The sequence below is a fragment of the Melanotaenia boesemani genome, chromosome 13 (assembly GCF_017639745.1).
Source record: "Melanotaenia boesemani isolate fMelBoe1 chromosome 13, fMelBoe1.pri, whole genome shotgun sequence".
In the NCBI taxonomy this organism is placed as follows: domain Eukaryota; kingdom Metazoa; phylum Chordata; class Actinopteri; order Atheriniformes; family Melanotaeniidae; genus Melanotaenia; species Melanotaenia boesemani.
The window spans coordinates 17452357-17594998 of record NC_055694.1 but is presented as its reverse complement, the minus strand read 5'-3'; the positions used below and the strand labels follow the sequence as shown (position 1 = coordinate 17594998).

General features: G+C 38.8%; 10 protein-coding genes across 17 annotated transcripts; 4 read left to right on the top strand and 6 right to left on the bottom strand.

The window, feature by feature from the left end:
• The first annotated feature begins 17198 nt into the window (after positions 1–17198).
• alx3 (ALX homeobox 3) lies at positions 17199–22446 on the top strand. Its single transcript, XM_042004255.1, has 4 exons — positions 17199–17547; positions 20680–20957; positions 21090–21215; positions 21411–22446. Exons 1-4 carry the CDS (start codon positions 17199–17201, stop codon positions 21756–21758), a joined length of 1101 nt encoding a protein of 366 aa, XP_041860189.1. The 3' UTR covers positions 21759–22446.
• A 2303-nt stretch (positions 22447–24749) lies between these two features.
• rbm15 (RNA binding motif protein 15) lies at positions 24750–28268 on the top strand. The gene has a single exon (XM_042004741.1). It carries the CDS (start codon positions 24901–24903, stop codon positions 27451–27453), a length of 2553 nt encoding a protein of 850 aa, XP_041860675.1. The 5' UTR covers positions 24750–24900; the 3' UTR covers positions 27454–28268.
• A 4250-nt stretch (positions 28269–32518) lies between these two features.
• slc16a4 (solute carrier family 16 member 4) lies at positions 32519–66064 on the bottom strand. 3 transcript variants are annotated; one of them, XM_042004742.1, is made up of 11 exons: positions 65681–66064; positions 65378–65452; positions 60768–60904; positions 52578–52710; positions 49615–49747; positions 48862–49005; positions 48545–48706; positions 47804–48454; positions 40348–40559; positions 38186–38279; positions 32519–35968 (listed from the first exon to the last, which is right to left on the bottom strand). In XM_042004742.1, exons 4-11 carry the CDS (start codon positions 52692–52694, stop codon positions 35760–35762), a joined length of 1722 nt encoding a protein of 573 aa, XP_041860676.1. In that variant the 5' UTR covers positions 52695–52710; positions 60768–60904; positions 65378–65452; positions 65681–66064; the 3' UTR covers positions 32519–35759. The 3 variants fall into 3 exon arrangements, with proteins under 3 accessions (XP_041860676.1, XP_041860678.1, XP_041860677.1); XM_042004744.1 differs by having other exon boundaries at positions 65378–65449; XM_042004743.1 differs by lacking the exon at positions 65681–66064 and having other exon boundaries at positions 65378–65660.
• A 430-nt stretch (positions 66065–66494) lies between these two features.
• On the bottom strand, positions 66495–72823 carry lamtor5 (late endosomal/lysosomal adaptor, MAPK and MTOR activator 5). The gene is made up of 4 exons (XM_042005006.1): positions 72674–72823; positions 72524–72585; positions 68733–68850; positions 66495–66805 (listed from the first exon to the last, which is right to left on the bottom strand). The coding sequence occupies exons 1-4, from the start codon at positions 72706–72708 to the stop codon at positions 66745–66747; spliced, it is 276 nt and encodes a 91-aa protein (XP_041860940.1). The 5' UTR covers positions 72709–72823; the 3' UTR covers positions 66495–66744.
• A 3986-nt stretch (positions 72824–76809) lies between these two features.
• Positions 76810–78474, top strand: prok1 (prokineticin 1). The gene is made up of 3 exons (XM_042004746.1): positions 76810–76917; positions 77764–77889; positions 78318–78474. The coding sequence occupies exons 1-3, from the start codon at positions 76843–76845 to the stop codon at positions 78435–78437; spliced, it is 321 nt and encodes a 106-aa protein (XP_041860680.1). The 5' UTR covers positions 76810–76842; the 3' UTR covers positions 78438–78474.
• Positions 78475–79104: 630 nt separating this feature from the next.
• On the top strand, positions 79105–80954 carry LOC121652043 (pepsin A-like). The gene is given in 6 exon segments (XM_042004576.1): positions 79105–79154; positions 80184–80228; positions 80320–80421; positions 80531–80544; positions 80547–80678; positions 80854–80954. Coding segments are annotated over 6 exon segments (444 nt in total).
• Positions 80955–81722: 768 nt separating this feature from the next.
• LOC121652044 lies at positions 81723–83484 on the bottom strand. 2 transcript variants are annotated; one of them, XM_042004578.1, is made up of 6 exons: positions 83398–83484; positions 82991–83302; positions 82712–82835; positions 82514–82632; positions 82339–82385; positions 81723–82240 (listed from the first exon to the last, which is right to left on the bottom strand). In XM_042004578.1, exons 1-6 carry the CDS (start codon positions 83429–83431, stop codon positions 82112–82114), a joined length of 765 nt encoding a protein of 254 aa, XP_041860512.1. In that variant the 5' UTR covers positions 83432–83484; the 3' UTR covers positions 81723–82111. The 2 variants fall into 2 exon arrangements, with proteins under 2 accessions (XP_041860512.1, XP_041860511.1); XM_042004577.1 differs by having other exon boundaries at positions 81723–82230.
• A 1349-nt stretch (positions 83485–84833) lies between these two features.
• znf335 (zinc finger protein 335) lies at positions 84834–97191 on the bottom strand. Of its 4 annotated transcripts, none has more exons than XM_042003784.1 (28): positions 97037–97191; positions 94988–95181; positions 94611–94887; positions 94415–94492; positions 93078–94145; positions 92793–92975; positions 92307–92471; positions 91963–92212; positions 91699–91876; positions 91491–91603; positions 91389–91407; positions 90713–90829; positions 90538–90614; positions 90230–90390; positions 89924–90144; positions 89714–89813; positions 89529–89617; positions 89180–89433; positions 88919–89033; positions 88634–88831; positions 88279–88421; positions 88056–88195; positions 87770–87867; positions 87568–87645; positions 86206–86289; positions 86078–86122; positions 85857–85962; positions 84834–85551 (listed from the first exon to the last, which is right to left on the bottom strand). In XM_042003784.1, the coding sequence occupies exons 2-28, from the start codon at positions 95177–95179 to the stop codon at positions 85430–85432; spliced, it is 4671 nt and encodes a 1556-aa protein (XP_041859718.1). In that variant the 5' UTR covers positions 95180–95181; positions 97037–97191; the 3' UTR covers positions 84834–85429. The 4 variants fall into 4 exon arrangements, with proteins under 4 accessions (XP_041859718.1, XP_041859714.1, XP_041859715.1 ...); XM_042003780.1 differs by having other exon boundaries at positions 97006–97184; XM_042003781.1 differs by having other exon boundaries at positions 86078–86119; positions 97006–97184.
• A 2185-nt stretch (positions 97192–99376) lies between these two features.
• Positions 99377–103685, bottom strand: mmp9 (matrix metallopeptidase 9). The gene is made up of 13 exons (XM_042005178.1): positions 103381–103685; positions 102863–103101; positions 102596–102744; positions 102349–102477; positions 102090–102263; positions 101795–101968; positions 101523–101696; positions 101260–101415; positions 100974–101175; positions 100743–100882; positions 100452–100602; positions 100218–100321; positions 99377–100119 (listed from the first exon to the last, which is right to left on the bottom strand). The coding sequence occupies exons 1-13, from the start codon at positions 103516–103518 to the stop codon at positions 99995–99997; spliced, it is 2055 nt and encodes a 684-aa protein (XP_041861112.1). The 5' UTR covers positions 103519–103685; the 3' UTR covers positions 99377–99994.
• A 7419-nt stretch (positions 103686–111104) lies between these two features.
• On the bottom strand, positions 111105–117400 carry adora1b (adenosine A1 receptor b). 2 transcript variants are annotated; one of them, XR_006012374.1, is made up of 3 exons: positions 116539–117400; positions 114209–115127; positions 111105–111349 (listed from the first exon to the last, which is right to left on the bottom strand). XR_006012374.1 is itself a non-coding variant. In XM_042002856.1 (2 exons), exons 1-2 carry the CDS (start codon positions 116877–116879, stop codon positions 114329–114331), a joined length of 1140 nt encoding a protein of 379 aa, XP_041858790.1. In that variant the 5' UTR covers positions 116880–117400; the 3' UTR covers positions 112836–114328. The 2 variants fall into 2 exon arrangements, 1 of the variants encoding a protein (XP_041858790.1); XM_042002856.1 differs by lacking the exon at positions 111105–111349 and having other exon boundaries at positions 112836–115127.
• Positions 117401–142642: the final 25242 nt, after the last annotated feature.

Sequence of the window (142642 nt, the reverse complement as noted above, 5' to 3'; positions counted from 1 at the left end):
TTCTGATAAACAACTTTTAATCAAATAGCTGTGTTGTAACTGTTTTTTTAAAGCTGGTACAGTTTAATGTATTCCTTCAGTTGTAATTATTCACATCATCAGTGCTGCACTGTCAAGTAAAAACTGATGCCAAATTCTTACATGTGTGCCTGTGCTTGCCCTGTGTTGCCTGTAGCATGTGTGTGTGGGTGTGTGGAGAAAAAAGGATAGCAGAAAATAGATCAAACAACTTATTTCCACAGGATTAACTGCATCAACTAGCTTTCTATTCTCTTTTGAATATTTTATGCAAGTACAGAGGCCCGGTTCTGTTTTGCAAAGGTCAGAATATGGGTGTTTGTTGCTTTGTCTCAAAAACATCAGTAAATTGTTAAATGTAACTAAACGTGTCCTTAATGTTCATTGCTTCCACCAGCTGCCACCATTTAAGTTATTGAAAGAAAGAGCCCTGCAACAAGAATTAGGCTAAGAGAGGGTTAATGTCTTCCCTTTATATTTTAGTAATATGGTGTGAACACTGGTCTGTCTCATCTTGCCCTCCAGCTTTCCAGATGGTTGTTCAGGTCTCCACTTTCAGAGGCTGTACACTAAAAGATGAAGATGTGTTGAAGACGTCCTGCACTAGTTTATACTGTAGATCTGTGTATCCAACCTTATCATGTAAAATAACCTTTGTTTGTTTGAATGTAATGAAATATATTTTATATGACACAAAGGGAAATTGGAAAATATCGATACAATAAATATATTGTATAAAATAAGAAAATATTCTATGTAAACATGTATGTGGAGATGTTACTTTTTGCAATTGTGATTGTGAATTACTTTTCTATGCAATATGATTTAAACATAAAGCTTTGAATACCTCAGCTGCTCAGTAATTAGATTCATTGTGAGCACACTGTTTCTAAACAAAAGTACATGATATAACAATCCATACAGACCCAGTCAGTGGCTGTGAAAAGTCCACCTGACACTGCGTAACTGGCACTTCTCTGCCACCTCTCAATGACTAATCTGTTGTGACTGGTGCCAGGACGGCACTTCAGTGCTTGAGGACAGAGCAATGCCTTTTTCTGTAACAGCATAAAAATATTTGATAAAATGTGTTGCTGTTTGTTGTGACCCTGTCTGATGCACTCTGGTCAAAAATATAAAATGCCCCTGTGGGATGTGCTTGTGTGTATTGTGATGGTGAGGGTGTATATGTGCTTCCATGGATGATTCTGTATTACTCAACAGCTAGTTTACCAAGTAATGTCATGGTTAACCAGCCTCAACCACAGCAGATGCTGAAGTATAAGGAAAAGTGGATAATGTCCTGTTTTTGTCAATATTCCCCCACAATCCAGCTGATTTGAATGTTACCAACAAAATCTGTCATTTAAAAATAATAATTGATGCACAGGATAATATTATCGGGACTTTTGGACCCGTGCAATTTGAAGGCCACAACTTACATGTAGACCACAAGATAACTCACACTTCCCTCTAAATGGACATCTTAATTTAAATACTTTAGCTTCAAAATCTTTTCAGCTTTGTTTCACAGTCCTGACTCCTACGTTGCTCAAGAAAGACCTCTAAAAATGTAGATTTTAAGCTTTACTTGAAGCACCTTTACTGTCTAATCTGTGGTTCATATAATTAATAAATCAAAGATATAAATTAAAGTTATTATTCTGTGAATGAGTTTTGATTGTATGGTGCCCTCTGCTGGTTATGATTGTAATTGCATTGTGACGTATTCAATAAAAAGATGAAGCAGTTTGTTCCAGTACAACTGATTTTACATGTCTGCTCTGGTAGTTGAACGAGGAAATAACCAGAAATAACCTATCCAAGTAAATGCTGTAGCCTGTAATGAAAACATGTTAAATCTTTCACATATTTTTATTTGCACTGGTTTGTTTAGCTTGTGGTACTGAGATCAGTTTTTGAGTATTGATAAGTCTTGCTCCTCTGCTTTACACAATCAGTCTTTTATCTCAGAGTGACTGAGTGAGTGACATAATAATTTCCCCTCCTCTCTCTGTTGCCTCTATGACTGTCTGCACAGGCAGCTGAGAGCTCTGTTTCATAGCCATCTGGGCTTCAACAGGGAGCAGGACAGCAGCACCAGATCTGCGTTTAACCTTCATGTACCGACAGTAGGACAAGGTCTGCAGAGCCTACAAGTGAGCATTTCATCAGAGGAAAAGCAAAAGCTTCTAAGGCCTTAAAAATAACAAAGATGGCATGTAGGTGTGGTTGTAATATAAATCAGAGGCCTTTTCTCCAAAATCGTTCACAGCTACAACAAAACAGATGCTGAATAGCTTTTTAAAACTGCCAGATTTTACAGAATACTTACCATCAAAGTGTGCTGTAGGCTATTTTGGGATGACAACACATTGTAACTAAAATCAGACAGACTGTATGTTTATTTTAAAAAGATATTGTTTCTGAGTGAGTCTGAAAAGCTTTGATGTGCATATTAGAGAAAAAGTAAGGTGGTCGTGAGAAATGTTCAGTGTTCAAAATTAAGTTAGACATGACACACAAAGGAAAATGAATTACAATAAAAAACTTCAGTGGCTGCAGGGGAATGAATCGGTTTTCTGTTGAATGTCTTATCCAGAGGTTTTTAATGTTAGAACATGTCCAATACTTGCCCTCCTCCGCTGCTGCATTTCCTCCTTTGCTCAGAATAATGTCTTCATCAATGACAAGACCTGTAGTCATAAATTCTACAGTTGCTCAGACGCTCGCATCCACAGCCTGGCCAGCTGCCAGCTCCACCAGCAGACAGCTCTGTCTGTATAACCCTTATCTTCTCCAGTCTCTTCCCTCCTCTGCTAGAGACAAATGACCTCAGGTCTGCATCGCACTGTGGCCGCCATCGATTATCGCTGCTCACTCTGTCGTGCTTCACCCTCCTCTTCAACCTCTAGCTCATTTATTTTCTTGTTTTCTTCACACCCTATTTCATTATTGATTATATAGCAGGGTGGCAAGCACCTGATGTTTCTTTTTCAGCCTGTTCCTCTTTTTGCAAAGCTACAGTAAAGTCTTCCTGTGTGCTGAAAGCACAGACAATAGCTCCCTTATATCTAAATAAAGGTTTTCCCAAACTGAAAGTCAAAAAAGATGCAGAAGTTTTATTCCTGCTGTAGAGATGCATAAGTCTGAGCATGATGCCAGAGTTGACATCAACTACTGCTGCCAAGAAAGATGGCAACAGTCTACCATTAAAACCATAAACAACAGGCCAAAGAGTAAAATGACCTTGTCCTTGTATGTCCTTGACCTTGTAAAACCTTGTAAAATGTGTCTTGAGTTTAATGTAAAGTTGTGGACTCTATAAAAGCTGCCTTTTTTCTGAATTCTACAACAATTACCGGGAATGATTATTGCCATATATTTCACACGTGGTTGCCTGCTGAAGTTTGGAGTAAAAGTAACTCTACAGTCCTGTCTGTCTGTCCCTACTGTGACAGTTGGAAAAACAAATGATGCACACAAGAAGTGGAAGATATTTGGTCATAATTTACAAGAGATTAGGAGTTTCTGGCTGCAATCAAAGCTGGTTCCTGTATATTGAAGATGCTTGTTTGTCAGGCCATTTGTCTGTCTGCATGAGGTTTCTGTACTCTCGGCTCTGAATAAACTACGAATTTACCATCAGAATTATTCTAAGCTGCTTGTATTAAGATATTTTATTAGAGATGTGCCAAGCAAAAATGTTGTTGTCATGCACTGCTCCCTAAATGCATTTTTATAGAAAGGAAAACAGCCCAAATACAAATTTAATTGATTAAGGCGTGTTTAATAAGACACTGCCTAATTTGTAAATGTAAACAAACTATCAAGAAAAACTAGTCACACAAAAAGAATAATTTTAAAGTAAGTCATTAGTTGGGCAAGTTAAAAAAAGTTAAGACAGTGATCAGTAAATAATTTAATAATAAGATGCATTTTATGACATTTTTTCTGTCCACTTCAGAAGCATTTGATATTGTTTTATTGCTATAAATACACACACACACACACACACACACACACACACATATATATATATATATATATATATATATATATATATATATACACACACACACACAAATATATATAAATCATCTCTGTAAAAAAATAAAACAAGCTTCAACTCTAATGTGTGATATGAATTTAAAACTCTAAAGAACTTACATGGTTTATTTCAAAAGTGTTTCCAGGATGTTATTGTTCCCTCATTGTGGAACAAACTACTTTAAACTACAGAGGTATCGGTCTTCTCAGTACCATTTATAAATTAGATTCAGGGGTTCTAAACAATAGATAAGTGATTTCCTAGAGTCTTAAGGTGTGATGGTGGATGAACAAAATGGTTTCAGGGAAAACAGGGAAAACATGCATTGACCATATTTATGTTTTGTCTGCAGTTGTAAGAGCAAGGTTACAGAAGGGTATAGAGACTTGTCTGTTTTACTGAATTAAAAAAAAAAAGCTTTTGATTAAATAAATAGAGACCTTTTGGAATATAAATTGATCTCTTCTGGTATTGGAGGTAAATTCTATGGTGCTATTAAATCTCTCTATAAGGATCCAGTTGCTTGTATTCAGTTAAATAATCTTAGAACGAATTGGTTTCCTGCTCCATTCGGAGTTGAACAAGGAGATGTTCTTTCCCCAACTTTATTCGCATTCTATGTAAATGATTTGGCCCAAGAATTCAAACAGGCTTGGTTTAGATATAGAAGACTTAATTTTTTATATTTTTCTTAAACACTGATGACATTTTGTTGGTTGCATAGAATGAAATCAATTTACAGACGATGTTGAACATTATGAGTTCATGGTGTGGTAAATGGCAGCTGGGTAGTAATAGAGAAAAGACACAAATTATGCATTTTAAAAATAACCTTGTACAGTAAAGCTGCCATACATTTTTTTTATCGACACCATTGATTTTTTACCTCCTCTTAAAAGTATCTTGGTTTCCTTTTCACTGAAAATGTGAGTTTCCATGAAGGAAGGAAAACTCTGGCGCAGTCAGAGGAAAGGGCTTTAGGATCAGTAATGAATAAAATCAAAAGGTGTCCTGACCTTGGTTTTTTAATGTTTTCTAAGCTTTTTGATTCTGTGGTTGGTTCAGTTTTATTTCATACCACTGGAATATGGGATTTTAAGGACTCCCCGGAAAGTTATGCAATTCAGAGTCAAGCTTTGAGATAGTTCACAAATTCATATAGATTGGGACACAGGATGGGAATCCTGTCTTGTAAAGTAAAGATGTGAAATGATTCGGCTCTGGAACGACTTGTTCGGTTGCCAGATGAAACGCTGACCAAAAACATCTTTAACTGGGACAGAGCCCATAACCTCCCATGGTCAAGCGACATCTCTGCAATTTTTTCCTCGTGTGATTTACACTATATTTTTAGCAATAACTTGCAGTGTAAGATAGATACTGTAAAAAAAAAAAAAAAAAAAAAAGTTTTATCGTAGATGGAGGAGATTTGGAGGAAACCTAAACTTAGAAGGTATGTCCAAATTAAGGAAGATTAGTATACAGAATCAAATCTAACCCTACACTTAAGGAGAGGTCAGAGGTCATTGTGTACACAATTAAGATCAGATACGTTGCCCCTAGCAACTGAAGTGGGCAGGTATAAGAGTATATCCGAAGAACAGCGTATGTGTTTTGTGTGATCTTAAAGTTGAAGATGAATTTCATTTTCTGTTCCAATGTCCAATGTATGATGAACTAAGAAAAAGTACAAAGGAAGAAACCAGAAGTTTTTTTGGTACGATATGTTGAGATGGTTCTTCAAAGAGGAGATTCATGCTTTAGCTAGATTTAATAAAAAAAAACATGTTCAGAAAACATCATACCCTGCATAAGAACACAATCCCTTCATTTGTTTATTTTGATTATTGTTATTGATGTAGAAGCTGATGGATACATGAGGTTTGCTGTTTTTCTATTTTTGTTTGCCATTTTTTGAGTTGTCTAGATTTATATTGTACAGGGTCTTGTAAGCCCATGTGGGCTGGGCACATTTGTGCATGAAACTGAAATAAACAAGTCAATCAATGAAATGTATAAAGTATTACAGACTCATGGAATTTATTACAAAATGAAATATTTTATTTGAAAATTAACAATTTGATTTTCTAAATATTTATTTGTTGGTAAAACATTTTTTTAAACTTGTGATTAAAAAAATAATTGTCTTAACATTAGTAATTAAGGGGTAAAAATTTGTTAAAATCAAATTTCTAATAATATGTAATGTCTTTAAATGAATACTGTATTATATGTCAAATGTACCAGCAAAGCTTAAAGTCATTTAAAAAATACAAAAGCTTTTTCCCCTTAATTTAGGCCTCATAGTGCTGGAATTAATGTAACACCAGGTTCTATATCACATGTAACATGTTTTTGGTATGCAGGTTTGAAATCTACTTTTACCCATCACATATGATTACAGAGGCTTCATGTGTAAAACTGAGACTCCAAAGTAAAAGATGAAATACAGCTTAATGTTGCCGGCCATCGCCACTAGATGGTACCATTAATGCTACTTGAGCCTGAGGGTGTGATTAAAATGGACTAACTGGTTTCAGACCAAAAATATAAAGTTCATTCTCATTAAAATGGCATGAAGTTTTTACTTATACAGGACTGATAAGAGACACAAACTTCATGCTGCATCGTGGGACAGCTCCCTCTACTTCTCACCATCTCTATGTAGCAAATGTGTAGGTCTCATCTGATGCAAGTCTGACATTCATAATCTTACAAGATTAATTGTATATAAAATATATATGTATTCTTGCATAGAAATCAGCCAGACTAGACAAACATTGACTTTTGGCTGTATATACATGTCATCAAATTAATTCAGACAACAGAATTTGTTTTACTCATGGTTGTATTAAATATATTTTGACAGCAGGAGCATTTAAGAAGCAAGTAAAAAAAAACTTTGTGAAAAGTTTTAAAAGTAAAGCAATAAAAATGTATGATGCTATGCTTTGTCAAAGCACACAGACCACAATAAGGACAGTAGCCTGTGTGACATACAAAGGCTGCAGCTCCCCAGTCTTTTTCCTTCAGGTCAAAGGTAAAACTCTGACCTGACACCAACATGCCCTTGTTAATAAAACAATAAACAACGGTTTTCTCTCAATAGCCCCGCAGTTAGTGTCCACTCCAAACCCAAACTTTAATGGACTTAAGCTTTATTATTACAAACTTCTGTCGGGGAACATGCACACATATGTTTTATTTAATTTATACATCATTGTTGCATCCACAACTATATATAGATTGTGACCATGATAAATGCTAAATCCTGTTTGCATGAGTGCTAGAATGGAGTTTAATAAGGCTTTATTTACTGTTTGCCCACCATATGTGATGTTCCTGAGTGTTTGAAATCTAAGATCAGTCACAGAGGGGGTCCCTGTGGCTCCCAGGACACCTAATACTCTGCATGCTCCAGGGCCGGTGAGAAGAAAAAGAGCACAATTGGATTAGATAGCAAAATAGGGTCAGTGTTTGTTTTAATCAATCTGGTGACACAGGGAGCTCTTGAAAGAGCAGAGTTAGAGAGAGCCTGGAGAGCGAGAAAATCAGTGGAAGAGGGAGAGTGAGGGAGACAGATATCGAAAAAAAAGAGAGACTAAGAGGGCAGCCGGGGTGATTGGTCCCCAAGCAACAACAGCATAATGGAGACTCGAGACCAGAGGGGAAGCTGTCTGGGGGATGGCTGTCCTCTCAGAGTTCATTGTCAGGTCTCCAAACCAAGGGGACAGTGGTCATTTCCACTATCCCAGCATTCCTCGGAACAAGCTTGGACAAGCTTATTCAGTTTGTGCTCCACAGTACTGTGCCCATTCATGGAAGTGAAGATTTACTCTATTTATTGAATATAATTTGACTGGATAAATGTTCTTTGTTTGTGGCTACACAGTGGTGTGGTGGTTAGCACCTCACAGCAAGAAGGTCGCTGGTTCGAATCTCGGCTGGGGGGGAGTTTGCATGTTCTTCCCGTGTATGCGTGGGTTCTCTCTCTCCGGGTAGTCCAGCTTCCTCCCACCATCCAAAGACATGCATGTTAGGTTAATTGATTACTCTAAATTCTCCGAGATAGACAGGTGACCTGTCCAGGGTGTACCCTGCCTCTCGCCTGTTAATGCTGGGATAGGCTCCAGCTTACCCGTGACCCATAATGGACCAAGCGGTACAAAGAATGAATGCTATTTGTTGATTGATGATGATTTAAAATAAAAGTGTACATTATTGCAGAGAGGGACTGAGAATTACTCAACTACTGTACTTAAGAATAGATGCTTGTTCTTTACATGCATATTTCAGTTTTATACTCATACTTCCTTTCCACTACAATTAAAAATGTACGTTATTCGTTATTTAAAGGAGCAGATGGAGATTAGGGTTTTATACACTAGATAAAAGGTGGATGAATGAGTCCAGCATATAATCTGTGGACAGGTCATGCTTCAGATTTCTATGAACAGTCTCACCAGAAAGTAATTTTTCTCCCCTCTAAACGTCTTCTATAAGTCAGACTGATTCAAAGTTCTTCTTTCTTCCATCTCTAATCTTCACCTCTGATTTATCCGATGCACTTCATCATCAAAGCTCTGCCCCCAGCAGCTCCAGCAGCAACATGCTGCTACAGCAATATTATGTATTACAAAATGTTAGAGGGACCAAACTAATTTTACTTAAACACTTTAACTAAATTTTTCTTTGTAATGTGGTATTTTTAAACTTCCAGGGATCTTTATAGTTCTTTCACTATTAGATGGTTCTTGCGTAAGTGCCAAGCTTTGGTTCTTTTTTCCATCTATGAGATTGCACTTGTTAGTAGAGCTAGTAAATTATGGTTCTTATGTAATAGATTGTGGTTGCAGCTGACTAGACTTTCCATGGCAGTACTTACTGAGCTATACAGTCCTAATGGGATGAATTCAGCCTTTGTCAAAGCAGAGAGCATTTACCAGAGCTTCATACGAGCAGCAGCAACAACAAAAAGCAGCCCTCAGTCTATGATGTAGCTTTTTTTTAAGTCTGAGGAATGAAAAGGAGAAGAAAGGTAGATGAGAGTACTGGTTACATTTTCAAGTACATAAAAAGCACTGATGAAAGTCCCTAGTTTATGTCCAAAGCAGCTCCAAACTGTGGGTCCAAGTGCAACTATAGAGACTGATTTAGCTGCCTAGCTTGAGAGTCTTATGGTTTTTCACTTCTATAATATTAAATGACAGAAAGAAAGAGTTTAGTTGCACCTATTGTGGTATATAAAGAACAAGAGTCACTTATCTCAAGCAAAAAAAAAAAAAAAAAAAAAAAAGAAAGAAATCATTCCAATAAAAAATGAATCTAATATTCTAGAATACATTTAACTGCTAAGTGAGCATGCGCAAGTTTTTACACATCTCTGTAAATATACAGTATCCCGGAAAAAGAATAAAAGCAAAAGTCCTAACTCCTGCATATTCATCATCCTTCTCCGTGTTGTTTGGTAACAGTATACCCTGGTCGGAAGTGCAAATCCAGCTGCTGTGAAGTGGCCATAAATTAGATTCTCTGAAACTTGGTGCAGCTTTAGTCTCCAGTGTGTCGTTTATTAGAACGCTCAAGCACCCCTTGCTCACTGCAGCTTTTATTATCATTACCTAAATCCCTTAACTTTTGCTGATCCATTGTCAGGTATGAATAATATCAGTTGTGTAGCAGCTCTGCTACAGAGATGCTTCTCTGCAACTTAAGGCAAAAAAAAAAAGTTAGTTTTATTTGAACTTGAAAGCCCAGCAGTGCACTGTATCTGTTTTGTAAATGGAGAGAGCATGTTGAAAACATTACAACTCAAGCTTTTGCGCTTTGAGCCTAGAGGTTACTGTGATGTGCCTGCTGAAAGCTTTTCCAAATCACTGAGAAATCAACTGAGTAAGTTCAGATTTTTGCAGCTGCTTTCTATTCCTCAATGTGCAGAGTAATTCCAAACAGTTTATTTTCTATGCAGCCACTTTAGGCCCCAAGGTCATTTGCTTTTACTCTTTCTAAACAGGCAGAAATCTCAGATGTCTTTTCTTGGTGGAACTCCACTCAGTCAATTTTGCCATTCTTCCCCAGCAGAGTTGTGACAGTCTCATTCGGAATTCATTTTAAGTTTCGAACTCATCTTTTGTTGCCAATCTTCCGATAAAATCAATAGCATCAGTGTCACCTGCTTGCATCCTTTTCCCTTTAAAATATGAAGATGTATATGTTTTAAAAGTCACAGACTGTATGAGGAAAATTAAATGATCTTTATCATTGCTGCAAAATAACTGCCATTTGGAACAGCCTGTGCATTTTAGTTCTGTATTTGCAGCTTCACCTCACAGGGACTCAAAAAAGAAGTTTGAAAGTAAAAGGGTGAGTCAGAGTCCCATCAAAACGTGAGAGCCACCATACCAACTTCAATGAGTTGTGGCTGAAGGGGTGTATTATTGCCAGTGTCTGGGTGACTGCTTTGGGGGTCGTGCTCTGTACCCAGGCCCTCAGGGCACCAGTAGCAGGATGGGCCTGAGCATCCGCTAGGAGATTGACCTCAGCTATCTCTGTGGAGTATGGCTTGTACAGCTGTGTCTGATTGGACAGGAACAAAGGGCTGCCCTGCACCAGGGGGTTTGGCATTCAGCAGATAGAAGAACTGATTCTCTTAGAGAAGAACATTTTTCACTAATATTTAGGGTGTAGATCTTTAGGTCCAACTCAAATAGATGGAAATAGGAAGGAAAGCATCTTTAGAAGAAGAAATTTCCGAATGCAACATATTCAATCTATCTATCTATCTATCTATCTATCTATCTATCTATCTATCTATCTATCTATCTATCTATCTATCTATCTATCTATCTATCTATCTATCTATCTATCTATCTATCTATGTTCAATGTTCTTGTGTGGACTTTAAAAAGGAATTCTTTAGAGTTTTAGCTGACATATTTCTTCAAAATTTTTGAGAAAGCCGGTGGGCTACCGGAGACCTCCTGTGCGTCAAGAGTTTTCTCAAATGATGCGCTGGAGACAGAGGCCGCTGCCAAAGCCGCAGGTCCTGTCTGGAGCCTCAGCTTAACAGTGTGTGTGTGTGTGTGTGTGTGTGTGTATGTAAGTGTTCAGTCACAATGCCAGTTAAATGGCAGGCTGTCACGCACACGCACTTAGCTGCGAGTTTCGAGAATAAGAGTGACGATGTATATCTCAACAAAACTCAATTGAGCTTTTAGAAAAGTAGGTCACATTGATGATTTTTGTTAAACAGCTGTTTCTAAATATCAGTATAAAAGAAAGAAAGAAAGAAAGAAAGAAAGAAAGAAAGAAAGTCGTTTTGACTTCATCGAATTCGGGTTGGGCAACAACTCAGTAAAAGAATTGCGCTTATTTCGTTATAAACTACAAAAATCCGACAACATTTAGTATTGCGTTTTTAAAAAATAACGCAAATAAATATACAAATGAAATATATAAATGAAATATACTCAAATTTCAAAATCGGTCGTTTTTTGTTCAATTTCCTTCATTGTTTGTGCAGTGCGATTTTGGAACCCTGCACTCACAAACAGTTAATTTAGATTAGAATTATAACCTATAGGCATAATTAGCTATATTTAATAAACATATTAGCCCATAGTTAATATAGATATGGGCTCTAGCCCGTTTAGGCTATTTTTCTTTTATCCAGAGTGACTGAAATGATGAACAATAAAAACGGTAGGTATTCTTATTAGAACAGATGACCTGAGTGTTTGTGAGTTTTATGGACACTTTAGACACCTTTCCAAGTCAGTGTTAAATGTATGTATTTGGACAACAGTCTTCAGATTTGAACTTTTTGACAGTAAAACATTATTAAATGTTGCTGAAAGGATGTGTTCATTCTTTTTCGATATTCCAGTGGTCATCATTATAACAACGCCATTTAAATGTTGTACATCAAAATAAAACAAATCTAAATCACATTGTATTTATAAAGCGCATTTTAAAACAAAGTTGATCAAAGTGCTGTACATAAGACTGACATAAAACACTGGCACAAGTCACGACCAAATGAAAAAATAGTATTTAAATGAGATTTAAAAGAATACAGCGATGTTGATTAGAACATATACTGTTTTTATTTTTTTATTTTTTTTTAACATATTACAATTATATAGTGGCTACTTTATATTTTACAGAAGAGGAAAATATAAACTTTCATGTGCAGTTTTTTAAACGTCTTCAGAACATTTTTTATATTTATCCTTTTTATACGTAAATCCGGCAGCAGGACGGTGATGTTTCTGTCCTCTCTGACTATGAATAATGAACATCCCATGATTTTTCAGTCAGTACTTTTCATCTCTGGTCGCCTCCTTTATTTCATTATGAGACTGTTACAGGCATTGTTTTTGTTATAAAAATAATTAAACCAACATCAATAAACAGCCAAAGTTTCGACTCATGAATTATCAAAGCCCACTGGTACACCTTCGGCTAGGCTAATAAATAAACGCTCAGATATGCGTAGAGCCTTAACCCCTGCTTTTTATTTAGAAGTAGCTATTTACTGCGAAGGATAACTTTTTACTTTACTCTTTTCTTTTCTTTTCTTTTCTTTTCTTTTCTTTTCTTTTCTTTTCTTTTTCAGAAAATAAATCAATTTAAATGCAGCTGCACGCTGACAGTTAAAACAACAGCTTCATATTTTTAGCTAACTGCAGGCGTAATTTTAGAGTTTAGGTTACTGCATCGCGCATGCGCCACAGCCAACTATTTCTTGTCCGGTTTAAAATAGTATTTGGCGTATTTATTTATAGCCCTGGCTTGTGTCTGCTGTATAGCGACCTTGCTGATACATCCAGATGGTTTTTACTAAGGTACATGTTTACGGATTCTTTCGATTGTGAGTAAGGAGCGAGGCCGCGCCGGTCTGTCCTTCATTAAGCTCGTCAGAACAAGGAAGCGTTTATCACGACAGACTGAGCTTTCATAACTCAGCATTTAATCTCCGTTTCTGAGCTACTGTGCCGAGCAAAGCTCTTTATTCATCTCTCTGTAACCAATATTAGAGAGGTTAAATGCCTTTATTAGACAGCTGGGATGCCACAACTTAGGTCTGCACCTGTATCTGTCTCTAAGCTTGTTACTGTGGCAACCATCAAGACTTTTTACAACCTCACTATAAACAACGCAACTATATAGACTGTGTTTGTGCAGGAAATTAAAAGTAACTGTTAGCATTAAACTTTTCCATGCTTTATATTACTTATCTTGAATTATTTGATTTGTCTTTATCATAATTGTAATAATTTGATCATGCATTTGTAAAACAGTCAGAGTTTGGCAACAGCAAATCTATGCAAGCAACTTCACATTTTCCTTAATGAAGCCTGCAGGTCCGGTCATATGGATCATCAAATTTTTTTTGCCCTGTACATCAGTGTGGGCTGATCGAGTATTATGACTCAAATTTTTTCTAGCAAAGTGAAGATTATTTTGGTTTTTGTTTTGGTTTTGAAGCTTGGTGGGACACAACATTTTCATACAGTAACAATCTATGGAAAAGTCTTATTTTTTTCTCTCCATCATTGTTGCCAGCTCCTCTGGTGTGTTGTAGCTGTTGATCCAAACACTCAGAGAGCTATGCAACGCCTCTTATAAGGTCAAACAGAGGACAGCAACCCCACTTCCCATCTTTCTTCGAAACCTCATCTCCCCAATCACTACAACAGTCCAACTTAAGCTTCCCAGAATTCACCTCTTCCAGCCGGCTGACCCCATGGGTCGGCAGCTGTCAATCATAGCCTCAACTGGCTCTGCAGCTTCTGGACATGGACTAGAGGATGTGAGAGAGGCCTAAGAGAGGAGCCCTGGTTCTGCATATGGGATCATCTCTGTGCATTCATGGCGTGTAATTAAATTAGCTGTCCTTCTCCTATTCTAATACAAACCTCAGGTTGAATCACCACCCTGTACGTGAGAGGAAAGGCCCCAGGCTGTGACAGCAAGACAAAGACAACCAGCTTGTATGAAGTGCAGGGCTGTTCTTCGTTTTAGCTGCAAACTATGATGGTATTCATGTGACAGATCAGTCTTAATAACCTTTCCGTCTCCTTGAAGGCCTCACAGATCGTCATTTACAAATATTAGATCTTTGTTTACTCTCCACCCATGTGACAAACTGTTATAATACTGCTAAATTAAACGTCTAATGGTCTTGTTTTGTTTGATAAAGTTGGAACTTGCTTTTCCCTTCAAATGGAACAAGCCTGTAACTTTAACTTGTGTGTCTGTGAAAGAGGATGTAAGGTGTCACAGGTTGTGGCAAAGCAGGCAGAGAGGATGTAATGGAGCATGGGTGGAAGTGACTATTTAGCCTAAAGGCTGCGTGGAGGGCAGTGAGAGTGCAGGGTCACCTTTATCCATACTGTCTGTGCCCAGAACTGCTGTTGGTGGTGGTGGTGGTGGTGGTGGGGAGGGAGGGAGGGGAGCTGGAACTTCTAACAGGCTGAACTGATTTCCTGTGCAGGGTCATGCCCAGGACAGCCTGCGGGACATGCAGGGCCGCAGGGAGCAGAGAGTGGATCTGGTCATGGTGCACACAGCAAGTTGATACTGTTTTCTGCTATTTCCTTGCTTTTAAGCACCTTTCACTTTGAATTGGCCAAGACAGAATACACATATCATGCTGAGGTAGATTTAGTCATAATTTCACACAATGTGCTTATTTTATAAAAGATAGGGGTTTTGTTTTGTTTATTGTTGGTGATTTATTTCTCTACTTCTCTACATAGCATATCCATACATCTTGAGCACTCTTGATGCAGTATTCATATAAACACTGTTACCTGGGGCAGATCACATCATAACATGTCCGTTCTTCCTCTTGCCCACATTTCTGGGATGCATTTGCTTAGTTGAAGTTTATGAATTCAAGAGTGCCCTGCCACCCTGGGCCACAAAGGACATGCTTGTAACAAGATTGGAAAAACATATTTGGCATGTATATCTCTTCAACATTTGCAACCCTCTAATAGAATTATGAGGTTTTTAATATTGTTTAGCCAGACAGTTTGATAGAAGCTGGTATAGCTACAAGCTAGTGTTTACAGGGGGGAACACACTCAAACTGTGGGAGGGTAAAAGGTGGCACTGTGGCTGTGATTAACATGACAGCAAGGTCTATTTTAGTTTTTGTGCTCCACTGACCCGCACATGTTAATCTAAGTCATGCTACTCATAAATTTCATTACTCCTTAAGGTCACTAATTATTTTAAACTCAAAGGGGTCCTTCCTTTCCATTCAAGCAGCCAGACATGGTTTTGCAATTTATGTCCAGATGAAGATTGGAAATTATTATTTTGCCTTTGACTATTTGAATTTTATTATCTCCACACCTGGGAGTGATGAAGATTGTCATAAATTATATATATATATATATATATATATATATATATATATATATATATATATATATATATAAGTGTATATTACAATTATGATTTGTTTCCTTGCTGCAGTTGTTCACTTAAAATCTTATGATTTTACATTATTATTTTTTTCTTTACCAAGCTTTGTCTCCTGCACTTAGTTCTGTAGTGGACAGAAATGGAATCAAATGGGGCTTGTGAGGCCTCTCAAGCCAAATGGACCCCATGTTTATACACTTGTCCATCATCTGAGCAGTGCGGGGCCTCGAGTATCCAAAGAGATGATGAGATGGCCCCGAAACCAACGGCACCATGTCTGAACTTGGTAAGTGCACCGTGTTTGGATGAGGTTTGTGTAGATGTGAGATAACATGTCAGTATCAAAAGCCCTTTCTTTTTTAATGCTGAGTCTGAGCAAATTCAGTCAGTTTTGAACTCAATGGTAAAGAATAACATCATTGTTCTCTGCGCCTTGGACAAAGTTTGGTGTTTTACTGCTTGTATAATTTTGAAAGACATTAAGTATTATTTAAATTATACTCATTAAAGTTTCTTTTCTTTGTTAATTTGATGTATTTATTTATTTATTTATTTTTTTAACCAGTAATACTTAATTCGGTTGTTAATATCTTATTTATTAATTAAAATAGAACAAACACCGGCGAGGTGAAAAAAAAACTGTGATTGTCATAGTAACTTTTAAGCGAGGCTAAAATTTTAAACATGTTTAAACACTATATACCGCATGCGTGCTGCTATTTCATTTTATCTTATGGAGACATTTTTCGATAAAAAAAACGGATTGTTTTATGCTGTGAGCAGATAAAGCGGGAAAGGTGTCAGTGACAAAGAAAAGAAAAAAAAGTGTAGACCAACAGACTTATGTTAATTTTGATCGGGATAAGTCGGTTTTAATAACATGTTGTTTGGATTTTTGCAGTTTATCGTCATAACGTGTTCGATCTTTGCTATTTGATTTTTGTTTTTGCTTAATACTACATTTAGAAATCTGAGGATTTCTATTTCAATTTTACTTTTATTCATTTCAGAAAGGAAGCTAATGCGTTTTTTATTGTTTCGTGTCCAGTTTTGTATGTTCTTTGTCCTCTTTTTACATTTAACGGGCCACTGTCGATGGCGCTAACCGGCGTCAAGTTATTGACTGAATTAATTTAGAAAATTAAATTGTTGGCGTTAAAAATTACGCAAGCAAACATGTTTGCTGAACAAAAAACAGACACCCTATTTTGGATAGAAAGAAAAAGTCTGAACACCGTGTTTTTGGTAGTTGTCCGAAATACGAAAAGATAAATAAACTAGAAAGAAAATAAATTGCGGCGTGGATGTAAACTACAAAGAAAAGCTGTGTGAGAGCCGTCTATCAGTCCTGCCTGATCTGGTGATTGGGTCCATAATAATATATGAAATAGGAATTAAATGGTTAATTGGAAGGACAGAAACCGCGCGTGATTGAATTTTTGGCGGATTATATCAGACTGTTGGAGCCACACAGACATACACACACACTCAATGTCCTCTCTCACTGAGTCTTGGACATGCATGCACACAAATACACACGCGCATCAGTCCCCGTTTCACGGGTCTTTGTTTCTGATCTGTTAAATCCCACCCACTTGACATGAACACAAGAGAAAAAAATCTCTCAGCCAGTCGCCCACGCTGACAGCGCCCAGTCGCTGTTGTCTAAACTGCCTGCTGGAGCCGTGAGATGGAGACGGAGAGCTGTTTGCCTTTCTCTTCGCAGAACAGCAGGAGGACGCCAGCAAACTCTCCGGGATTGGAGTCTGGTGGCGGCTCCGGCTCCTTTCTTCCCTGCGATAAGCTACAGAAACCCTCACATCTTCCTCCACCTCCTCGTCTCAGCCTGCGCGGGGATCTTTACGGTGCAGCCATGGGCAGGTTTGGCGACGCTGCAGCGGACTTTACGCACGGCTCTGGCCCTCCCAATCCGCCCGGTTCACCGCCCAAACACAGCAAGTTTTTGGACGGTTTAAACCAGGATCAAAAGGGGGCAACGATAGGCGGCAAACCGGCATTTTACGAGAACGGCATAGGGGGTAAGTTGGAGAGAATTTATGTAGGATAATTAAAAAATAAATCTCATAAGTAACAGGTCAGGTTGTCAACTTTGTCATTTTTATTTATTTATTTATTTTACGTATTAGTTTAAAGCAAAGGTGAACTGGCTGACAGGCGTTTTTATTTTATGGTTTCATTAGGAGGCATTAAAAGCAGGCCTACTGCCCCAAACGTCTTTAGCCCTTACTTGACAGGGCAGTTAAAAACACCAAATAAAATGCTGGAGGAAAACATCAGACGTGAGAATGATCTCACTCTTTGGAAAGACTTGTTGAGATTAGTCTAAATCCGTTTGTGGTCTAAATAAATTCTAAAAATCTTCATCGTCTTAATAACGTGTGTGCGCGCTCTGTATGAAATGAAAGTGTGACTTTGCAAACGTTGCAATAAAAACGTCAACAAGTTTTCTGTCCCTGATATAAATTAGCCTAATAAACATTAAAACCAGTCTGGTAGGAAGCTGGGTGTGTCAACAGATAACTTGTCATCCTGTCAGGCCAAAATGCATATAGATATTTCCGTATTTCGCTATTTAGACTCTATTTTGGTTCTTTCTTATTTTCTTATTTTAAATATAAAACACAACAGAACTTTGCAAATGTCCTGCCTCCGGTGCTGTCAGACGGTTTGGGAGAAAATTCCATCATGGGAAGAAATTTTACTGTATATGTTGAACCAAAGCCTGATGAAATGATGTGGTTTCTCATTTTGTTTATTGGTGCAGATTATTCTGCAAAGCAACACAGGATATCAGCATCGATAAGGTCTTTGTGATATCTGTGTTCAGAATAATATACGATGGTTTCATTCAAGCTGATGCCAAAAACAACGCATACATTCAACAGTTTTTCCCCAGAATTTCTTGTGATAATAACACGAGCTGTGCTGTTTCAAACTGGGCCTTTTATTATTTTTCTATTAAATTCTGGAAGATAATTTTCCCTCTCATTTTCTTACCATGACCACAGCGGAGATTCACACACACACACACACACACACACACACACACACACACACACACACACACACACACACACACACACACACACACACACACACACACACACACACATTTAATACTGATAAATGTTCATTTAATCTGTAGTTTCTATGTGCAGAATAACAAGTCTGTCTGTGTGTGTAAGTTTATGTGTGTTAGGATTTGACTTCAAAGCGACACATCTTCCTGTTTTGTCTGCAGTGTGTTAAAGTTTAGTACTGATGGCACAACACGATGAAAGTACCCTTGACCTGCCTTACACAATGAAGTTTTACTCTGTTTGTCCTTTTAAATGGATTTCTATCAGTTAGTTTTATATGTTTTCTTCATTTCTTTATTTTATTTTTATTATTATTCATTAATTATTTAAACATTTACAAAAACAATTTGTGCTTTCAGGGAAATGTTTCTTTTGATTATATTCATTCAGAAGTTTTCATTTTCATTATTGTAGTTATTATAAATTTCTTTTTTTTTTGTTCATTTGTTTATTCCTGAACTGTTGATTTGATATTTATTTAATTTAATACCTATATTTACTTTATTTACAGGCTGTTTGTAAAGTGTGAGAATTTTACAATTCAGGTTATTATTTTTTTCTTTCTTTTTGTTGATAAACAGTCACAACCTTAAAACCAGACAAAATGCAACTACAGGAATAATTCATTTTTGAAATTATTCATATTATCTAAAATATTTTAACTGAAAAACACAAACTTCTCGTTCAACATGAAACACAACGTATTTTTGTAAAGCAGCTGAAGCTAAAGTTGTCATATTAATTATAATAACCTCAGCAGACTAATTTGAAACCAGTTAGTATCTACAAAAATATACCATAATTTAAAAAGCCAATAATAATAATAATAATAATAATTAAATAAATAAAAAAAAAAACAAACAAGAAAAATAATTTTTTTAAAAATGTTCATGTACAGATCAGGAGACCTGGATAAATGGAGTTCAAGTTCACATCACAACAGTTACAGTTTATAAGAGCAGATCCTCATGAAGCTCCTGCATTTCAAATTGATCCCCCTTTGCTTTTTCCCGTATTTCACATAGATCTCCAGTTACACTGAAGTGGAGGCAGAGCGGATGTGACTGCTTGACAAGCACTCAGCTGAAAATATTTTCAGCATGTGGTGTAAGGTTGGATCTAATGGACATGAGGAAATTAATGTTGCAATGAAAAATGTTCTCTGTTAAGCCCAATATTGAATTAAGAGGATAGAAAAGTAGTGTCTCAGCTGACCCCAGTGCCTGCAGATAGATGGAGAGCGGTTTTGTTTTGGGGTGCAGGGTTAAACGTAATGAACATAGACAAAAACATCCAAACACTGCAGGAGCGAGCTGCCCTTTCCCTGCTCTGTTAACAGGAAGGAAAATAATGCTTTTAGATTCCCATCACTACTCAATGTTTTAATTTAAAAAAAAAAAAAAAAAGGATATATAATCTTTAACAGATAGAAGTCTTTTGTGTAATTCAGGACTCTATCCTGATCATCATGTTCAGTGTGTTAAGTTTAACATGGGAATTCAGCAAGTTCACATCAGGATTACATGACTAAAGATGTCCTGCGTTATCGCAGTCAGATCTTGTATTGCTCTGGGTTTATCTGAAGCCAGCTCACTGAGGGTTCACTGCCTCAACATGGGTTGTCTGGACTGATCAAATTAAATCAGAATTAGTGTTGCTTGTGTGTGTTGTTATTTTCAGGCAACTCGGAATATTATTTGGACTGTTTGAATTTGTGAATCAATGAGAAACAAGCAAACATTCACAGCTTAAATGTTTAATATGATCAGTTTGATCATCTGGCAGTGAAAATTAATTTATTGACCATTTATTTGTTTTCATTTGTGGACATTTTTTGGATTCCCAGTGAAACTATGTTATTATTTATGTTGTTATTTTTTTCTATTTTCTTTTCCCCACATTTTTTTTCCAATAATTTCATGTACATATTATTTAACTAATAAGAATAAGAACAAAAAACTTTTTATTTAATTTTATTTTAGGAATGTACTTCACGGGCAGGAAAATATGAAGCATGTGTTATATTTATTTCACATACATGTAAGCATGTTCTTCTCCTATGTGCTGCAGACAGAGAGAAAGGAGCTCTGAAAAGCATGGGCTACTCTGGGATTGGCTCAGACTGCTGCGGCAAGCTGAAAGAATCGGGCAGTGGCTCTTTACAAGGGGACTCTATTGCTGACTCCATTGACTTATCAGGGAAGAACAAAAAGCGGCGTAATCGCACCACCTTCAGCACCTTTCAGCTGGAAGAGCTAGAAAAAGTGTTTCAGAAGACTCACTACCCAGACGTCTATGCCAGAGAGCAGCTGGCGCTGAGGACAGAGCTCACTGAGGCTCGGGTTCAGGTGTGTTCCAACAAAAGCATCACATTTCACCTTTTCCTTTTATAAGTATCTGAAAAATAAAGTTTATGGTCTGAATAAAACTTATTGTCTTCTGTTTAATTTTTTATTGTATTTCGGTTTCCTTTCATAAAGGTTTGGTTCCAGAACCGCAGAGCCAAATGGAGGAAACGGGAACGTTATGGGAAAATCCAGGAGGTCCGCAACCACTTTGCTGCTACATATGATATTTCTCTTCTCCCTCGCCATGATGCATATCAGGTTGGATGCTGCAGACGTGACATGCATTATGTTGTAGTAGATGTGCATAACTGCTCCTGCTAAGAATTGAGAACATTTTAGCTGCCAAAAACTGAGCAAAATCAATCTAATCTTTGCTGATAACGAGTATAAAGCATTTTCATGTTTATCCCATCAATTTCCCAACGTGTCCCATTTTTTATCTGTTCCACCCAGATGCAGAGCAACCTTTGGCCAGGTGCGGCTTCAGGGGGCGGTGGTAGCTCTGGCGCAGGCTGTGTTCTTGGAGCTGACTCCATCCCCTCATCCTGCATGGGTCCATATTCTCACCCCCACAGCAACCTGCAAAGCTTCATGGGCATGCCCACGTCCCCCAGCCACCCACACCACCACCACCACCCTCACCATCCCAGCATCAACGGCCTCTATTCGCTCCACAGCTTCCCAGGAGGTCTTGGACCCCCTTCCATTGAGGGTCCAGAAACCGATTACAAACCGACGGGCTTGGTGGCCCTGCGGATGAAAGCCAAAGAGCCAGGCAGCATCCTCTCCTGGCCCACATGACCACCACAGAGCCTGCTGCCCACTGTGCACTGATTGAGCCAAAACATGTTACATTTCTGCCCCATACAGTCCCAGATGTACACACCCACCTCAGCATATGACTCAAATATTTCTTCTTTACATTTATCTAAGCCAACTTGGAGACTTTTTGTTATTAAGAATATGTTGGAGTGTTGGAAATCTGATGAAGCGCAGTACATATAACTTTCTTTTTTTCTGACTTTAGTTTGATATTACAAAGAGACCAAAGAGGAAAATTATTTAAGCATGTAAAAAGATGTAATTATCATATTAATCACTGTCCTCTGTCTGTTGTCTTTATAGTGTGACCAGTAATAAAGGCCTCCATCTACATCAACTATCATTTTCAGTAAAAGGCTATTTTGGGGACGGGATAAAGAGAAAAAAAGGTTCACAAACAATTTTTGACTGAATTATATTGGTCTTCACATAGATCTTCAAGTGAAAAGTTTGTGTCACTTTAGAAAAAAACTGAGAATGTGGTTATGAGGCAGAAATGCTTTACTGACTGTGGTTGCTATAAACAAAGATTTTTGCTATGCAGAAGGTGTACGAAGAGAGTTTAGTCTATTTTCAGCGTCTTAAAGGTGGTTGATCAGCTGGTTAGGGAAAGAAAAAAAAGTGACCACATGTCACTCTATGTAATAAAAAATCCTGCCAAGCATGTGTGGCCATGCACCAAGGCAGGCTTTCCTTATTAAAACCTGAACATCTGAGCAATGATGTACAGTTTGATAGAGGAAGGAGGATTTAATAAAGAATATTGTATTTTGTCCAGTTATTTACTGCAATCAGCGCATCTGCTTCTTTTCTTTCTTTTATAAAGACTAAAGTATCCATAAGTAGAAGAAAAAAACATGACATGCATATATTCTTGTGGCATATTTAGCCTCACGGTACCTCCTTGTTGTGCTTCACCCCAAATAATTTACTTTATTGTCAAGGAAACACTGAATAGCATGGTACCATCCCATCTGGTGTGAATGAATAAATACCAAAATATTCATGTCAAATGAGCAAACATGTCAATCTGTGTGAGCCTGGGAGCACAATTTCAGTTGAGGAAAAAAAAAACTAGCGGACAAAGCCCTCCTAGGAGTCTGCATGGCTTTCAGGGCAAAATGCTCCTTTCTCTCTTCTTGCTTTACTATGACAGTTATGCTCAGGGCAGATTAGCTGGCTGTTCCCTGTCTGTGCAGGGTTTTGTGAGAGGAACATGTGGTTCCAATAGAGGATTGCAAAAACCCATCAGAAACACTTTCCACACCCACAGCCTCAAATTCCAGCCAGGCCCTGGGAGACGGCAGCTCTTACTGCAGTAACATAGTCCCTCCTGATTAAATCCCTGATTAAGTGGAGAAGATAAGGAGACCTGTCAGTAGGGATAAAGGACTGAGGAGATGGCCATCTTTAGGAAAGCTGAAAAAATAGCAGATGGTTGGTCAGGGCTTTTTTTTTTCCTTTTTTTTCTAAAGCACAGGTAAATTTATGCTCTTAGGCCCAAAAACAAAAAGGACGTTTAGTAATTTAGTGTCTTTGATTTATGTTAAATCCTGAACACTGTCAGGAGAGCTCTGATAAGTTATGACACCATAACTACACAGTTGCTTATTTTGCTGAAGAAAAGGGTAAAAGATAAAAAATAATAAGCCCTTATTACTTAAGGGGGCTATAACTTTTTATTAAACCAATTAAAGTTGGAGTGCTGTGGCATAAGCTTTGATCATTGTTGACCCGATATATCAGGCAAAGAACGGTAGGTATTATTTGTCAGAAATAAAAGTAAAATGTTGATTTACAACTGCACAATGCTAGAGGCAGTTATTAATTTAGCATCACTGTTTGTCAGGGTTAATATAAGAACACTGTCTTTATAGTCTGGTAGTAACTGAACAATTCAGTCTCATTAATGGACTAAAAATATGATTTAATGCTCATTAAAATGTGTACAGCTGCCTGTGGGCTACTGCTCTAGGCTTTGATCTCCACAGGACTTATCTAGGCCTCTATGCACAGTTATTGTCCCACAAAGCTAAACAATGTGCACTGACCAACAGTGCAACAGAAGCAAACAGTGGGGTGTTCAGTACAAACTGTTTTTAGCTGCAATTTGACATTTTATTTACCAGTGTTTCAGGTCTAATGACTTCGTAGATATAAATTCTTAGAGACCAAAATGTGGATAAATTAAGTGGAATGTTACAGGAACTGGAAAGTACTGTGCAAGCTATACAAACTTGCAAAAGGTTGCTGATAGAAACAGCAAACCTAATAGGAGTTGTTTTTACACTTGCAGGATTTAAAACAATGTTCTACTACAATAGGAGTAAAATAACTTATACGATGGCTCAATAAGAGTGGGCTGTTCAGTATGTTGCTTTCAACTTACACCTACAAATCTGCAATATCCTGATCTAAAGTCTTAAGAAATTGTATTAGTTATTAAATAGCGACTCTTAATCTCTCTAGTTAGCCTGCATGGACGTTAAACATGCATGGAAGCTTTCGTTGTCCACGCAGACCATTTCTTTTAGTTTCTTTTTAGTACCTTTTTGAGGGACTAAAAAGAGGGAAATGCCACTACCATTTCAGATAGTGCTCAGATGCTGCCCCCCTGTGGCATTAGCTCTAATTGAGAGGGAGAATATCTCTTCGCTCCGTGAAAATACTACTCCTCCCTCTCGCAAATTCAAAAATAAAACTTAACTCACAAAATCTGACTTATTCTGTGCAATATTAGATAATAGATGCACAAAAGCGGATGTTGCTCACATCATACATGCATACAAATAGCTTTTAAATATTTTAAAATCTGTATTCAAACCTTAGTGATATTTGGAAGCGCTTTAAACCTTTTATTTGCAAAATGCAGCAGACGAAGTAGCCGACCCTTGAAAGGGGTGATTGACAGGCACTTCAAACATTTCCACCCACTTTTTAACCAATCAGAACGAAGGGGCGGGCTTTCATGATAATCTTACCAAAATGGCGACTGTTGTTGTTTTCTCGCAGGGTCAGTGAATTAATCCGTTCATGATTTCAGTAAATTTCTGCACTAATTTGCAGAAATACTACTAAGAAACAGCCGAGTACCGCAAGAGTCGACTCTGCGTGGGCTGAAATGAAAGGCAAAGAGCGGTCGCCGATTAAAAAACGCTCCCGGGCCTTGGAAGACATACGAGAGAGGGGAGGATGCCATCCGACCAGCAAGAAAATGGGGGCTCTCTCCATTTCCAGTGGGAGCAATAACGGTAACAACTCCACCAAAAACGACGGCAGCTCGACAAGACGGAGTCTGCTCGGTGAAAAAAGAGACAGGGACTTCGACGGTCATAGTAGGACTGGAAATAATCACAGCTGTCAGTCTGCTGCTGCTAGCTCCGTCGGTAAAAACCATAGCCTGAGCCTGACGCTGGATTTAGCCTCACCGAGGACCACCTCGCGGGGGGAGCAGCGTGTTCAGCCGCCCAACGCTGAGAGTGAGTACAAAACGCTCAAAATCAGCGATCTTGGCACTCAGTTGAGCGATGAGGATATAGAAGATGGGCTATTTCACGAATTCAAGAAATTCGGCGACGTGAGTGTTAAAATAAGCCGCAGCAACGATGAACGGATAGCGTTCGTTAATTTCAGGAAGCCGGAGGACGCCAGAGCTGCTAAACACGCCAGAGGTCGGCTTGTGCTGTACGACCGGCCGCTGAAGATCGAGGCAGTATACGTTAACAGGAGGAGAAGCCGCTCCCCTGTGGAGAGGGAATTATATGGTGCAGCTCAAAGTCACAGACATTTGCAAAGACCCCTCTCGCCCCCTGGGCTTGGATACAGAGACTACCGGCTGCAGCAGCTGGCTTTGGGACGACTGCCTCCTCCTCCGCCACCCCCACTGCCTAGAGAATTGGAGCGGGACAGAGAGTTTGCCCTGTTTGAAGCCAGGGCACGTCCAGCTTTCATTGCAGAGCGAGCAGCCTTTCGTGAAGAGGATTTTATATCTCCAGAAGATGACCAAAGAGCCAATAGGACATTGTTTTTAGGCAACCTGGACATTACTGTTACAGAAGCAGATCTGAGGAGAGCTTTTGATAGGTTTGGAGTCATAACAGAAGTGGACATTAAAAGACCTACTCGAGGACAAACCAGTACATATGGATTTCTGAAATTTGAGAACCTTGACATGGCTCATCGTGCTAAGCTTAGTATGTCTGGCAAAATAGTGGGTCGTAACCCTATAAAGATAGGTTATGGGAAAGCAACGCCCACTACGCGTTTGTGGGTGGGTGGACTTGGGCCCTGGGTACCTTTAGCTGCTCTGGCCAGAGAGTTTGACCGTTTTGGCACGATAAGGACCATAGATTACAGAAAAGGAGACACTTGGGCCTACATTCAGTATGAAAGTTTAGATGCTGCACAAGCAGCTTGGACTCACATGAGGGGCTTCCCGCTTGGAGGACCAGAAAGAAGACTTAGAGTGGACTTTGCAGACACTGAGCACCGTTACCAGCAGCAGTTCCTGCAGCCTCTCCCTATACCACCGTTTGACATGGTGGCTGAGTCATTTGTCCACCGGGCAACACCAGAACCTCTTAGGGTTAGAGATCGGACTCCACCGCCTCTTCATTTTAGAGACAGAGAGCTCTTTCCTGGAACTGAGTGGCCCAACCCAGCTATACGTGAACGGATACGGGCGTCACCTTTTGAGCCTCTGGAACATTTGGAACGGGATCGACGGACACGGGATCCTTGGTCTTTGGAACAAGAGCTCCAGGCACGAGACCCTACACGCAAACGGCGTTTAATGGAGGACGGGCGTCATCTGGAACACAGTCCTGACAGCACGGAGAGGACAGTAAGACGGAGACGTGCTTCTCCAGAAGGCAGCCCTGGAGGCAGCAGCAGGGATGGAGGGCGCTTCAGTGACTCAGAGCGCCCCCTGAGAGGTGAGAGAGGGTCCCCAGCAAGAGAACGTCACAGTAGCGTGGAAAGAGGGGTAGCTGAACGGAGACTGAAAAGCCAGATTCTTTCAGAGAAGGGACCATCAGGCAGCGCTCTTTTAGCAGTTGGAGAGCGCAAGCGAAAGGCGGTCGATGGCGGTAAAGGGCCCGCCAAGAGAGAACGTTCTGAAAGCAGTGCTAAAGGAGGTCAGCCATCCAAGCCAGATGGCACTAAACTGAGTTTGGCTTGGCGTGGCATGCTGCTCCTGAAGAACAGCAACTTCCCAGCCAACATGCACCTGCTGGAGGGGGACCATGGCGTAGCCAGCGACCTACTTGTCGACAGCACCACAGGAAGGCAGGTGAGCGAGCTAAAGATCACGCAGCGTCTTCGTCTGGACCAGCCCAAGCTTGATGAGGTGTCCCGGCGTATCAAGGTGGCAGGTCCTGGTGGCTATGCCGTCCTGTTGGCAGTTCCTGGAGCCACAGAGGATACATCTTCATCTGACCCAGCAGCATCAACCCAGCGGCCGCTTCGCAACCTGGTGTCCTACCTCAACCAAAAACAAGCAGCTGGAGTCATCAGCCTGCCTGTGGGAGGGAGCAGAGATAAAGACAACACAGGGGTTCTTCATGCTTTCCCCCCCTGCGATTTCTCCCAGCAGTTCCTGGATTCCTCTGCCAAAGCTCTGGCAAAAAGCGAAGAGGACTATCTGGTCATGATTGTGGTTCGTGGTGCATCTTAAAAAAAAAAAAATCACAATGCACTAAGTTCAAGTGGAATCTAAGAAAAAAGAAAGGAAAAAAAATCTGCTGTATGTCAGTAATTATTGCATGCTGTGTCTTCTGCATCATGGGGTACAGTAGTATGGTTCTTGAGTGTTTGTATGTTGCCATGTAATTCACTAAAAGGACAAACAGTGCCCTCCTACAAAACTTAAAATGTTGTGTGTTTTTGAAAATTACTTTTCAGTGGGTGTGTCAGTTTGATCACAGTCACAAACTTGCTGCAGTTCAGACAGTTCTGTCAAACAATTAATGTTAAGAGTTTCTCTTTAGTCCAGATTCAGTTAACTTTATTCAGAAACTGCTTTGGCTCTTAAACGGTTTTAAAATATTACCTTTGCAGTTGTACTCCAAGAAGAAGGTACATTGTAGACCTGAAATATTTTAGGTAACACCGCATTTCCAAGAGACTAGTGTTGAAGTCACATCTTCCACACAATGTTAACTAAATCAAAACATTCTTAAAAAAATCTCATGTTTGTTTCTGGGCAACTATATTGTTTTACCCCAACCTAAACAGGTGGTGTTATTGTGATAACTTCTTTCCCAAACATACACAAGGGGGAAAAGTCGTCTTAATTGAATAGATAGTGTTGACTTACACATGCAGTAATGTTACATTTTGATAATAAGAGACAAGAGTGAGTGTGACATTTTTGAACTCAAAGTGTTCAACGAAGGTCAAATGTCTTTTGGGAAAAAAAAGAAACCTGATTAAAAAAAAAAAAACTGGTAACATTTCAAGGTTTTAAATATGTTTAAACATGTCACACAACTCTATACCAGTGGATTACACCCCCCCAAAAATATATATATATATGTATGTATATATGTATATATATATATATATATATATATAAACACATGTGTGATGCACTGAAAAAGAGATGTGTAATGTGTTTTTATTTTGCTGAAAGTAAATCTGTGTGCAATGTCAAAACTGGACATCAAAGGTCATAAGGTAAAACTTTTCTAGCTACAGGTCATACATTTCAGTTACCTATGTTATGTTATCTGTGTGATAAAAATGACAAATTATGTTCAAGATCATTGTATGAGTTTGAGTGTGCATTGTGTTCCTCCCTCCTTTTGAGCGCCAAATTGCAGATTAGACTGTAAAGTTAAATGTGTTTTCACCGGTTAAAAACTAAATGATCTCTAATCAATGATGTGTGGAATGAAGAATACTAACAGATGTGACATTTTTTTTACCTTAGGACAGCCTATAAAATACACAAAGCATAGTAAAGCAAATTCTAACACCTTTCTTGTATTTTATACTCCATGTTTTATTTAGTGCATCCCTTTATTAGAAATGTGATATATGAGAAACTACAGTAGTAACTGACAACAAAGCTTAGAAGGTTTTGTTTTGATATTTGGAAGTTTTTTGTTTTTGTTTTTCCCTAAGAAACTATTAGACAATAATATTCAAAATCAGTAAAATACTGGCGGGTAACAAACCTGCTATTTGTTCAGTAGTAGGTTTGTGCAGTTTTTTTTTGTCAATGCTGAGTTGCATTTAGAAGTCTAAATTTAAACAGTATTTAACTCATGCTTGCCAACATCTTTCAAAGGCCTATTTACCCTACGTTTAGCCATTGTACGTTTGTCATGCAGTAGCAACCTATTATGAATTACAATTTGCTCAATTTGGTTTTATATTTATTGAAAACATTCATATGTGGCAAATTTTTTGTACATGTGAACATCACACCCACTGAAACTGTGGACTCCTGAGGAGACGAGTGCAGAGCTGCAGGAAAAGGCATCCTAGTGTTTGTGAACCCCCACTGATGAGGCAGCTTTTAAGTTGTGTAGCCCATCTGCACCTGTGATGACTTCTGTTTTAAGTGGACAATTGAGCAATGTACGCTTTGATGTCATGGGAAAGGAAAATCCGTTGTGCCCGTGCGAAGCTGTTGACATACCTGCAAGTGCGTTTTGGGCACTAAATGTGACAGAATATCAATAAATTGTTCATTTGAAGGGAAACGTGTTTCTTCGATGGAAGTGAATTGAAGAAACAAGCTGCAGTACCTTATTGTGTTTCCAAGGAGTTGTCACTTGAAATTTTGTTTTCTGCTCGCAGCAAGGGAGACAATTTGCAAGTTGTTTAGCTCCAGTGAGGAGAGACCCATGTTTCATGTGAGGATCACTGTTTGCTAACAGGCCAGTTCTGAGCTCCTAAGTTGCCCATCATAAATTACTTCCTCCTCCAACTGTTCCTGCTGGCGTGTGAACACCTGATCAGGATTGAGGAGCTTCCACTTACCCTTATGTGCTGCCAGAGTCCAGTTTGCGGTGTGAAACGGTGGCAGATGCATACTGCGGTGCAGTTTGGGAGGCGAGGGCTGGAGCAAACAGCATCACATGCCGGTATCCTGTTATCTTCTGTGGCCATTACTCAAAAGGTTTCATTTGCAATGTTCCTGGTTCTGAATAGGAGGCAAAGGAAACTCGTCACTGGCCGTCACACACTCCACTGGGGAGATTTAACGTGACACAACTCTGAAATTTCCATAGCACCTACAGTTCAAGCTGACTCACTGCAGAGGCCCAGCTGAACCCCTGGGCTGATTTGTCTTTATCATACGTTGCCCAGTTATGATTTGATTTGACTAAATGTTTGTATCAGGGAAGAGGATTGGCTCAAACCTCAGCTAGGAATTTTATTGGTCCCAGTCTCTGTGCTCTCCCCTTATTCAACCCTCTCTGTGGAGATGAGTGAAGCTGTGTCCTGTTGCTGTCTGAGGTGCTACTGCATGGAAATGAAAGTCGAACAGGCCGCAGTGTTGACTTGTTCTGCCATCCCTGGAAGGAATCCACGCAGCGGATCACACTCTTCGCTGAAGTTCTTCTAGGACACCTGTTTATTTTCCCAGTTCCCTTTTTCAAGTTTAAGGCCTCATTACACAGGAAAGAAAGTTTTCCATTCCCTACTTCCATACATCTTAGCCATATTAGTGTGAAAAAAAGAAGTGTTCTGTACTGACAAGGATGCCTTCACCTGAGAAGCACTGAGATCTTGAGGACCACAGAGCACCTGGTCTCCTTTCCCAAAATCCACTGACACTCAGGTCAGAGCTGGTGCGACTGTATGCCTGCTGTGCAGAAACAGCATGATGGTGAGTAAGACGAACAAGCGCTGCCAGCCATGACTGTATTGGTGGCTTAGGCAGCAATGGTGAGTATCAAGTGTGAGCACCACATATTTTATAATATGAAATGCAACATAGTGCACTCTTGTTTTTAGTCATATTTCAAGTTATTTCCACTAATGGTAATGGGGACAATCTCAAAGGCTGATGTTAGATAAGAGCATTTAATTCCATCAATACAATATTGCACACAGTGCCTCTCAGTTTAAGATTTATATAAACAATTTTGATTATTTCAAGTAGCAATAGTTTCTTAATCTTAATTTATATTTTTTTATTATAAGAGTCAAGCTGAGGCATTCGTGACATACTAAAGTGAGCTTTCACACTTAGATTGCTGTTAGTCTAGTGTTGAATCTACAATTGAATTTCATGTTAAGGACAGCACAGTTAGTTGATTTTGTAGCATTAATATACATGTTAACTAAAAGCTCTATTATTTCTCTGAAAACAAGAAAACGTAGTTATAAACTACTGTGCATATAACCAGTAAGAAAACTGATGTAGATTCATTCATCATTCTGTCACAGCACAACAAATCAATAAAAGCAGGGGTGATGATAAGTAGAAATGTACTCGAGTACCCACCCAAATATTTGTTCACAAAAATTTTGATTACCGGGTTGTTTTACATTCATTTGATACTTGCAGTCATAAGTTACTTGATAAAGTTTAACAAAGAATAATTTCTGATTTCCATTTAAGGTTAAGCTAAAACAACACTTAACACTTGTCAGATAATCACACTTGTATTTACCAGCAGAAACACTAACAGAAAGTACACATTAGTGTGGATTTATATAATCCAGTTATATAATTAGTTTCTGCTTCTTTGTGTTTTTTCGGTGCTAATATTATAGCTATGTGTTTTTACAGAACTGCTACAGTGCTGATAAGCAGAGCATTTCCCATCACTAGTTTAAACCTCTAAAGTCCATTATTTAATTTATAATGCTAAAAAGACTTTGATTATATTATTAACCCCATAATGCTGGTTTTAAATAGAAACAGTCTGTGGCTTATACCAGCATTCACTGCTAGTACGTCCTTTTACTTTGCTGAGAGCATATTTAGGCTTATGAACAATATATAGTTACCAACCTAAATTCCCCCTTAATGCGTTTGTGAAACATGAAATAGGTACAAATGTAACAGCAAGATGATGCATGGTAAGTTATTTTTTAGTATTTCCAGTTTAAGATAAAAATGCACACTGAAAGTCCAAACAAGAGGTTTCAACGATTTCTGGATAATTTGTCTTCAGATGCACAAACACACACATGAAAATGTTGTTTTTACAGTTTCACAGATTTGAAACAATACTTCCTGAATCCTAGTTACCCATAATTTGGAAAACTAAACATAAAAACTAACATTTATACTTAACATGCAGATTATAGTCTAAGTTTTATCAGTAAAACTTGTCATGTGCCTCTGCTGTTAGTGAGACTTGGCTGGGTAAATGTGTTGTTAAATCTGGTGCAAACAGATGCACAATATGGCATGTAACGATGAGTCCATGACCCAAGTCACAACATCCTTTTAAATGCATCCTAGCTTAAAAAACTGTCCGGGTTTAGTGCAAGCAATTGGAAAAACGAAACATTTCACATATTCCTTTTATCCATGCTGGTTGCAGGGAAGCTCATGGCAGCCTATGACACCAGTGTTTATTTACACTAAGATTTTTTTCTTTCTGACATTTAAACCATTAAACCTACTGTAATTTAACACCGTCCACATGAAAATATTTTTTGTTTTCTCTACAGAGATCCACTGGGAAGCATTTTGTCCCCTGGACACTGGGCATGTCTCCGAGGTGTCATCTTCTGTAAGTAAACTGTGTTTCTGATCAGTCTGAAATGATGCAGTATGTGGAAAGCTTAGAGTTGTATGATAGAGAAATATTGTAACAGGCCTTTATTACATAAATGCAAATGTATGCTTGAGCTACTGAGTTCTGTGTCAATAAAAGAATGTTTAATTTGTTGTACAGCACGTGCATTTTTTCATGGTCTTGATGCTTCTGAGTTGCCTGAATCACACATTCACAGAGTAAGTCACATATCAGTTTATTGCAGCTGACCTGTGCACTGTTACAAAGCTTCAAAATGAAGTCTACGGTCTGGGAACAGGTTATCTATGATTGATTAGACATATTTTTAAAAGTCAGTCTGTCACAAATCCAGGAACCAGAACATTTACCAAACATGGCTTCCCCCAGTAATGCAACTGCTGCAACAAAAAACACAAGATCAAATGCCATCAAAAAGCACCCAGTTCTTCATCAGTGGTGTTTGAGCCATCACTGAAAGGACATTAAAATTATTCTGACATTCTGCATAGCTATTTAACATATCTAGGTGACTAAAAAGTAAAACGATACATAACCAAATTTACTTTAAAGCATCAAATACTTAACATAAAAGAGTTCTTATGGTACAAAAGCTTCAGTGAACCTAAATCACAAAAGCATATTGGTAGTGAATGCACCTCGTGAGCCAAAAGAGCTTTTGTGCATGACTGTTGTTATAGAAACGTTACAAAGAGCCTTGGGCATTATTGTGTAAGCGAGTTGAGGGGGAATAATGTGGTACTAATTGAGGCAGCATTCTTTGAATAGGAGCGTTCTTCTGCCATAAGAGGGCAGCATGGCAAAACACATCACTAGATTGTAGTCTGTCCTAAAAAAAGACCAGGAAAATATTGAATAGCAGGTGATCCAAGTGGCTTTTTCTCTCCATGCTTTTTTCTTTTTCCTCACCAAGTTGAAAGGTAGGTTTCTAATGTGATCTTTGGCTGATATAACAGGAAAGTTAGTAAAGGATACATCTCTTATAAGGCAAACAGTGGTGAAAAAACAAGGAAACCATTGAAAACACACAAAATCATACAATATAAAAAAAGATTCAACAACCAATAGCCTACCAAGTACAAACATTGTAATGCTGTGAGTTTGCATTGCCATTAGTTGGCTGCCTGTAGGCACTGTAAAGTCAGGGGCAACATTTTGAAAGTTGGGGTAACAACACACCATCAACATGGTTGGTCAGAGTTTAACTTATGTACAATGCTAACAAAATAATCACATGATAGCACAGAAAACCCTGTTGTTCAGTAGAGCTCATCAGCTCTGTTACCAATCAGACGACAATGAGTAAAGAACAGAAAACACTCAAACAGGTTTCCTCTCATAGGAGCTGGTTTATATGCAAGTCTTAAAATATATGTGTGCAGGGGGGTTGGTGCACTTGCATAGAACAGCCCAGGGGCAGCATTGAGTCAGGCATGGCAATTTTCTCACCACAGGCATGCCTGGGTTAAAAAGCACGATAGCAAAACATTTAAGTGTTATTTTGCTTGGTGAGTTTAAAAAAAATGAGACAGGTAGTTGGTGGTTGCAACACTGAACATGCAACAGTTGAGGTTATGATTTAAAAAAAAGAAATTACTTCTATGCAGGAGCAGCCACTGTAAACAGGTTCAATCGTCATGAAGTGTGAGGAAAGAAGATGCAGTGTCAGCTGAATCTGCAGACTAAAACTGCTGGAATTGTCACTTAGCACTTACAGAGACTTAAATCTGAGACCAAGAAAGCAGATGAACTCTGCTGAGAAGGTGCAAGTGGACAAGTAAAGAACCTGAGGGTTTCAAGGACGTCAACAATCATTTACAGAAGTGAAAAATTGAAGCATCAAACATCTTAGTTGATGTGTGAATACACAGCATTGTTACATAAGTAGTGACAGTTGTGCCAGTCAAAGCAGGTCAGTTCATTGGAGGAGTAAAATCTGTTAAAGTGTCAGGTGCTGCTGCTGACCTATATATGCTCAAAGCAGTTTAAATGTCAGTTTGAAAATAAGGGATGAATGCAGGAATGTCAGCAGCTGAAATACATGTGCAAAGGCTTCATTAGGGTTACCTCATGTGAAAGCATTAAGCAAAATACGTGAAAGTTTTAAAAAGAGCTTCGATTTCCACAGAACGTCCAACTACCCTTGAATATCTCATTTCCATAAGTCACCCATTATGCCTTTTGGGCTCTAAAAAGCAAAAAACCTCAAATATTCTTCCAGAAAAGTTGACAAGTTTTTCATCAACAAGTAAAAATGGTGGCATTCACACAAAAGTTAAAGAGGCACAGAAAAATATTTGACCACTGATAAATAAATCAGCAGATAGTTTAGAAAGAAAAAGAGTTAAAACGCTAAAAAATATTCTAAAAACCTTAACTAAACGTCTGGTAAACAGAAGGGTGAGGCTGGATTAACGGTGTGCTGACATATTTGAAATTGTTGCCAAAAAAAGAGCATTCAGATTATTACTATTAAAGATGGAAATACCAGCATATCAGCGTGCGTTGCTGAAAGTTAAATGCTAGCACATGCTTACAATATATGAAAGCTTACATTACCTGTTAAACTACACAAGCTGTTGTGCTTTTTTGGCTTCATATACAAGATTAGACATTGTATCATTGAAGAAGGCTGCAATATGGTTGCTCAGTATTTTGACTACCTGACAGTGAAACGTCAGAAAAAGTCATGCAGCATAAACACAACTTGGCTCCAAGTGCATATCGGTGAGTACAGGTTTACAGATACAGGTAATGGCCTCCCAAGACGTTGGCCATAGCATAGCTTCTTGTGGATATGTGCTCCGATTGTTGTCAACATAGAAAAGTTGGTGGAAGACAAGATTTCTTTTAGATCAACTGCAACACTTAACTCCCAACATAACATTGTGTGGCTAAAACCCCCGCTGAACAGTCAGTGCAGTTCTGTTGTTGCAATGGGAGACTATTTATTTTTCTTTTAATAAATTATGCACGTGATAACTGACTTCAGCTTTGATGCTTGTATTGCTCATAAGAAGACGAGGGGACTATGTATTGTAAAGCACAAGAATTTTGGCTTTATAAAAAGTCTGCATAATTACACGTTCAGACTATCATGTGTTCTCATCGTGTAACTGTAACTCCAGCGCCACACTCCTGCTGAAATTTATAATCAAGGTCCCAAATTTAAGCTGGAGTCCAGGGTCCAAGGTATGCAGGCCTGTGGTCTTGAGCATGTTGGTTCAAGATTCTTCCCTGGATTTCATTCCTACACAGCGCCGTTCTGCAGGTGGTCAGGGGTGAAGCACCCATTGGTCTTACAGCTGCTTTCTGTGCTCTTTGTCTGGGACAGTTTCTTCCGGGCCCTCCAGCGCTGAGCCAGCGGCTCCAGGAACAGGGAGAGGGAAGAGAGTAGATAGCAGAGGCCGGCCAGGTAGAAAGAACAGTCATAAGTCTGAGTGTAATCGTACAGGAACCCTACAAAACAAAAACAACAACACTTTGTCTGAATGAGCATGTTTAACAATAATTACGTATCATGGTGGAGCAAGCTGAGGAAACCATACAAAAGTGCTGATGCTGGACTCTGGTTGGACTTTCATACTATTTAAGCATGATCATATATCTTTAAGACAGTGTCAAATCTATTCGTCAATATTTTTGGTGATTTAGAACAACATTATGTACATAAAGCCTATGAAAAACAGGCAATTAAGGTCTTTGTTTTTGGATCAGTTCCTAAATGCTTGAGTTTGAACTACGCTCAACATCCACTCTCCCAACATTTTAAAAACATGCTTTTGCTATTAAATTTCAGTATTTTTGTGTCACTAAATATTTATAAATTTCTTTTAGAACTATTGTCACCCCTAGACAAAATAAAAGCCTTTTGAATGCTTGAATTAAGCATAAATTAAGCAAAAAAATTGTCCTTCTTAGAGAAAAATTGAAATGTTCTCTGGTATGGTTATTGGGACGCTTGACAAATGTCTGCCAGCAAAAACTTTGGCAACTGCACATCTGAGCTGCTGGATGTGTGGGTCACTGTCCATCTGACAGATGTATACCTTCACCCCACACCTAGTTTGCTGGCACTTGGTAACAGATTTAGCCCTATAAGTCTTTGGTAATTTTCTGATTACATTATATCTCTGATATAGTCCAGGCTTCCAGTGCAGCAGCCCAACGGCATGATAAAACCTCAACTGCAAGTCATGTGCTATTTGCTTCAGGAGCTTCATTTTACCACCAATAAATAGATTGGTGCACTTTTCCTTCAGAGAAACTGTTAAAAAAATGAATTTTAAGAAGAAATTACTTTTTTTTATTAAACATGTATGTCAAAATCATGAACAAACATTTAATCCAATCTGATAAACCAAACCAACCAGTCATTGATTTGCAGGCTGAAACAATAATTAGTACAGGACACTGACTGGTTTAAACTCCTGTGTTTGGATGTTTTGGAATCAATTCTCTCATGATTGCAATCTTGTAGATTTCATACAAGAATCCAGCTTTTTGTGAAGTTAACAGTGACGTTTTTCGTGCAAATGAGTAATTGAGAGGAGCTTAAAATCGTCACAGAGAGCTGAGCATTTAATTAAACATCAGAAATACTTTCACACTGTGCACCCTGAAGAAAGGCCCACTGTCACCAAACATCTGTTTTTCACTTGAACAGAAATGACAGTAAACCGAACTACAAGTTGTTTCTTTTCCACCCCAAACAGGGTCATTAGTCATGTTCCAACCCTTACAATCCACAATTTCCTCTGAGGGGACTGCTTAACACAGTGGGCAGAGACCAAATCAGCAGATTCAAGCTGCCCCCCCTCCTGCTTTAACTGGGGACAAATGTTACCAATTATGACTTGAGGAGTTATGAGTTATTTTCCTAGAAGTACCTTGGATATTCAAGTAGAAGAAGTGTGACTGAAAGCAGGACATGGTGTGCAAGTCCTGAATGCATTACTAGAATAGCTGTCAGGCAGATGACTTACATTATTTTTATTTTCTTAGCTGACCTGGGGAAGACATAATTAATTAGACAGACTCCAATATGATGTAAAACAAAAAAGGAAGTGCTGTAATTAAAAAAGAAACAATATTTTCATTAGAAACAGCTCTCTGAGACTGGTGAAGGCAAGCAGCTGTCAGTTAAATATGTCAAAACTATCATGAATGCAGTACTGTTATTCTACAGGTTTGTTTGAACTTGCTTTCTGTCAGGAAGACATTTGATCCAGTACCTTCTGCGTGGATTTTTCTTAAAGAAAACCTGAATTTCCAGTAAGCACTGAGGCCAGCACTAACTATAAGTTGTCCCTCTCCTGTACGTTTTAGTTTTCACGCTTGACAGTGGCTGCACACACACTGACAGGCTGTTACACACTTTATGGCACTACAGGGAATTCAGGGCACAGTGAAAATATGTTCTCAAACACAGCTCAAGAAATATGTTCATAAAGGAGCCTGTCAAGTGTCTCCCCCCACAATCACCCCCTGTCTGAAGGAATTATGAACCAACGCACACACAGAAAAGTTCTCAAACTGTAACAAATCACTTTAAAAACAAAATGGCATGGCTATCATCAAATACACATGCAGTACATATGAATGTGTTTCTGTACATTTAAAAAAAAAAGTGGCTCGTGTGAGTCTTGAATGTTTTCCAAGAAATGACTAACTCACCTGCCAAAGGGGGCCCTGTGAGGCAACCCAAGCCAACAAAGAACATGGAGAAGCCCATGGAGTTATTGAGTTTCTCTGAGCCAACAAGATCAACCTGCAGAGCAGAAACACACATTCATCCTGAAACTCTTCACATGCTAAGCCTTGCAACAGACATCATCTTTCTTATCTACAATGATTTGCATGCATTCTTGCACTGCACAAATCAAACTGATACACAGATGCATAAATGTTTAACAGCTGAGAGAAAGCTTGCAAAGCAACAAAAATAGTTGAGGCTTATTCTAATGAACCACCTGTTAAAAGCGTTGACATCATTTTAAACTGTTTCTAAAACATGTGAGATGTAAAGTAGCAGAAAGTACAGGCTAAATGCTAAATGATGCAACTGAGGAATTTTTTTTTCATGTTTTTAAAATGTTGGGAGAGAGGATGTTGAGCAGAGTGCAAACTCGGTAAGCATTTAGGAACTGATGAGATGGACAGCTGCTCTTGTTTTGAAAGGAAAAAGTTATCCCTTTCCTACCCAACAGTTTAGAGCCTCTTTTTCCATTTTCCATATTTTAAATCACAAATACAGCTCACATAGTGCGACTAAGGCAAAGATTCCACAGGAAAAATAAAACTATTACAACATTGAAATTTCCTTTTGGCATAAATAAAATATTTTTTATTTCATTTTATAAACAAGATAAACAGCAGTTACAAAGAAGAGATATTTGCATTTTTTCAAGTCCATCAGCAGCTCCTCTTCTACTTTAGTGCGCATAAAATTTTATACAACTAGTATAAATGTTTTAACTATTTGTCCTTTTCTGTAAAATTAGTGACAGAGGTCAGAAGGGGAGTTTTATCTTCACTCCTGTAACCGTTTCATCTCATGACCCTTTTCTTTAAATAAAGAAAAGAAAGAAAATTAAATCACACTGTCATTAAGGTCATTTCATGCCTTCATGTCAGGCCCAGAGGCTTGTCCTGGCCTTTGAAACCACACCACTGACAAATGAAATGAATCCACATCTATTTTTCTGTTTTCAGGAGTGATACGACCTAAAGATACAGAATACCCAATGACTCAATGCGTTATCTCACCCTTAACAGCAGTTGGGAAACATCAATTGTCTACTTCGATGATAAGTTTCCTTAACTGTGCATGACAAGATGATGTCATAACATCAGCTCACCTTCACATGGAAGAGCAATCCCCCCACACAAGTGCAACTATTATGAATTCTTCGATACCGTGATACCTGGTACTGAGTCTGATACTGGGAGGAGCAGTAAGGTAACGGAAATACTGAATGACACTATAATGGGAGTAATGCAGGTGTGAATATGAGAAAGTCAAAGTACACTGGTAGTTTCTAAAGATGCTACAGATACTGCAGCATTCAACTATCCTCTTACTCTCTGCCCTGCCCTGCAGTGTAACATGATAGAAAAAATAAAAAATAAAACCAATGCCTTGCTTAAAATATTCCTTATAAATATGGATGGCACATATTATAGTTTGTTATTTCCTTAAAATTTAGATAAAAGTTCCTTGGAAAGTATGGGAAGGAGATAACATATTTTGAGTGATAGGCATTTAATGTTTTCCACCACCACTTTGATCCATATGAAAATATCACAGCAACTTCTGCATGATTTTTCTTGAAATTTTGCAAAGACACTCATGCTCACCAGATAAAGTTTTTTTAAAAAAAATCCTTTCTTTCTCTCTATGACCACAAGCAGGTCAGATTATCTACTTATCCTATGAGATATTTCAGTATTTATTAGAGAGACTGCCATCTAATTCAGTTTATATATTCATGTTGTCTCAGGACTAATCTAATCACTTTGTTGATATCTTTAAGCTTTTTATTTAATTTCAACAGAAAAAAAGAGGTTTTAGACCTATTTGGGTAATGTACTGTTCACTCACAGGAGAACTCATCAACATTTGATCAGACGTCCACTTACAGAACAGTACTGTTGTTTACCCTCTAAGTATCAAAGTGCACTTTTAATTTCACAGGCTTTTCTCTGAATTGAGTTAAATGTTGGTCATATATTTTGGTATCTCTAAATTAAAGTTTTCCAACAGTACAGAACTAGTGATCGATGTAAATTTGCTTTAAGAAAGAACAATGCATATGCTGTGACGGGTTAATCCTTACTAGAACAGGAAGCAAAAGAGCCATGTAGCCGCCACAGAAGATGGCAAAGAAGACAGCGTAGAGCATCAACAACATGTAGGAGGTCGCCAGTGGGGAGAGCAGGTTGACCAAGCCACAGAGGATCAGGTAGGCTTTGTGGTAATGATATTTATGGAACAGGTTCCTGTCTGTCACCCAGCCTGAGGCCAACTGGGCGATGGTCTCCGTGATACCTGTAACAGAGGCAAGGATGGAAATATGAGAGGATGAGAAACTTGGACAAAGTTATTCCGAACTTAAATGGGAAGGAAAAAAAAGGATAAATTAATAACGAATTGTTTAATTTAATGTTATCTGAGATAGAAATTTTAAGATAAAACAGAGCAGAATGGGAGTTACAGTGATTTCATAACACCATTTAATCATGGATGTGTATGACAAATCAATGCATACCATTTTTTTGAGGGATAAAATAAATAAAATGCTCAATTTAATTTAAAATGTCTTCAATTATTTCAAAGCTTTATGTTTCAGACTTAAAAAGAAGTTACAGACCAGTCAAAGCGATGCAAGGGTGAGTAGATTCACTACTGATTGAAAAAATAATGAGAAACCAAAACTACCGCAACACAAATAGGCAAATAAAAACACGAAAAACAGAACAAAATGGCACTTACACATACATGTTGTTTTTATTTTATTTGCCGGTTAATTGTTTTGTTTGTGGTGACCACAGCATTAAATAATTGAATTTATTTAATAACGATTGATTATTTCAATAGTTGTCCCAATCAAAACTGTTAGACATTTATCTCATGATTATTTGAAAAATAAGAAACACACTGACTTTTACCAATGTAGCTGGCTTCCATGTAAACCAACATGAAGCAGGAAAAGCTCAGTCCTTGTTTATTTTTCCTCTATTTTCATGAAACTCTTCTACAATTATCAGATTACTATTAAAAACTGACACACTGTTTTTCCTTCTGAGTGCGCTGCAGTGAGTTTTGTGAGCTCTTATCATTGGACACTGCATCATCATCATCATCATCATTATCATCATCAGTTAAAATGTAAAATAGTTCAGTAAAAGTGCCTGAAAACTAATGAGTTTGCAATATTGTGTTGAAATAATCCTGTTGAGACTTGTGCACAAAGTTGCACATGCTGATGATAGCCATGCCTGATTAAGCTTTGCAGTGACGCTCGGTTACAGAGAAAGCAATGACTGTGGAAGTCAGCTACATTTGTGATAATATTAAAAGCTGCAAAAACCTTAAAGCTTTCAATGAATTATATAGTTAATTTTATGCATTATACATAGTCAGAAGGGTGTTAGAGCATGTGCCTTTGCATGTGCATATGAAAGTGTGTGTGCAAGTGTGGAGTTAGAGGGTTGGGCAAAGACAGAATGTGAGGAAAATTATGCTCAGAGCTGCACAGTCATTAAATGTAGAATTGCTTTTGTTCTTTAACATGAAAATGAAATGTAACTGTTAACAGCTATTATCACACTAAGCAAGCTACTCATTTTGCATGTGATCTTGTTTAATTGATTGTTGCCTCTGCCTGGGTATGATGACTGGGCATATATGGAGTGCTCTCTGCGGAGGTCAACTGGAACGCGATTCCATGCAGAAACTGCAGTGGTGTATTGACTGTCGCAGAAATAGCTACAAGCAGGCAACGCTTAGCCACTGATCAATGAAACAAACTGGTTCTGTGCAGATCACAGTAACCCATCCTTTGCAGACTCTGCAGCACAACTTCACAGGCTGCTTACTCTAACACTGAGCTTGAAACCACACTAGACCCTGCTGAATATAAGTACTATAGTACACTATTTATTATAAACATAACTTAACAAGTAGACAAGAGGTTTTGTCAGTACACAAAGTTTTCATTACTTAAGCCAGGTATCACCAACTCTGGTCCTCGAGGGCGGATGTCCTGCAGGTATTGGATGTGTCCCTGCAGCAACACGTCTGATTCAAATGATTGGGTCATTGACAGACTTGTGCAGAACTTGTTGGACATCAATTTTATTTGAATCAGGTGTGTTGCAGTAGGGAAACACCCAATACCTGCAGGACATCGGCCCTCAAGGACTAGAATTGGTGATACCTGCTTTAAGCTCTAAAAGTATTCTAGATTAAAAAAAATGAAGCACCTCATCAACGAACACCCCTGCTCGGCTTACCTAATAGAACCTAAAATCTTCATTGAGGTTAGAAAGATGACATTAGGCAGCTGTGTAATGTTTATATGTCCTCTTTTACTGACCCCAGACACATCCTGGAGTGTCCCCTGCTTGCATACAGACAAGTTGTGAGTTTGTTTGTGTGTTTTAGCCCCAGCAGGTTGGTTCAGCCCTGCAGCTGTTCCTGTTCAAAGTCAGTACAAAGCTGTTTAAATTTGGCCTCTCCAAGTAGCAGCACCTCAAGCCAAGTCCATCATGTACATTGGTTCTGTCCATTTCTCTCCACTGTGCTATCTGGTAAAGAGCTTTATGAGGCAGTTGACTGACTGATCCAACTTAGGTCTATCCTCACAACCAATTATAGACCAATATTGCTACAATACAATATTTATAATTTGTCATTTTTTTCCGGCCATTAACAAGCTCAAAGGGGCGGTAAGAGATGGAGACATGCTAATCAATTTACTATAAAAACAAGGCATTTTGGCACAAATTTAAAGAAAAGCATCCTAATAGATATACTGACTTTCCAAGCTTCTTTGAAGCCACTTCTAGCTGATACTTTCCTCTTCTGCAAAGTATCAGCCACTGCAAACAAAACTGGGAGCCCCTCTTGTCAACACGCCAACAACTTTACTCAGTTAGCTGTTGCTTAGCAATTCCGGTTAGCTCAAATATTGGTGGTGGAGGGTTGAGGAGCACACTGACCCGGATGATAGTGGCCTCTCTTTCCCTCTGCCAAGTTGATGACAACACTGTGTCAGAAAAAGGGGAACAGCAGGACAGAACAAACATGTCTAAGTCAAAAGAATCTGCCAGCCTTGCTGAGCACTGGCACGAAGCTCATCAGATTAAAGACACAGAGCTTCAGGGAAAATTCAGACAACTCTATCTTCTGGATTTCCGTTACAGATACACAAAGCGGCAGGTTTCCCAGCCTTTAGTTAGTTAATTTGAGCATTTCTTGTGTCATTTTATACATTAGTGTTATATAACCCTAATTTTGGTTCAATCCACGTGTGTGTTTCTCTTGCAGGTCTTGCAAGTATTCTTGAGACTTCTTTCTGTTTTAAAGTTTTTTCTTGTTTCTGGTGATCCCAAAAATTTAGTTTAAGCTTACATCCAAGTACAGTACTTCACAATTTTTCCTCAAAGCTCAAATATGATACATCACATCAAGAGCAAAATAAAACTCTACTTGAATATAATCAATATTTACACTGAAGATATTCAGATGCAAGTGGCAGTTTCACTAGAATGAACATATCGCTCAAGTCCTAAAATCAGGAATAGCAAAAAAGTTAATAAAATTATTCTTATAGAAATAGCTGTTCCCTAAAGGTAATACTCCATCTGTCCGCTAAAGACCGATTAGCAAAAGACACATTTTATAACAGAAGCATGTAAATGCACAAACACATTTTAAATATTTACAAAAGCCGACCAAGCCCTAACAGAATTACAAATACTGTTCATGCGTGTGGTCAAAATGTTAATGCCGTTTTGTGGTCATATGAAGGGGCCTCATCAATGGCATACTGCTGAACTCACCCGCCCTGGCCAGTGGACCAAAGTTCAGCTTTTATGTAAGCACATTCATTACATAAGACTGCAGAGTCTGAGCAGCTCACAAATAATTAATGCCTAGAAGTTGACTGAGCACTTCTTTGCATCACTTCTAAGATCCAGTCTGAAAGAAACCTCATAATACCTCTCCACAGTCACTCAGAAAACCACTGCAAGTTGCACTCAAAAACATTTGTGCAACTGTCCACTGACTTAAGTGTGTTTGTCTTATTTTTCATGATGACATTTAATAAAACCCAGAAATTCAGGCGTTCTTAGACGTTATTATGGAAATAATTCATAACATCTAACCAGTGCAATTCTCACAGACTTAAGATCAGAACATAACTTGAACATGTCTTAATTATTACTGAGTGGTTTAACTTCAAACCTGCTGTTGACAACTTGTTTCTGAAAAAGAGGCTGATATACCAGGATTTTTTTTAATCAGTGGAAAAATATCTAATGGTCTATGCCTATGAGTAGTTAAATAATGTGAATCTCTATTTTTGGTATCGAGCATGAGCCCCTGCAGCTACAGTTAAATGTTTCCAGTAGCTGTTGATTAATCTTGTTCATTACCTTGAAGGAATTTTCACCATTTCCCACAGAACAGCTTATTCTCTGAGATGTTGGAGGATTTCCTCTCATGAACGTCTTGCTTCAGGAACATTTCTGTTAGTTTTTTTTTTTTTTTTAACCTGTCCTGTCCATCATCATAACAAGCAAAATGATAATCTGGTTGCTGTATCGTGCTGAACAAAGGGGAGGCCTATGGGTAAGGCTCCTCTTGATAATCTGATTCATTTATTTATTTATTTACTTTGAATCACGGAATCTATGTAATCTTGCTGGACCTGACCGGAGAAGACAGAAAAAGATGGAAAATAGCAAAAAGATGCAAAGGGGAAAGAAAGGAGAGAAAAACATCACAAACAGAAGACCAGAGAATGGCGAGCCCCAAATCCGGCCCTCACCGCCATCCCCAGCCACCCCCCATCACCTCCCACCTAGATGCGGCCAACCGGGCATACCCCAAGATCAGAAGCCCCTCATCAGCGCAGCTGCCCCAATTTCCGGCCCCCAGGGCAACCACCTCCCCTACCCGCCCCCGGCGGCGCCCCGGAGAAGAGGGGTGTGAGGTGTCCCCATTGTCCTCCTCCTCCTACCCGCTCATGACTGTTTGTGGTGAGTGTGTTTTTTGCAAGTAAAACTGGGGGGCAGTGACCATATTGTACTAGGAGCAAGGTCATGTTAGTAGTCCCACCCTCCATGCACCACATGACACGCCCCCCCAGAAGTTGTTTGTGTGTTGTGTTGGTGTTTTGTTTTGTTGGTGTAAGTTAAACCGAGAGGCGAGTTGCCACAGGGTGCAGCTAAGGAAGCCACTTGAGTCCCACTCAGCCCTCCTTCAAACTCCTACACCCCTACTGCCCTCGGGCCATACCCTGGGTCCCAGGGCGGCAACCAGACACCAGGGCATGCACCAACCCACACCATGGCAGCGCATCCGAGCAGGCCTAGACCCCCGGCACATACGGACCCCACCACCTCGGAGGGAGAGGGACCACCCCCAGGCACCAGAGCCCAGAACCCCCGCCCAGTCCGCCCCGGAATTTTATGGAAACGTGGAATCCTCCGTGTTGGCTAACAGCCCGGCGTTTTATCCCTAATCTGAACTCTGGTGTTATTTTGAGTGGTCAATATTAGCGGTCAAAAATGGACATCAGCCGGTTTTTTATTTAGAGAAGAGAGACAACTCCTCAGTTGTGGTCGCTGCCGATGGGCAGCAAGACTCTGGCCAGCAAGACTCTGGCCAACACACGAAACAGGTAAACCACAAATAATTTAAACCCTGTATGTCTTAAAATTAAATGAACATTAGGCAGATCATTCGTGACAGTACTTGATACTTCGAAGGTTAAGCTAGCTGTTCTAAACCGTTAGCCCTGCCCTTTTCTGTTCTACACATTTGCATTAAATTCGGTGGTGAAGTCTGCGTATTTCGCTGGTTTACCCACTGCTGTGAGTGTGTGTGTGTACACGTGTTTGTGTTGTAGTAGATGGAAGCGGCTTTCCCATTAGTGTTGGATGTTTGGTTTCTAGATGTTGCTTTAGTTTAAATTTAGATAAATAAAGAACAGCTTTGTTATAAATTTATTTACTAATGTTTTTGTTTACCTCCAGGTCACTGGCTGGTCAGTAGTTAAAGAGTTTTAAAGAGTGTTTTACATTTTATGTTGCTCACAATACATTTATATTTGGATTACAAAACCAGTCTTTCATGGTCTCACCTTTGTGTGGGTGTATACTTTATGTATTAATGAGGTTGGTGGTTCTTGTATGTGTGTGTTGCTCCAGGACAGGGATGTTCGAGACTGGGAGGAAAAATCAGCGTATACTAATTGTTTAAACTAGGCTATACTACTGAAAAAGTAGTAATGGTAAAGATGGAAAACAGCAAGTGAAGGAAGGAAAGAAGGGAAATGATGGAAAGAAAACAAGTGAAGCCTGTAGGGAAAGAAGGAAGAAACAGATGAGATGATAGAGAGGTACAGTAAATACTAAAACATGATCTTTATTCTGAAAATTGCAAGTGACTGAAAACAGTTCATGTTCATCCTTTTGTTGCAGAAGATGTGCTCTAAAGGGCAGGTTGTGGAGATAAACAGCAGATGTCTGGAAAAGTAAGTTTACCTCTGATTTTAGAGATCTTGTTTACATTGTCACGTTTAAGATTGAAAATAAATACATATCGAAGCACATATTACAGTATTTGGCTTTAAACAAGGTGACACAATGCTCAACAAAGCTTAAATAAAAAGCGGATTTTACTGTGTTGGTTCTTTACGAGGGTGTGGGCTCAGCCCCTAATGTTCCCACGTCCAGGAAACGCCCCTGGTGAATCCTCATTTCGCTGTCTCTTGGCCTTAGATGAGGTGGAGGGGGTTGACGTGTTGTTTGGTTTTCCCATGACGATTCTGTCATAACAACGATCTATAAAATCTGTCAGGCTGGCCAAATCCTCCCCGCTGTGCTCCAGAGGTTACCTTTTAAAGACACTATTTTCCTACTTTAAAGAATATTTTGATTAGGCTGGCACAAAATACAAATGAATGAAAGCATAAATGTTTGGGCGCGCATAGTCTGAATCTGCCGTCCCCCCGGAACTACGTCGCCTACAGCATTAGCGTCACTTACCTGCCACCAGCGTCACCTACCTACCTGAGTCATGTGAACCCTGTAAGAGCTGTTAGTTTAAGATCAGGATTCTGACTTGGCCAGAAGACTTTTGTCTTCCCTTAACTATTCATTGGTGGATATAGATGTGTGTTGTGCTTAGGGTTGTTCTGTTTCTGTACTATCCACCTTCTCTCAAGATTAGGTTTAAACCAAATCCTTTAGATTAATCAACTTTTACCAATCACTTATTTCTAATATTGGATCATTTTCTTAAGTAAATAGAGGAGTTTCTTCCTGCCTATGTTTGGACACTTTTAAATCATAAAGATTTAACACTGAAATGTGAGAAAATCTGAGAAATGCTGGTAGTGTCTTACTTTAGACTGTTTCCATTCATCAAGCCAAACTAATCTGAGTAATCTTCAGTTATGCAAAATAAATTCAAATGAAAAACATTATCAATCCTGAAGTGAAACCACATTATATCTAATATGTCAGGAGTATCAAACTTAATAATTAGAAGCTCACCTGCAACAGAGATGATAAAAGAAGCATCCATGGCATCAATGCCCAGGGTTCTCGCTCTGGCAGACAGGTGGAAATATGGAATGAAGTAGGCTAGCTGACTGAAGACCAAGGACCAAGTGTAGATGCAAAAGAATGGGTTCTTCAGCAAGGAAAAATCCAGTACTTTGGTTTCTGTGACAGTCACTTCAGTATGCATGCTGGCATGTGAGGAAAATCCAACAATGGTGGACCCATTCATGCTGCCATTGAGCTCTGTTGGGCTGTCTGGAGTTGTGGGTTTACAGAGACCCATGTCATGGTGGAGCTCATGGCCGTTCACACCATTAAGGAACAGTTTGGTTTGTTCAGGGTTCACTGACTGGTCCTCAGGTTCCTGAGTACATTTGTCCCCCACCTTTTCAACTTCTCTACGAGCTGAAGGAGAGGATGGGAAAGAGTCTGATTTGGAGACACCATTGGATAAGTGAGCAGAGCCACTCAAGCAACTCTTAGTGTATTCCTTCTCTGCGGAGCTCTTGAGTGAAATAGCGGGGCTCTTTTGGATGGGTAAAGAGGTAGGGTTTGAAACAGGCGGCCTCACTTTGATGGGTCGCAGAAGCATCCCAGAAGCCACGAGATTCAGCATGAGACCACCAAGAATCAGCATTGCCCCTACAGGTGGCAAAGAGAGACTAAAACCTAGATTCATAATGACACACAAAGTAATACAAAATGACACATTAAAATTTAAGTCTTGCCTACCTTGCCATGCATATTGGTCAAGAAGCAGTTGGGTAAATGGCGCAAGGGCAAAGGTCAAACCCATCCCTGAACGCCCAATTGCATACGCTGTTGCCAACCTTTTTCTGAAGTACAATGCTGTTACCACTGAGAAGGACTGGTATAGTAGTGCAAAGCCCATTCCTGAAGGAGAAAACAAGATTATCATGAATGAACTCCAGTGTCAGACACAGAAACAACATGGCTGATAAGTCAAAATAAGCCCATGACCTGACAAGAATATCTTTCAGCAACAGCATCATCAAGCTGTTTTCAACTTACTGCACATTTCAACTCACCAACTATCACTCCCATGCTGATGTAAAGGAATACCACGCTGGTGGCGAAAATACTCATGAGGAAGCCTCCACTAACCAGCACTGCCCCTGTGATTGAGGTCACTCTGGCTCCCAGCTTGGCACATGCCACTGAAGCAATGGGTGCTACAGACATGACAGGAAAAAAGCACAAACAAAAGGATGGGGGTGCACTGTTAGTCTTTGCTGTAATTTCTACAGTTAAATACCATAAACTTGTCAGAAAACTCACAGTTATATACTGGGAAAGTATTCCATTACTGGCATATCTGTACTGTAATGTACTGTTGTCACACCACCTGGAGTAAGGCTGTATGTATCAAATGTGCTACAGTTAAGGGGTTTCTTTATTTAAGTCAACTCAGAATCTGCACAGAGGTTGCAGGTTCTCTCTGGCTGCAAGGTCAACTAAGCTAATTTAGCAGTCAAAAAATCTGGTCAGGGGTCAGCTCTGAAGAAAAGAGGTTTTGTGAGTCAGGTCATGCATAACTTTGCCAGTTTCCTAGATGTTTTATTTTTTTATTTTATTATTTTTTTCGTTTTGCAAACAAACAAAGCAGATTTGATATTTTGAATTGCTGCACAAATTCAAATAAGTTAAATGTTTATTGACTGGTTTCAAACAAATAAAACAGGTCTAACAATGTCACTAGGTTTTGCCAGTACAGGCTATTTCAGTTGTTTGTATAAGTTGTTGTCCTTATTGGAATCAAGAAGGAAAACAAAAAACCAAACCTCCTGACAGACGCAGACTTGACATGATGGAACCAATCCAGCTGATGCTCTCTGCTGAGCCTCCAAACTCATCTTGGAATGCCACAAAGAAGATCCCAAAGCTTTTCAGTGTGCCCATTACAAGGACATTTACCTGCATACAAACAAAAATGATAATTAGATTAGATTTAAATTACGTCACTTATATTTTCATTCAGGAAATTTACATCAGAGATGCAATGCAGAACGAAATGACGACGGGGGCAACAATAAAAACACATAATTAAAAACACTTGAGAAAAATTAAAACACATGACATAAAATAATTATAAAATACTGGTGCGGCAGTGCAGTGAATGAAATAAATAAGTGAAAAACAAGATAATAAATAAGCAGTTATTGCACAAATTTTCAGAGGTAACAGCACTTATTTACAGTCTCCTGTTTAAAAGATGGATGGTGGTGGGAAGGGCAACTGTTTCTGAACCTAGCAGTTGTGAATTTTAGGCTGCTGTACCTCATGTCTGAGGGTAGGAAGGAAAACAGACCACGGGAAGGGTGAGTGGGGTCCCTAGAAATCCTCAATGTCCTTGACAGGCAACATTGTTCCACCAAGTACCTTACAGGAGGCAGCGGGACCCCAATAATCCTTTCAACAGCCCTCACCACTCTCTTTGGTACCTTCCAGTCAGAGGCACCACTGCTCTCATGCCACAGAGAGCTCCTGCTGGTTAGCACACTGTCTATGGTTCCTATGTAGAAAGCGGTGAGGACTGATGTGCAGGGATGGGTTCTCTTTAGCCTTCACAGGAAGATCAGGCACTGATGAGCCTTCTGGGTAATGGGGGAGGTGTGTAAAGACCAGGTTAGGTTGTAAGCCACGTGAACTCCCAGGAATTTGGTGTGCTCACTATTTTTTACAGTAGTGGCTGTGATATAAACTGGGATGTGTATCAGCTGTTTCTTCTTGCAGCCAATCACCAGTTCTTTGGTTTTTTTAAACATTCAGGATCCGGTTGTTTCTGCTGCACCATTCCACAAAGGATTTCACCTCCTCTCTGTAGTTCTCCTTCTCATCATCTTGAATCAGACCCTCCATACTAGATGTGGTTTGTGCTGAACTTTGCACAACAGTCTGGGTCATCAGAGTGAAGAGGAGGGGAGTTCTGAGAAGAACCTGTGCTCAGTGAGATGTCAGACTTGTTTCCTCTCTGTACTGAAGCCTGTCTGTTAAGAAGTCCAGTATCCAGATGCTGTTCTTATGTGCTCAGTCCCAGTGGGCCAAGTTTACTAACCAGATGCTGACAGATAATGATATTGAAGGCCGAACTGAAGCTGACACACAGCATCCGGACCAGAGCTTTCTTGTTATAAAGATGTTCTAGGGTCAGGTGAAGTGCAGTGGATATGGCATCCTCTGTGGGGTGGTTAGGGTGGTATGCAAATTGGAGTAGATCGAGTGAGTGGGGTAAGACAGAGGTGATGTGATCCTTGTTCAAACTTTTAAAGCATTTCATTATTATGGGTGGTAAAACTACAGGCTGATAATCATTCATGGTTGTAACAGTGGGTCTTTTTGGAACTGGGATGATTGCTGAGGTTCTGTAGCACAAAGGTTTTGTAGCTTGACACAGGGAGGTGTTAAATATATCTATGAGAACATGTGTCTAATATTCCACAAATCCATTAAGTATGCAGTCTGGTATCTGGTCTGGGCCTGCAGCTTTCCTTGGCTTGATTCTCCTCAGAGTCCAGAAGATGTCAGCTGGGTCCAGGCACACCACATGCTCATCAGGATGAGGAGTGGCCTTTGCTGCTGATGTATCATTCAGTGTTTCATATAGTCCAAAATAATTACTGAGTTCATTCAGGAGGTTGTAGCTGTTGCGACAGGAATGAGGGTCTGTTTTGTAATCTGTGAATTCCTTGCCACTGTCTCCTAGTGTTCCAGTGGTCCTGGAAATCATTCTGTATTTTCTGTCCATGGGTCCTTTTGGCCAATCTGATTGCTTTATACAGGTTGGCTTATGCTATTCTAAAAACAGAGCCTCTCACCTCTAGCAAGGCCTGCAACTCAGCAATCATCCATGGTTTCTCATTTTCCATTACAATGATGTTTTTGGTGGTACAGACATTGTCCATACATCTATTTATGTAGCTGGACACAACCTCTGCATATTGATCCATGTCTTTCCTCTGGTCCATGGTAGCTGCCTCACTGAACACAGACCAGTCAGTGCACTCAAAACAGCCCTGCAGTGCTGTCATGGCTTCCTCTGGCCAAACTCTCACCAATTGTGATGATGGTTTAGCTTTGTTGAGCAGAGGTCTGTATGTAGGAGTTAGCCTAACAAAGACATGGTCTGATGAGCCGAGATGGGGATGAGGGGCTGCTCTGAATGCTCCTTTGATATTAGTGTCGGCATGATCCAGTATGTTGACTCCTAATGGATTGATATGCTTATATTATACCTTGTCATTTGCTCCTCAAGGACATATATATATATACAGAGCTTAAATTCAAATTTTTTAAAAAGACAAATCTGATAAAGAACATAATAAAATATGAAAATTAAGCCACTGCCAAGCTGTCCTGCCTCTATGCTCTGGACCATCTGTAGGGATTCACTGTGCATTATAGGAGACTTTAGGAGCATTAAAGTAGTCAAGGTGCGAAATATTTGTGGCCTGTACCAAAAGATGGGTGGTAATGCAAGTCAGATATGGCCTCATTTTTCTTATGGTCTAAGTTCAAAGCAACTGATAAACAGATGCAACATGTCCAAAGAAAACTAGTGGCTTATCCATTGTGCACGTTTCTCACAACCTTTGTTGGTGGGAGAGAAGAGAAAGCCATCTTAAGGCCGTTTCAGCCATATGGATCCTTCTGAGGAACAAACAGATTTTTAATGAATTCTGAAATTTAGCTCCAGTAAAATGTTTAGTGGGAAATAAAGGATTACAAATGACTGAGGTCCACTAACCAGGAAACAGTGAAGCACAACCATCCAGCCCCAACCTCCATCTGGAGGGTCTTCGTACTGGATGTCTTTCTCTTTTTCCTTCTTTGAGGTCATGGCGTCTCTCCTGAACAGATTCATGATGGTCCTTGTTTCACTTGGAGGCAAAAGGAAACGGAAACACAGTTGGGATTTTTATACCATTTTTGAGGTAATGCAAACATAAATTATTACGCTTTAGTACAAAATCAACCTCTTTAAGTAAATGACTGCAGATGGTAACGCTGTACTGCTTTGGTAAGTCATTCAGCTGTGAAACAGGTCAGTCACAGTGCAACCAAACCTGGTTACTTTTCCACCTCTTTTGCCCTTGTTACATATACACAACAGGACTGAATGTCTAAGCAGTGTTCACATCAAACAAGTCTGTTTCACAGAAAGAGCAAATATTTAACCATGTGTATCCCTTTGACTGATGATGTTGTAACTATGTGGTAGTTTAATTTGGCAGAGAAAAAGCCATTCCTTTCCAACCAGCATATGTAATGAGTGGTCTGGATAACTTTACAGAGGAAAACTCAAAAGTCATGACAGACTCATCTGGTTCTAGGAAGAACCTTCAACCTTTAACATTTTCACATCACACAGTCATAATAACATGACTGATTTACTTAAGTTGTGTTTTCTGTGTTATTGCTTTTGTCCTTTTAGGCTTGACTGCAGAGCAGCACTTTCATCTAATTGTTTTCACAATGAAGAAAAAGGATGTTTCTCTAGCCAAAATGTTGCTAGTTAACAAGTACACTTCTAGTTCTTTACAATAGTAAAGCATCCAGCAACAATTTTGACTATTGCCAGTGATTTGGAGCCATGTTGCTGCTGCTGTTTATATCTCCTGCCTGTACAAAAGGCCTATGAATATCATTAATCATCAAGGTCATGGGTTATGTAAGTGCTAAACAGAGACAACTTGACTTGTTTGAGTATCTCATCAGAAAGGCTTCTTCAGTTTCCTCCATGTGGATGACATAATGCACACATTCCCTGATGGCTTCCCGATGACAACCATGTAGCTGTAATGTGGCAAGAAAGAAGAAGGAAGAAGAAGAAGAGTTCTAGCAGGAAGATGAGGATGTAAACGATGCAGATTTATAAAAATCTGCCAGTGTAAAAGAAGATTAAATGTATCTAAAAAAATATTTTTGATGACAAAGGATGAGTTCAGATTTACAGTCTGTATTTTAGTGCATTGCTTTTGTTTTTTATGTATACCACAAGCTAATATCACTATCTATTTCCATCATCAAAAACATACCTTAGACACCAAGATAAAGCAAATGACTATAATAGTCTTGAAGTTATTAAATAAATGAGGACTTTCTCTAATGGCAGCCATCTGAGTTAGCTGTTATATTTTTAGTTATTATTTTGTAAGTGATTCTGGACATCTGTTGAGTTAGTAAAGAATCCTTTAAAAAATTCCTGGATCCAGATGGGGATCCGGATCAACCCCAAAATACAATCACTTGTTTCTTATACCATTTCTGAGATTTCCTGAAAATTTAATTAAAATCCATCCACAACTTTTTGAGTTATGTTGCTAACAGACAGACAGACAGACAGGCAGACAGACAGGCAGACAGACAGACAAAAACATAACCTCTACCTTGGCGAAGGTAAAAATGTTGCTGACTCATCACATTCTACACTCTACTAACTTACATCCGATGAAATTTTCTGTTTTTCTTAACTTTTAATTTCAGCTGAACTGGTGCAGAACGGTAGGCAGGGTCTAATCAGACCACCAGAGCTGGCCAATCAAGGGAGATCTAGCTTTTTGAGGAGAGTGTCTCCCACCAAGGCATCACATGTCAGCAAGTTACACTTTGCCAATTAATTTATGGGAACTTTAATTTTATCCTCCAGGCAGGATGGGAAATAACACCAGATTGCTACAGAAATCAGAGTTACAAGTAAATACATTGATGATGAATACAGTTAAAATCTAATGTCTCTGCATGCAGATAAGAAAACATAAAGAGGATTGAATTACTTGGCGTGTGCTCAAATATGTGTGCTTATATATGGAATACATGCTATTCCTGAAGCTGAAACATTAGCTGTAAAACTGATGCTCTGCGAAATGAAACTGTGCTCCTGTTTTGAAGTTATTTATGAGCAACCTTCTCGTGGCTGCGTTGTGTGCCAGCTGAAGTGTAGCCCGACTCCATACAGGTCAAGTGTAACCTTCAATTACTTTGACCACTTCTTGCAACACACTTCCCTAGAGTCCTCCTCCCAGTACTTTGACTTGTGTTAGTAAATTGTTAATGGGTCTTGTTAAAGTAAAACTAACCAGACTTTGTATATTTATTCATTAGCATGAATAATCTCACACATTTACAAAGAAAACAAACAAAAAAAACCCTGTAAATCTGTAAATCATTTCAGATGTCAATGAGAACATTTACACTAATGCAAGATAATAAAAATAATAATAATAATAATAATAATAATAATAATCAAGATGTGTCTAACTTGAAATATGCTAAGTGTTGCTTCTCTCTATGAGGAATAACTGCAAAAAAGGAGCCCACAGTTGGATGCAGGGGTAGTACAACAGCTAGATAATGATAAGAAGGAGATGGAAAGATGTGACTATCACCACAAAAACTTTACTATTTTAATAAACAATAATACAAAAGAAAAAAAAAGAGGCAGCAGTATGTTTTCTGTATTGTTAGACAATGTGACTGTCAGCAAGATTGCACAAATCGTGGATGAATATCATTAAACTTGAGGGAAAGATGAAGCATAAAAAAAGATGTTTGAACTTTGTTTCATGTGCTTGACTGGAAGCCTTGGACTGTATCTCTACTTTGACCTTTTAATCAGGTAATCCTTCCCTCTGCAATATTTGATCACTGCTATAGTTTATTTACATTGCCTGGGATTTTGCTCTTGTCTCATTTGTCACATTCTCCCCAAGAAGTCTTTGCATACTGCAGGGCTGAGCTGCAGTATGCCAGCATTGAAGCCCAAAGATAAACCAACATTTATCAAGCTGTGCTTATTCAGCAATAAATGTTTTATATATCCAATAATGGCAAAGTAAAAATCTTAAATGTGACCAAGCCCCTCCACTGATCAAAGATGCATGTGCAGCTCATGGGGCCAAATAAACAGGTTGTGTTTTCTGTTTGTAAAAATAGACTAGCCACCATCGTTCTACTGCATCTGCAGAACACAACAATGTGACATCAGATCAAATATTAACAGTAAGCTCTCTGGAAACAGACCAGTAAATGGCTAAAAGGATGAAGCTTCATGCAAAGAAATGTGCACGAGGATATGTGCAAACCAAAAAAACCAACACGGGTAACTGCAGCTTCTCTGTGTATCCATTTTCATTCTTTGCTGGAATTGCCACTTAATGCTCCACTAAACTGCCCCAAAGAAATATGTAATATCATGGTTACAGTGCAAGTCATCCATAAATATTAAGCAGAGCAACTGTAAACACGCCTGACAGGAAAGCTGCGTTACATTTATTTTGGTTCATTAGATATGCAGGGAGACTGTAACTGACTGTACTTAAAACAGAGCAATTAGTCTTCATACTCATATTTACACAAATGTAACTGAAAATTTTCACTGTGGGAGGGAAATCATGCAGATAAAGAAAGAAAATGCAAACTTGAAGGGAGACACAATATAAGCTGAGGGCACCGTTACGGTTGCCTGCTTAGTGATGAAAAGCTCTTCCCTCTGCTACACATGGATTTAACTTTAAATTTGCCAACATAGTCTGATAAAAATGCTTATCAAAATATGCCTATCTTAACCGTACTGAGAACATGTGGGGAGCATTAACTTAGTCTTATTTGCTGGATGTCCCGCTAAAGCAAAAGGTAGCTGTAGTAAAAGCTGTGTTTATCGCTGCACTCCTGTTGCCCGCATCACTAATTAAGCCTAACTTAGACATGTATAAGAAGCAAGGACCAAATTAGACAGAAAGCACAGAGCGGATTAAAGGTGGAATGAATTGGGCCAGTGTAGTGCAGGGAAAGTATTTCCCCTCCAATGTGGTGTTAACACGTCCACAGAGAGTTCCTGAGTGCATGTTCTTAAATGTGCTGAGAGTCTGAAGGTATGAGCGGTGGTGGATTGGTCCGTGGTATTACCTCCATGTTACTGCACACAAACACCAGTATTTTCTGTCTGCAACATTAACTTCTTCATCTATTCTACTTTTAGGAATTGGGAGGGTACATTTAAGTTAAAAAGTATTTTGTGCCAGACATGAACTGATAATGTCTGCACTGTCTAAAGGCCTGGTTTAAGCCCTTGACAACAAATGATATCTCCACTGAGCAAACTGGAAACAGAAATCTTTAAGATGCTATGTTGGTATTTTTTTTTTTTTTTTTTTTTTTTTTTTTTTTTGAGAGGCTGGAAATGGGTTGAAAGCTAACCCGCCTTCTTTTACTAATTAATCCAAATCATATAAATGAATGAATAAATAAAAATAAGAATAAAATAAGTATTTGCCATTTGATAATAGTATCAATTGGCTCTTGGCAGTAAAATTGAAGCATATAAAAGTGCTACTTAAAGAGAAACCAATAGTTTATTGTTAAGGTGACTGAGGTGGATTGCAGCAGCATTAGAATTAAGTCGAGGAGAATGGTGTAAAGTGAGAAGTAAAATGAGTATGATTACTTGTTAAAAAAGACATCACAATGTTTATTTTTTACAGTTTCATCTGCTTGCCTTACACTTAGTGTCTCACATCAATATTAAAGTCGCCAGCGCTTAAATAAAAAAAATGCTGAAAACAAGCAAACACGTCTAGTTTATTTACCTGACAGCCTAGGGAAGTCAAACCAAACCAAATCAAAAAAACCTCCAGTAGTCAATTTTAAAAGTGAGAAAATTTCTGTCTTATTTATTCATTTTAATGTTATGCCTCATTAACACATTTTTGCTAACTATATTTTCTGGTGGGCAATAACAGGAGGTACTTTCCTTTACAGATTAAACTTCACTAGGCCCTGGAAGGGAAGATAATCTTACCAGCTTCTTGAAACATATACCAAGAGGACCAATGGGAAATTAGTTTGCCAGATGTGCTGCCAGTTTTTTAAACATGACCAATGGGCCATGATACACACTCTGTGCGTTACACGGTTGCCTGACAATACAGTGTCAGTGGTAAAACGGCTCTGTGCTGCTGAACTTCTCATTTGAAAATGTATAAAAGTTTTCAGGAGGTGTTTCACAAGTGTATTAGAGATTACATTCCCTGATGAATGGACCACCAACTGACTCACACAGGAACAAAGCTGTGTGGAAATGTGGTGTTGGAGCCAGTACAGGATTGAATGAATGGAATTTCATTTAGTGTTTTTCTATTAGACTATTTTCAAATTGAGAAAAACTGCTTTCAAATTCTTGAATGATCTTTAATTTTATTGGAAATTAAAATAAATTCCTAGATGTTAATTAGTTAGCCAAACATCCATGGCCTACACTGGCCATTAAATCAGGACACCATCCTAGTCATGGTATATAATTACCAGTCAAAAGTTTAGAGACACTTTCTCATTAAATCCAATGGCTAAATATGTCCAAAATTTTGACTGGTAGTGTATGTGCACAGGAGTGTCATTGAGTTATTCAACAAAGAATGACTGATGCTAGGAAGATGTAGACTGAATGAAAACAGTAAAGACTTTCTGTTGCTTCAGTTTAGTCTACGGAAGATCATCTTAGATGTAAACAAAGCCCACATGTTGCTTTTGAGTTACTTGAATGGTAATTTTGTCAGATGACGCTGCGGCTGACTTTGGGTTGATTAGGAGTCTTGATGGGCCACTTTTCAGCCACAATCTCTGATACATTTAGCTCTCTGACTAAAGCAGGGCTCTTCAACTCTGGTCCTTGAGGGCCACTTATTCAGGTTTTAGATGTTCCCTTGCATCAACACACCTAACTCAAAGTAATGGGTCACGGTGAAGCATTTAAAACCTGCAAAACAGTGACCCTCAAAGGCGGGAGTTGAAGAACCCTGGACTAACACAGTAAAGCAGTTTTTCCTCTATTATCACATTAAGGTGCTGAGTCTTTGAACATAGGTGATGGTCAGCTGTAGTGTATGTGTTGGTCTTGTTTCTCGCAGCTCTGACTACAGAAGATGTTGTATGGTGCGCCCGCTACATGTTGGAGTAATCTGACACTTAGTTTTGCAGACATCACAATAATCAGACAAGATAGTGTGAAGATTATAAGACTTCAAAACATGCCTAGGAGCAGTGGATTCAGTTCATCCCTCAGAGAAAAACTGACAAGCATTTTGTAATTTCTATAGAGCTGTAGTGCTCAATAATCAATGGTAGCAGTATGGCCAAAGGTTTTGTCTCTGGCCCAACAGGAGTCCTGGAGCTGCAAAGCTGAAAGTCAAAGTTTCAACATCAACTTAAAGGTTATCCTGTCTTGTACACACACAAGTGCTGAGAGCTAAACTGAATACACACTCTGACAAAAAATTCTGTGCACCAGTGCAATAAAGCCACAGACTTGTTTATTGCAATGTCATCATGATAAAGTAAGAAATAAAGCAATTAAATTTGTTTCAGTTTACTGGACAAAAAATGTCAGGTTTCAACTGTACTGTGAGTAGAAGGGCATACGTCATATGTTGTATCTTATATAATATTCATAAGTATTATACCAGTGACTTGTCTGTCAATGACCGTTCTGTTCAGAAAAATGGGCTAAAGTTCCTCTGAGCTGAGGTGCAGGACTGATCAATAGTTTACTTGTAGTTATAGTTTTTGCTTCAAAAGAGTATCCTTCAATATAGTGGAAGTAAAGGTTTATATACTTCTGTCACTGACAGATATGTAACACTGTATCAGTTAGCCCAATTTCATTTATCACCAAATGTCCGCACACTGTGGTTGAGACAAGAGGGTAGCGACCTCTGGCTGCAAGATTTTACATAGTGCTTGACACACCTTACTTAGTCTATAACCAACTGCTAAACTTTGCAGCAGAAAATTTCCAGCCTTTCATTTACATTCACAGAACCCAAGCATGCATCTCTGTCTATCATGTGATTAAAAAGTAATCTCACTAAAATAAAATACAATAATAATGTGTCTGCAATTCGGACAGACATATGCCTTTTATTTGCGATAGAATGCAACCATGCATGCATCCACTGTCTGTGCTCAAAGCCAGTAACCATGAGTTATAAATGGTCAATAATGTGTGGACTGTAAAGATCAGCAGTGATAACAATTAAGCTGTAGCAGGCTGAGTGAGAAAATTAATTGATTATCTTCAAAGTTACTGTCTTTTTTTTATTTATTTATTTTTTGTATGAAATTTGCTCTGTGACTTTCTATGTAGCAACACGGCCTTTATAACCGGTCACTTGCAGGCATCTTGTTTGGCTAGTTTGGCATGGTTAAGGAGGACAGCCGGTTTCCATCCTCACAGTGAACTCAGAGTGTTTCACTTTAGAAAACCATGTCAGACCATAATCAGTCCAATTTCTTTGGTGTGTGTGGATGCAGTTTCAGTGACCCCAGTATTGCTAAACACACACACACACACACACACACACACACACACACACACACACACACACACACACACAAACTCACACTTCAGTTGTGGAGCGAAATTAATCTAAGCTTTGGAGATTAGCATCAGCATGTTACAAGTATGGCTGGCAAATCTGGGAATATATTATTCTTTTGTATTCTTCTTCTCTTATGACCAAATGTTTATGTCACATGACAGTAAAAGATTATTTTACTGAAATCTTCGTGCTTGATAGCCCTTAGCTGGGAATTGTAGAGAGAAGCAAAATATCAAAAATGTGACAGCTATTACATCACAACATTAGCAAAAACTTTCTGTTATTGTATCAGGAGAGCTTACTCTTTAGCTGCTCTGAGTTATTTCTTTACACACACAAAAAAACATGTTTGCTGTAGTTAATATGAATTTTAGTTCAGCTTTTCTGGAAGAGTCTTTCACTTACATTACAGTCATTTAGCAGACGCTTTTGTTATCCAAAGCGACTTACAGGGTTTTGCCTAAGGACTGGGAGTTGTTAACATTCTTCCTCTGGGGGAATTGAACTCTGGTCTCCCACACCTGGAGCTATCCAGCAGTTATTTAAAGAGAACGTGGAATTACCTGTAATGCTGTTACAGTAATTTGCCTGGAGGCACAGCAGGTGAAGAGAAGACTTGGTGGTCCTATTTTCTTAGTGTCATTCTCAGGTTGGGCAAAGGGCAGTTGGAACTATTGCTGCAGCCAGATCAGCTTTATACCTAGAAAAGAAGACAACCATAAGTGAAGATAGAAATGACACAAGATTAACAATTTGGACCAGGGGTAGAACTGGTATCACCTCCTTTTACCATTTTTAAGCATTTTTAAATAAATTAAAAAATTAACGATCGATAAAGCTATTAATTTCTGTGCATAGGGGTATACAACTTCAGATTCACATATCATGTTTTGTGGACCTAAACTTTTCTTTTTCACAGTACAGACACCAGGACTGAAGATGAAAATAGCAAATAGAAATTTGTGTTTGCTTGATTATTTCTCCCATGTACTACCAGTTGGTGTTGTATTATACATAATTGGAAAGCCCGATTAGCCACCTTTACAATGAGATATAACTTGTAAGAATCATGCATTTGTGGAATGAATGTGCAGGTAGTGCACCCACAAAAATGTGCCAAAATCCCCTGCAAAAGTCCTCTGTTGGTAATTCACCCTTGAGATTTGACTGCTGCAAGGTATGTGCCAGTCACAGATATATGACCTATTTGGCACTTGATTGATGGACAGACATAACGGAATTAATTTCTGGAGTCACTGGCAATAACTTAGATCCAGAATCTGGGACATAGCTCCATCTTCCAGGGTGACAACACTCTCCTCCACAATACCAGGATGATCACTGAGTACCTCCAGAGTTTGGAAGTGGAGAAGATGGAAAGACCCGAAGTGAGTCTGACCTCAACCTAATTCAAAAGATGTGGGATCAGCTTGGGCATGTTGTACATGCTAGAGCAACCAACACAACCATGCTGGTTGACCTATAACAACTCCTGGTTGAGGAATGGGATGCCACCTCACAGCAAAGTGTGACCAGGCTGGTGACCTGCATGAGGAGGAGGTGCCAAGCTGTTGTGGCTGTGTATGGATCTTCCACATATTACTGAGATTCCTGACAGTGTAAAATGAATAAAGAGTAATAGCCAATATGTGTAGTTTTTTCTGTATTACTGTTGAAAAGTGCAATAATCCAATCCTCCGAGCAACTAAAAAAAAAATGAATACAAACAGAAGAATATTAATACAAATAACTATAGGAAGGTAACTATTGGTGTATAAACCCACGGGACAACACAGTGACTGTGTCAACATGCAGAATATGAGGAATGAAGAGTGATCAAAGATAAGAGTGACTGTCCAAATGTGACCACACCTCTGCAAAGGTCAGAGGTGGACCAGGGGGACCCCAAGACCCAAACGATCAGCAGCACAGATTCCAGCCATCACACCACAGAGAAAACCATGAATCTGCCCAGAAGGTGGTAGAGGAAGGCCCTAGCAAGAGCCCCCCTTGGCCCAATGGCAAAGACCCCAGCAGGCCAAGATTGGCAGCTGCGGACCCGCCTGGCACAGGCCACCCATGGTGGGCATAGAGCAGGGCCCATGGCCCCACAAGCCTGAGAGCCTAGCTTTATTAGCTTTCTTTTGCAACATGTTCCAATCAAATGGTCAGAGCAGGAAAATGCCTTTCTGCTAATCTCTTTACATACAGAGGGAATGGTAAAAGTGACAAAGGACTGGACAGATTATGACTGCTCTGTTTATGTGATATGTAGGAAGACAAATATCTTGGCAATAGACTAACGATGACTTTTTTAATGAAGTTATACTATTTTTAAAAATCTGCATACAGATAGTGATGACCAACTGACCAGACAGTACAAAGTACAATAGTGAGTGAGGGGTTTACAGCCTGTTGTGAACCTTAGTGCTCTGTGATAAACAGTGTCTAACATCTGTAGAGAGCTGATATAGGCGTAAATTTAAACAGTTTCACGATAGTCAATAACTAAGAAGGTGTCAACAAGAAACTGTTGCCTGGTGTTAAATAAAAAACACAATTTATTCCTAAAGAAGAGCCCACGTTTTAGTTCAACTTTCTTTACAAGATTTTCAATATGCAACTTTAAAGAAAGACTTACATCAATCAAAATGTGTAGATATTTATAAGATGTCCCAAGCTCAGTAGGGGTGCCTTGGGTGGACTATAGGAAGAACTTTCTTTTTGTTTGGGAAATAAAGCATGCCGTTTCCTTGGTCCGCATTAAGTACCAATGTGAGAAAGGAACAAATGTGGCTAATTAGTGTCATATGCAGACTCAAAATGATAAATACCAGGCCAACAGTGTCCGCATGATAATAAACAATTGTGTTTTTTGCATTAAGATGTAAAAATGCATCAGTGATATTGTAGTCCAAATCATTAATGTAGATTGTAAAGAGAATAGTACCTAAAACTGAGCCTTGAGGTCCACCTCAAGACGACATTTTTCAACAATTTGTAAAACCATCTTTAGCATCAACTTGAAAGACTTGTTTTCTGTGTGACATTATCTGTCTCTCACATTGTTGTTGAGAAATTCTGGGCCACTCTTCTTTAGATTGTTGCTTCAGCTCATTGATATTTGAAGGCATTCATTTATACACAGTTCTTTTTTAGGTCCCACAAAAGTATTTCAATTGAGTTGAGGTCTGGACTTTGACTGGGCCATTGCAAAACTTTGATTATTTTCCTTATCACCATTCTGTCGTAGATTTGCTGCTGTGCTTGGGATCATTGTCCTGTTACATGACTCAATTTTAGCCAAGTTTTAGCTGTTCAAATGTGACTAAATACTTTGGTATACAGAAGAGTTCATGTTCAACTCAATGACTGCAAGGTTCCCAGGTCCTGTGGCTGCAAAACAAGCCCAAATAATCACTTTTACACCACCGTGCTTCACAGTTGGTAATAGGTGTTTATGCTGAATGCTGTGTTTGGTTTTTGCCAAGCGTGCTGCTGTGTATTTTAAATGTATTGCCACAAACTTTAATATGTAATGTGTTAACTGAGGCCCATAAAGTCTGGATTTTTTACATTTTCTCAGAGGAGATCTGATCTTGACCTAACCTTGCTGGTTTGTCTACTTATGGAGGAAGTGGCAACTGTCTTGAATGTTTTCCACTTGTTAATAATCTTTCTTATAGAAGATGATAGACTCAAAAGAGTTTGGGAAGAACTCTAAAACCCTTTGATGAATTGGTTTTATAAGATCATTGCTGATACCTTTCCACCTTGGCATTAGTCTGAATGCTCCAGACCAACAAACTTCCAAAAGTGGTTTTGCACAAGTGATCAACTTTGCTTATAGTCAGTTAATCAAGTGCATTTATTTAGCAGAATCTTGATGGCAGGACCTGTGGGAAAACTAATTTCCACACACTCCTTTTGAATTTAATTTAATTTAATTTAATCTTAAATTGTACTTTGATGAAATTAAATGAAAAATGCTTTATTTATCCCACAGGGAAATTGCAGATGTGGTCAGTGACTAAAGTGATTTCTGTTGACAATGTCAAGTGGCAGGCAGTCTGGACACCTGCTGGCCAGGTTCTTCATGTTTTCAGACAATGTTTTCCTACTTACTAGCAGTCTGTATTTTTCTTATAATACAGTATTACCTTTGCTTACATACATATGTTCAAACAGCAACAAGACAATTCTGTAGACTGATCACACATGTCATCATTTTGACAAGAGCTGTCAGTGTGAGACGAAACTCTGCTCAGGTATTTCTTCAGATGAATAAATGCAGTCCACGGGGCTGTTCTTTGAATGGGTGGTCCTAAAGGGCTTATAGCTAAGACAAGAAAATCAGCTTCTTGATAGAGAAACTTGTTCAAAAAGTGCATCAAACACTTTCAAAAATAGTTCCATACTTTACTCCAACACAGCAAAAACATTCAGAGCTGCAGTGGGTTATAGCTGAAAAACAGAGATGAGAGCTCATTTATCAAATCTGCTGATATCACTGTAATAGTGGATTCACACACATATGCCGAAATGAATGGTCTTCATGATGCCCAAATGTAACATTGCTGTTGTCAAATGTAGCCTGTAAGATGTATCTAACACTATAAGTCAGCATTCTGATGGTTTACAACAATGAGTAGTCCTATTCAGACTCTTAAGGTGATCAACAGAGGTGAACAAGTCTACAATTTAATCCAAAGTGGACCATTTTATTCTATGGTAGGTGCACTTCAGTCAAAAAAGGTACTCTTCTACTTACATGCATAAAAAATATGAGGATGTGTGCATGTTCCAGCCTCACCAGTATCCTTCTTTTGTGCAGATTATGCATTCATGGCTTAACAATTTTTTTCCAAGGATCCAACTTTGTAAGCTGCATTACTCGAGAAATGGTTACTTGTATTTTTCCAATATTTGTTTGGGTTTGTGTGTGTATTTTTTTTAACTAAACTTTGTTGCCTCAGCCATCACATCCATCTAAATAAACCTCCAACAAGCCTCGCTGCCGCATAGTTCTGAGAAAACCTATAGGCCAACATCAGTCCTAAGGAATTGTGAGATTATGTAGTAAATGCAGTGTTAAACAGTAAGCTTCGGCTCAGTCCTCCCGCAGCGACATACACAAAACCGCATTATTGTGAAGAAAACAGGGTGTTCTTACCGTGTGTAGCTGAGCCAGTTCTTATCGTGACTTGACTGGCCTGTTGCATTGCGTCCCTCGTTCAATTCAACACTGCTGAGAAGGCAAGAAAAAACACAGACGCTTGGACTGACTGACACTTTGAATTCTTTGGTTTGAAGACGATAGGTTGCCCCGAGGAACAGAGACATACTGACGCAATGGCGTTAAAAAGTTTTGAAGAAAAACAAGTTCACACATGATGAGCTCTGGATGGGATGGATGTTTACATTTGCTTGCACTTATAAGACCACAGTATAAATAAGTAAAAAGAATAGCACATACCTGCTATGTCTTTCTGTCGTCGTCGATTTATCTTTTTTTTTTTTGTTTGTTTTTTTTTTTAATTAGATGTCAAACTAGTTTGCTGTGACGGATATTTGGTTATCTGGTTGCGGGGCTGTGCGTCGATGCAAGGGGTGCGCGTTGCCGGTGCGGGACTTGAAGAGAAATTGCTGCAGGACTCTTTTCTCTGAGGATGACCGTGCCATAACTTCGCCTCTCTACGAGTGGGACCCGCTGGGTTGCATCTCACATCTCAGCTTCAGCATCGCTGGCAGAGCCGAAGAGCCGCAGAGTGCAAAGCCCTCGCCGAGGAGAGAAAGCCACGTGACTGAGACGTAGCAGTGAACCCTATCTGAGAGCTCAGGGGGTGGGAATAAAAAAACAACCTCTGCGGTCAAAACATCGGAGCCACCGCACTGCACATGCAGGATAGGTAGTTTCTTTTTTCATACAAAATATCTGCGAGCAATATCTGTAATGTGTTTGACGTTCAGTCGAGACAAAGTGAAATCTGCATTTCTGGTACCCTTATGTTACCTCCTCTCTGTGACTATATATAAGCGCGGATGTAGGTTTCGATGTCTCATTACCAAATCTGGAACTAGTTTTTCCAATACAGTAGTAATACCGCCTTGCTGCCAAAGAAACTTAATTGGTTAACATATAAAAACGAGTAAAGAAAAAAAAAAAAAGAATATTTAACACATAAGAGGGTAGCTCAAAGTCAAGTTAAAGTTTATTAAGGGTTGTTATTCTGGGCATAACTGCCTTAGACTGGATTGTAGAACAAGGACTTTAAGAAAAAGACACAAGCAACTGCACGAAGCTTTAATATGACTATATTTCATGACATGGAAGCAGTTCTGTACATGACATCAATATAACTGCATTGCACAAAATTTGCAAGCATCCTCTGGTTTAAATATGAAATATGGAAAACACAACAAATCAGTGTAGAAACTCCAGTTTACTTTCTCTGATTAGTTTGGATTGTGTGACCATATGTCATCCGTTCACATGTACATTTTCTTTACATACAAACACAGAACGTCTGCTGTCCGTCCTCAAGATGCAATCTTGTGAACTGCTACTGTGATGGTCCCGTGGCTCCTCACCAGAATGTTTCTACAAAACATTAAAAGGCAGACTGATAATGCACTCTGACATTCATTATCTATAAAGTAATAACTGTACAGGCAAAGTGAGGAGAAAACACGTTAGGTGTTAGCCTTTTGACTTGCAAATCTTCTCAGCCATATCAGCCTTGTGACTATCCTACAATATACGCTAGCTAACGTAACAATCATTTCCACTTAAAAAAAAGCATCTCATAGTGACTGTTGTGACTCCTTTGGAGATTTTTCTCTTTTTTTTTCAATAAACTTCTTAAAATTAAATGTTTCACATGATCGTACAAGAGCACCTATACACACACACAAATATGTACATATATATAGGGGTACATACATACAAACATGTCTGTGTGTATCCTTTTACATATTTTTGGGAAGATCTACGCAAGTAGAAAAAATGACTTAAGTCCAGTTGAGACTGGTCAAGTTCAGATCAAGCCATTCTCCTTGGTGATCATAAGTTAAATGAAGAAGATCGGGTAGGAGAAAAACATACAAACAAACAAAACAGAGGGGTTTCTTTTTTCCACATTACTCACAATCCTACTGCATACTTAATAACCATTTGAATCAATATCTTTGAAATTTTTCTTTAAGTCTTAGAGAAAATGTCATTTTTTCCATTTCACAGATATCTTTAAATGCCTGACCATTCTCCACAGTCAGTGGGTCCTTGTCCAGACACCTTCAAGTTAGTGCTTGTTTACTTGCCACTAATAATATTTTAAAAAGGTATTTATCTCTCATAGTCATTTCATCTGGTATGTTTGCTAAATATATTTTGGCAAAACAAAAATCAATCTCAAAACCCATTACCTTTTTAATCATTGCAAACATTTCTGCCCAGTAAAGGTTTAATTGCCAGAGAACATGTGATGCCACATCGTGTCCAGCAGTTACCAGATTCAGGTTTGCCATTTTGAAGTGATTCATTTTTAGGGGTAAAAAAAAAAAAAAAAATCTACTAGTCTTCCAGATTGAGCTGGTGTCTGTCTTACAAATATTTAATCAGTAAGTATGATATCTGCTTCATTCTTCCATTTGGTCTTAACATATTGGGTGAAGTGCTTCCTACGACTGCAAACATAAATATAGTTTGGAGATCAGCCTTTTATGTGCCCTTCCTTTATAAGTATAGAGAAATATGTCAATGAGACACACATCCTTAGCACAGTCCCTTTAATATTTTTATTAAAATGCTATTTCAGCTGTAAATGTCTAGAAAAACAAGTTGTATTTAAGCTGTAAGTTTCAATGAGTTGTAGGAAGCTGTACATTTCTGTTTAGGTTGATATTTTACAGTCTGCTGTAATACCTTTCCAAGTCAATTCTCTGACTCGGACCTACACCCTGTTGATGATTGCTGTCATCCTGCTAGTATGAAAAAAAAGCAGCAACTTTTACTGCTTGTACCAGTCACTTTAAGGTTTTAGCATTTTAAATTACTTAAAATACTTTAAGCTCATGTCATTAAATCTAATGAAAACAGATGTCAAGTTGGAGTCCAGAAGGTGGCAGCAGAGGCACAAAAATAAAATCCTAGAGTAGTCGGATCCATCCATCCATGCTTTAAACTGAGTCTAAGCCAGCTGCTTTTAGAGAAAAGGCAGGCAACATCCTGGACAGTTCGCCATCCCATCACAGATGTCCGAGTAATACTCACATAACTTAGAATCAACAGTTAACATTACATACATGTCTTTGGGTTGTGGGTGGCAACAAATAAAACACAATGAAAAAAAAAAATAATAATACATGCACTAAAAGGCCCAGGCTGAGGTTTGACCAGGATCCTTTTTGTTGTTGAGTTATTGATCTCTCCACACATTAATCAAAACACTGACATACTTTAAATTGAGTGAAACAGAAAAATAGAAGGAGAAATACAAGTCTGTCACGGAAAAAGTGGTGTTGCTCACCCTGATTCAGACTCCAGGCACACTGTTGGGGTGTCTGTCGGGTCTTTTGTAAGAGCTGCAGCCTGTTTGGCCAAAACAGAAACAACCCCGCCATGTTCATCAGACAGTGACCCACGGCCTGGAGATAAAAAAAACAAAAAAAAAAAAAAACAGACATTACACAGCAAAAAAATGCTGATAACACTTCCTTCTGCAGGCGTTAGTGCATCTTATTTTCACCTTTTATTGATTTCCTCCCAATCTTGTAAACTACATTCAAGATCTAAGAAGTCCAATCAGTGTTTTTCACTTTATCACAGCAATTGATACGAGAAACGATAGAAACACATTTTCTCTGCTGTCAACTTAGTTCAACTGCCCCTGAAAGTAAACCTAGTTCTTGAAAATGATTGCGTTGGACACAAAGTGGCTCTGTGTGTTTAGGATCATTATCATGTTAGCTTTATCTGGTATTTAATTCACTCAAGTCTCTTCTCAACCAGTGAATGCTCTCTGTGTTTACATCTCCAGCACAAAGCAAGCTGTGACTGAGACACCCCTATGCTTTGCATTTGGATGTCTCCGATAACTCTATGCCTCCACTCATTGCAAAAAAAACCCCAAAACAAAACAAAACAAAACAAAAAAAAACAACTAAATATCATATATGTTTTGGAAATCTTCTTTTGTTGCCAGAACACACAAGGTTTGGTTTCATTAGCAAATGTGATGCTGAATTTTGAGGATGCTGGAAAGAGCAGAGGTCGCATTTATGTCTCAGTAGCTGCACAGTGGAAAAGTGAACCAAACTAAGTCTGATGAATCCTCCTGAGGATCTTTTGAGGTCAAACAGGAGTTGTGATTTGCCTCTCCAGCCGTTTGGGCAATAAGTCTCTCAAAGAATTGTTTCTGGACTTCTACTTGACCTCCATTGTTCTAGCTTGCTGTCATTTCTTAACTGCATTATGAACTGAGGAAATAATTACTTGAGAACATCTATCTTTTTATGACATTCACCTGGTTTGTGCTCATTATATATTTTAATTTTCCAAGTGCAAAACTGCTGCTGGCTATACAGGGAAAGTTTGTAAAGGACCTAAAAGACTGAAATTTGCATCATTTCAACCAACATGGTTAAAATCTCTTTGGGTCCCTAAACCTCTGCTGGATGTTACAGTCATTTTCTTACTCTAAAACTCTACGTCATTTCTTACTCTAAAACATCAAATAAAACAGTGTTATTGCTATATAATGAATTGTATGTTACAGTGTTCATAGACTGTTTAAAACAATATTTATCCTTTAACTGTTTATTTTGTGGAGATCAGTGTGTATTTTCCATAGTTTGCCAATTACAGTAAAAACATAAATGATCAGGTTAATGTTTTCATAAAGTGGTACAAATAAAAAAATAAAATTAAAATAGTTTTATATGATATATATTTTTTATTCCTAAATTCAATCTTATTTTTCAGCTAAAGGATTTTGTATTCTTTTCAAGAATAATTTAAATGTGTGAGCATCTTGAAGCAGCCTCTATAATAAAATTAGATTGCAGTGGTTTCCTGTTGACCTGTACAACACTCAGAAGAGCTCATCTAATGGGGGAAGGTTAATCTCATCATCCTCATTGATGCAAATCCTAATACTGTAATCTGGTATAGGATTATTATTACTTCCGCTTTGAGGTAAAACACTTAAGCAATTATTTCTCAAAAAGGTCTAGTGATGATTTACAGGATCACACCGAGTTTAAATATCAAAGTCACTGGACATGAACCACATGTTCATTATACAGGTCTTAGCGGAAACATGGGGGACAGAATTAACAGTCTCTATATTGTATTTTTGAGGACATCATAGAAGAGGAATAAGATGAAGGTACACACAAAGCCATAAAATGTTTTAGTGTGTTGTTGGGGCAAATATTATGTTATATTCCTACATTTGTTGCACAAAGACACTGTGGTTTCATCTGATGTACTTTTAACTGGGAGATTAAAAGGGACGATGAGAGCCTGTGAATATGATATTCACAATGTTTGTTTATATTTATGCAATTAATGTGTACCATACTCAGTTTTTTTGCCTTCCGTCACACTAACACAGATCCTGGAACACTGTCTTGACTTATTAACTACAAAGGGACATCTCATTTTGGTGTGTAATCTGTTCACTTTTAACTCATGATTGTGACGTCTTGACTGACCTGGAGATCTCTTCACGGACAGGCACCAGTCTATATCAGAGGGATTCTGAAGCCATATCTCCCGACAGGTCCCTAAGGTCCTGTGACCAGGGCCTGCTGATGGTGCCCCATGCAAAGCTGAAAACTAAAGGAGACAGAACTTTCTGTTCAGTGGCCCCCAGACTCTGGAACTCTCTTCCTTTGGAGTTGAAATTGGTGGACTGTTTGGTTGCTTTCAAAAGTCAGTAAAAACATATCTTTTTAAATCTGCTCTTTTATTATTATTATTAATTTCTTTTGGTTTTGCATTGTTGGCTCTTGTGAAGCACTTTGTGATTTTATATCTTGAGAGGTGCTATATGAATAAGGTTTTACTTACCTACTTGAATACAGCTGCAATTAATTAATCTTCTTGATTAACTACCCAGTCTTTAGAATTACATTAAAATGGAAAACGGTACTTTGCTCACTTACTATCACAAAGACTGACAATACTATCAAAAATTATCACCAAATTTTTTTCACGTTAAAATGCACAATCTAAAAATGTTTGACATTTGTGCTTAAAGAATTACTTCTTATTATCTGAAGAACATTTGTTCTTGATATGGCTTGATTTAATCAGTCCTAATTTAATCAATGGTATCCTGTTACCACATTCTGATGGGGATCATAGCTTCATCAGAGGTTATGAAAACATTTACCAATGCTGTACACATATTTGTCCATCATATATGGTGGACCTAAAGAGAAAAAAAAAACAACAGAAAAACACAACTGCATATCATCAGTTCCCTTAAACTAACAACGCTTGCAGCTGTGAGACCACGAAGAAAATGGTATTGACCTGGTAAAAAGTGCTCTTTGTGTTTAATAAATAAATAAGTGAATGCCCTTTTCCATCATTCCTTTAACAGTCAAATTGTCTTAGATTTAGACTTAATTTTATTGTCATTATACAAGTGAAGTACACAAGTACAACAAAATGTCGTACAACTGTATAACTGTATGTTTTGGGTACTGATGGAAAAGAAAGGTGTAAGTGTTCTTAGTTTAAAGGGAATGATGAGAGTGGTGCACACCAGAAGAGGAAATGACATCAGCCTGTTTCAATAGACTTTGGTTGGTCAAATCACAAGCAAACAACTGTTGTCCTGCCTTTTCCACACAACTTAATGCTCTCTTTTGTAAAATATTGCTGCTTTTTCTCCTTTGTTGTCGCGTTTGGCTCTTTGAGGACCTCATTGTCATCAGAGTAGATTATAAACAGCCCATAAGTGCCATGTTATGAAATTAAATAACAACTTTAGTGATTAATTAGTATGTAAGAGGGAATTGACAACCATTTAAACACTGTAAGCAAACAAAAAACATCGATGGTTCATTGTGCTATGTCGTCTTACATTGCTTTTATTAATCACTTATAACCGCTCTATAAGTAATATTTGAACGGTAACTATGGCCATTTATTGCAGATGTAATTGTCTGATAAATGGTACAGTTATCCAGCTCGGGTACTGTTTTCCCAACAGAGTCTATGCGCCATAAAAGTCAAGTTAACTGTCAACGTGGTTTTTTTTCTCTCTTAATTTAATTATTTACAAATGACTTAGAGGTATCTTACAGCCCAGGTTGTGTCCTTGTTGGTCCGTGCAAAGCACACCAACAACTGCTGGATTCTTCATGCTGTCCAAAAAACACAAGTAGACAAAAAGTCGTCTTTGAAGACAAACAACTTGAAGTATAAACACAATTTAAAGTGTTTTAAACTTACGTATCGTCGAGATGCTGTTCGAGGGTCGACTCCATCGTTCAGAAACTGTAAATAGCTGAGAAATTCACCTTTTTGCTCTAAAACTGTTATTGATGTTGTCCGTTTCCTTAGCTCTTCCGGGTAGAGTCAGCTGACCGTCACGTGCACTCAGAGCTCCAATGAGGACAAAGGATACGAAGTGCTATGAAATTTATCAAGACAGACCGAGAAAATGTGGCTGTAAATAGGGCTGTGAAATATTTTAAGAGTCGTGCATTATTTATGTATGTACTCAGAATAGGCTATATACCTAGTCAACTTTTTCAGATAGATAGATAGATAGATAGATAGATAGATAGATAGATAGATAGATAGATAGATAGATAGATAGATAGATAGATAGATAGATAGATAGATAGATAGATGGATGGATGGATAGATAGATAGATAGATAGATTCTTTATTCTTGTCAAAACGATGTAATATTGTCATATTCTTGTTCCTCATTCAGTTAAATATATTTTCTAAATGGCATTAATTATGTAATGACGCCCTATTGTTCTATATTTCATCTCCGGTCTGTAACTCTTCATTCTACACATCCCTGAAAAATGAAAAGTGTTATTCAGAACTACATAAATGCTAAATCAGATTATGTTAATTATTTTTTCTCTTCTTGAATACACATTATACTGGTAATTCAGTTTCAACTGTGTCCTTCTGGACTGCACATGCAGTCACATTCAGATGACTCATAATAAATAAAGGTCGCCTGAGATATCTGTAGTTACATGCTCAGCAGTCTTGGAACAGTTACTTTTTGCTAAGTGATGTTGTCACTGAAAGGTGAAACCTACCACCTCCACCAGACCAGTTAAAGTACCATCAGAATAATTGTGTGAAATCTGTGTATGATTCAGCATAACTTTTACCAACATAATCTGAACTAAACCAGTGATTTATTTTCTTTATAAATTGAATATTACATATAATGTTAAATTTATAATTTAAAAAGCAAGAATCTTGTCTCTTGCATTTTCCCATTGATGAACTTGTGCTTTTGTCTAAAGTTAGCTTCAGACTTGAGGCTTCACCCTCCTGCCTTTTTTCTGCTTCCTATACCAAGATGGCGAGGCTCCAGTGCTCCTGCTGACAGGGCAAAACTGGGTGAATGTAATTATGTGACCACTGCATTGGAGAAATCAATCACCTGCTCAGCAGCAGGGTAATGTCCTGCTGACTAACCCATGGGCTACACTCCCCTCCTTTCCTCTAATTATTCTCTCTTATACTCTCCCCTTCTCTTACTCATATTTCTCTTCTTGCATCTTAAATCACACCCTCCCCGCTTCCACTGACACCCGGCTGTCTATTACTGTCTGAAGAGGCACGCAGGCAAACATATATGCAACTTTATGCACGCAGAATAATTAACAAGATCTACAATCATAGTGTCTTTCCTGGTCACATGCTTGCAGGTTTATGTGCGGTTCACACAAACACACAAACATACACACATGCAAAGAATCTCTTATCATTTAGAAGAGGAAGTTGGCTTAAACATTAAATCTTTTCAATTTGAACATGTCCACTTTACAACTAAGTCTGCAAATGAGCTCGGCTCCAAACATAATTTTGACAATACATCATCATTTCTAGCTAGTTATTCTTGCAGCTACGGGCACATTATTCCTCAAATCCTTTAAACTATTGCTTAATAAGCATTTTTATTGAACAGCTTGGAGAATACATGTCACTTTCTCAAGGTTTTTCAGTTTTTCTTTTGACATTAGCTGCTTTTACCATTCATCTTAAACCCTGTCCCTGAGCATATTCAGAGGAACGTGTTGTTATTTCTTTTCTTTTTTTTTTTTTTGTGCTAGGCCACGTAAAACTGAATCAGCTTAACAGATTAACCAGTGTTGTGACTGCACAGAGGCAAGTTTGCAAGGAACCAGTTTTAAGTTTGGTATCTTTTGCCAATTTGTGACTTTCAGCCTATCGCCAAAGAGATCATTTGTTTCCATTTATTTAGATGCATCTTTGACTTCCATTAAAAGGTCAACGATAACACCAATTGATAGATATGACATGGTATTTTTTTCATCAGCAAGGTGATTCTCAAAGAGCCTTAGCTGAAAAATGAGTAAATCTTGACACGGTGTGAATTGTGTCCTTAATAAAACTGGTCATGCAGAGGACAAATGAAGAAGTTGTATAAAACATATAATACGGCAGATGAACAGTATCTTAAATTGATGTTTTTGAGAAATAGAAATGAATCAGCAAAGTCCTGACACAGAGCCTGAGAGATATCTGTGGCCCTTTTGATCTATTTACTGTTAACCAAAGCGATATCAGAAACGGTCTCCATGGAAGGATGGCTGTTAAGCAGGAATGGAAACAAACAATGGGAACTGAGAAAAGGTTAAGTTGTGCCAAATTATACAATAACTGACAGCAGTAGCTGGTTCTGTGGAGTGATGAATTCTATCAGAGCCTTGGCCTTAACATTTTTGAAGTAGTGTGAGATTATCTGGAGAGAGATTATAATGCCAATCAAGAAACCTGAAGAAAACCACAAAACGACTGTATTTTTTCTTTCTTTTTCTATTTACAAATAATTGTGGGCACGGTTTTTGAGTTAGAAGCTTTAAAATTAATTGGCAAAATTATCCCAGTCTTCCCATAGTAAAGAATCCTTTTTTACTGGTTGGAAAAAAATCCTGAATGATGGTGACTGGTAAACACTTACTTATGTTTGGCAAAATCAAATCGAAGAAAAACAATAATAGTTCTCAGGGCTATGTTTAATAGTGGACGTAAGAGCATTTTCACATACACAATGCAAAGGGAGCTTAAGGGATTGGGACTGAACAGCCGTGTAGCCATTAATCAGTGATGTTAACCAGAGGAAAAGGCTTCATTTTGCTAGAGCAATGGAAGAAGGTCTGATGAGTCCAGATTTACCCTTTTCCAGCTTGATGTGAGCATCAGGGTAAGAAGAGAAGCAGACGAAGTGATGCACCCATCATGCCTAGTGCCTACTGTACAAGCCTGTGAGGTCGGTGCTATGGTCTGGGGTTGCTGCAGTTCAGGTCAGATCTAGGTTCAGCAACATTGTGTGCCCAACAAATGAGGTCAGCTGACTACTACCTGAATATACTGAATGAGCAGATTATTCCAGCAATAGATTTTATCTTTCCTGATGGTACGGGCATATTCCAAGAGGACAATGCCAGGATTCATTGGGCTAAAATAGTAAAAGAGTGGTTCAGGGAACAGGAGACATCATTTTTACACAAGGATTGGCCAGCACAGAGTCCAGACCTGAACCCCATTGAGAATCTTTGGGATGTGCTGGAAAAGGCTCTGCGCAGTGGTCTGACTCTCAGTATAAATACAAGATCTTAGTGAAAAATTCATGCAGAACTGACTGAAAATAAATCTTGTGCCATTACAGAAGCTCATTGAAACAATGCCACAGTGAATGCTGCTGTAATCAAAATAATTAAATATTTTTTTGGGTGGTGACTTTGTTGTTTGTAGTTGTTGTTTTTATTTATTTATTTGTTTGTTTGTTTTTGGCCAGGCAGTGTATAATAATTAAAGAACATTGCATTCCTGCTTATTATATGAGAACCAGTCCTCTGGTCAGTCTGTGGATGAAGTCATACAACTTTGATTTTTATTTGTGTGGTCTTGATGGTTTTACATACTTCAATAATTCTGACCTTGGTGACGCTTGCTTTTCCTTTTCTTTTCTTTTTTTTTCCACATATTGAGTTGTCATCTTATACATTTAAAGAGCTGCTGAGCTGTTTGCTGTATATTTTTCTGATTTTTTCTGACCAAAGGAAACTATGACAGCCTCAGCCTCAGAGTTAGGGAAACATTCATTCAAACCTCATACAACATCTACATGTAAAGGACTACAGAGAGCTTCCATCATCTGGATGAGAAAGATGACGAAGCTTTTGAGCAGACAGGCAAAGAGGCGTGGGGAGATTTCAGAAATGAGGAGGGAGGGGGAAGAGTTGGGTGGGGGTCGCAGGTGGATAAAGGGAAGGAGAGAGAGAGACTTCTACAACCTTCTTGTGTGCTTGAAGAGTCTGGGAGCCAGTGTGACGTGCCTCAAAGTCAGTTAACAACTGAAAGTGTTGAAAGAGTCCAGTTATCCTGTTGCTGTCATGGACCTCAGCGCAGTGTCGCTGTCCTTCCTCCTGTTGTCTCTGAGCTGGTCCAGAGGAGCTGTCATCACAGGGGTGAGCAAGACATTTACGGCTCTGATGCTTGATGTTATTTTCTTCTTCTTCTTTTCAATTGTAGATAGTTAATGTTCAGCCAAAAATAAAATTTATTATTTACTCTAAAAAATCTCTTCAGTTTTGTAGATGAAAATGATGCTGTGGATTGCTCTTATCCTCTGTTTTTGAAACAGGATAATAGTGCTTCGTTTATTTAGGTACTGGTATTGAAGTGCCTTTAAATCTTGTGGTAATTTATAACAATTTGTGAACTTTATCATGAAGTTGACATTATCTATCTATCTATCTATTTATCTATCTATCTATCTATCTATCTATCTATCTATCTATCTATCTATCTATCTATCTATCTATCTATCTATCTATCTATCTATCTATCTATCTATCTATCTATCTATCTATCTATTATAGTCTTGATATATCTAATGATTTGTTTGTTTGATGTAACTATATATTTATATATATATATATATATATATATACACACACACATAGTTGCATCAAGCAAAACCCTCAGCTTAGGACACTTAAGAATAATTTGATTACACATGACTCATGACAGCCCACTTCCTTCCCCACTTCAGTCTCCTGGAAAATCCAAAGGAAATTATCTCAGTCTGTTAATTTGTATTCATTTGTAAGTGGATTAAGAAGATGACAGGCAATTGATAAAATGGCTGGCATTGGATGATAGTAAGAATACTCTTCCACTAGTAAGTAAATCTGAAATGAATACTGCTCTAAGAGTCTAAATAGCTATTAACTGTTATGAAAGGAACATTGGCTTTCTGTCTCTTTTTTATTTTTTTTATGTTCTTCTGCCATCATGTGTCTGTCTTGCAGGCCTGTGAGAGAGACATGCAGTGTGGTTTTGGTCTTTGCTGTGCCGTCAGTCTGTGGCTAGGGGGTCTGAGGATGTGCATCCCAAGAGGTGTGGAAGGAGACGAATGCCACCCCTTCAGCCACAAGGTGGGCTGAAACATCATTTCAGTGATCTTCCAACATCACAGCCTTTACCAAGTACACACAATCACACAAAGACACAAAAACACACACAGACACAGTCAAACTCCTTTTCTCTCTTTCTTGTCATTGCCTTCAGACATTCAGATGGTATCAAGAACTGGCAGGTTGGCTGAAGCTTTAGAAAAGCTGCTGATAACTGCAGAAACTATTGATCTACTTCACAGCGAATGAGGCGATCAGAGTCATATATCTCTTTGATTCTATGGACAAGTCAACAGTTAGTTCTGCTAGCACCACACCAATCTTGGCAGTTCAGTAAAGAGAGGCCTTTTTAAGACCTGCAGCTCTACTTGACAGTTGATGAAGGATTAAAAATGTCAGATTAACCCTCCCACCACCACATTTGACTCTTTTCTTCATCTCAATTTCAGGTGCCGTATGCAGGGAAAAGGCTACATCACACTTGCCCCTGCCTCTCCCACTTGGTATGCACCAGGTATGCTGACAGCAAGTATAGATGTACTGAAGACTTCAAAAACATGGACTATTAACAGATGCCCATAGACTGAAAAGAAGATGAGCTCAGCAGAAAACAGACTTGAATGGGCCGTGGATCACAATCATCTTGAGTGAACGTATTCTTCATTTGTGTTCTCTATCCACTACAATACATAGTTAAGATTCTTGTGATGCACACTTCAGGAACATGAGAGAGAAGCTAAGACGATATAATTTATTAACAAGAGCCAGAATATATCTGAGGTGATTTATGAGAGTTTCCTGCTAAGATGTTTGTGCATCATCAGAACATCTGTTGTTTCTTTAATACTCACTTTATCTTTATTTATTAAGAGAAATGTACATATATTATTGTCAATAAAAGTATGATAACAATACCTGGTTGTATCTTCAATGTTCAGTAACTGTTTGATCAAACATGCTACATGTTTAATTAGTGCAGTTTCCAACATTAACCAAATAAAAATCCTGACATTTACATGTATATCACATCAATGTGACATCATGTTGAATACAGTAGTGATGGAAAACTATATTTCTTGAAAACTTGCAGAGATATTGATATATTTTGAACATATTAGCAATATCTTTGTGTTCTAGATGCAAAGTTCAAACCAAAGGGGTAAAGAGAAGTAGTATTTCTTTGTGCTTTGCTATATCTCACTAAAACATTCACAGCCCTCTGTCTCATATACGGGAATGACGGGAATAAAGGAGAACAAATCTGATCAACATGAAAAGCAATACTGGCATAAGACATGTTTTATGAACAATAAAAAGACTAAGAACTATAAAAATTTAATTATTTTAAATATAATGCAGCTCATCAAAAGAAATATTGTCAACCTCAACTTTAATTACAGTTTTGGTGTTTTTACATATAAGAAATATATAAACAAAATACTCAAACCCTGTAGTGAAGTTTATAGATAGGTCGACTGGCATCACTTCTCTAAATGACCAAATCTGGAAGAAATTTTCTATTCAGTCTGTTTAAAAGCTTTCTTTACTTATTTTGAAATTAATAAAGCATATGAAACTTATGCGCTTATAAATTACAGATTTGATACATTAAAATAGATTAAACATTGAAAACAATATTTTATATAATTATTATTTCCTATTATTTACCAATTTAATTAATTAAATAATTAGTTTATCAATGAGACACTAAAATAATAAAATGACTCACTGTGTAAATAGTTGTAACTTTCTTCAGGCGTCTCCTTTTGTAGGTCTGACATGGATATTTTAAAACAATCTATTTCTTCATATATATATATCTATAGATATATATCTATATCTATAGATATGGATATATATTTGAATTAGCTGAACCTTCTCAAGCAAAGTCTCCGTCTTATGTTCCTGCTGGTAAATCTAAAGATCATCTTTGTCCAGCTTGCTTTGAAGAGTTCCCACTTTTCTGTTCTTCTTTTTATGTAGTAAATTTAGCTTCTTTTATCCTTTATTCTACTCAGCTACTTTTAACTATGAAAACTTGTTTATTTTCAGAAAGCACAGATATAAGGGCACAGTTTATTAGACTCCATACATTGTATATTATTCAGAGCAGTAGCTGCTCCAGTTTCACATGTTGCATTGTAGTAAGTGAGCCCGTAATAATTACCTGGCAGTATTGCTATTTAAACTGATATGAGCAATTCTGCAATATCAGCAGCTTCACAACAAATATATTAAATTTGCATAAAACCACAAAGAATTCAACCCACAGCAGTCCTTCACCTCTGAACAGGGTGACCAGCTTCTGTGACCAGTACTGGCAGCATGACTGTATACTTGGCCCACAACATCATTGAGGTCACTGACACTTTTGGAGCACAAAGAAAAGACTATTCAGACTTCAAACAGACGTGTCCCTCTGCCCTGTTCAGCTGTGACTGACAGTTGCCCGGGTGGTATCTCTCGATCCAACCAGGTGTTTAGAGTAAGTTAAACAGAGGCACCCTTCGTGATTCATATGCCCACTGACGGCCTCCACGGATTTGCCCTTGTGTGCTTTCTCGTAGCAACAGTGAAAAAAGGTGTAACGGGCATCAACACATCAATTTGACAAAACCTTCTGGTTTGACAGTAACTCGGCTTCTACTGCTCCTCCACACAGTGTTAACATTAATGGGCTGTGACCTGCCCTGGAGGCACCCAGCCCATCACTGACACTGACACCTCCCTGATTGTTGGCTCTAGCAGTGGCATTAACAACATAAATACCTGGGTTGGAGCCTCAATCAACCAGTACAGACATGTGAGTCATGCCATACCATTTGGCAGAAAACCCCCTTTTTCTGATCCCAGAGCAAACAGATGTTTAATGCTTTGACGTCAAAACTCTAATAAAAATAATTAAAGTAGGACTTGACTGATTGCTTCAGCTGTAAACCTGTAAAACACACATAAACATATATTCAGGCAGCCATAGTCTTCCACTTGGTTCTTCTCACATCCAGAACATGCCTGATGTAACCTTTTCTCTGAATAAAGATGGAGTCATTGTGTCAGCATCTGCCTATGCCTGTCCGGTCCGTTAAATCCTGTTAGATGCTGCTATCCATTGAACTAGAAAATGAACATAATAAAAATTTGAGGAAATAAATCCTCTTTTCTTGTGTTTCCCCACAGAGCTCTTATAGTTGCAACACAGTCTTTTGCTGAGGTTTTCCTTCCCAGCTCTGGATCCTGGGAGATGTCATTATCTGAGCGTACTACGCCCAGCCCAGCCAAATCTGTGTGATAATCTAAATGTATTTTGTGTTCAGAGTTTGTGCAAATGGAAGATTGTGAAAAATACACACACAAAAATTATTGTTTCTTTGGTTGTTAAATACATTTCAGCAGTGGGTTTTTATGCCTTTGACAATTTGATTATCAACCCACATCATACAACAGGACAAAAAAGTACTTTTCCATCCTTTTCTGCTGAAATGTCACAGAAATAAGAATCAGTCTAGTCTGTTCTTTTATTTCCTTTTAAGAGAAAGTTGACCTTCAATAGTTATAAAAAGAAACACCATCTCTTTTGTTCTGGATACGACAGTCAAGGAGCAGGATATTGAACGGCTGAGAATAGAGAGTAAAGTTGGCGCTGATGTTGGAAAGATACTGATAAGACCAACAACTGGTACAAAACCAGATAACCTGATGACATGATCTGACAAGTCTGCCACTATCATGAGTCAAGAGCTAAAAAGTTTAAAAAGCCAAATAAAACACAAATTGATCACCTCACTGTTTTCGTTAAAGGTTTTCAGATTCAATTTTTAATGCAGAAAGCACATAAAAAGACATGATTTTTCAGTTCTCAAATATTTAAAACTAAAACATTAGTGGCTATGACATCAGTTTTATAGCACCACAAAACAACCAACTCCACATTACATCCCATTTGTCTGGTTATGCAAGGTAAGTTTATTTTTAAGCACATTTCATGTACAAAATCATTCAAGGAGCTTGACATAAAACATTAAAAGCATTACAGCGGGCGCAGAAGAAGCATTAAAACGTATTTTAAAAACCAACTTTGTAAAAGAAATAAAAGAAATAAAAATAAAGGCATAAAAAATTAAAATAGAATAGGATTAAATGCAAGAAGTAAAAATTAGTATGAGGGATTAATAGTTGTGGACTGTTTAATTCTGCAAGCTGAAATTAGAGTTGGATTGCAAGTGTGGAGTACTCCACCATTCCACTATGATCCACATCCGGGGCACTTGCTTGTATTTTTGGCATCCTCAGGTTGGCATACATTGCGTTGGGGTCCTGGTGAGCTGTGAAGTCTATCGTTGTGTAGACTACAGCATTCATCTCCTAGAAGAAACTAATTTAGTCAAGAGACAGTGTTGTAGAGGAAGTCTGAAACACAAACATGTTCTGACAATGAGTCACAGAGACTACACGTCCCTTTTTTGCACCTACCGGAGCTTCTTGTGTCAATGACTCAGACAGAGTTTCTTCATATGTGTCTACAAAACAGTAAGAAGAACAACACATCACACTGGTTGTCTATTCTAATAAAGAGAACAATTTATTAATGTCAGAAAACCACTGGCAGTCAGAGCTTTGGGATAATCATTTTTAGGAAACTGCTTACCCGACTTTTTACATTTGGCCTTGACTCTGAAACAAACAGCAGCAATCATTGCAGAGACAAAAATCATCACTGTGATGGACACAAGGACAGCCAGTGGTAGACCAAAACTCCAGGAAGCTCTGGGGAAACAAAACTGTGATAATACACTTTTTTAATGGAAAACCAGTGAACAACACAAATGGTGATCCGAGGATAGACCTGTTATCATCACTGCGGTCCTCTGACAGAGCAGGTCCAGTGGAGTCTGGGTGTCTCGGGGAGCTGTTGGGGACTTTGACGGTTGTTGTCAGTGGCGGCTCAGGATGCCTGTGGTGATCTGAAGCTTCAGCAAAATGCAACATCATCGATTTATGAATTTAAAGCTATACCTAAACTGAAAATTAGGACATTAAGAAAAACTACACTAAAGCTGCAACAGAACCATTTATCATCTGAAACATGTTTGGAAGCTGTAATCATGCAGACATGAATACTTACCAAAAACCTCAACATAGTAGTCACTATAAATCTGTGTTTGTGCTCCCAGAACACCACATCTGTAATAGCCTCCATCCACAAACTGCACATTTATTATTTTAAACTCTATCCAGCCATCTTTCTCTGTTTTTGTGACCCTCCCTCTCAGGAATTCACAGGTAAATCCTGTGTTGTCCATCAGCTTGTAACATCCTCCATGATACAGTTTGCAGCAGGATTTCATGTAACTGTTGTAAAACGGAGGAAATGAGAGTCTCAGCAAAATGTGTTGAAGCACCTCAATCCTCTGCTGTCCTTTTAGATAAGGAATATCTGGGAAACAAGCATTATTTGTCAGTCTTTGCAAACACCAGAAAGTAGAAAACTGCACAAAAAATAATAATAACAAAAAAAAAATTCAGCCTTACCTACTAAAAGAATGAGAACAAAGGGAAACTTCATCTTCAGAGTAATCGTCACAGAGTCTCAGCACTTCATGACATTCTTCTTTCTTGTCAGAGGATTTGAGGCGTCTCCTCGAAGGAAAGAGGAAGTCATTTGTTCATCAGATGGAGAACACATAAAGATGTGCTCTTCACATGACTGCTGGTCGTTTGAGAATACTTTCTGGTTTTATTCACATCAGACAATTTGCGAGCATGTTGACTGCGTGTATCATACATTCACAGGGAAAGGACACAAGAAGAGTAAAGCCTGTGTACAATTCCATTTCCAGAAATCGTGATTATGCCTAACAAGTAAAAACTGAATACAATGATGTCCATGCTAATCCTAAACGTTAACTGTGAAGACCAATTATTGTAGTTTTGAAGGTGAAATGTTTCCCCACTCTTTTTTGGTATTAGATTTTAGCTGATCAGTTATTCAACAACATCTTACGTTTTTTTTCATTTTATATGTTTTCTATATGTTTTCAGTGTGGTGGGTCTGGACCACGGGAAGGTTAGTGTAGCAGCAACTCTTTTACTACAAAGCGTAAACTGCAAGTGGGATATGGTTTGTCACTGCACCTTAATTTATCTGGATGGCAGCATTTCTCCCCCTTAAACCAGGTGTGCCCAAGTTCAGTCCACAAGATCTACCATCCTGCAACTTTTAGATGCAACCCTTCTCCAACACACTTAAATCAGATGCCATCTGCATGTCATTCAGCTCTGCAGAGGCCTGGTAATGAGCCAATCATCTAAAAGTTGCGGGATGGTAGATCTCTAGGACCGGACCTGGGGACCCCTACCTTAAACCTATATTGTTCATCATACACAGTGCCTTTGCAAATATACCACCATATTACTATGGATGTTTTTTGGCTTTTGCACTGTCAACAGGACAATTTACCTCAGTCCTTTAATAAGCTCAGGTTCATTTGGGTGGCAGTGTTTCTGGATCTTGTTTAAATAAGTTTTTTCTTGCATGGCCAGAAGACTTTTTAGTTTTTACTTGCTCTATTTTATGCATGGAATTCTAATTTTACTAATCTTTAATGGTATCATGTACGGTAGTATAAAGTTATCAAGCTTTTATTTATAATTCTGATGCTTGCAATTAACAAAGAGAATAATTGTTGTTTTGTGCACTGTACAACTTTTCCAGTTACTATTTATTTTTGCTCCCATCTCAACTTCTTTGAAATGCTTTCATAGGATATAAAATGAGATTATTTTCCCTTAAGAACAATTGCTGATGTTGATTTCATTACATTATGAATGTATAAGCTCATGTTGTTGCATCAGCCTCTTATGCCATTTAATTACAACAAAAAATGTTGAGAAATGGCAGGATATCCGTTTCCACTGTATGATGCAACATGTCACATCTATGATCATCAATTTCTCCACAACTGAATCAACTTTTTATTTTTTTTTTTTAATTTGTGGACACTTTAGGCAATATACACATGTATACACAACATGATTTATTTGGTGTCAGCTTTTGACTTATAATACACTTTGTTCCCACTAAATCAAAACATCCTCCATAATACAACAGAAAACAAATGTAAAAAGTATTTACATTAATATTCATTAAAGATGTTGCAGAATCTCAACAAGTAACATAAATTAATATAAATCAAAAATAAAACACTCCCTTTTCATTTTATTCCACTTAAAACTAAAATATTCAACATTTCCTACAACATAGTTTAGCCCATTTCATTTTCTTTGATAACATTGTCTTGCAAGTCAAAGTTGAGGCACATAAATAGTTTCAGTATTTACAGAATAGACAAACCTTGTTCAAATGAGCTCTGCACAGGCCCCATGAATAAGTTAGAAGCAATAAATGCAGTAACCTGACTGATCAAAGGCATCTGATCTTGAGTACAGCATCTGCTGCGAGCAGATGATGCTGCAGAGGGAACAGGGTTTTTCTTCAGCCAGATGAATGCATACATTTGTTGAGGTCACCTTTATAAACTCAAGGTAGTTTCTACTTCTACTCCTACTCATTGGTGAAAGTGATAACATCATATTGAATGCCCTGTTGCTGCAGCTGCTCAAGCTGTTCAGGTGTGGCTTCAGCATAGACTGTCTGGGTCTGCGCCATGGCTGCGTCTGCTACAGCTGCGAAGACAAAGATAAGATTTCTGGTTTGTTTTGTGGTTTGGATGATCATTATTACTCCTCTACTTAACGGTGGCTTCATACTTCACTTTAGTATCAAGCTTCAAAGACATCATGAGTGAGTTAGGAATACTGCTAAGCTTGTTCCCATAAAATATTAGTAATCCATAATCATAATATCCCAGTGCATTACAGAAATGTAATGTTTTATCTGTGCAAATTTAAGATATAATGAGAAGCACTCTTTGTAATAAAATATCTTATATCTGACCAATTTATATTAGAAACTGAGTATTTTAGCCTACCTGTGACAGCAGAATGAGCTGCAGCCTCCAGGTCCTCTGGATTTATTATCTGTTGCTCTGAGCTGACAGGTAAGTATTGGATCTGACCATCGTGACTCACAGCAATCTGCACACATAAATAATATGAAACAGTGACCTTCTGACAAAACAGAAGTAAACTCTTATTTCAGATGACCTAACAAGTTTTTGTTTAATCGCAGTGTGTTTAAAATCTGCCTCACCTGTTGCTCATGCTCATACTGGATGATCCGTCCATCTGACATCTGCTGGACAATCGAAAGTAGACACATTCTCACCGTCAAACACTGAATATTTCTCTAAAAGTGATCTCTTATGAGAAAAGACTTACCTGTATATTGTTACCATCAGCTACTACTACATACTCCTGAGGAATCAAGTGTGACACTCCATCTTGTGAGATGATGTACTGGACCTGGAACAGGAAATGTCACAAATAAGAGCAAACAAATATGATTCAGAATCACATTGTTTAGTTTAGAATATATCACAAAATACCAAACAAGAAGCATCTCAGAACTTAAAAGTTTCCTTGCAAAGTTTTTTATATGCACAAGATGTTTTTGTGGTGTGAGACATCATAAGAAAGGCCCATTGTTAAACTTAAAGGTGGGAATTTCTGCTTTGAATTTGCAGACCACCACCAAGAGTCAGAGAATGACGACAGCCTGTATGTTCCATAAACCAACCATGTCTACTTGCAGTGTGGGGCTTTGCTGCTAATTTGGATGTAATGTGAGACGCCTAGAAAATGACAAGCTAGGGCAAGCTATGTGCAGTTTGCAAAAACTAGGTTAAGAAGACAGAATAGGGAAGGATGAGAAGCTATTTGGTATGTTTTGCTCTTGTAGTAAAAAAAAAATAAATAAAAAAAAGGCTGACCTCATATGCTTTATTTATGGCTGTGACAATAAAATAGGTTCCTGTAAGGATTCATGTCTTATAAATGTTAAACTTTGACAGAAGTGGATTATTTTGGGCTTATTTAGAGACAGTGTCCCATCAAAACACCTGAGAGAAAACTGATCTGCAGTTTTTATTTTTGGGGCAACTTCTTTGCAAATTTGACCATAAAAAAAGCTAAATGTTGATATTAAAAGAATTATTAAGTCTGACAGTTCCCAGGATTTATCTGAGGGACCTAAGTATGGGAAGGTGGTGAAATGGTAATTTTATTCTTTTGAGTGTTTTCTCTTTGTCCCACTGTTTAAAGTCATTTCTGCATCCAAATGATGCAGCCAAGAGAATCAGTGGACAAAGTGAGCAAGGTGCAGCATATTTTTATTTTCTTTAAAAGTGGTATAAAGTGAACACATAACCATGCTGACACTTGCACTTTCAAGAAACGCTGTATAATTTAGCGACTCCCTGTCTGTGTACAAACATGGCGACTGGACAGTGCAACACAGTCAGGACTGGCAGTGGCATCTGCTGGTGGGAGGAGCTGTGGAGCTAGATTAAATATATTCACACACCCCCCATTCACTTGCCGAGTTCCAGTTGCTGTTTTTGATGCACAACTGGCATATTGATATAATGAAAATTATGCATAAAGATTGTTAAATGTTTTATAAAGAATGTAAATGTCATTTACTCAAAGCTGCCTCTAACTTCCAATACTTTTGTAATTTATTTTGTTTCATGTACATTAAAACAGACCATATTACAGTAAAAAAACAAAAGGCCCAGTCACCTGGTTGTCTCCAGTCATTAGGTGCTGAACGGTCTGACCATCAATGGTGGTGATCTGTTGGATGTATGTACCATCCTCCTGATTGATAAACATAGTAATTCATATTTATAAAATACAACGACTAATATACTGGATGCAAAAACCATGTGTTTGAGAGAATAAAAAACCACTATGTTTAGTATGAAGTTAAAAATGGTGTCACCTGGTCTGACAGTGCCTGCTCTTGCGCAACAATAATGTGATCCTGTCCCAGGGCTTGTAACCTCTCTGGAGTGATCACTGTCTGATGTGCCTGTAAAGCTGTTATTCACACACAAACACAATAATACAAAAACACATAGTTAATGTTTATTTTTTGAGATTTCGTTCTGTACTAAATGAAGCAAACCCATTTTTGAACCACACTGTTTTCATCATCATCTAATTGGATTTTTTTTAGCCCAACGCTGCTGCTGGCGGTGGGTTGTATAGAGCTGGGGGTTTCTTACACTGCAGAGTGGCCAAAGCCTCCTCATCACTGTTGACGATAATGGTTTGTTGAGCTGAGGGGGTACGGCTTTTGCGAGCGGGATGATCCTGACTGTGGAGACGCTCCATGTGAAACTTCAGATGGCCATTGCGGTTAAATCTGAGCACAAAAAAACACAGACATTGGCAGCTGTTCAGCATCTCTTACATCCAAATGTAGCAGATGTGATGTCATGGACCAACCTTTGCCCACAAAGTTTGCAAGCGAATGGCTTCTCGTTGGTGTGGGTCATCATGTGTCTGCGCAGGTCTTTTTTGTTTTTTGAAGCAAAGCTACAGTTTGTACACTTATGAGGACGCAGGTAGGAATGTAGCTCCATGTGATCCTGAAGAGAACAAAAGACAGAGAAACAGAAGAATTCAAGCCTTAATTCAACTTGTATCCATTAAAAAAAATCCTGAGGTGGGATTTTTCTATCCTCTTAAAACCAAAATTTCAAAGTTTTTCCATATTAGTATGAATGTCATCCAGTCGAAACTCTTTCATCAAATTATGGCAACAGAACATAGTTACTGAAAGAACAGCTGAGAGACTTGCCTTGACCTCAGGCCAGGAGGAAGAGGTGAAATCACAGTCGGGACATTTGAAGGTGCTGGGATCCAAGTGTGCCCTCTTGTGGTTCTCCATGTCGGAGCGTCCATGGAAAGACTCCATGCAGATGCGACAGGAAAACCTCTTGGTGCCTAGGTTAGGAGAGCTCACTGCAGAAGGTGAGGCTGGAGCTTCACTGCTTAGCTGACAAAAAACAAAGCAACACAGATACATAAAACTGAAGCAGACATGTTTATATACTCATAAATAAAAGTTACAAGTTATAGTTACCTCTACTTGTTGCAATACACCATCAGCTAATGCTGATGTAAGATAATACTTGTCACTTTTCATGCTGTCTGAGCCAGATACTTCTAAAGCCTGAGAAGAACTGCTCTCATCATTACTGCAAAGAAATGTTTGATAGGATTTAGAGACTGTAAAACACCACAAGGGATATCCAACTGTTAATCTATTGAATGATTCATTCATTCCCAGTGTTAGGACAAATCTTTATTAGGCAAAATCTGATGATTTTCAGTGTTATGTTACCTGTATTCAGGACTATGGGTTTCTCCTGCAGCCTGCTCCACCAAACTGTAATCTCCCTCCTCATAAGCTTCAATGGCAATGTGGGTGAGCTCTCCTGTTTCAGAGGTGGCTGCTTCGAAGGCCTCTTGTAGTACTGTTTCACCATTCTCAGAAACATGGAAGGTCACAATTTTTTGAGTCTGGCCTGGTATGGTGGTCACAGCACTCAAGGTACCCTTTTCCACAGCTTTTCCTTCAGACTTCAGCACAGCTACCTGAAAAGAACAATCAATTTGGTTTTCTAGAATTGAAAATATCTACCAAATAAATGTTTTTGACATTAAGTATGTAGAGAAGACTCTTGATGAACCTGTAAAGAGTTTCCAACAAGTTCTCGAGCATTGCTCATATTCAGCAGCAGGTCCAGGGCATTTTGAGGAGAAATATCATTGGATTCAGCTGAGGAGTACATAAAAACACAAACTTGCATCTATCAATAAAGCACTGCATTTCATTATAAATATAACAAACATGTCATGCAAAATCCTTACTGACCTTGTTCATAGATAATAGTCGTATTTCCCAATGCATCCTGGGACACTGAGGCATTTTCTATACCTTGCATGGCTTGTAGTGTTGCAGAATCCACAGTCACCTGATAAAAGACAGAAAAATATGGTTGTAGCACCACAAAACATCACACATAATAATGCATAATTCCAAATGATACTGCACTAAAGAACAAGAAACCATGAGCAGACTCACTATGGTATTCTGAAGCCCCTGTGTGTCGTCATGTTGTTGTTTTAGTTCTTCTATCTGCTGCAGGGTGAAGAAAGGTCTTCGTCGTGTCCTCACTGGCTCTTCAGGGTGAGCCACAGACCATTTGTCAAAAGCCTCGGGGTGGCGACACTGCACATGAAGACGCAGGTTCTTCCTGTGCTTGGTCATGAAGTGACACATATCACAGGAGAAAGGCTTTTCCCCTGTCAAGAGTTAGAAGTGAACATGACTGTAAACTACATATTCAGGTGAAAATTAATACATAAAACCTTTTTCTGAGACACTGACCTGTGTGTTTGATGGCCAAGTGGGAGACCAGGAACTCCTCTATAGATGTGGTATATTTACAGTAGTCACACTTGAAGGGTCTGTCATTAGTATGGGACAACTGATGGTTGAGCAGCAGCTTCTTGTTTTCACAAGTATAATCGCAAAACTCACACTTGAACCTGGTAAATCCATAGCAAAGAGTCATCCAGACATCATATCATACCAACTTTAACATAATGACAACTTATTCAAAAGTGACAGTGTCTCGGTTGCATGTACATTTTTTTAACACAAGTATATGACACAAGAAGGTTTCTAGCACTAACTTGTTGTCTCCAAGACTCTGGATGTGGGTCAGTAGGTGCATTTTGAATGTATACCGTTTTTTGAAGGATTTACCACACTGCAAATACAGAGATACATTATCAACAAGAGATTCTTCACAGTAGATAGGGAGGAGGAACTGGAATTTTGTTGAGTTGTAAAGTGTTTTTCTCTCACCTTATCACACATGTGTGGTTTCTCTGAGCTGTGGGTTTTCATGTGCTGGGTCAGTCTCTTTTGCATGGGGTATACCCTGCTGCACACAGGGCAGGGAAACGCTGACACTTTCGGTCCCTGAAAGAATGAGGACAAGAGTCACAGTACTGACTAAATACAGTAAGCAGCCACTGCAGAAACTAGCAGCAATGATTCTGCAGATAAATTACAGATTCACAAGCCATGACATTAAAAACCACCAAATGAGTTGATCATCTTGTTATAATTCATTATTTTGTGGCTAAACTAGGACTTAAAATTCAGCTGGATGTTACTTCACTATCTTCCTCCTGAGCCTCCAGTGCAGTTCTAGTGCTTCTCCTACGGCAGCACAGAAGCTGCTCAAAATGGCTTCAAACTCCTTCACACCCATCCTCCTCCAGAATTACCATGACAAGTCTACTCTGAATGGTCAAAGCCATTTTAGTGGCACAAGCATCAAACACAATGTCGTGCTTTGGAGCCAGCCCCTTGCAGCGACTTGTAGTACTGCATTTTGAGCCATTGTTCATCCCCTTCACTGAATATGACCATCTTTTATGCACAGTTTATGGCATGTGGTTGTCATGTCATGGATGGATACAGTTATTCTTATTCAGTCGATGAATACTCAAACATGGCAAAAATTAAATCTTACCAGCTCAGTCTTTCTTTTCCTGCAAGATAGAAAAGAAATAAATCTGTTCAGTCAAGTACAAAACATTTTCAGTACATAAAGGAGGCTGCATGAGTTACTTACTTCTCTTTGTTGTGGACTGCTGCGTGTCGAATGACATCCTTCCTATAAACACTTGTGTAATCACACTCCTCACATTTGAATGGCTTTGTGCCCTCATGATTGAACATATGTTCCTGTAAAACAAAGGCCAGTGATTTTAATACACTATGAAAGTAAAAATGGCATGTAATCTGTGGTTAAACAGAATTACATGAATATATCTACTAGCCTTGAGTGAAGACCAGCGCTTGCAGTGATAGTTGCACTGCAGGCATTTGAAGAGCTCTGGGTCATTGCCTTCATGAGAATCAACATGGAAGTGCAAATCCTCTTGAGTGAGGAAACGTGAGCCACAGATCCAGCAGTTGTGAGGTCTCAGAAGAGGTTTGAGAGATTTATAGTATCGACTGGAATACAGTGAAGGACAAAAGCCATAACTGAATAATGAACTCACTTAATACCACTGAGACAAAACCTGAATAATCTAACTTACTTTCGATTCATGTACTTCTTATATTTTTTGCGTAGGAAGCGCTTGGATGGTCTTCCACGCTTCCTTGGGAAGAACTCCTCTTCTGGCTGTGAGTTGGATGAAGGGTCTTTGTTTTCAGAGTCTGACTGGCTTATTGCTCCCTCAGCTGTGTCTCCATCAGTTGGGCCATTGCCTATCCCAGAAGAGCTTGCCTCTTCGGAAGTGCTTGCATCCGCACAAGGCTTCGACTTTTTAGCAAGACTTTCTGCTTCTGTAACAAACATGTGAAGAAGAAGAATAAAGTTCCTGCAATTGAAATTTTTGAATTTGGGCTTTTGTTTTCCTCCATTAAACTGAAAACCCACCTTTGCTCCCGTAGCCTTCAACTGAAGCGCAGTACTTCCTTGGACGGCCAACCTTTCGTCGTGGGCGCCCTTGCGAGGAGGAGGAAATGGGAGTAGCTGGTTTCTTCGGGGTAGCAGGGGGTCTTCCTTTAGAATCCTCTTCTGCTGGGTTGTAGTCACTGTCATCTGGTGGTAAAGAGAAGACGACTATGAGGGTTATATGAATATTCTGTAGATGAATAAATTACAAAGTGAGATAAATTTGAACAGAATAGAATTCCTTTATAGTCACTGAATAACAAGATTCAACAAAATTTGCAGTAGTCCTAAGGTAATTAAAAGACACGTTAAAAAAACCAACCACATGGGTTAAAATATAAAGATACATGTAAAAGGACAAAGTTGACAAATAAGAGTCACACAATAAATAAGATTAAAAATCTGTACATAAATAAAGACTAAAAGCACTGTAAACTTTAGGGCCAAAGAACATTTTTTCTCACCGACCTTCAGGATCATCAATAGCTCCAGCATCCACAATATCATCTATCTCTTCCTCTGCTTGTTGGGGTGCAGCAGCCTTCAACTCGGCTGCTTTCCTCTGTTCTGCTTCCTCCCTTTCTGCCTTTTGACGGGCTAATGTCTCGCTTTTAGGAGGTCGTCCACGTTTACGCTTCTTTGGCATTTCTCCTAAAAATGAAGAAAATAACAGAAAAAAACAACAAAAATATTACTGTAACAACTAATTTAGCTCAGTTATATATTACTGTCTCAGATAACTAGAAACCTTACCAGCAGGCTTGAAGTGTCTGTCTCTCATGTGGTTAATGAGTGTGTCTTTGGAGGCACTCTTGTATGGACACATCTTACACTTAAACTGCTGTACGATCACAACCTCCATCATCTCCTCTAACTCAGCCAGGTTTGGTGGTTGGTCTCCAGAGCCTTCTGCCACAACTGATGTCTCTGTGTCCCTGGACAATCTGGTTTCATCCTGGGAACCTTGGGGCTCCTCTTGACTGGGTGAACTTTGTTGGGCCAGTTCAGGGTCTGGATTCGCTATATATGTACCACTGCTGCTGATGTAGAGTCCAGGCTGGCTCTCACTGCATTCCAGTGCCTCAGAAAGCCCGCCTGAACCGGCCGTATCTGCCAGTGGGTGGTCTGAGGAAGAGCTGTCATCAGCATACAAAGAAGTTTCAGGGCCATTGCTGTTCTCCATATAACAGGAGCGCTGGGGCTGCTGTTGAGAGTGCTGCGGCTGATCTGGATCCTGGTTCTGTTCGTCATCTTCATCGTCATCTCTCACTTGGTACTGAGAACAGCCTGGCTGCTCAGAGTCTGCAGCTGCAATACATTCTCCCCCATACTCGGCAATATATTGCCGACTTGTCTGAGTCCGGTGGTCTGCACTGCTGTCAATGTAACTGCGTGAATGATGTGACTGTTCATCATCCACTGCACACTCAAGATACCCAGTGCTACACTCCACCACATAGTGACTTCGGCTGGTAGGATTTGAGTCAGCTCCACTGCACTCCACATATCCAGGCAGGTCCTGGTCACTGTTATTCCCACTGTAGTCAGGAAATCCTGACCGGGAGCGAGTTTGGTCAGGCTCCTCAACTGAACACTCCGCATAAGATGAGGAAGACTCCTCCGTCTGGTCTGGACCATCTGCACTGCAGTCCATGTACTGGGAGGGGTGGGAGTTTTGGGGCTGATCAGGCTGATTGCTGCTTTCTTCTGGGTAACCTGAGTGTCCAGGCTGATCATCAGGCTGGTCTGGTTCAAGACTGCCCTGCAGGTCTCCCTGGTCCAGACAGGTGGATGTGGGACCCTCAGCGAGAGCTTCTATTGCTACATGATTAGATAGGGCAGAAGATGACATCTGTGTTACCATAGCAGCCCCTGCACCGCACAAACACATACAGATGGATTTCACAAATTTCCATTAAAAAGATTTACTTTCTGAGTTGTGAGCCTTCAGCATCAGGACATTTTAAAAACAGAAATAAAATATTAACTTGTTTGGAGACTAAAAGTTGATACTTTCAATCCATATGTTTGGCACAAAATGCTTGCAATGGGCTGAGGATTCATTAAATTATTAGGAAATATACACTTACCATCATCTGGTCCTTGTAATATCAGATACTGGGTAGTTTCTGCCCCTCCATCCTCTGCACTGGTCACTGCTATGCAACCTTAACAGAAATGCAGCAATCAAAACTGCATTATCTGATGCACTTTCCAAGATAACAAAGCCTCAAAGCTGCCCAGTGCCGTATGATGAGACAAAATATTTGATATAAGTAAAAATACCATTCATGATGTCAGGGCCGATTGTAGATTCTATAATCTTGTCAATGGCAGACCCTAGATCTGATGAGGTGGAGGCAGTGGAATCAGAAACCATCATGGCTCCTTCAGACACAGCACTTGAGTGGACTAGTACTTGTGCTGATTCAGACACCAGAATGGACTGAGTCACTGTGGAGACACTGGATACACTGGTGGACTGGGCTACAGAGGAGGAGTCTGGAAGATGAACTGAGGAAACTCTGACATCTGTACTGGAGCTGGTTTCTGGGATGAAGACCTAGACGGAGAGTAGAAAGAATATGTTGGAACAACTACATTGGTGGTTCAAGTATCCTTCTGTTTTCTTCCACTGACAAAAATAAAAATTTAAAAATTACCACAAGTCCTTCTGAGCTCTGTCCCACATGACAGTCGGATTCTGGGGCTTGTGCATGACAAGCAGCAGCATCACTGCTGTCTGCAGACATGGCCTCCGATGACTCCATGCCCATGCCACTTTCAGAAGGCTCCTCCATCCCAGAGGGGCCCGCATCACTGCTGCTCTCCACCTCATTCTCCTCTGAATCCATTGCTATAGAGAAAAAAACAACAAGAAACCAAGTCAAGATCAAAAGTGTCATCTTTAAAACACGATTCAAAAGTTCCTGTGTTCATGGTGTTAGGATGGACAGAGCTTTACCATGTTTGGTTGGCATATGACAGCTGTTTGTCATCAAGGCTGAGAGTGTTTGTATCAGTAGTGATATTAAATAAATGCCAGATAGTGAATTAGCAACGCATGGGATAACTTTATAGCTCATTAGACTTTTAAATATCAACTAAACTTAATGATAAAAAGTAATTACTTAGCCATATATTTATAGCATTTTTTTCCTCCAAGGAGATTTTCTAAAAGTAAAATTAGCTTAAACCAAAAAAAAAAAAAAAAAAGAAAAAAGGTTGGGTGCTTTTAATCATAATAGCTATTTTGTTGCGCCCCATGTACCCTATTCTGGAATAAGAAATCATTACTTTCCTCTTCTGTTTCTGCCCAGCTTTACATTAACAAAGGAAGATATTTTCTTGTATTATTGATGTCCAAATCCTCCCACCATGTTTTTATTTATATATTTCTTATTTTGATGTGATATAATGGTTTATATATTTGTGAGTATACGCAAAAATTTGTTTTTTATTCCAGCTGTTGTTTGATCCGTTTATACAGCATCTACATTATGTTTCTTTCCACACCTACAGTACATGTGCAGAGACCCAAATGAAAAAAGAACATTTCCAATAACTCAATGAGTTGGGAATTTTTATAAATGTAGTAGTCACAGCTATGCAAGCATATACTGATAAACAGACTATTATCTTTATAACTGCTGTCACATCACACTAGGATAAACTCTACAGCACCAGAGCCGGAGACACCTAGAAAGACTAGGGATATTAAAAACCATCTGTGAATATGATCTTATAGCCAGAGTAGTATAGAAAAAAAACTTTTTAAAAACTTAAATGTTTCATTTAAGGGATTTTGGTTTAAAATATTTTTTTTACAGCATTTTCTGCTTCAAGCTTGTATAAACAATTTTTAACCCTGAAGGTGGCAGCGTGTACAAAGATATTTAAATCTAGTATTCAATGTGTCCCTGCTCCAACACACCTGACTCAAACTAAATAGATCCAACAGCCTATGAGGTTCTGGACAATGACTCATTAATGTGAGTCAGGTGTGTTGGGGCAGGAACACAATGAAAACCTACAGGGCTGCAGCCCTTGTAGGACTGAATTGAGTAGCCTTGTTTTATACTTTTATTCAATGCCTTTCGTTTCGAGACGATATGGTTCGTTCTTGTCAACATTAGCTATGCTGAGCGTTTCTTCAAATTGCTGCCCATTCTTATTGTATTTAAACCTATAAATGTGGTGGGAGAAGCAATTAATGTTTCGTTCATAACTATCCATAACAACACTCGACATAAGTTATAACGGAACATTAGTTCACTGTGGCCAGATTCGACAACTAGCTTGTTAGCTTCTTGCTAGCTCATGAGATCTACCAATTTAAAATTTAACGATCCTGAAATTAAAAATCCACTTTTAATATGGTTATTTGTAGTTAAACAATAGTATGTAATTGCAAATATAACTTTCGGAACAACAAGGTATAAATAAACTGTGTAACAGAGCTCATAATAACGTGTGTCTGGCAGACTGAAGCATTTAGCCGTTTATAGCGGGCCTAGCTGCCCCTTATCCTGCCTGCTTCGTGTCGCCATTGCACACCAGACAAGCCTCTTTTCCACTCAGGCATTCTGTAAGCTCTCCTGGCCTGGGGACCTCGAGGGCCTTAGCGGCGGCAGACCGCCCTTATATTCTCCCTGAAGAAAATGAAAACATTTTCTCTTACCGACATTTGAATCGCCACTCTTTTTTCTCACCGTGTATTTTCGATGGGAAGCGTATCCTTTAGTGTAAAAGCGCTTAACGGACCACCAATTTGGAGCCGATAATTGTTGGCTCTTTCTAGTCGGGCGCCATGAGTATCTCCTCGCTTCCTGTCCGTCCAACCGGATCTTATTTATAATTTGTTGTTGAAAGCAGTGTGCTTTTAATCTCAACATTGAAATATAGTTTGATTTTGACTAAACGCATGTTTTAAATAAGCGTCGATTATTATGTGCGTGTAATTATTTAATGACTATATAGTTCCGTGGACTATTGTTAGAGGAGGACGCATTACGCAACGGAGTGCGGAGTAATATGCAATCCCACTACATATATGTATTCAAGCTAAGTGTGGGTATTAATGTCTACATTCAAAGTGATGTGAAGAAAACATCCAGATTTAGATAGGTCAAGTTGGACACTTCAAATGCGAAAATATATGTGCTCTAACTAGGTGTTTTATGGTGATATTGACAGGCCAAACTCCTTATCATAAATTGCTAGAGTTTTTCCAGATTTATTTCTACGTAATCTTTTAATACACAATTTCAATGAGCAGGGCTGATTAAGTTCTCGCCGTTGTGGAAACAAATGGATATAATTAATATAAGGTGTTGCGTATTCCAAAATAATCCAGTACTGTCAAGAGTGACTGTGTAAAGAACAGAAATTACTATGTAAAACTGGAATTTTACTGATAAATAACAAACAGCCAACAAATCGATACTACTGCTGCATCAATTTTGTCCAGATACCTGCTCAAAGAGAGAAGTGGGTTATAGAACAGTGGGTTGTGGTGTTGTGGTAATTGATGCATCTCCACATTCATTGCCTAATACACCATAAACTGAATTCCACTATGGTGTCCAATACCGATGCAGACAAACATTTTAAGATAACTCTGGAGATGAATATGAAATTATGAATATGAGTGTGTTGCTAGATGTTTTTTAATTCACCTGCACAGAGCCAACTGCGTTTCAAACAGTTACATTTTGTCCTTGTGTTTTATGACATTTCTGATTTTCTGTAAAAGCCTAGTGTGGCATGAATTTAGAAAAATCAAGGATTTATTTTTATTTTTTTATTAACATTGTGATATGGAACTCTGTTCATGCAGTTAGTTTTTATGCAGTGCTTGATTGGATACAGATTGTTTCAGGGGTTTCAATCTATCAAGACAAAACTAACCATCTGCTGCACACTACTGCCAGCTCTGTAGCGACACAGACTGAGTTAGGATGGGGAAGGGTAGTAACAGGTGCTTATCCAAAAATTAAAAAATACAAATAAATCACTGCATCCCATGATATGTTGTATAACACAAGTCAATGACATGGTGATTCCAAGTGCTTTACAGAATACAAGAAGCATAATTTAACATTCAAAACAAAAGAAAAAAGAAAGAACACTGGATAAAAACTATTGAAACACGATCAAGTTTAAGAATTCAAGCTTAAAAGAAACAGAAGCAGATTTGGACGTTTTAAAATAAAAGCTATTGAAATGCAGCAGAGAACAGGTAGGTCTTTAACTTGGATTTAAATAAACTTGAATGTTTCAGTTGATATGAGGCTTTCTGGGAATTTGTTCCAGACATGTGGAGCATAGAAACTGAATGCAGCTTCTCCATGTCTGGTTCTGACTCTGGGAACTGATAAAAAAACTGGATCCAGATGACTTGAGGGTTCTGGTAGGTTCATACTGGGTCGAGAGGTCACTGATCTATTTTGGTCCTAAACTATTCAGAGCTTTATAGACCAGCAGCAGAATTTTAAAGTCTACTGGACTGATGTGGTCCACTTTCTTGGTGTTAGTGAGGACTTGAGCAGCAGAGTTCTGAATAAGCTGCAGATGTGTATTTTTTTTAGGTAGACCTGTAAAGACACGTTGCAATAATCAAGCCGACTAAAGATGGAAGCGTGGACTAGTTTTTCAAGTTCTTGCTGAGACACCAGATCATTTACCCTTGATATATTCTTAAGGTGATTGTAGGCTGACTTTGTGATTCCCTTGATGTGTTTTTCAATGTTTAGGTCTGAGCCCATCAATACACCCAGATTTCTGGCCTGGTTGGTGGTTTTAATGGGTGTGTCTTGGTTACTTAATCTTACTTTCATATTTAGCTCAGTCTTTCTTACATCTCAGCAAGCTGTATTAAATGGTTGGACACTGGGAGTTTCTAAAACATCAATATAAATTTGCTTGCCTATCAAATGACTTGATGTTTCCTTCTGCAACTGTCAATTCAAATTCCCCTTCAATGAGAAAATCAAAGTACTTTTTAGCTTTTCCATTGTTGTGGTGAATGAATAAGGCTGCTGACAGAGGTAGATTGTTCTCACCAATTGTTTATTGCATTGAAAGTAAAAACATTTATGCAAAATTATTAGCCTCATAAATAATTTAAATGTAGGAGACGTGTTGTCTTCCAGTGCAAGTATTTGGCTTGAAAGCCATTTCCAGAAAAACACATTTAATCAATACAAAACAAAAAAGCTTGAGACACAAAAATATTAATATTAAAGTTAGATACGGCTATAAATACCAAAATAATCTAATACTGTCAAAAGTCTGAACCTGTCAGACACAGAAGTTATGCTGCTAATCTGCAATTTAATCAGGATAGCAGTTTAAATTATGGTTATGGGTCTTAAATTTCAGGCCACTATAACCATCAGTTCACAGATTAAAAGACTGAGGGCAGAAGAGTGCTAAACATGGCAATTTGCTTTTCTGCACTGGGCCTTTGATTTATATTTAGACCAATGCCACATGTGTTATAATTAGCCAACATCAATGAGGGCTAATTATTCACACCCCAGAAAGCACAAACATCATACAACAGGCGCTATACACAAACACTGCATGACATCATCCTGGGCACCTGCAGAGGAGCAAGTGGATGCTACAACATTACAGACAATTTCCAGCTCATTTGTGCAAACATCTCAGTAGCGAGTGCTTGAAGCATCAGTGCACTTGAGGAGGTCATATTTCACGTAGCCAACGCGGTCCACCTGCCTGCGGGAATTCATCCGCCAGTAGAAACGATCTCTGCAGAAGTAGAAATTCCCTGAAAGAGACACATTAGAATTAAAAAGAATGCTCCTTACCAGCAGTGCAGCTATTTGCTGACTTTGTTTATTAAGCTCAGTTTAAAAGTTTGCTTACCTTTGTACTGGAATACTTCATGGGCATCATTAGGTATGCCACCAAAGACCGTATCAGTATATTTTGGGTAGCCTTTGTCAATTTTCTGTGCCTTCACATCTAACCTGTATTGAACACAAAAGAACAAACAAACCTCAAAGTGGAGAAATCAAAACCTATAAGTAGTCCCTTAATACAGTCATTCCTACAACAGAAATACATCTGAATTATATTATGAACACATATTTAACTTGCCTCCAGAAATTTTCCCCACTGAAGAGCAGCACTTTTTCCTTCCCCCTCTGCAGCGCCCCCTCCACCTTCTGAATGCTATTGGATAGACCGAGCTTCTCAATGCTGCGTGGACCCAGAACATTCTTCCCTGTGTAAACCCAGAATCTGGTTCCTGTAGAGACAAAATCCAGTTCAGCTTAGTCATTATTTATTTGTCATCCCAAGACCTTTTACAGACATAATCATAAGGATCATTAGGACATTTGGTTTCTGTATTGGTGGTCTGAAAACACCTGTACGAGTCATCATTACCTGAGAAGAAGTACAATTTTTTGGTCAGAACGTCCTCAAAGGCAGAGTCAATGACAGCTGGTAGAGCTGGCCACCTCTCAGAAACAGAAAAGGGTCCCTTGGGCCCTGCACCCCCCGTGCTGGGCACCTTCCAGTAATGTCTGTTGATCAGTGTGTAAAATTAAAACATCTATATTGTTTCTTTATTTGATAAATATGAAGCTAATTTAGTGGAAAGACTTGTTTGCTCACCCATCTTTGAAGAAATGAAGGTCTTTTTCAATTACAGTGATTGCATCAAATTCAGCAATCTTGCAGGCATCTTTGCTTGGATCCACAGGTGTTGTGGTTGTGGTGGGTTCAGGTTCATCAGTGGGGTCTGTCTCATCGGGGTTTGCAGTGGTGGTAGGAAGCTCAGGCTGAGGACGTGTGGGTTCAGGGTTTGTTTTCCCTCCTGAAAAAATGTTGGTTGAGGGAAATGTTAAAAATGTATCATTTTTATGATTCAGCAAGATAAAATGCACTGTCATGACCTTACCATAAAGATACTGAATGCCCTCAATGTCATCTTGATTCAGGGAAAAATCTTCCACATAGCTGTACATGGGGTACATGAGAGCCTCTCTAATGCTGGAGTGGTCCAAGCCCAGGGCATGTCCAAACTCATGAGCTGCCACCAGGAACAGACTATAACCTGCAAGATTCCCCGTAAAACACTATTAATAAGTTATAACGAATAAGTCCAAGTCTATATAATTTCAAACTGGTCCATTTCTTCAATTTTAAATTTATTCTACTCACCTTTGTCGGGACAGAAACCCCATTTCTTGTCATCATCGTAGTTGTCAGTGGTAGCACACCACAATTTGCCATCTCCTCTTCCCTCACTTGTGCATGAGTTATATTCTTTTCCCAGGAACATAAAGGGGAAGTGGCAGGGCTCTCCCTCAGAATTTCCTCCAGTTACAGCAGTGTCTGGACAAACAAAACCATAATAGCAATAGTTAAAGAAAATAGCAAATCATAATGGCGACACCTGACAGTGCTCATGCATTGTGTTCTCTGTGACTCACCACGACTGGGACAGAATCCAAATTTCTTGTCATTGTCAAAGTTGTCTGTGGTAGCACACCAGCGGTAGCCATCATTACGGCCCTCTGTTGTACAGCTGTCATACTCCTCCCCCAGAAAGGTGAAAGGAAAGACGCACTTAGCGCCTTCTGCATTTCCTCCAAATGTGTACAACACTGTCAGGAAAATAATATAAGACAAAGATAGGTGAGTTCCACTTTTTTCCATAAGCTGGTGAACTTTAGTTGGGGACTTCTGACCAGCAGTTTGCTTTGGAGAGTAAATTGTCAAACTTACGTTCACTTGGACAGAAACCATATTTCTTGTCTCTGCTGTAGTCAGCTGTGGTTGCACACCATGGCAGGTCGTCTGTACGGCCATCAGTGGTACAGCTGGTGTAAGATTTGCCCTCGAAAGTAAAGGGGAAGTGACACATGGCACCCTCTGCATTCCCATAGAGTGTTTTTATAACTGTGGCAAGAGAGAAAATTGGGTGAAAATGCATTCTCTAAAGCGAACAGTAGAGGGAGACAACAGCTTATGATAGTGGGATTACCTGGTCCTTTTCCTAGAGTCCAGAACTCATCATCATCAAAGTGGGCATCTCCCTGCACACCCTCACCAGGAGGATAGGCATGAGCTAGAAGACCATCCTTACCATCAAATGGGTATGGATCTCCATGATCTAAACAGAACACAGAGTTATCAGTGATTTATAGTTCAGATGCAACACTGATACATAAAAAAACAAAACAAAAACAAAAAAAACAAAAAAACAAAATGAATTGACCACAAGCACAAACCTGCTTTTCCAAACGATATCATGATGTCAGCTTCGCCTTGAAAGAGGCGGGTAAAGGTCAGAGGCGTCACATCACTCCACACCTTAAAGGCTCTGGCAAAGGCGTCATCGATCAGAGTGATCTGCATGTCTGGAGAATAGCTGATGATCCTGTGTAGAACAGCAGTATAAAATATAATTAGCATTTCCACTGAAACTTGCTTATTTAGTCCTATCAGAAACTTAGGAAAGACCTTTGTTCGGTCCTTCTTCGAGAACGTCTACTCACCTATAAGTAACATCGTGATGGTCCCATTTGAGGTCTCCATCGAAAGTTTTATAATTGGCCACATCAGGAACTCCACAGCGAGGCTGTTTCATGGCATCCAGGGTTGACTTATCCAGCTCACCGGTCTCCTCCAACCCCAGCTGCCTCTGCATCCTCTTCAGTGCCTTGGAGGTAGACACCATAGACTGGAAGCCACTGCGCTTCTCGGTGTTTATGTAGCCAAACTTCTTTAGATAACTCTGGAGAAGAACATGACATACCCCATCACAGTTTCTAACTATATGCTTATAAACAAATAAATGAATTGGAACACTGATTACATTTTGCAATTGTGTTTTATAACACTTATAATTTATCTATAAATCTCTCCTGTGAATTCAATTTAGAAAGTAAATATTTTCATCAACTTTGTGATGTGGATCTCCCATCAGACAAATTATTCTATGAACAGCTTGATTGGACCCTGTTTTGGGAGACTCTATCAGTCAAGAAAAAAACAATAACCATCTGCTACTCACTTCTGCCAGCTCTGTATCAGTCATGTTTTTGATGACATCTCCTGGGAAGGTGACAAAGACTGACTTGAGGGGAAGGCTCCATCCATCTTGTACGCTTATCCCCAAAAGTAAACACACAACTAAAACACAGCATCTCATGATGAGATCTACTGCAGACTAGTGCAAAATGAAACAAAAACAGAGCTTGCTGCTGACAAAATGTCAGTTACACCAAAACAAAAAGAGATTATTCTCTGAAGATCAGCGATGCTTCTGCTTCGGTGTTGTCTTCTTTGTTTTGATGGGTGGTGCTTGCCTGTCTCTTGTGCTTCTGGTTGGGGTTGTGGATCTTGTATTTATGCAGCACAGTCTTAGTCACTTAACCTCGCTCCCGCCTACAATAAACCTCAGTCCTCCTACTTACATCTTAACAGGATGCATGGGTTGAATGGGCATGGGGAATTTCCAAAATAGACATATAACTTTACCTAAGAGCTAATGACCAGTGCAACAGCTGCATTTTTATTTATTTATTTATTTCTGACAAGGAAGTCTTGATAGAGGGTGCTGGTTAAAACCAGTTATTGCAAGTTATGATGTTTGACTTTTATTGTTTTTATAAGACAAAGCATATAAACTAAAATTGCACACTAATTAATTAAATAAGTGTATATTTTAGAAGCTCTTTAAGTTGTTTTGATCACTGAAATTGGCATAGTTAGACAAAACTGTGAAATATTTAGATACTCTCTGTTTTGTTTTCTTTTAATTGATCTTTATATGAGGCTAATTTTACAGAACTCACTCACTGGATCTAACCAGACACTTCCGTTATTTCTACACTCAGTATTTTTATATATATATATAAAATCTCTTTAGTTCTCCTTTTTTTCTTAAATAGAAATGTGTTTCCTGTTTCTGTGACAAGGTAAAATTAACAATAAAGGAGACAAAATGCGGGGAAAAAACCCTTTATGTTGACTGCCTTAAATTATCTGCTTATTTTTAAAAAAAATCTTTAATAAGTTAGTTGTGAATAAGGCAGTACCTTTCAGTGAAATTATTTTTCAGATTTTTGGGAACTACATACATCATTTGTGGTGTAATGCTGATGCATCATCTCCAATGGCTTCATCTCCCTAATTACTCAATGTATAAGTCTGGATGTTACACCACATGCTACCGGTGTTTTTCCCTGAGAGAAAAGCACACATCTTTGTTTCTCACACACATTTCTACATCATAACTGTGTTAGGTGTGCATTAAAAAACTTGCATAATACAAACTTGTCTTTATTTCCTATTAAAGACATATTGAGTGAATCTGTAACCTGTACGTCTGTAAGAGATGGCTAAATGCTGATATTTTGGGATATGTAAGAATCAAGGTAGGCAGATGTGTTTCCAAGAAGTAATAACTCACTACAAACCCACACAAATGCCCAAAGCTGCAGATGAGATGAGTTTTTTCTTTTTATAGTAGAACACATTACTTATCATGCATCTATAATTACTTAGTAGCTCCACTGCATTTTCAGAGGTAAGGAAATAAATAAATCTTTTGAACAGGGGAGACTGATATACCTCATTTATTTTGGTTTTAAAGAATTTACTACACATTCTCTGTCTCTAAGATTTTTTTAAATTGCCTTTTATGGTAGTAGATGTCTCAGTGAAGAGGGGGTGTAACACAGATGTGTGACTTATTGAGGAAAGGATAGTTGATGTGTCAAACATTTTGACACACATCCTTCACATCCTCTGTTTACTAATATACTGTGAGCGTGTCTAGAAAATGTTGTCATATCTTCTTTTGAAACATTCCCACACAATAATACACACGCGTCTGTCAGTTTTTATTACCTAATTTATTTGTTCCCAGTTTTAATTTCCCTAATTTTACTACAGTTGTTGACTTCTTTTATAAAGTCAATTGATATTCTAAGAAATAGTTATATAGTTACTTGTTTGAAATGTACAGACAAATGTATAAATAGTTTATTTTATTTTATTTTTTTTTTACATGCAGTCTGCTTTGATTATTATTTATTGTGCAATTTTTTTGGTCATTTAGATTATGTGTCTACTGTTCCTTACAGCCAAAAATCAAGTTCTGACACAAACTCTTTCATTTGATGCTTTTTTTTAAGTTCCAATCCCAAGGTTATTTCTGTTTATGTGAAGAGGATACCCAGTTCTCATCTGGAAACATCTGCCACTGATTTCACATGGCGTCAAAGCTTTAATGAATATGGCTCCATACAATTTAATGAATGCCACATTTCATTTGGTTTTGCCACTTTGCTCCCAAAATTACATCTGGCACAGAACCTTAAAAAATACACGTTGTGCATGACATTTTTCCCAAAATTACACACAATCCTAGTACAGCCTGTTGGCACACGATGCATACACATATAAGTTGGCAAGCTGTGTCATCATAGAACTGGATAATGTAGTAGAGCAATGAAGCTCTCACTGCTCACGTGGGAGAGTTAGTTTTTTTTTTAAATTAGGTTTACCATGTTTAGTACATCTTTATGTTTTTCTTTGGGTTGTAAAAACATACAGAGATGCACAATGCTACAGAAACTGCTACATATCCGAGGCAAGTTCTGGATGTTGGCATTTTAAGGTCAGTGGCTGCTTAGGGAGAAAGCCCTATTTCAATAAAACTCACTTTATATACTGTTCTCATTTTCCTTCAGTTGACCTAGATTCAGTGTTTACAGTTTAGCAGTGTATATCAAGTTTTGCAACTTTGCCTTAATTGTGACAATGCCTGTTTAGATTCAAACTGCCTCATTAAACAGACTGTTTACATCTTATGGTATGTTTCTATCTGGATGTTGTAAAGCCAAAAATGACTTCCTGTCCGTTGCAGCTGATGTGGTTTCTTTCTGACCAGCTTCTTGTATTTTATGACGACTGGCTTGTTGACTTTGCGGTGGGACTGGGAGACTGTGCAACATACAGGGCTGTGACTGTATTTCATGTGGAGGAAATGCTACCCAGTCACCAAGGCTCAGGTACTTTACCAGGCCTTGCTGATTCTGCTGTCACTTGCAGTTATTCTGGGAATAGTTTTGTTTTTGTAGCTAACCAAACAGCGTATTTTGGTTTTCCAAGAAAGCCTCTGGGTTTTACTTAGTTTATTTTCAATTATACTATTTTTTTCCTTGATTTTTACAATAACAATGAAAATAAAACAGTAATAAAACAGTAATGAAAATGTGTCTAATATGTTGTCCCAGAATATTTTTAACCTTTTTAAATTTAGGATATGCATGTGTTTAGAGCATAACAAAACAACTGGCAAAACATACATTAAAACTACTACTACTACTACCACCCCCACTACTACTACTACTACTACCACCCCCACTACTACTACTACTACTACTACTACTACTACTACTACTACTACTACTACTACAACAATAATAATAATAATAATAATAATAATAATAATAATAATAATAATAATAATAATAATAATAATAATAATAATAATAAAAACATGAAACAGCTGGGCAGGAACCATGCTGTAACTTCAAGTCCCCAGGTGTTGTTTTTAGAGCAGCTTGTCTACAAAGCGTTGTGTTGAGTAGTCATCTGATTAAGGCTGTAGCAGCAAAGGAGGTCATTGCTTTGACTCATTTTTCCCTGAGGAAACAGACAGGAAGGTACTTCTGCATTGCTTATTACTTTATCAAATCCAGACTATTAGTCAACTCTGGGAATACTTCTAACTTCATTTGCTAACACTTGGTCACACAAGCTGATGAGCTGAAAAGATCAGGAGAAAGAAAGAAAATGTATATTTAAAACCAGAAAAAAGGAAAAAGTCACACCCAGCTTAGAATTAATAACATAAAAATCCAGATATGGTCAAAACCTTACAGAAATGAAGGAAACAGATTAAACAATTTTAAAACAGTTGTATGACTCCACCTGTCTCAAACTAGCTGGTGTTTCCCAGTTCAAGATGGGAAAAAGAAATTGTACTACACTGCCAGAGATTACAGCACAGCGCCATGCAGAACGGATCAAAGCTACCAAAGCTGGCATGCCTTGTAAACCATTACTGCTTATCACAGGATTCTTTCCTGTGCTGCCAGAGTCTTTAGTGGCAACTACATAATACTTCCTCTGCTTCCACTCAGGTATTCTACTGAATTGGGAAACACTGGCACTAATGAGTGAAACAGGATATGACTGCAATCACAACTGAATGGGTGCATGTGTACAGATGTTTTGCAACAACCTTGCATGGATTTAATCTTGATTCTAACATTCTTGGTGCTTTGTTGGGCAATAAGAGTTTACAAATACCAAACGTGCCATTTTTACTGTGTCTATGGGTTACCTGTGTAAAATTACTAGGGATAAACATGCCTTTCAAATGTAGTTACAGGAAACACAAGGAACAATTAAAGAAGCAGAGGTCTCAGCAGAGGTTGTTGTGCGTCATGATAGGCATCCTAAACCCAAAGCCATCAGTTGGCCTGTGGAAGACATCATTTTGAGTGGTACTATTGGGAATTTGTATAAGCTCATGTAATTGTATATTATCACTAACAAGCAACAGACAAATTTGGCTGAGCGCCATTCACAAGGGGTGGACTGTGTCTGCTGCCAGCGCAGAACAAGTTGAGGCAGGCGGGGTTGTGTTGACTTTATGGACAGGCATCTTTCCTCACCACCACTAAAAGCAAATTACTGCCAGTCATAAGCAGTGGCTTTTATGGGTGGATGCCATCCAAAGGACAGCCACAAGGAGTGAAACCATGGGCCACGACGGCAGCGCTGATTACACCAAAATGTCATATTGCTTGTTTAACTGCACATGGAGCAACGCCTTCATAACTCTTTAAGAGTTGTTTTTAAAATCTACCACAAAGAAAAAAAGGCCCTGTAACCCCCCCCCCCCCCCCCCCCCCCCCCAACACACATACACCCGAAAAAGGATTTTGTAAGCTGTTACTCCTCAAAACGTAATGTAAGTCTATTCAGCAGGTTTTCCAAACCACTGTTTCAGAAAATGGGAAAAGAGATGGGAATTTCCCTCCTTGATAAAGGACAAGCTGATAGCAGGTTGAAAGTGAGTCAAGCTCAGCACTTCAGCTGCCTCTGCACACTTTGGCGCAGACTTGTTGAGGCAGGCAGTTGTCTCTCCCTCTGATGTGTTTTTGCTGGTCTTTCTTTTACCATAAGTGAGGCTGAGGTTTGAACTCACATGGCCTTAGAGAAATGCAACATGTTCTTCAGGAAAAAGGGTCATTTTCCCGTAATGCAGCAAAACAACTTGAACCCTGACAGAATTGTTTGTGGTTGTACATGTGCTGATGACTCTGCTGTTGTATCCAACATAACATAATCTCAAACATGGTGTCAGTAAGCAATTAAAGAAGGTTGAGGAGTAAAGCAAAAAACAACACAAAAAAAAAAAAAAAAAAAAAAAAAACAAACAAACAAAAAAACAAACAAAAATAAAACAAAACAAAGACAAAAAATAACCCAAATAGGATGTACACTGTTTGCCCACAATATTACTGTGCTATACTGACGCTCACAAGTGGGCCTTGTGGAAAAAGAATTAAAATTTGGGCACAGTGACATTGTGTGGGTGATCCTGTGTAGATGGGGGAACATTTTCTGAATCATGCCTGTAAGATCTTTGTGAGATGAGAGCGGCTTCAAACAACGACTCACATATCACATACCCAAAAAAGATAAATGAAAATGTTGTTTAAGATGGAAATGGTTGATACACAATGTTTTTATCTTGTACTATGGATTCATTTGAATTGCAGTCTCTTGATTTAGTTTAAAAGCTGCTGAAATGTTTGAAACACTTGTTCAGGTCATTCAGACCTGTGTAAGAATGGTGGTTAAATTGTTCGAAGAAATGGTGAGCACACTGTAAAATAATTCATTTATCATTATGTGTAATGGTGTTTTGAATTATGAGTTGTTTTTTTTGTTTTAGCTCCTTATTTCTGCACTGCAATTTAATTATAGACATTCCTTCACTATGTTAATTAGTTCTTGTCGCAGAGCCATGCTCATTTTTGGAGCTGCCTTTAAATGATTTTTAATAAAAGCCTGGACTCTGAACTGGATTTCAGCCAAATTTGAATCAATAGCAACTTCTCCCAGCTCCACTCCTTTTACACAAACCATTGTTCTTTACCAGCAGGTGGCACTCTGTTGCAAGGATAGTCAATGAGGCCAAAGCAGAGGCAGAAATAGCATGCTGGTTCAGGGAATTAGGAAAGTAAGAAAATGCAACATCAAGCTTCAACAGCCACATACTGCCTGTGGAAAAGTTCTTATTTTCCAAAGGATGTGAATTATACTGCTAACAAAGCAGCAAATCGCCATAGCTCAACCTGATCCATAAAAACAGTGTTTTAAATCAAATCCTGTGATCGTTTTATTTAATCTTTTCTTTAGTGTGAGTCCACACATGAAGCAACCCTCCCTTATAATTTACAACAGTGCTTCAAGGCTGTGTTTTCCAGATAAATCCAGTGGCAATCATTTTTTTTAAAAGAAGATGAAATATTAATGTTGTTCTAATTTTGTAAGCCTGGTTGCTGAATAATTGATTAAAAAGGGACAGAAATTCTTTTATTTGCTGTACTCTAAAGCTATGAAGAGTTTTCTCACATGCTGGGAGACCTTTCTGCTAATGCTTTGAGGGTCAGACCTGGATTCTAATGGACTGCAAAAAAACAAAACAATTAATGACACAGTTTTTTGGTTCCGTTTGCAGGAAAAATGTGATGGCACTTAATCTTTTTGTAGCAACCGTTTAGCTAGAACATGTTGCATAACATTACAAGTTAATTAGCAATGTTCAGTTGTTACTTAATGCAAATTTTCCATCTGCTGCAATTTTTGATCTACTGTTATTTACTTTTTTTTTTTTTCCCCAACTTCTAACATTTAAGCTCATCATTTTGGATGCAGCCTCTAATTAGCTGCAATGCCAACCTGGAACTGATGCTCCTGCCCTTTAGTTTCATTACACAGATGGTCTCACAGCAAAGGCAGAATCGGAGGCCTTGTTTTTCATGACTGATTAGTTCTCTGTGAAGTCATACAGGCGGGACAATGCCAACAATTAACTTTACGTAGAGTAGGATCATGTTCACTGACTACTGTATAACACCACTGCAGCATGAAAAGCCTGCAGTTCCTATCCTCCTTTCAGGTCCCAACTGTCTGTGTTACAGCTGTTCCCTACAACAGATGTTGCAATGGTAAATGGGTCTGACTAAGAGCTGTGTTTCCTGTTGTGCAGCAGCACTGGAGGCACACAACACTTGCTTATTCATGATGGCTGCATGATCAGAGCTCAGGTAGATCAAACCGCTCCTCCATTTTTAATGAAAAAGCTCTTTACAGGGATATAAATATCATGGCATGCATTTTCCACTCAGCTTGTGCCCAGTTGGAGCAACATGGGAGTCTTTGGGGGACTGGAAAGTCTGTGGTTGTTCAGCAAAAGCAGACCTATAATTGACATGAAACATGAGTGAAGCCAACCATCAGAGGATATATTGATCCACATATGTATAAGTCACCAAAGGGGAAGTTTAGAAGGAGGTGTGGAGGTAACCTGCTCTCATATTTTTACAGGACAAGGACGTTAATCAGCCACATGTGCACTTAAATATGTTTTCAATATTTTTCTTGCAAATGTGCAGCAATATATGAAGTCAGTCCAACATTTATAATTTCATAAAATATGAGGTAGCATTCTCAGTTTTACAGTTCAGTTTACTGCAGAATAATAAAGTGTAGAGTCCAATTTCTTCCATCAGGATGTGCGGTTAACATTCAGATTAGTCCCACAGACGGTTGGTCCCTGCAGAGAAGGTCACCTCTGCTGTCCAGCGGGAAACCCAGTCCCAGTGCTTTTTTTCCTTGTGTGCAATATTCTTATCTGAAATCTCTTCCACTTGATATTCCATATTTCTCTAAAATTCAGAGGATAAAAATAGAGTTACAGGCTGAAATTATGGTGCTGCACTGTGTAAAAAAATATCATTGAACCTGGTTATTGATTTATGAAAACTTTTTGGTCAACATTACTACACATAAATGGTGCACACAGAGTCCATGGTGCTTGGTATTTATTCTGGGCATGTGATAATGTATCTCTGAGAGAGGAAGATAAAGTGGATCTGTTGACAGCTCATGAGGAGACATTGCAGACACACCACAGAGTGAGCAGCCTTCACTTGGATTATGTGAACTGTTCAGGAACTTCACATATCCCCACATATCAAAGGAATTTACATTTTGAGGGGGGGGAAATGGATTGTCAGAGCCGTGACAACTCTCAACTGTTATCTAACAGCCACTCACTGTGTTACTGTGCCACATTAATGAGAATTCTGACAGTCCTGCTGAGCAGCAAGGTACCAACGCAATAGCGGTTTACCCCAAGCTTAGCATTTCTGATTGCTGTGGAATAATTGCAACTCAGGAAGTGATGAATCATCAAGAGAATCAAACATAAAAAAAAAAAAAACTTCAGAGTCGTTGATTTTTGGAGAGAACGTAGTAGCTTCACGGGTCATTTCTTTATCAAACTTTTGCACCTAATAATAAACTGACATTTACTGATGCTTTTTGGACACTTTTGAGCTGCAGAAATAACTAATAAAAAACAAACTGACAAACTGATATGAACACAGCAGATTGCAAACAGTTGCCTATTTGCACATTTAAGGATCTGCAGCAATATCATCCTTCAATGGTGATGTTAATTACTGTCTCTATGGAAACATAGCCAAATAGATAAAATCCACCTAAAACAAAAAGATGAGAACTTAAGATTTTTTATATTTATCTGTAAATGTATATGGTGCAACAGTTTTACTTTATACATTATACTGATTCTCTAAAATGATGAATGTATTATTTTCTATATTTTCTTCTGTAAATGATGATTTTATTAAACTGCTTTTTCAGTTATGTTCCCACCGTGTTTATGTTTAGTAGTAACCTTTTATGCAAAAGATGGGCTGCAAACACATAACAGCCCAGAGTTGTACAGATGTGGATGTCATTAATGCATAAAAAACAGACTTTGACATCTTATAGTAGGAGTTGCATCCAAGCTCTGTAAAAAATGCACTTTGCTCAAGGTTTGGTAATAATTGTGCTTTTGTTAAGTTTATGTTAAGCAATGGCTTTGCATTATAAAAGATCACAGCTTTATATCTTAAACAAAGTGTTTTTGTTAATCTAACATACTAATAAAATGTTTAATAATGCTGCAGGTAGTAATATTTCATAATCAGATATTTAGTATGTAGTATCAGTAGTTTGTGGCTTGGCACGTGCTTTATTTTACATAATTTCCTTTCTAAATGGAAAGAAAATTTGGTCTACATGAGCTTTCTTTCAAAATCACATTTGCTGTTGGAAATCATTTGATGACTACCATGTCTGGGACACAGGCTTGGACTGTGCTATCAGCAGTAACATTTGTACCACAAATCTGTCATAAAATGATTAAAATGATAATTGGATTTCACTATTCTAAAATAATCAAAATGGCAAACAAAGCTTAAAATAATGATAGCTAAAGACATTATTATACAAGTAGTTTATTTTTCCCTTTAATCTCTATATCTTTTATCCATACCTCCACATATTCAATACAACTCAAACAGACAAGAGGGGCGGACTGCTGCAAGGTTTCTTTCAGCCTTTCGAGCATCAAAGTGTTCATCCTCTCTCCCTGCCTCTGAGATGTTTAAGACAGTTGTAGAAAAATGTTAACCTTATGAGAGAGATTGTCTTAAATTTTGAACATTAGTGAAACATTTTGGCCTGAACACAGGGTCTGTACAAAGGGCAAAACAAAATAACATTACATTCTCTTACATTTTGTTTACGTGAGTGGCATTTAAAGTAGTTATTAATCTACAGATAACCCAGTTTGGCAATATGTAAAATGTTGAGATTACAGGGTAGTAAATAGTCACAATCTTCAGCTTTTCATTTCTAGGTCAGAGTTCATTCAGTTCCAATCAAAAATATTGAATAAGGCCATGGAAGCTGCAGTCTGTGGTGGTAAATTTAGATGATGTTATCATCACTCTGTGTTGGAAGGAAGGGGGGAGAAGCCTGTTAAAACCACCAGCTGGTGTGGCGTCTGGACAAGGATGAGCTTTAAGTGCATCTTGTGTTTTTCTCCTATGAGTTGCTGCTACAGGTCTCTTGCATGTAGCCTCTAAAATGTTAAATCCTCCCATTGCTTCCATCTGCTTTTTTAGTATCTCTGTCCATCTCTCCTGCAACGGAAAACTGCTGTTGGATTAAGGAGGGCTGGAAGTTCAGTGAAGAGGAGTCAAAAAGTTAAAAAAAATCTTCACTGCACCATGTTGCTGCAAAAATCTCTCCTGTAGTGCTGCTTTCCTCTACACATTGTTGTGCAATTAAGACCCCGATGAAAAAATGAGGATTCACAGCTGTGCTGCTACAGAATCACATTTACATGATTACATTCATATTATTTTGCCACTGTCAGTTTAAACATACATAGTATTACAGTAGTAAGATTACCCTGCTCTATTGAATTTATACTCAAGCCAGTTGTAACTTTTATATCTGATACTGACCAATCACAATAACACACCAACTGTTTCACCATTATGTATAAAACAGTTAAGTTTAATGTTTCCAGTCTGTGTCTAACATAAACACAGTCAAATGGTTTCCATTATTGCCAGTTTATCTGTATCCTCCCTACTTTTTTCATTTTGCACTCTGATAAAACTTTGAATGAACACATTCCACCTGAGGAAAGATAAATTAATTACCGGTGTTCCAGGTCGCCTCAGTCAGCAAGACATTGCTGCCCTGTGTAGCAATTCATGCTTCTCATGAGGCTGATTGTGCACTGAGCGTTACTTCTCAAGCCATCAGAGCGTTTCCTTCACTTAGACTGTGTTCTGCTCCAGTAATGGCGGATGTTCATTAGTTTGTTGAGGTGTTTGAGTCTTCTGGTCCTCCTGTGGCTCAGATGGAGGCTGCTGTTGTGGTGAATTCAATTTAAGGTTCTCCATCTGAGTGGCCTCGAGAGGCGTTGTCTGCAGTGGCATCAGATTGGGCATCTCCTTCCTGTCACTGTGCTGGAAATCCAAAGCCGGTGTGTCTTTACAACAGAAGTATTGCTGCCAGATTTTCTGAAAGGCTGAGCGGAACTTCTTAATGCGGAAAGCGTAGACGATTGGGTTGACAGCAGAGTTGCCGTGTGTGAGCAGGATGGCAATATAGAGGAGGACGATGGGCTTATTGCACTCGGGACAGAAGAGCGTGATACAGTTGATGATGTGGAGGGGGAGCCAACTGATGGCAAAGAGAAAAAGGACCAGAGCCAGAGACTTGGCAAGATTTAATTCTTTGTCATAGTACTTGTTGGGATCTGAGTGAGTGGTATTGAGTTTCTTATTGTTCAGCTGCTTGTGGATCATGTAGAAGATTTCTGCATAAATGACCAGCATTAGCAGCAGTGGCGGCAGAACCCAGCCAAAAAAGTTAAAGTAGACCATGTAGTCCATGCTGATAACGTTTTCAAACTGGCAGATGATGATAAGGTCTGCACTGATGGAGCCATTCTGCTGGAGGCGCTTGAGGTTGTTCCAGCCTAACATGGGTGTGAGCCCCACAATGAAAGACACTGTCCAGCATATCACCACGGCCAGGCCGGCTCGTCGAGGGGTCACCACTCGCTTGTACCTGCAGGAACAAATATCATGTCAGCATTTTTCCTCAAGGCACTGTTTGGGCATATATGTTTTTGTTTTACTTTATTTTTCATGGTGTCCTTAGGCTGACAAAAGGTATGCAAATCACAAGAAAGGTTTAACCAAAAGCCCCTGAATCCTTTCTAAACTGCCCCCTGCAGTACATTTTTCAAATAAGTGTCTGAAAGCTTTAGCAAAGTAAACTCTGCACTTTGCATCTTTTGTTAAGACAAAAACTGAGTTGTTAAAATTGGTGCAGTGTTAATCCCTAGTTTAGGAAGCAGAATAGTAAAAACAAGCTGTGTTTTTTTGGCACATTACAGGCTTCACAGGTAGAGGTTAGAGAGCTTGTTGTCTTTTACATCACTCAATGTAGCAGATACAGGCAGATAAATGATGCAGGAGCCCTCAAATCTTATTAATGCTACCTTGTCTTTAGACCAAGAAGTTGAACTCAAGCTGATACTTGCCTAGAGGCAGAAATGAAAATGGTAATCTGATCCAGCTCATGTTAGAAAGCATGCTGGGCAGCAATTGGATCTTATTCAGATTACCGTTGGTTGATATTTTCTGTGTCTGATGTTGTTTTTGCAGAGAAAATGTTGGATGTATGATAACATGACCTTTGCTGAAAGGTAGCCTGAAGCCACATTTGACCTGCAATTTAGCCCTAACATCGCAGGTGTCATGTTGGATTAGCATTGATTAGGGGACAGATATGTTAAGCTAGGTTTGTGGAGAGTAACTAGAACATAGAGTCTGCCAGAAGAGATGGGATTCTAATCTCACAATAACGCGTGAAATGGAAAAACGATAAACATCAGTGCTTTAGACCAAAAAATTATGTAACGCTGATACAGCTTCTGGAGAAAAACATTATTATGAAGTATCTCCCTCATCATAAGTGATGATTCCAAGCAAATTTCTGCTTTAGGCAAGTATTTACAGACATTCAGATGTCTTTACTGAGGATAAACCAAGAACCACAATGTAAGATAAAGCTATGATCTGTTTAACAAATTCCAATCTCTTACTAGCAGTAGTTTATCTAATCAGCAGCTCACCACCCACAATCTTCGGCTGGCTTTTGTTTCAACATGAAAAACAGCGCACATAAATACAAAGGGTAAGACTAAACATCAACTAGCACCAAACTTGGCCCCTTTGTGCCACTTGACACAAAACACAGGGAGCAGAAATTAAAGCTGCTGTTGGATCAGCACGCTTTCGTCACGTGCTTCAGATCCACATGCATGTTCAGAAACAGACAGTATGGAAGTATCTTATTGAGTGAAACAAGACCTATGCAGAAATCAATAGTCAGGAAGACAGCTGCAGTTGCTGCGCTGATTTCTCTGTGTATGAGAGAACAAATGTTTTACATGTGGGAGAAACCTCATTACCTGGTCGGGATCTTGACCCTAAGATAGCGGTCAATCGCGATAGCCAGCAGGGCCAGGATTGAACTTTGAGTCAGCACCAGCACAGTGCACGCGACGAGCAGGCAGCTGTAAAAGTGAGTTTTAAGTCCGATGCTGATGGTGATAGCCAAAGGGATGACGAGCGCTCCCACTGCAATATCCGCCAGAGCCAAAGAGACTATGAAACAAAACGTGGTATCTCGCAAGGATTTATTAATTTTCACCGCCCAAACCACCATCACGTTCCCGATCACAGAGGCGAGAGCAATCACCACCTCCATCCCTATGTAGAGTGACTCCGCCGATAAAAGTGTTCCAGTCATCCTTGCTGATAATTAACCGATCTCCTTGAAAAGTGGTTATTTCAGTTTAGCAGCTGTGAGAAGCCAACAGAGGTTCCAATTTATTATTATTATTATTATTCTTTTGGCTCTACAGTGTTTTCCAAATGAGCTGTGCTTTTATCAGCTTCATAGCGTCCTCATTCTCCTTGTCACCTGCTATAAATCGGAGGAAAAAATATCCGGTTACTATGAAGAAAAGAGGCGCGTTAACCAGCAGCTGAAACAGAAGAGTTTTCGTTTGGAGTAATCGTTGTGGTCCTGCTCTGTTCCCCTTTCCTCCTTCACTGGGCTGGATACACCTGCTTCTTGTGAGCGCAGCATCCTTTCCACGCGCTGCGATTTCTTCAGGAGGGCGCTTCGTGGTCGTCAGCTTCGATTTGTACTTCTACATAGCAGGCTTTAACACTGCAAATACGTTCCGTCAGAAGAAACGTGCACAGTTGCAGCTTATGCGAAGACAGACACTCACTCTCTCTTTCACACTCTCTCTCTCTCTCTCTCTCGAGAAGGCTGTGGTTGTCTTTGTTTTTCTAAACAGGCTATTCTTGTCTTGGTTTCCGTGGTAAAAGCACCCACACTCAACCTGCTGGTTTCAGTGGGTTTCCATTGGTGGGTGCACGCAAAAAATAGAAATTAAATATAAATATGCCACATTTGCTTTCTGCGGGATTGTCACAAAGAAGCTGAGCGCAGGTAATGTGAACTCAAGTTTATGCCCTCTATATATTGCTTTGCAAGCATTTCTTACACGCCCATACCGTTAACGGACCTTGATCAGTCGTCCATTGTTCTGGTTGGCTTGTGATGAATAGGCAATAGACAAAATAAAATAAAATAAAATAAAATAAAATAAAATAAAATAAAATAAAATAAAACGTTGTTAACAAATAAATAGGCCTACTGAAAATAATATCACTTTAATTTTGTGGCTTTTTATGGCACGAGAACTATGATAATTTTCGCATTTGATTTTGATCATGTCAGAAAAGCTAATCATCTTATTGTTTTCAGAGAAACACACCTTGGACATAGAAAGGTGTAACACAGCAAACTTAGATGAGTACCCTAAACAACAGACAAGATGTGCTACCTCTCTAGGTTCAAAGGTCAACAACTGGTAGCAGCATGAACACAGATAGTGGATCCAGGAAGGTAAAGACGATTGTAGGTGAATATGTAGGTGTTAGAGAGGGTTCATTGTGCTCACTCACACGGAATATGGAAAAGGAGCAAAACTCCCAGGTTTCAGCTTGCAATACACAGGATTCATAGTGAAATGTAAACAAAAGGAAAACCAGGCTTATAATGTTGCCAGCATTAATATTGAGAGAGAGAGCGATGACAGTGGGGCCAGCAGCCAGCCAGCTGAAGACACTTTCAATATGTGAGCAGAAAGTCGTCAGCATGAGTTACAAAGGTCAGCCAATGTAGGAATAGAAAAGGAAGCAGCCATATGGTGTTGTTTCTGTGACACGTGGCTTCCAAACCACCTAAAAATAGTCAGAATTAAGCTAAGCCACAAGCAAAACAAAATCAACTTTAATTCTAAGGTAAAATCCAAATCCCAAAATTTGAGCCCTCATACAAGTTGTAATGCAGTTTAAATAAAATAGTATGGCAGATACTATGGCAGACTGACAATCACCTTTCATGGTGAACAACAACCAATTCATATACTAAATTATCTATAAGTTAAATTTCCAAAATGTTATGTGCTAGGCTTCCCTTAAATAAGAAAAAGAGGGATTGGTAGTTATTGTTTCCTATCAGTTTCATCGCTCTATTAATCAGCTGCTCACTCTTACATTTACATTGCAGGATGTGTGAACTATAGGCTGCCATCCCATATTTAATGAACTAATGAATCTTAAAGAACTAACCAGCTCAGTGATGCTGTCTCTAATTACAAGTAACCAGGCTCTCACTTCTTTTAGGTCAAATGTCCTAGTTTTGCAGGTGTTATGAATGAGATTATCCCTTTCACACTAAATATTCTGTCTCTCACAATGAGAGACAGAAGGGCGGTTACTAACCCATACAAAATTTAAAAGTTATTGTCAGAGAAATTAAGGATGAATTATTAGACTGGCTGCTTTTGTATTCAGTGAGTTTCAGAGGTTTACTGGGTGTGAAGTATTTTTAATTCAGGAGGTCCAAGTCCAAATTAGGTCACAAGTCATTAGTTTTAAATTCCAGTTACATATATTTTTTCTTTTGAGTCTTAATCCATGAAGTTATATGAGTTGAGTCAACTTCTCTGCCATGTCACACTTACAGTATGCCACAGTATAACAGCTACCAGACCTCATAACACCCAATATGTTCATGTACACTGTCAGCCCAGCCTGAAGACATTAGTGCAGCTGAGAATAAAGATGTTTCTTGTGTTTTCACATGTTCAGCAATAAATTCTCACAGAGCCTTTGAGGTATTTTTTATTGGTATGTATGTGTGTCAAGAATGGCGGTGGAGGCGAGGACCCAAGTGCAGACAGTAAGGCAGGAGGCAGAATGATGCTGTTGACCAAGGTTTATTCCAAACTCGAATCAGGAACTGAGACACGACATGGGTAAACACAATAAGGATCTGACAATGACAACTGAAATCCAAGGGGCATATATACACAGAAGGAGTAATGAGGAACAGGTGAAGTCAATGAAAAATCAGACCAGATGATCTAATAAGCCAGGAACAGAAAACAGAGCACATGTGGGAAAACTACAAACTGAACTAAACATAACAAAACCCAAAAACCCAAACCATGACCTTAAAACAGAAACTAAACATGACAAAAGCCAGAACTATAAACCAAAATCATAACTAAAAAACGACATACATGATCACGACGCAAACACAGCCCATGATCATGACATATGTATATATATGTGTGTGTGTATACATATATATATATATATATATATATATATATATATATATATATATATATATATATATATATATGTGTGTGTATGTGTGTAAATATGTGCAACAGAGAGTTCAGTTACACAAGATGCCATGGAAAAGGAAATACTTGAGTTAACGTTTGTCAGTTTTTTTGTCATTTGGGGATGTGTGACCAGTGAGGTGCAGTGTGCCTTGGATGTGGGAGACATATTCAACAGTTCAATGCTCTTGTCTGGCTGAATCCAGAATAAAAAATACACAAGTGTTACAAAAGGGAAAAAAGGGATTTTATTGAATAGGAGTATGCAAAACTTCGGGTAACCCTTGACAATAATACTTGTGTACGAAATCTGTATTTATCTTCATTAAATTTCTGTTTCATACTTTGAGTTTGCAAAATAAAATCAAATTGACTAATGAATGAATGAATGAATAAATAAATAAATAAATAAATAAATACAGACAGAAAAGATTATTTTCTGTGAGCACCCTGCATGGTCGGTTCTTTGTAACACCTCCTTTGGCAAGAATAACAGCTTTTATAATAGTTCTGTCAAATTTGCAGGCATGCATGCCCCATTTTTCTTAAAGTGTACAGATTTTCAGTTTTTGATGACAATTTGGTGAAATCCACAGAAAAGCCTTCAGCACATTCCTCCTGTGTTATTCAGTTGGGGATTTTGAGCTGTGTTTTGATAATAATTCTGGTTTGGAAGTGATTCTCATCTCTTTCACAGCATGTTGTCTCCCAAATTTTAAGTTCCATTTAAAATTTTCTCTGTCACCAATCATAATCTCATTAGGCTCTTAGAATGTGTAAGATATAGTAATTCATGCAATGTAACCTGACAACCTTTGAGCAAAAATTAGGCAAGGAATACATTTTCAGAAGGAGTGTTTACCTTAACCTCTTGCAAGATGGGATAGAAGAAATACAAAGATGAGCAGAAGAAAGAGAGACGAAGGGTTGGTCTACTAATGGCCTGGCCAGCAACAGCAGATCAAAAACATGCAGCTTGAAACCTGCAGAAATGCAGAAAGAAAGCAAAAACTATGTAAGAGACACTTAAAGTTGATACCATGGGGACATGCAGAGAAAAACAAAAGAGATTAAATGGAGGCTGTCCATGGAGGCCATCTGGTAACCTGAGCTATTGCATCATGTCTATCTGCCATCTGACCCTAATGAAGGAGTTAAAAAGTGCAACCTTGAAATAACAAATGCATGAAATACTGTTTCTGCCTCTTTCTGTTGCCAGTTTTGACATCCCAGGTGAAATAAAGTCCCAGAGGACTATTTTTATGTGCCAGTGAAAGCACAACTCAAAAATAACTCTAACATTCTTCACATTATAAAGGAGGTAAATTTAATGCCCTTCAGTTACATGATGTGGTTTTTAAAGTGTTAGGAGCAAAGGTGTAGCTTATATTTTATTTGAATTTAGATGCAGAAAATGTCGAGATCTGATTTATAATAATAAAAAAATGTTTTCCCTTCTAAATGTGAAATTGACTTTGATTAACAAACTGCAACACAAACCCATAACATGATGGACCCATCCCACGCTTCATTCATTCAATTCTGTTTAATGAAAGATTTTTTCAGAACACATCCTTTGTTTGTTTTAGAAAAAATATTTTATGTCCAAAGCACATTGTTAACATGCAAACTTTGTTGTGAGGAAGCACAACCCATGAAAGTCATATTTCAGTTAGACAACTCACGAGTTGATGTTTGTAAAAGCTTTATTAAAAAATAAGATTGAAATTTGGCAACTAAGCTCTGATCCTATCACTCCTTGAGTAAGCAGTTTTACCTGAAAGTATTCTTTGTCCTCCAGACTTGATCTTGACCTTGTATTAACATACAGGTCTTAATTATGCAATGAACGGGGTAAATGTGGAAATCTCATGTATTGCCCTCTCCTTTGTGGGCATCAGTTAGTTTAATATTTGGGAAGTTTGGTTGGTATGTTAAGTAGCTGTTGGCTCATGACTGTTTCAAGTTGTTATGCCATTTAGAAAGCTTGAAAAATGGGCATAATTTTTGCTCTAGATAAACAAACCAACAAATCGTACTCTTATATTACTTAAAATGATGAGAAAAAAATCTCTTCTTTATGTCTCCTGAAGATTGGTTTATTTCTTATCCACCTAACTATTAATAGAAATATATTTTATATACTGAAGTAAAATTTTACTGCCACAATAAAAAAAAAAAAAATGTTCAGTCTTAAAAAGCCTCTATGATAAACTGCAGAAGCCTTCATAGTGGACCACTGAACCAGACAACAAGAGCACTATTAACAGATTTTAGGTCTTGTCATTTTATAAAAAAATAACAAAAAAAAACAAAACAATAAATAAATAAAACAAAAACATGAATATTACAGTGTTACTATCATGTATCTTCGAACAATAAGACAGTAACCTGTACAGCCTTAAACTTTGTTATTGTGAACAGAAGTACACTGTGATTTTTCAAGGAGGTAACTGAGAGATTTGAGCTTCATGGGAAAATAAAGTACCTCAGTATACTAATCATTTAGCAAATAAAGTATACTAAATTCTTTATTCACAAATGAACAGTCAATACTACAGTCTTTTCCTCTATAAGTATTCCAGTGTAGGTTGAAGTTGGTGCTATTATTCAAAGTCATGGTTAACAGCTAAGTTGAACATCAATAGAGGCTGACTTCTCTTTCTCAGGAATAATATATTTGATAGCGTTAAACATGATTTTTAAAGATGGAAAAGCTGCATAATTTAAATGCACAGCCAGTGCATTTACTGTTATTAAACAGTTTATCCATGTGACCCAGATTTACATTTCACCAAAATAAAGTTAAGCTGGTTGGAGTCACCGTTGAGCCTCATGTGGTTCAGCCAGATTATGCTCACAGTAAGTCATGAATGGACGTGCTTCTCAATCATTTGATTTTCTGTTTACATTCAGAAAACTACTATGTGAACTTGTGATTTTGGATATCCAGGCGTTAGGTGGCACACCAAGGTCACCCACCCAATTCTGATTCATAATCTATTGGAGAAAGTCACCACCACTCCCAGTCAGAGCTTGAACTGACAGAGTGAAAGTAAAGCATGTCAGCAGTTAACTGGCAGCCCGCTGGAGTAACCCACATGGCCTGCCAAATGTCTGGTCTTACTGACAGCCCTGTGTCCAGAAATTTAGAAATTCTAAGTGTAACTGGTTGTCTGGTTATTTTTGGGCTACACCGACCAACATGTCAAATCATTTGACTTGTGGGTATTATCAAGCATGAACATGCTGTTACCTAAATTATCTTCATGCTGTTTCAAAACTGTCTCCATCCTGCAAGACTACGCTCATTAAAAACTACAAGTTCTATTTTTAGGCAGCTGATGCATTTTTTCCATAACAATGGCTGCAGCCTCACAATGGTAAGGTTTGTCACATTTTGTTTTGTCACATTTCTTTGCAGACAAATATTATTATTTATGTTCTTGTTCACCTTGCATTGGTGGTTTGAAGTGCACACTTAGCAGCAATGGAAGGTTTTGTACTTTGTTTAACATGTCCCTCTTGTGTTGAGTTCCCGTGATGGGGCAAGCTTCCTTCCCTGGTTGAGGAAAGGCGTGGGGAAGGGCTGAGGAGCCTCGGCTTGTCAGGCTTTACCATGTGCAGCTGGATCATGGTCAAAGTTTTTAGTTAGTTTTGAGTCTTAGTCTTGGTATTGTTAGCCATTTCCCCTTAAAAAACTGACCTTTTTTATTGGGCAGCTAGTTTATTCATTTATTTGGATTCTTGTATTCATTTTGTATTCATTAAAAAAAGCCAGTTTTGAAATGACTTTCTGTGTCCTTGTTGCTTTACTGTTTAGTCCCTGACACAGACCATAGCTCTAATATAGTCAGTCAAAAAACACCTAAAACACCGAAAAGCCATTCAATTATTATTGCTATAATTAACTGAAGCAGCCAAATTACCTGTAATAGTAACAAGGACATGACCTCGGATCCCTCAGCAGTCACAGCGGCCTGGTTACAGGACAGGACTAATCATAGAATTAGAGGGATAAACCTTAGCCTGTATTTTACAGTGCAACCTTGTGTGAATCAGCTACCAATGAAATCCTGTTGATACCTACAAACAATCTTTTTTTTCCCAGACTTTGTTCCTATTAATCTAACAGTGAATGACATTTTACAATCACTGTGTGTTTTAATGTCTTGAAGAAATATTTAAGATTTGCACTAAAAACTGTAGACTATAACTTATTACAAAACAAAAATTTGATATTCATAGCACTGGTTTCTTATGAAGATGTATGCCCAGTGGTAACCTTTCAGTTTATGAAAATGTTGTCTCTTAGGGTGGTTAAAAAACAAACAAATGAACTAACACTTTGCACTGTTTTCAATCATGTGAAAACAGCAGTGTTATTAAAAAAAACAAAACAAAACAAAACAACAAAAAAAAACAAAAAAACAAAAAAACAAACACTGATTGCAAATGTTTTACATTTAAAGTGGGAACAAACAACAGTCGACTGGCTGAAGACAGCTTCTGTCTGAGTTCAGGTATCATGAATCAGGTTTTCTTTTGATCAGCACACCACACCAAAACAAAAGAGACACATTATTTGCTTTTTGATCAAACACACCCCCAAAATACCAGGACACACAGCTTCATAAGAGAATGAACTTAGCTTCTTAATATTCTATCTGACAGTTTCCATTTGGGTATGCAGAAAAAGCTGCAGCTCTGAAATATGTCAGGTGTTATATCTGGTGTTAGCTTCCAAGCTTTCAGACCTAATAATCAAATTCGTTCTGAGATAATGTTTAGCGTTAGGCACCATAAAGTTAGAATAAGTCGATTAATAAAGAGAAAACACCAACAGTAAAACACAAAAGGGACAGTATATAATTCATTCCTTTAGTGCCACTTGTTTATTTGAAGTTTGTCACAGATAATGAACACAGGGTGGAGTGTAAGGGGATTAATAAGGACACATCTTATTCCCTGGCTACAGTAGACCCGAAAGCTTTAAACATCAATATAGACCACAAAGATAGCCTACAAATGCTCCAGTAAAAGGTATTCCACTGAAAATGTGTCCAACTGGGAGTGTTTAGTATCACATACTGACTTCATATCAAGACTTCCTGAATGCAGCTTTAAAATAATTCTTCAGTTTTCCAAAATAACCTATTTCAACAATGGAAAGGCAGAGCTTTTGGGAGCTTGTTATGTGCAGAACCAGCCAATCTATTCATGGATGTAAAAGGGTACAATTTGCAAGCAGGTCAAAGATATGATTCTTTCATGGAAGACCTTTAAACCTAGGCTACTTTAAAAGGCACCAAACAAGCACCATTATTTGTCTGTGGGTAAATAACAAACTGAAACTGTGAGTATAGCATCATTTTGGACAACTTGATTTTTGTGAGTCTTACTCTAGTAAAACACAAAGATGGACATTTCTACAGTACTATTATATCAAACTAATGAGCAGAGACATATCATTTTATCCCCTGACAGCCTCTGGTGCAGACCATCTCATTGTGCTTTCTGAAGATCTGTGATCAAGAGCAAATGTTGGAAGTCAAGGTTAAACAAAATGCAAATAAGGTTTCTAAACAGAGGCTACAAGACTAATATTAATGAAGCCTATGCTGAAATGAAAGACACTGATATGATAGGATATCTTACACAGCAACAAAACATATACTTAAAAAAGCAAAATAATCAACAATAATATAGAACATCAAAGTAAGATGTGTCTCAATTCTTACAAACTATTAATTTTAGAGTGGTACATACTCTTAGAGATAGAAATAGCATTTAGCTCTATGACTGACAAAACAGTTTTTAACTGAAGTATATTCATCTTATTGTAATTTACTTTTTTAAAATTGATTTTCAAGAACAGAAAAAAAGAAACTGCAAATGAGTCCAACAGTATTAAACACATACACCCTCATCTATATACATACATACACATGAACATTTACATGTATACAGAAGTAGACTAATGGATAGAAAAAAATACCTGTATGTCAGGCTTTAGCCACATAGGGGCCTAATTTTTCACATATATATCCCCTCTATCAGTCTATAAAACAGCTTTTCATGGGAGGCGATCTTAGTCATATCATTATACCACTTTCTAGACGATATATCTCCTTTAGTTTTCCAATGTAGTAACACTGTCCTGCATCCAGTAATAAGTGCTGTTCTGCACCATGAGATCTGGTTTACCTTTAGCCCACTTCTCTTTGGAAGCACACCTTCAGTATAATCATTTTGATATTGTGCAACAAACCAACAGCTTAAGGATGTACACTCAAGCATAACTTGCACCACATGTAATACGCCACCGACAATGCCCATGTCAATATCATTATGTGATGAGACTACACAGAGATCAGAGAGAGCAGCGAAGCACAAATATGTCATTTGCACAGGATATAAAGATTTCCCTCTGGCCAACTATTATGTGCATCAGCAGGGACCTGAGGAAGACTCACTCAAAGCAGCAGATATAGAGGCCATAAAAATAGAAAGAAGGGAGACATACAAAAGAAAGTGCTACAAAGAGATGCCTTTTGACTCCACACCAACCCCCCATTAATCCCCTAACATGCTCTCATCGTTTTATTCCACAATACGGGTCAGAAAACCATGAGAACCTACATGGAATCATCATTCAAAGTCTGTTTTCTCATAATGAAATGACTTATTTTAGGATATTGATGCTTTGTTATAATCTACTAACTGAACACATTCACTAACACTAAGTGTTAATGTTACACCTTGGATGACACTGTCATGTTGGCGCTTTGACAGAACAACATCTTTGTGTTGGCAACTTTATTCTCCTTGCGGTGCATGTATATAATTTTAATTTTAGTTTTCAGAATGCAGCTAGGACATAGGCATAACCGTAGGTACATGTTAGACAAGCGCAATAGACACAACGCACGAATGCACATTCTCACTGCGCACAGGCAGGTAATGTACCATGTCTCTTATAACTGTCCCATATTCCTAGTGAGTGTACAACAATAAATCAGAGCCCACACCACTTCAAAGGCATGACAGTGAATTATTCTGCTTGTATTACAACAGCATGTCTGTTGTGAAAGAATCTGGGAGTGAGATGACCTACCTGCAGCCTAGACTTGTCACCTACAGCAAAATATGAAGACTGGCCTCCCCCAAAACTTATAAAATGTTGTAATAAGTACATGGTGGTGTCCCTCCATTCAAACACTTTTAAAAATGTGGTGATTAGATATTTTCTAAACTAGCTACAAAGGTTAACAATGAAATTAAATACTCAGTTCAGTTTGACATTGTCTTTGTTCTGTTTTTAATCAGGTTTTTTAATTCTGGCTGAAGTTTGACTGTCGTCCCTCACTCAATTGCTTTGAATAATAACACCGATCAAATGACTAAATCTAAATGCTCAGAGCCAGACAGGCTCTTTTGCTATAAAGTGGTCTTTAAGCTAAACTAAGTTAAGCTCAGATACTCATAAAAAAGTAAATTAAAATGTAAGTAAGTAAGTAGCATTTTATTTATATGACACCTAAGAAGATAAAAATCACAAAGTTCTTCACAATAAAATACAAGAAAAAAAGAAAAACACAACAACAAAAGATAAAAGCAAGTTTAAAAACATGGGTTTTAGCTGCTTCTTAAAAAGAGATCCACAGAGCTCAGGCTCAGAGGAAGAAAGTTGCGAAGAGGGGGAGCATCTGTTGCAAAGTATTTGCCACCTGTAGTTTTTACTTGTGTTTGCTGCACGACCAGTAGACCCTGATCACATGACCTCAGGGACCTGCTGGGGACATATGATTCAGAAGGTCCCTCATACAAACTTGTAGGTGACCATGTAATGCTCTGTGTTCAAATAGCGATTTTAAATGAACTCTGAAAGGGAATGGGGAGCCAGTACAGTGGAATTAACAACGAGATGATGTGAGAATATTTTATATCTTTTGTCAGGACTCCTGCAGCAGCGTTCTGTACAACTTGTAGATAATCCAGGGAGTCTTTACTTAGAAAAGCAAACAATGAATTGCAGCGATCTAGACATGATGAAATAAAAGCATACAGGATAATTTCCAACTCAGTGCAAGACAATGTGACTCAGCTTAAAAATATTTTTTAAATGATAAAAATAGGAGTGAACCAGAGATTTAAGATGAGCATCCAAGGCACGTGGGCTGAGACTATCTACTATCTTTGGCAGAAATGTGTCCGGGGCACAGAGAAGGACTTCAGTTTTCTCTTTGCTAAACTGAAGAAAATTTTGAGCCATCCAGTTTTTAACAGTCTAAGCACCTGAGCAAGATCTGGATCTTAAAAACACCATGGGGTTCAAAGAGACATTGTGTAACATTTTTCTTTTGTTTACTGGCCAAAATCGACGTCTGCATGTATACATGTGTTATCATTGGTACATTATAACCTCCGCTAATGATCTGACACATTCTCGTAAGCAAAGAATTTTAGATTTGTTCATATTTATGACGGGTAAGACGGTAGGGCAAAACGTAGATGGTCTGCCATCTTGAAACTACAGCCGCTAGCAAGGGACAGCTAAAAGTTTTCCCTGCGAGCCAGCGCGCAGTGAGTGAGACGCAGGAGGAAACGAGTGGCTTACTACCTCTGCAAGTTGGAAAATCTGTTAATTTGTTATTCACAAACATGCAGTGATGGGTATTTTTCCATCATAGAATAAGACACAAAGAACTCAGAGTGAAGTCAGCTTCATCGCGATGGGGAGAGACGGTGGTTCAGCACTCAGAGAGTGTCTGGTGTCAACTCTGAAGTCTCAACCCCAGAGCAGCCTCTTTATTGAGCAGCTATCACACTTCAGTAGAGCAAGCAAAGTTCTCGCAAAGTTCAAACAGGGAAACACATCAGCATACAACACTTTATGACCCTTATCACACAGAGCTGTGACCACCACATCCTGTCCTCTGCAGGGTGGGTGAGACCGCAAATCATTACCCATCCTTAAGGGAGAAACTTTAAACTGTTAACTTTAAACTGTCAACTTCGCTTACTCTAACATTTCCCTCCTGTTTGACATTTAAAGTTATCAAATCCAAGCATAAACCAAACATAAATCAAAAACATGAATCAAAAATATGTGAAGAAATGCAAATATAAAACGAAGTCCACTTTTCAAAGCATCAGACTGTATCACTTGTCTTCACATTTTCAATACAGGCATCATAACAGTGAACATTACAGACCTATGTCTGTAGCATCAACTGGGAGTGGAGCATACTCCCGTGACAACATAAGTTGTTGCGCATAAGCATGTGAAATTGCTCGAGAAGTCATGGATTTAAGACATGGAATCACACAAGAAATCAGAATGCAAAATAGAATCAATACTGATAGGAATGGAGCACACACCCTTAATATCACAGTCCACCATGGTCCACTAGTAATGCAAAGGACAAGGTGGTGAGACATGCTACAGTCACAGCGCACACGTAGGTCCAGCAGCAGTGACGCCTTGGTCTACGTCTCTGCTCCAGATCCTCCATTTGTGCTGGTTTCTGAGTTAAAGGTGCTGCTTAAGGTGGAATGGGATCCGTTGGTTTCTTCACTGGCGTTGATACGAATTATCACTAAAAGATAATCCCTATTTGTAGCCAGAGGCTGTGGGTTTTAATCACAGCCCTCCTTCCCCCACTCACAGCAGCCTTACTTTGCACTCAGAAGTTTGCAGTGACTGAGATGTATCCAGCTGGGTCTTTCCGCTATCTTGACTGCAGTAGGCGTTGTCAGCAGCACTTGGTAAGGCCCCTCCCACCGTGGGCTAGACCAGGTTTTGCGCTTGATGACTTTAATGAAGACCCAGTCTCCTGGTTTCACCAGCTCAGGAAGGTCCTGTAAGGGAATACAATCGGAGGGCAATAAACTTGCATTGATTACATCTTTTTGCTGCAGAACTTTCCTCATGTAGTCTGCTAAAGTGTTTTCATCATTAGCATGCTGTAAGTCTTTAGAAAACACTGGTAGTCTGTAAGGTCTGACATGAATGATCTCAAAAGGAGTTAATCCTTTGTCAGAAGGGGTTATTCTCATGTATAGCTTTACTAAATCCAAACATTCTGGCCAAGGCCTTTTAGTTTCTTCCATGCACTTTTTCAGTCTGGATTTAACTGTCCCGTTTGTCCGTTCTATTAATCCGGCACTTTGAGGATGGTATGCACAGTGGTTTTTCAAAGTCATTTTGAGGTGTTCTGCCATGTCTGAGATTAGTTTGTTCACAAAGTGTGGTCCATTGTCACTATAGATTATTTCTGGAATACCATGGTTAGGTATAATGTGTTTACAAATTGCTTTTGCCACAGTCAGTGCATCAGCATGTTTAGCTGGGACTATTTCAACCCATTTAGAATAAGCATCAATCATTACCAGACAGTATTTATGTGGTCCGCTCTGGTTTAGTTCAATAAAGTCCATGTGGAGTGTCTGAAAAGGATATTTTGGTTCAGGGAACCTGCCCCTCTGTGGTCTCATGTTGCCTTGTGGGTTATGTTTAATACAGATCACTCAGGATTTACAAAAGTTTTTTAAGTAAGATTTTAATCCAAAGGCTGTGAACTGCTTCTCTGTAATGTCACTCATCCCCCCTGTTGACACATGACATACACCATGTGTCACCAATGCTGCTGCTTTAAATAAAGATTTTGGGAGAACAGGTTTACCATTAAGTTCATAAAGTCCTGTTATCTGACTTGTAGCTGCTCCTTTAGTAAGCCAGAGTTGTTTCTCTGTCTTAGACGCTGCTTCCTGCATGTCACCCAGCACCGTGTGGTCAATAAAGACCCCCTGCTGCTCAGCAGAGTAGAGATCATTGACCCCAAATTGCCCTGCTGCTGCTTGCTTCGCGGTTGCATCTGCAAACCTGTTTCCTGTTGATACATCATCCTGTCCTGATGTGTGGAACGCACATTTACACACAGCTAAAGTCCTTGGCAGCGTTATTGCTTGTAATAGGTCTGTTAAAAGGGCTGCGTGTGTCACAAGTTTCCCCTTGGAGGTAACCATACCTCGCCGTTCCCACTGTTTGGCAAAATAAAACAAGGTGGAGAAAGCATATTGACTGTCAGTGTAAATAGTCACATCTTTGTCTTTAGCTTTTATGCATGCTCTTGTGAGAGCTATAAGTTCAGCTGCTTGTGCTGACATATTTGTTGGAAGGGACCTGGCTTCAATAACTTTATCAGGGAGTTGCACCACCGCATAACCTGTTTGGTTAATGCCCTGGGGCGTTTTAGAACACGAGCCATCGACAAACCAGGTATAACCAACATTCAGCTGTGTGTCTGACAGGTCAGGTCTAGGAAGCTGTGTTGTTTCTGTTATCTCCAGACAATTATGAGGTGTCCCCTCATGTGGTAAAGGCAGCAGCGTGGCAGGGTTTAACACTGTACAGCGTTTGATGGTGATATGAGGCTGGGAAAGCAGTATGGCAGTATAAGATAAATGTCTGGCTGGAGAGAGCAAATTCATTTTGCTTTGCAGCAAAAGTACATCTACTGCGTGGGGAACTAAAAGTTCAGTTGTGTGGTACAAAACCACATCGGCTGATGCTTGTACTGCTAACGCGGCTGCACACACAGCTTGCACACATGGCTGGAGCGCTTGGGCTACAGGATCTAACCTTTTAGAATAGTAGGTCAAAGGTCTTAATTTCTGGCCATGTTGCTGTAGCAGTACAGAGGTCATAAAACCTTCTTTGCAGTCTACAGTTTGCACAAAGGGCCTCGAATAGTCTGGTAAAAGCAGTGTGGTAGTCTGGATTAAAGCCTGTTTAAGATCCATAAAACATTTGCCAGCTGTCTCAGTCCACATCACTTTGTCTGACATAGCCATGGGCGTGGTGTGGATTAAGTCCAGCAGTGGCTGCGTTCTATGTGCATAGTCTAGGATCCATGCCCTGCAATAGTTTGTGAGGCCCAAAAATGCCATCATCTGCTTTTTGGTAACTGGGCGCGGAGTAGATGCAATAGCTTGTTTCCTCGCTGTTTGTATTTGTTTACCTGCAGCGGTGAGGGTGTGCCCTAGATAGTTTACCTCCTGTTTCACCAATTGAAGTTTTTGCTTGACAACTTTATTCCCTGTGGCATGGAGGTGTCTCAAAAGGGCCAAGGACTCTTTTTCACATGCAGCTTGTGTTTGTGAGGACAGCAAGATGTCATCTATATAAACCAGTATTTGGCTTCCACAATGTGGGGTGAAGCTTGACAGACAATTCATAATTGCCTGTGTGAAAATAGTGGGGCTATCTGCAAACCCCTGTGGGAGTCTGGTGTAGGTGTATTTCTTCCCTTCATATGTAAATGCAAACCAAAACTGGGAGTCTGGGTGAACTTTTATGCTAAAGAAAGCATTACTCAGATCTACTACAGTGTACCATGAGTTTTCTGGTTTTTAAGAGTTTAACAGTGTGTGTGGATCAGGAACTAATGGTGCTCTACTCTGTACAGCCTGATTAATGCTGCGTAGATCTTGTATCATCCTGTAATCCTTTCCATTGGCCTTCTGGACAGGAAAAATTGGTGTGTTACAAGGAGAGTCCGGACACTCCCGTACTATGCCTGCTTTAAGTAGATCTTTCATTACTGGTTTTATGCCTGTTGCAGCTTCAGGCTTAATTGGGTACTGTTTAACACATGGACACCACTGAGACTTTGCATTAAGTTGAACTGGGGGAATGGTTGTCAAACATCCCACATCTGATGGCCCTTGTGACCACAAAGAAGGAGAAAGATCTTTTAGAGCTTTTTCATCTTCTTCTGTTAGCATATAGTTTTCCTGTTGTCATTCTACCTCATGCATGGCTGGCTGAACTGTCATATCCCAGTTTAATGATTTCCTATATATGCCTGCCTGCTTGCTGTAAGACCAACCGTCTTCATCAGGAGGGCTATAATCAGCAGCTTCACTCCCTTTTTTCAGAACGCTGCCTGACCTCTTCCACTCATAGTCTTGTGGTTTGCACAATGACATGTATGGGACAGCTCCTGTTTCTTGAAACAGATTCAGTAGGGAAGGGGGAAGTGAGACTGTTGCTGCTGCGAATGATCTTTTGTCCGAATACAAATGACGGAGTTGCACACTAACTGCAGGCTGAGCCAACAATGCGTCTTGGTAATCTATATCTGGCTGATGAGTATACCACATTGTAACATGAAGCTGGTCTGCAGGCATCTGATCCTGTGGACATGACAGCGTTTCTGCTGCTTTTTCTATCAGAGTTTGGGTTTTATCATAGTTTAACTGATCAGTTGCATCGACTGAGTACAAAATGGCTGGATTATTTAAGTTTACTAAAGCGTGTGTCTGGACTCGCACAGCTGTCATGCCTCCCTGTATTGGAACCACACCTATACCTAAAAGTGTCATTAGGTCTCTTCCAAGCAGGTTAACTGGGCATTTAGGTGAGATGACTATTGCTGCTCTAGTATTTAAGCCTGTTTGTTCATCTCTAAAAATTAGGGACTTGGAGATGCGTTCCCTGTCTACATGACCATTAGCTGATTTTACCCATATTTGGCCGTTTGAGGGTTGAAGTCCGGGAACATGAGTAGACATTACAGTTTTGCACGCTCCTGAATCACAAAGAAAATTTACTGTTTTACCATTAACTTTGAGTTGCACTGTTGGTCTGATTTTATAACTTTTTAGCATGTCGCATGCTGAGCAAATATCTACAACTTTGTTTAAATCTTCGGGCATTTGGTTCTGTAAATCTTCTTTTAGATTTTCTGGCGTTGGCATATTAGAAGGAGATGCTTGTTCTAGTCATTTATTTTGTAGATTTTGTGAATTAAATCTGCCTCTTCCTCCTCTGCCTCTGTTGCATCTGAGGCCTCTGCCTCTCCCCCCTTTTTGTGGGCGGTCTTTGGCCCAGTGGCCAGACCGTCCACAGTAATGGCATGCGTCATTATAGGAATAATGTCCACGGCCATGTCCTCTACCACGGCGTCCGCTAGGACCCTGGAAGAAGATGTCATCATCTTGTGGGGGAGGCGTGTCGGCCCAAAAGACAGGACAAGATTCTACAAAATGTTTCTTAACCCATGAGGACACAGCTGGGGTCATCCTGTCTAACAGGGCTGTTTTAAGCTGTTGCTGATACGGGCCTTTTTAGTCAGTATCATAGGGAATGCCACTGTGTATTTTAAATTCTTTCTCAAACCTTATGCGGAAATCATCCACTTCTTCATTTGGCTTCTGTTTTACAGCTGCAAGATGGCTGTAATTAGCCATTTTCTTAAAGGCAACACGCACACGGTCAAAAAGTGCATCTAGCTGAGTTTTATAGGCTCCAGTTATGTCACCATCTGCTGGGTAGGGGCTAACTGCTCCTATCACATCTCTGCCTGTATAATCTCCTCTCACTCTGCCCCAGTCTTTCCCCAAAGAGGACATCATAGCTTCTCCTGCCTCGTGAGCATTCAGTCTGTAGGAATGTATAATGTCAGTTATGTCCTGGACCCAGTCATCAGGATTCTCACGAGGAGGAGTCACACCTGCTACTGCTTTGGCAGCTTCCTCAAGAGTCCATGGTCTGAACACATACATGTGTCTGTCAGCTGCCTCAGGGTTAGGATTAGCAACCTGAATCATGGGGAAAGTCTCTGTGTATCTGGCTGGTGGGCGCACACTATCTGATGGTCTTAAGTCATATGCAGGTGGCAGCAACGGATATAACGGGGCTGCCGGGCCTGGTTTAGGTGAATCTGTTACTGGTGGAGCAGTAAGAGATGCAAGCGGGGACGAGGTCGGGGTCAGAGTAGGTGGTAGTCTGCCTCTTCTGGGAGTACCCTGGGTGGCCAAAGCAGCTCCACCCGAGGGGCCTGGTGCGGGCTGAACAGGTTGGTCCCGTTTCCTTGGGTAGACGGGACGGGTCTCGTTATCACCAGGTCTTACAAAAGCTGCCATAGCAGCCTCTTCGCCCTTCTTTCTTTCTTTAGACTTGCTAATATTATCCCTGCGAATCTTAGACTCCTCTAACCACCTGTGCGCACACTCCAGCTCCTTCTTTTTCTTATCTGCCTTCTTACCAGTCTTACCACTTACACTTGCTTCCAGCTTATCTACTACTGTCTGCCACTCATCTACCTTCAACTTCCCTGTCACCCCATATTTGGGGACCCACTTTTCCAGAAACTTGACGTTATCCAGATTCCTTTGATTCATGTACTTCACATCGCCCTCTAAGGCGACTGAAGATTCACTGTTTCCCATATTGGGTCTGCGTTGTGTTATGAAATTATGACCTTAATCTCGAGAGGTAAATTGACCTACTTCACCAGTCCACTGGCTTGTGTTATCACCGTCAGGTTTCCACCAGTGCGATGCTTCAGTCAAATCTACTTCGAGCACTCACTCTCACAGTCACTCACTCACACACACTTCTGCCTAGGCTCTGTCCCTGCGCCTTCTTTCAGACGCTTTACCTTTAACACTGCTCCCAAGGGTTCTCTGGCGTGCGTTTTTACACTGCTCCCAGAAATTTCTGGCGTGTTCTATAGTGCTGCTCCCAGACTTAGTCTGGCGCACTGACTGCTCCCAAGAAAAAACTTGGCGTCTATAGCACTGCTCCCAGGAACCACTTGGCGTGTTTTACCAACACTGCCCCAGATTTAATCTGGAGTGTTATAACAAAGACTGCTCCCAGGTTTAACCTGGCGTCTGTTATTTCTTTCCCTGGCGTCACTCTCTTGCTTATACTCACTCCGGGTTCGGTGTCCTCCTCAGTCACGGATCCCGTCAATCCACCGCTGGCAGGATGAGCATGAAGTAAATCACCAGCCTGTTAGACAATTCAGTCGTCAGGTCTTTCCTCTCAGCCGTCCTGATGATGGCTGCCCGCGCTGGTTTCGGTGTTCAGGCCTCCTCCTGTCAACGAATGGGTATGTTGGGATCCGGGTCACGGCACCAAATATGATGGGTATTTTTCCATCATAGAATAAGACACAAAGAACTCAGAGTGAAGTCAGCTTCATCGCGATGGGGAGAGATGGTGGTTCAGCACTCAGAGAGTGTCTGGTGTCAACTCCGAAGTCTCAACCCCAGTGCAGCCTCTTTATTGAGCAGCTATCACACTTCAGTAGAGCAAGCAAAGTTCTCGCAAAGTTCAAACAGGGAAACACATCAGCATACAACACTTTATGACCCTTATCACACAGAGCTGTGACCACCACATCCTGTCCTCTGCAGGGTGGGTGAGACCGCAAATCATTACCCATCCTTAAGGGAGAAACTTTAAACTGTTAACTTTAAACTGTCAACTTCGCTTACTCTAACATGCAGGACCATGCATATGCAGCAGCAGCAGCACTGGACCCATTTTCAGCATCACCAAGAAAATGAAAAAGGGGACTTAAAAGGCAATGTGAACAGACGATACAAAAAGGACAACTACAAAAGGAAAAACATTGGGCCAGCCTTCCCCAGGTTGCAGGGGCTCAAGATGGAGAAAGATTTTAAAAAGGTGACAAAAAGCCAGTGTTGTGTCAAGGCCCGTTCCCCCTGTGAGAACCATTCTTCCTTATAAACAGAGGAACAATATCTGACAGTGAATTTTTGTCCACCAAATGTTTTCCCCCTGACCAGTTATGATCCAGAGGGAACGTCTTCACCTGAGTGAACATGCTTTTGTCTGTGTTGTCGAGGCTTTTTGACAGACGGCAGCTACCGTTGTTAGACTACATGTTTGAGAAAGTGAGATGCTAGAATGCACTAAACTTTAGAAGGCAATACATGATTCCAACATTAGATGGCAGTAATTCTTACACAGTGTCCCTTTAAAAGAAATAAACAACTGAATGTCAATAGCATAGCAATGATAAGAGATGCGATTGAAAGAGCAATCTGCTGATGAGGGAGCAGAAGAGTAACAATAAAGGTCCCAAAACAGACCCTTGTGGGGCAGTATACTTTTGCAATAGCCACAGAAAATGGTCGTCCAGTCAGACAACCATCCCCAAGCGGATTTTGATACACCGACACAATATTTCAGTATGTTAAGCATGATGTGATGATCAACAGCATCAAAGACTGAGGTCAAGTCCAACATCATTAACACAGAACATTCTCTGGCATCACTGCGTCAGGATGTCATTGGAGACTTTAGGAAGAGCTGTTTCAGTGGAATAAGCAGACTTATAAAGCCCAGACTGGAACTTATCAAAGATGCTGTGCTTTTCTAAAACATCTGCAAGTTGCTTAGCAACCACCTTTTCTAAAATCTTAACAATAAGTTGTATTTTTGAAATGGGTCAATAGCTGCTAAAAAGAGAGGAGTTAATTACACCAAGGAGGAGTTAATTATACCTAGCACAAAGGATACAATAGACTGAAATGTAGACATATATACACAGACGCCACACTGACAGCCTCAGCCTGCTGCTGCAACACATCAATGTGTCTGCCATCTTGGCCTTGGCAAGAGAGCTCATTAGATGAACACCAGTAAATGGTTATTTAGTTTCAAATCAATTAAATATTAATTGTTAGTTAAAATTTCAGCTGACTGGGTTGATTTATGGTGTAAAAAAGTTTGAAACTGTAACATAATTGTTAATCAACAATCACAGACAATCAATACATTTTTTATTTTGATTAAATTAAGTTAAATACATGATGGGTGGGAAAAAATATTGTAAAACCAGGGAAAGGTAAAACCAGGTATTTGTCAGGGGTAGATTTGGTAGACTGGTTTCATCAGTCTGGTTATACTTGTATAGTTAAATGCAAAGAAAGATTTGATCAGTCCTTAGATTTCTAATCTTCCTCTTTAAATATTTTAGGGTAAATATTTCTCTAGTAACACACAATCCAGGTCCACATCAACACCTTCCTAGCATTAAACACACTAATTCATAGCACTCAGAGAATTCAGACCTCCGCCAAGTCATTGCTATTTATTTATTTGCCAATGATTGTTGGCATTATGTTTGCGTTAGAAGCTCTAAAACATCCTTTAAAAATCCTTAGGTCCAGGTGATGATCTGGATCACTTCTTCCTTATTCCATTCCTTTCGCCTTGGTGGAGGTAATAAGCACACACTCTCACAAAAACAGTAAGAACAAATGGGAGAATACCTATTTTCTATGTTCCTGGTAGGAAGAAAAATGGAAACACTGTAAAATAAGGTGTGCAAAAATTTGCATAGTTACTAAAAAATGAAAGAAGAACTAATAGTTAATGCTTTGCATACAAGTTCTTATCTAACAACTCCCATTCTGCAGACAATGAGTGTTGAACTAGCTGTGAGATACTATGTGAGTGAATCATTAGGCAATGAGTAATACAGAACTATATCTAATTCTATCAAGTTACAGTTTTGCTTGGAGCATATTGGGTGATTTTCCAATTTTTTATTGTTTGATTATGTGTGAGCATATTTGTGTTGTTTGCATTGTTGTTTGTCAGTGCACTAAACATGAGGAAGAGGCTCGCTCTAATATAACAAGCTAAAGCCAAACCAAGCACTCCGTAATGCAGGCCTGTGGGAAGAGTGTTTCTCTGTCATCCAACACCATCACCAAACAAGATTACTGTGCAGAAAATACTGAGCCTCTGAAAACCTCTGCTGTATCTCCCACAGCTCGCAGCTCCATCTGTACACATACACACACACACACACACACATACACATACACATACACACGCACACAAACACAAAGATATGGAGAAAGCAAGTGAGCATGGCTTTCTTCTGCTCTTAAGGTTAAAAAATGTGATTTGTGTTCATGCTGTCGTCTTTGATGTTTACTCCTGACCTGCTGTTCCTGCAGCTGGTTTTACACCTGTGGAAAAAAAATCTAATCACAGAATTACTTTCAGCTATAGATGAACACACACTGTTTTTACAGAGATGATTCAATTTTCTTTCTTTCTTTCTTTCTTTCTTTCTTTCTTTCTTTCTTTCTTTCTTTCTTTCTTTCTTTCTTTCTTCCTTTTCTTTATGGGCACTTTAATCAGCCACTAAGGGGGAGTGGTGGCCTTGTAGTAATGGAGGTGGGCTTGCTCCCCTAACTGTACCCTGGGCACCTGCTCTCCAGTAAATCTGCTGGAGATGGGTAAAATACAGAATATAATTTTCAAATTGGGATTTAGAAAGTAAAAATGATTTAGAAAGTGTAGAATTAATGACTAAGCCCAAATTCAACTTGAGGTTGGTTGTTATTGGTTTTTGGATGGTGAGAAGGAATAGCCACTTGTCTTTGCCTGAATATGCACTCCCATTATGTTGCATAAGGAAGCACTTTGACATTAACATATAAATATATATCCCTGACATGTTCACAGCTTGCACATGAAATGTTGGTTCTTTTAATTAAATCAGCTGCTTACTGCTAATCTCCAATTAGTCAACAATGGTCATAATAGCGGACTACAACATGTAAGAGCTGTTTGTGCCTATTAGTACATGAACATGTCTCACACCATGTAATTAAATCACTCTGTATTCAGGGGAAGTGTGAAGAATAAAGTAAGACCTGAATAATAAAAGCTTTCAAAAGCAAGTCAGCAGTTCCCTTTGAAATCAAGCTCCTGATCTCGTTTGCCCCAGCAGCACTGAACTCTGAATATAAAGGCAACACTGAGGAAATTGGTAGAGATTCAGTGAAAGGCAGAGAAAATATAATTAGATAGAGAAGTAGGGGAGAAGGACTGTGCTGCGACCACAAAGACATGAGTGAGGATGAAAGGAAATTGAGCTAGAGATGGAAAATTTTATGGAGATAATGACAAAACTCTAAATCTAATCTGTTCAAGAGGTGTGGTCAATCTCAGATCAAAGGATTTAATGTAGCTGTGTGTGCATTTATCAGCTTTGAATGTCACTCTTTTCTTGTTTCTTTTAAACTGCTACCTACTTTGCAGTGAGGGTCCTTTGAAAAGCAGGTCCAGGAGAGAAAAAAATAAATTAGTCAAACATGTAGGTTTTGCTATCTGTCTCTGTACATGATGCATTGGTCCATCTTTGGCCTGTTTGATATCTGTTTGGAGATTTTGGAGGCTGTCAGGAATCTGTTTTGGAAAAATAAAGTTCAATAATCCACCCTAATTCTTCAGACGGAGATATCAACAAGCCGCAGTATTCAGTGTGTTTATGAAAGGCTACTTGAATTATAAGCTGCATATTTTCATCAGTGCTCTGTAACAAACAATGAAATTGTGTTGGGACTGTGGACGCCCAGGTCTATCATGCATAACAATTTGGAAACCACAAGCCAAATGCTGACAAATTGAGAAATATTGCATTATGTGAAAGCTTAAATTACATGCTGCTAATTATTCTGCAGACTTTTTATCTAATTATTTTGAATTCTGTGATGTTTGTGCTTCTGTTTGTCTTATTCCTTGTATTCTTTGTAATGAATAATGTATCATGAACGATTTATTTCTGCCTTTATTTTTTTTTAGCAAATAACAGTTCATTCCTGCCTTCTATTTATTCTAAAAACGGTATCATTTTGCCTAAAGACAGGAAGCACATTGTTAGCTAAACTGATGCGGGGTAGGTAGTTGTGCAGCTGCCTTGGATCAGCAATTTATTTTCCTGTGAAGAAACAATTCTTTATTTATTTTCTTATTGCCACTGTCAATGTGGGACATTAATATAATGATAAATCATCTATTGATGTTATGAAATCTGTGACCTTGTTTTTGTTTAGTAACTTAATTATGGCAAATTTCTTTTATGACCTCATGTTTTAAAACCAGTTTGTCACGAATCTGTGACATTCACTGCACAGAAACCCTGAAAAACCTACTGATTTGATGACCCTCAAGGTCTCCTTGTAATAAGATTCACCTTCCAGAGCTGCCAGCTACGCTGCCAGCAGAGATGGAGAAGTTATTCCACATTCTGTGGCTCCTGTACATCAGCAGTACAAAAAGATGAAAGTCTTATTCCTGAACCATAATGGTGAAATTTCAGGAAACAACTGGTCCAGTCAGTTGTAGCAATAGATCAGATTCCCTATTGTAGATGGACATATTGCAAAACTTTTCATTTAATTTGGAGGACTGGTTGGGCAATTCATCAGATGCCACAGACAGTGCAGCTAATATTATGTAGTCTTCAATAGATTAAACTTTTCTAAGAGTAATAATGTTCTCGTTTTTTTTAAAGAGGTGTTGATTAAATTGTATGATCATTCTCAAGGATGCAGTATGCTTTTAATTTATTGCGGTGTTTCTAAAATTAAGTCTTGCTTCATTAAGATAAATGGAAATGCACTACAAATATCCATCATTTGTGTTGTCTGTACCTCTTGTAACTGTACAATGTGTTTGTACAATGTGTACAATGATGCCTAAAATATCTAAAAAAAAAGAAAAAAAAGCCCACCAATAACAACTCAACAAATCTGTTGTTCTGTATCTGTAAAAGCAGGATACTTGTCTAACTGGACTCTACACTCACCCATGCCTATCAGCCTATATGATTTACTTCAGCATTGTTTCTGATCAACTCTTTTCAGTCATAAGAATACCCTGGTTAAGATGAGCAGAGGAAGTTACATAAGGTATTGTGAGGGAGTTATTGTATGTGGGTCTTCTGAAGCTGTTGAAATATTCAAAACATGATGTGAACATTGCACAAAGACACAGTTTTCTTTCTCTGACTGCTTCCAGCAAAGACAAATTTCAGAATCATTTCTTTTGTTGCCAGGCACAGTTTACATGAAGAATCTTGGGAAACCAACACAATCTTTGGCCTCTCGATTAAAATTTGATTGCCTCTGGGACAAAAATATTATCATCTGCAATAAAAAACAAAAAACAAAAAAGGTGGTGGAGCTGGGCAAATTGTTTTAATTCGTGTGACTGTATTGGATAGTAACCCTCTTTGCACTGCCTGAAGAACAAACTAAAAATTAATTTAAAAGCACCTGCAGCCTGAGATGGCTTGAGAGGAGACATGATAGTTTGTTAATGAGAAATCTCTGCACTTGCCGTTTATTAGAAATACTGCAATACTGCACATGAAGCAAACTGTTGTGGGATTACAAAGCGCTTGGAGAATGATTTGTGTTCACATAACAGAAAAGAGAAATAAAATGGGGAATAATCACATTAGCATGAAGTACTTTGTTCTTGCTGGGATGCTGGGAAGCATCAGGAAATAAAATTTGAGTGTGACTGTCAGTGGGGGAGGAGAGAAAACCACAGTGATGAATGAGAATGAGTTCAAATTCAGAGGAGAATGAGTAGGTACCATTTTACTGGCACTGGAATTGTCATGACTGAAATATACAGGTAATTAGAGTTGTGCTCTGTGTCTTGCATCTCAATGGAAATAAATTAGATTTGACTGGTTTAAGATAAACAGAGTTTAATTAGTTTTAAATTTTTAAACAGTTTCTTTGGGGGAAAGTAAACATTATATAGTTTATTAGACTTCTTACCTTCATTCATAGACTTTGAGGCAGATGTTAATGATATTGTTGTAATCTTTTTTTCTTCTCATTCATCAGCCAGTCTTTCTTCATTCATTTCATTCATCCAACTCTTCACCAATCCATCCATCTTCAAACTAATCTATAGATTCATTTACCCAGCTATTCATCTTTCCATTCATCCTTCATCATCCATTTTAATTTATCCATCCTTCGATCCATCCATCCATCCCTGTATCCATCAATTTAACTTTTTTATTATTTTATGTATTTATCTACCAGTCTTCCTATCTATCCATACATGCTTTAATCAGCTTTTGACTTACATTAATTAAGCTGATTAACTCACAAACTGGTATGTTCTTCTTGGCTGCCCTGTCAC

What these genes read in the sequence shown, in the direction of transcription:
- alx3 (XM_042004255.1), top strand. Translation starts at nt 17,199, where the DNA reads ATGGAGACGGAGAGCTGTTTGCCTTTCTCTTCGCAGAACAGCAGGAGG. An exon ending in TCACTGAGGCTCGGGTTCAG is followed by an intron (nt 20,958 to 21,089) that starts GTGTGTTCCAAC and finishes CCTTTCATAAAG; the next exon opens with GTTTGGTTCCAGAACCGCAG. An exon ending in CTCGCCATGATGCATATCAG is followed by an intron (nt 21,216 to 21,410) that starts GTTGGATGCTGC and finishes TGTTCCACCCAG; the next exon opens with ATGCAGAGCAACCTTTGGCC.
- rbm15 (XM_042004741.1), top strand. Translation starts at nt 24,901, where the DNA reads ATGAAAGGCAAAGAGCGGTCGCCGATTAAAAAACGCTCCCGGGCCTTG.
- slc16a4 (XM_042004742.1), bottom strand. Translation starts at nt 52,694, where the DNA reads ATGAATCTGTTCAGGAGAGACGCCATGACCTCAAAGAAGGAAAAAGAG. An exon ending in AAGTCTGCGTCTGTCAGGAG is followed by an intron (nt 49,006 to 49,614) that starts GTTTGGTTTTTT and finishes TCATGTCTGTAG; the next exon opens with CACCCATTGCTTCAGTGGCA. An exon ending in TTTTATCATCTCTGTTGCAG is followed by an intron (nt 40,560 to 47,803) that starts GTGAGCTTCTAA and finishes CCTCTGTTACAG; the next exon opens with GTATCACGGAGACCATCGCC.
- lamtor5 (XM_042005006.1), bottom strand. Translation starts at nt 72,708, where the DNA reads ATGGAGTCGACCCTCGAACAGCATCTCGACGATAC. An exon ending in GAACAGCATCTCGACGATAC is followed by an intron (nt 72,586 to 72,673) that starts GTAAGTTTAAAA and finishes TTTTTTGGACAG; the next exon opens with CATGAAGAATCCAGCAGTTG. An exon ending in TGCCTGGAGTCTGAATCAGG is followed by an intron (nt 66,806 to 68,732) that starts GTGAGCAACACC and finishes AATGTTTTGTAG; the next exon opens with AAACATTCTGGTGAGGAGCC.
- prok1 (XM_042004746.1), top strand. Translation starts at nt 76,843, where the DNA reads ATGGACCTCAGCGCAGTGTCGCTGTCCTTCCTCCTGTTGTCTCTGAGC. An exon ending in GAGGAGCTGTCATCACAGGG is followed by an intron (nt 76,918 to 77,763) that starts GTGAGCAAGACA and finishes TCTGTCTTGCAG; the next exon opens with GCCTGTGAGAGAGACATGCA. An exon ending in GCCACCCCTTCAGCCACAAG is followed by an intron (nt 77,890 to 78,317) that starts GTGGGCTGAAAC and finishes TCTCAATTTCAG; the next exon opens with GTGCCGTATGCAGGGAAAAG.
- LOC121652044 (XM_042004577.1), bottom strand. Translation starts at nt 83,431, where the DNA reads ATGAAGTTTCCCTTTGTTCTCATTCTTTTAGTAG. An exon ending in TGTTCTCATTCTTTTAGTAG is followed by an intron (nt 83,303 to 83,397) that starts GTAAGGCTGAAT and finishes CTTGTTTCCCAG; the next exon opens with ATATTCCTTATCTAAAAGGA. An exon ending in CATTGACACAAGAAGCTCCG is followed by an intron (nt 82,231 to 82,338) that starts GTAGGTGCAAAA and finishes AGTTTCTTCTAG; the next exon opens with GAGATGAATGCTGTAGTCTA.
- znf335 (XM_042003782.1), bottom strand. Translation starts at nt 95,323, where the DNA reads ATGACAAACAGCTGTCATATGCCAACCAAACATG. An exon ending in CGGCCCTGACATCATGAATG is followed by an intron (nt 94,493 to 94,610) that starts GTATTTTTACTT and finishes ATTTCTGTTAAG; the next exon opens with GTTGCATAGCAGTGACCAGT. An exon ending in CCTCCTGGCCTGAGGTCAAG is followed by an intron (nt 88,422 to 88,633) that starts GCAAGTCTCTCA and finishes TGTTCTCTTCAG; the next exon opens with GATCACATGGAGCTACATTC.
- mmp9 (XM_042005178.1), bottom strand. Translation starts at nt 103,518, where the DNA reads ATGAGATGCTGTGTTTTAGTTGTGTGTTTACTTTTGGGGATAAGCGTA. An exon ending in GGGCATTCAGTATCTTTATG is followed by an intron (nt 101,176 to 101,259) that starts GTAAGGTCATGA and finishes ACATTTTTTCAG; the next exon opens with GAGGGAAAACAAACCCTGAA. An exon ending in AGTGGGGAAAATTTCTGGAG is followed by an intron (nt 100,322 to 100,451) that starts GCAAGTTAAATA and finishes TGTTCAATACAG; the next exon opens with GTTAGATGTGAAGGCACAGA.
- adora1b (XM_042002856.1), bottom strand. Translation starts at nt 116,879, where the DNA reads ATGACTGGAACACTTTTATCGGCGGAGTCACTCTACATAGGGATGGAG. An exon ending in AGGGTCAAGATCCCGACCAG is followed by an intron (nt 115,128 to 116,538) that starts GTAATGAGGTTT and finishes TTGTTCCTGCAG; the next exon opens with GTACAAGCGAGTGGTGACCC.